The sequence below is a fragment of the Toxotes jaculatrix genome, chromosome 22, assembly GCF_017976425.1.
Source record: "Toxotes jaculatrix isolate fToxJac2 chromosome 22, fToxJac2.pri, whole genome shotgun sequence".
Lineage (NCBI taxonomy): Eukaryota > Metazoa > Chordata > Actinopteri > Toxotidae > Toxotes > Toxotes jaculatrix.
Genome location: NC_054415.1, coordinates 10641658 through 10784540, shown reverse-complemented (window position 1 = coordinate 10784540; position 142883 = coordinate 10641658). Strand labels below are relative to the sequence as shown.

At 41.4% G+C, this 142883-nt stretch overlaps 8 protein-coding genes across 10 annotated transcripts; 5 read left to right on the top strand and 3 right to left on the bottom strand.

The window, feature by feature from the left end:
- Positions 1–45012: 45012 nt before the first annotated feature.
- LOC121176108 (DENN domain-containing protein 2A-like) lies at positions 45013–54093 on the bottom strand. The gene is made up of 20 exons (XM_041030080.1): positions 53823–54093; positions 52642–52713; positions 50913–52046; positions 50622–50713; positions 50163–50257; positions 49870–50079; positions 49506–49599; positions 49352–49402; positions 49032–49243; positions 48763–48872; positions 48369–48438; positions 47774–47851; positions 47545–47685; positions 47230–47378; positions 46530–46707; positions 46335–46376; positions 46102–46210; positions 45721–45990; positions 45554–45640; positions 45013–45425 (listed from the first exon to the last, which is right to left on the bottom strand). Exons 1-20 carry the CDS (start codon positions 53852–53854, stop codon positions 45394–45396), a joined length of 3258 nt encoding a protein of 1085 aa, XP_040886014.1. The 5' UTR covers positions 53855–54093; the 3' UTR covers positions 45013–45393.
- A 1288-nt stretch (positions 54094–55381) lies between these two features.
- On the top strand, positions 55382–64876 carry slc37a3 (solute carrier family 37 member 3). Its single transcript, XM_041029740.1, has 14 exons — positions 55382–55508; positions 56839–57091; positions 58320–58434; positions 58764–58856; positions 59203–59286; positions 59627–59772; positions 60191–60287; positions 60396–60480; positions 60809–61017; positions 61145–61286; positions 61581–61682; positions 61847–62046; positions 62419–62484; positions 62611–64876. Exons 2-14 carry the CDS (start codon positions 57015–57017, stop codon positions 62701–62703), a joined length of 1509 nt encoding a protein of 502 aa, XP_040885674.1. The 5' UTR covers positions 55382–55508; positions 56839–57014; the 3' UTR covers positions 62704–64876.
- Positions 64877–66227: 1351 nt separating this feature from the next.
- Positions 66228–71400, bottom strand: cdkn1d (cyclin-dependent kinase inhibitor 1D). Of its 2 annotated transcripts, none has more exons than XM_041029742.1 (3): positions 71245–71400; positions 68070–68566; positions 66228–67843 (listed from the first exon to the last, which is right to left on the bottom strand). In XM_041029742.1, the coding sequence occupies exons 2-3, from the start codon at positions 68560–68562 to the stop codon at positions 67785–67787; spliced, it is 552 nt and encodes a 183-aa protein (XP_040885676.1). In that variant the 5' UTR covers positions 68563–68566; positions 71245–71400; the 3' UTR covers positions 66228–67784. The 2 variants fall into 2 exon arrangements, with proteins under 2 accessions (XP_040885676.1, XP_040885675.1); XM_041029741.1 differs by lacking the exon at positions 71245–71400 and adding an exon at positions 70787–70990.
- A 9916-nt stretch (positions 71401–81316) lies between these two features.
- On the top strand, positions 81317–85655 carry sapcd1 (suppressor APC domain containing 1). The gene is made up of 4 exons (XM_041030351.1): positions 81317–81560; positions 83753–83923; positions 84362–84517; positions 84786–85655. The coding sequence occupies exons 1-4, from the start codon at positions 81462–81464 to the stop codon at positions 84873–84875; spliced, it is 516 nt and encodes a 171-aa protein (XP_040886285.1). The 5' UTR covers positions 81317–81461; the 3' UTR covers positions 84876–85655.
- A 1934-nt stretch (positions 85656–87589) lies between these two features.
- Positions 87590–88924, bottom strand: LOC121176329 (achaete-scute homolog 4-like). The gene is made up of 2 exons (XM_041030376.1): positions 88796–88924; positions 87590–88684 (listed from the first exon to the last, which is right to left on the bottom strand). The coding sequence occupies exon 2, from the start codon at positions 88678–88680 to the stop codon at positions 88135–88137; it is 546 nt and encodes a 181-aa protein (XP_040886310.1). The 5' UTR covers positions 88681–88684; positions 88796–88924; the 3' UTR covers positions 87590–88134.
- A 696-nt stretch (positions 88925–89620) lies between these two features.
- prdm4 (PR domain containing 4) lies at positions 89621–95133 on the top strand. Of its 2 annotated transcripts, none has more exons than XM_041030631.1 (12): positions 89621–89666; positions 89994–90060; positions 90257–90372; positions 90476–90664; positions 90882–91652; positions 91924–92073; positions 92351–92469; positions 92574–92659; positions 92920–93047; positions 93163–93726; positions 93842–94010; positions 94162–95133. In XM_041030631.1, the coding sequence occupies exons 3-12, from the start codon at positions 90258–90260 to the stop codon at positions 94511–94513; spliced, it is 2643 nt and encodes an 880-aa protein (XP_040886565.1). In that variant the 5' UTR covers positions 89621–89666; positions 89994–90060; position 90257; the 3' UTR covers positions 94514–95133. The 2 variants fall into 2 exon arrangements, with proteins under 2 accessions (XP_040886565.1, XP_040886564.1); XM_041030630.1 differs by lacking the exon at positions 89621–89666 and adding an exon at positions 89674–89812.
- A 453-nt stretch (positions 95134–95586) lies between these two features.
- On the top strand, positions 95587–102126 carry tmem209 (transmembrane protein 209). The gene is made up of 15 exons (XM_041029707.1): positions 95587–95622; positions 95978–96138; positions 96278–96336; positions 96658–96789; positions 96917–97146; positions 97353–97557; positions 97740–97915; positions 98035–98106; positions 98274–98370; positions 98646–98771; positions 99179–99276; positions 99691–99805; positions 99974–100071; positions 100702–100775; positions 100992–102126. Exons 2-15 carry the CDS (start codon positions 95999–96001, stop codon positions 101044–101046), a joined length of 1677 nt encoding a protein of 558 aa, XP_040885641.1. The 5' UTR covers positions 95587–95622; positions 95978–95998; the 3' UTR covers positions 101047–102126.
- A 575-nt stretch (positions 102127–102701) lies between these two features.
- Positions 102702–137870, top strand: ahcyl2b (adenosylhomocysteinase like 2b). The gene is made up of 17 exons (XM_041030173.1): positions 102702–103089; positions 126326–126434; positions 129668–129811; positions 130444–130544; positions 130666–130768; positions 130936–131030; positions 131547–131653; positions 132019–132135; positions 132277–132340; positions 132631–132719; positions 132813–132883; positions 133786–133880; positions 134858–134956; positions 136027–136095; positions 136268–136346; positions 137024–137144; positions 137313–137870. Exons 1-17 carry the CDS (start codon positions 102754–102756, stop codon positions 137317–137319), a joined length of 1806 nt encoding a protein of 601 aa, XP_040886107.1. The 5' UTR covers positions 102702–102753; the 3' UTR covers positions 137320–137870.
- Positions 137871–142883: the final 5013 nt, after the last annotated feature.

Genomic DNA, 142883 nt, shown 5'->3' with positions numbered 1-142883 from the left:
CCTAGAATCTTTTCCATACCGGGCAGCCACATATGGCTGATTAATAATGGAGAAACAGCTGGCAATCACATACACTCCACACGTTTTGTCAGAAATCAGCCATTTTCTCTGCCCTACTTTCTGTCTCCTTGTCACTTTCAGTTTCCTAAACACCCCAAGTCACTGCAGTGTCACCTATTAAACCTATTGTCACGTGACAGAAAGTATAAAAATGTTTCAAACTGACTTTTAAAAGGCAAAGTCAAAAACGTGCAGCGAGATGTTAAAGCTGATAGTGTAGCGCACATTGTCGTCTTGCCACCGCAGTTTTGTAGCAGCAGTTGAGTTTTGTTTGGGTTGCGGTACAATGATGTGTGTGAATTTACTATGACAAGGGTGTGGCTGTGCTTAACTTTACCACACATGCACACACACAAGCGCACACATACTCACACACACACACACACACACACACACACACACACACACTCACAGCACTTTTCAGCTTTAAAGAGCCAGTGTGGTCATGACAATGTGGAACTCACTACTGCAGATCTTGTTTTGTCTTCTTCTTTCCGTGTAGTGAAGGAGGAAATGAAGAAAAAATAAAATAATTAGACAATTATTGCATGGTGATTAATAACCTCTGTGGGACCTACACTAAGACAAAGGTCACAAGGGTTTGTTTTGTTTTTTTGTTTTTTGTTTTTTGCATTATTCTCTGTGCCAATGTAAGATTCTGTCCCTGTTGCTGACCAAATAATGCTTTTAAACCTCCTGAATTTCCAAAATCTCATTTTTTGGAGCCTGTTTGTCCGTTTACATATGGCTAATTTTGTTTCTAGCTTTGATTTAGCATGTGTGGAATCAAGTATCCAGAATTTCACAGCTTAAAATGAGAGAAAACATGTACACGAACACATCAGAGAAGCTGGCTGATTTAACTAGCTCCCACAACCAAACTGGTCCAACCAGCAACTCAACAGGAGCCAAATTATTTCCCTCCAAAACCTCTGGGCGGAGACACAGGTGCAGAGGGTGTTGGCATGTTGCCCTTTCTGCTCTGCAGGCAGGGGACATTTCCAAACAGATAGAGGTACTTTTCCAACCCAACTGCAAAGCCTATCCGGGAGGGTAAACCACAACTGGAATCTGTGCCAGTGTTTTTCCTCACATTCCTCCAGAAGACATATGGTACAGAGAATGTCAGGTTGTAACACAGAGGCAGTAATGAAACACAGTGCTTCAGAGTTCTTAGAACAGCCTGACGTGATGCAAACACAACAAAATTAATGACTAAAAATAAGCGAGAGACATCTAGGAGTCAGGAGTGTGTACAGACAAGTGTGTGTATAGTTCAAGCGCATTTATCATAAGTGGGTGGGCATGTATGTCTTTGCATACAGTATTTGTTCAGTTGTAAGAGCATAAAATCATTTGCGTATAAGGGCGTGTGCCTTAAGCTTGTGACAAAGCTGCGACCCTGCATAAGTGTAGGTATGTGTGTGTGTGTGTGTGTGTGTGTGTGTGTGTGTGTGTGTGTGTGTGTGTGTGTGTGCAGACTAAAGTATAAAGTTTGCAGTAATATCCATAAATCAAGCCACGCAGACGGAGATTAAATCAGCATTATAGGCAGTAAATGTCTGGGTTGTGTACTGCCCTCAGTAAGAATGTCCCTCTGTCAGCAGGGATATCACGCACATAGATACACTTTACTGTTTATTCAGATAATTTATGAGTTTATTGATCCAAGATTGATCTACAATGCTCTTAGTAGGTATTTAGTGACCAAAGGATTGAGAAAACCATGTGATTCTTTCACCATTAGTATTCCCCCGGGTGTTGTTAATGAGTATAACTTCCCTTTTGATGTTCAGTTAAAAATGGATTAACTTCCTTTTTTTTGTAGATTATCCTAAATGGTTCCTCATCTATTATTACAGTTGAGCACAGAATTTCATTTCACCTGCAAAACTCATTTCATAACTTCACAGAATGTGAATGAGGTCAGTTGTGGTAAAGAGCCCAAAGAAAATGATCACCCAGCTCTGCTCAGTTCTTGGGAGCATTTTAGCGTTTTTCTGCTCATTGTTTTGGTTTACACTAGCTGCATTTGTCAGTGTCATTTTCAACCATATTTTCATTGAAAAGTCTAGGATAAACCCGCTGTAAGACACCAGGCCCCCAACACAAAACAGCACACAGAGTAAAAATATTCAGCAGACAAAAAAATCAGATATTTCCCTCAGGAGCTGGTTGAGACCAAAATCAGAGCTAAAAGGAAAGTGAGTACTAGACTTACATTCGTCTGGTGATCAGAAGCATGACTCCAAATATGTTATTTATTTGTGGATACTGGATGAGTAAATATGAAACTGTTAGATAACACATTAGCCATAATAACTTTACAAGTTGCTATGATATTAATGTCTTGCTTACAGCTTGCTCCATTGGCCCCAAGCGCCAGAAAGAAATTGTAGATTGTAAATTGTAGACATATCTCTTCACCTATATACAACACAGTATAGGATTCAGCTTGACTATTCCTGGCTTATGATAAGGAACTTCACCTCCTCCATGTGCACAAGAGCAGGCTGCTGTGGTACACAGGCTAAGATAAGATTACTCCCTCACGTTCTCCGTCTGTCCTCCCCCTCTCCTCTGCACTTTACCCCACCCCCCTCACTTTACCTCACCCAACTGCACCCTCACTCCATGAACATGAACTGCACTCCAGTACTCCAGTGCTCCCTGCCTGTCCTGCCTTGTCATCATGAACATCATACCTCATCATACTTCTCTTTATCTCTTTCTTTCTGTTCTTACTCACTCCTCACACCATTGTCATCTCTCTCAGTCTGCTTCATATAGGGTTAATCATGAACCCCATGGCCCCATTAAGGGAACACATAGAACACTGGTATCCTTGTGTATTTTAATATAAAATCTTTTTTTTTTTTTTTGCCATAGTAACCCAGCTCATGAAAGGAAAAGCAGTGGAAGGCCACTTGCAAAATGTGTGTGTTCATTCATATCTTAGCATCAAGAAGAACTGATGGAGGGTCACATCATTTTGACTGTGACTAATACAATAAAAACGAGGGGGAAAGTAATTTATTCAGCTGTTGCCAAATTACAAAGCCACTGGCTCACAAATATGTTCATCTGGCATCTACGAGACTGAGGGTGTGATGGAATCTGTAATTAATTAATAAAATGTTAGAAATTCACAAGTTGACCAACTTTAGTTTGGTCAATTTGTTTTTTTCCCCCTGTCACACACCCCTGTTCTTACGTGAGGTATTTGGGTAGAATGAAGGATCACTGGGATGGAAAACTTCTAAATTAAGAAAGGCAAAAAAAAAAGGAAGAGATGTTTTTTTTCCCTTCATGTTTGTTGACTATCTGTCAGAGTGCCATGGAAACCATGGGTGTTGTTGCTGGTAGCCGCAGATGTCCAGAGGCGGTTTGTTTGGTCAATACAGATGACACAGCTTCACTATCTCCTTTTATCCAACCTCAAACCATGTGCACACACAAATATGCAACAATGCATCAGCAGTGACACTCAGATTTTAAAGGTGCAGTAGATCTGGAGTTTTATTTTTTATTTTTTTAAAATCTGACTGTGCATACATGTTCCTTGCTCAAGGCTGCGTGGGTGAACCAAGGCCTGCAGAACCAAATGGTTTTCATTAAGCACAGTCACTCCAAACTGTTGAACTGTTTGTGGATTTTTCCTCTTTTTGTAAAACATGTATGGCCCTATGATGATTTTTAGGTGAATTTACAGAGTTTTTCCCCATGATACCAGAATGTTACTGTAAAAGTACGCAATAATTGCATTTTTGACAATGCAATAAACAAATGCCAATAGTTATTACATCTTTTTGGGGGGAGACCAGCCAACCTTATTAACCAGTGAACCAAAGAGTGGAGTGGTAAACACAATGACAAGGACCTTAGGATGGAGGCAGCAACATGTCTATGAATGACATTTCCATTGTTCAGGACTACAGATGTCTTTTACCTGTTCTATTTGTACAGTACTTTTGTTGATGGCCAGTATCTGCAAAGCTAGTGCTAACTTTCAGCAGTCTGTGTAAAACTAAGATGGTGAACAATATAAACCTACTGAAGATTAGCAGCACATTAGTGTGAGCATGTTATTTAATTATTTAGCAAAGCAGGGCTGAGCCTGTGTACAGCCACACATGGCTGTAGACTCTTGGTTTTGTTAAAGGGCACATTCTTGTTTATGACAGGAAGAAAGAACCACGATAATTTCCAGCAACAAGCTCTGAAGTGACATTTCCCTCACACCAACAAAAAAAAGTTTCCAAAAAATGTTTCCTGTCATTAATTAACCATCACAAACAAATACAGAGTCCTTCATTGTGTATTGCCATAAACTGAAAACAAAGGCAGCCTGGAAGCCTGGAAACCAACCTAAAACATAATGTTTGCATTGGAAACCAGTCAGCAGCAATGTGAAGTATAGGTGATTTGAAGTTAATAGGCTAAAACATTCAAAACATTAAGCACGGTCATTAAAGCAACACACCGAGACTCATTCTGTGTCAGCTAAATCTAAAAGGAGCAGTAGTTGATCTTTACTCAGCAAGATCTGTTCTGCTCTGCAGAGGAAGACTTTATGAGCATAAATCAGCAGGAGACCATCCATTCCTCAGACAGACTTGATAGCTCAGCTTTGCCAAATCGGCCAAAAAAAGGGCAAACTCCAGAATAATTTTAAGTGCTCCTGACTCCGGGGTAAGTCAGCCGACAAATTTATCCCTCATTAATGATAATAATACCCTTCAAGGGCTATTTTCAGCCAACGGTGGTTGCCATCAGATACATTTTTAGCCTGGTTAAATGCTCTGTGCTTTTTTCCAGCTCTTAGTTTCTGAGGGAAAATAGATGCTGGTGGAGAGACCTCAGACCACAGCATGGAACTACGTCAGGCCCATTAAAACCCCAGAAGTTCACTAAGTATAGGGAGCGCTCCTCACGTCGCACGCCGTTCTCCTCTCTCTCTTTCACTCTGTCTCTCTTCCTTTTTCTATCTCTTCGTGTGTGTGTGTGTGTGTGTGTGTGTGTGTGTGTGTGTGTGTGTGTGTGTGTGTGTGTGTGTGTGTGTGGTGGTTATGAAGTCCAGTTTTATTTGTCAAGTCAACAGGAGACTGGGAGTTTAGGGTGATGATGCAAATTGACTGTCATTCAATGGGCAGACCATTCCTTAGCTGCTCCTCTATTTTGTGGTCTACATCTGCCCTTGATGGTTGTTCTGCTTCTGCATCACTACTGTGCTATGAGTGCACTTTAGACACAGGATGCCTGGAGTAGCTACAACTCAATGCAGTTCGTCTATAGGATTGATGTAGACTGGAAAAACAACCTTGTTCCCACTCATAAATCTCATAAATCACCCGTCTCAAGGTCTAGTCTTACAACTTTAGAGGACTCAAACAGGACAAATCTCCCTAAGAGCAAATTGTGAGACTGTAAAAGAACAATATGCAAGTTAAATTTATTACTCAAGTTAATTTTGGGTTTGGTGAATTATATGTATTTTCATGTAGAGGCCACAAGGACATAAATGCAGACAAACTGTAAGCATTTTGAGCCACAGTTTCCCCTCACACCATGACTCCATTATTATTGTTATTATTATTACTCTTATTATGTTTTTTTACTATATGCAATCTGTTCATGTAAATATTTTACACAGATTATGAGGACAAAAATACTGAGGGAAAAGTTGGCATTTCAACCGACCACACCGTTTTTCCACAGTGGCCAGTGACCCTGCCACAGTGTACTGCACACTGGTAGGTGTTAATGGGTCAGTTTCACCACCAGTTTTAGTTGTAATCTCAGAGGTTTTTTTGTTTTTTTTAATCATGGTGAAGCCACAGATTACAGCCTGTCAGAACATGAAGTCTACACTTCTCCTAACTATAAAAGGAACAGCGAAACTCAAGCTACCACGGCTGAATGTGTTTTGTGCAATGAGGAGACAATTTATTGCCAATTCTATGATAAAAGCAAGATCGTGTGTGGTGCAGGATGTCAAAGCCAGAGCTGCATAACACTCAGTTCACAAGGCTCTTTCCTCAGTTATTCATCAGCAGTGGAAACATTTACATCCACAAATGTTCATTTTGAAATGAATGGAAAGTTTATTTCAAAAGGATGCTACCAAATGAAATGAAAGGAGAACTAACATTGTCAAATGGCATTTACAGTAGGGATGGACCAGACACTACTACTTGGCTTGTTCTCTGTGTAAAAAAGGTGTGACACCTATCCATCAGCTGATGTAATACACCCTCTGACAGTCCTCTGGAAGGGTCACACCTTTTCATTTCCAATAGTATGACTTGGCCATCTTCCCACATCTTTGCACAATTTCAACATCCTGTGTCATTTGAATACATGCATGCACACGAGGTGTGACTGACAGCATACTGACATACATACAAACTGACAGCACGAGAAGTTGAACGGGGGACATACTACAGTGTGTATACTGTACTTGTAAACAAATGCTTTGGGCGATGTGGTCAAAGATTATCCCAGGATGTTTGCATTCCACCACAACATGCTAGAGACAAGACCTGGATGAACTTTGCTCATGTTACCCTTCAGCTATTGTTCTTGGCTTGGTGCTCAGGAACAACTTGGAAATCTGATTGTTTGTCATAATTCGTATGCTGTTGCCAAGGGACTTTCCCATTCAGAGTTAGCAACCCTCACTGATACTTCTTAGATACTCATCAGCCAAGATGTGGGAAAACATCTTTATGCACATGATTGTCTGCTTACTCTTTAATTGTGCTGTGTACATAGGAAGGATTATGTGTCATTCATACTGTATCAAGACGAACCAAGTTAAAAACGAGTATAAAAGATACTGAGCCAACCTTCTGAATCTGTAGCTACAAGTTCCAAATAGTTCTGTGTCAGCAACTGTTGCAGTGATATGGGAATTCTAAAAAAGCTTCCCACAGATAAAATCAGGAGATGTAGAGCTTTCAAACAATGTATAATTTGTCAAGGTTATGCGAAGCCTCAGTCCAGTACAGACCAAAACACACCTAAAGTGGTGCTACCAAGGCCAAAGTGTCCTATGGGTGGGACGGTGCATTTTAAAAGGGTTAATGACCACAAAGGTGCAAAAATTCCCGGGCGGACTAAGAGGCACATGCACTGAGACACAGTGACTCAGCTATTTCGGTATGAGATCACTAATACATGAAAAAAAGTGAAGGTGATTTTTTTTTAGGGCTGGGCCTCGGGGACTTTCCTAGATGGAGGCTTCTGATATCTCAAGAGGGAGGGAAAGGGATGGGCATCAAAGGAAATGAAAGCAAAACTCTTGTCAAGTGACAGGACCAACATAACAGACAAGAAACTACTGTGTGGCAAGTTTAATTCTTTCTTATTATTTGTCCAAAAGGTGTGACAGCTGTATTTATAAGCCATGCCCTGTGAAGGCCGTCGATGAATCGCAACCTGTATAGTCCACATGTCTCAAATACCAGTGGCTATGAACAGGTTTCATTTCTAAAGAATGACGGACAAGTTTAGGGACCTTATTCTGGACTACAGCAACAGCCTCCATACTAGTGTGGGGCTGCTTTGCAGAGAATCCTCCGACCTAACTCTCATTGTCTCCTGGTCATATCACCATCACATGTAGTCACTACCTGCATGTAACCATGGCCATGGCCAATCAGCTGTGGTTGCTCTGTTTCTAACATTGCTCAGCATCATACCACACAGTTTAATGGAGTTCAGGTTTAGCTAGTTGTGCCAGACAGGACAGTCAGATTCTTCTGTTACACCATTTGGCAGCTCAGTGAGTTCTATTACGAGACACATCAAGATTAACAATTAATTTATGTCAGTGGGAAATGAATTGGGCGAGGTCCTAACTTTAGATCTTTGACTACACTAATGAGCCTCTTCTTAAAACGCTGGGGAGCTGGTATGACGAGGTGCTTGTTGTAGTAATAAGGAGGTAATTTCCAGTCAGTTACTCTGATGTTGTGTGATGAGAGGAATTTGGTTTTAGGCTGTCACCACCACACAGGCCATGATCCAACCAGGAACTAAATTTGGATGCAGTCACATCTTACAAAACCTCTCTTTGAAGGACCAGTGTGTAGGATTTAGGTGTTGGCTGAAATGGAATATAATATTATCCATAATTATGTTTTCATTAGTGTGTAATCACTTGGAGCTAAGAATCATTGCGTTTTTGTCAGTTTAGAATGAGCCCTTCACATCCACACAGGGAGCTGGTCCTCTGCCATGTTGCACTGCCATGTTTCTACAGTACAGAATGGACAAACTAAACACAGGCTGCAGAGAGGGCCTTTTGTATTTTTATGTTAACTTAAGGCCACTGTAGGTTCTCCTACATGCACGGGGAAGAGTTTTCATCCTGTGTTGTGATATTGCTGACATTAATTTTTATTTTTCATTATTTGCTGGCTTCTCTTCCCTGTAAACATATTTTTCCCTCCGTTTTTGAATTTATTGGTGATTCATGCCCATGATTCTGGGATACTATGAGATTGAGGCATTCGTTCATCTCATCCCATTTGTCTCACTGGGCTCTGCTTCCATGGTAATACTCACAATATTGTGGTGTATTATGTTTATTCAAGACAAACAGGAACTCAAAAATCCAGTGGCATCAGGCAGTGAGAGGTCATTAACCTTATTTTTTTGTTACCTCGGTCCACTGCAGTCACATCTATGATCACAGGTCAGGTTTGCCACTAAACAAAGATCATCAAAGATTTTCTTTTCCATAATAACAACAAATCCCCGGGCAACAAAACTCCTTAGTTACTCCAAACTACACTTTGTTTGCACACAGCTAAAAATAAAAGTGCTAGGGAGAAAAACATCATATATACACCTTATACGGTCTGGACTATTGGGGCCTTTATGGTTGCATATAAAAATAAACAAGCGTGCTGTCATCACAGAGGCTGTTATATTCTAAAGCCAGGCAATTAAAAATGTGCTGATAGTAGCAGGGCAGCAGCAGAGAGCGGAGATGGTGCCAGGGCTCCATATGTGCGAGGGGAAGAATGAACTCACAGCTGAGGTCACAGGAAAGAACAGCACACGTGGGTATATTTAATGGAAGGCAGTTGTGTAGTTCGTGCACGTCTGTGTTTGTTTGCAGAGGATGTGTGTGTGTGTGTGTGTGTTCAAGTGTATTTACTCTATGTGTCAGAATGTAAATGCCTTATAGTGTTTGCCTACTCTGTGTGTGTTACTTGTGTGTGTGTGTGCATGGAGTGTCAGCAGCTTACCAATCACTGTAAAGGAAAAAAAAAAAGGCTCCCATTATGGTAAAGATTATAGGGTAAGTTCAATGGTTGTGTCGTGGCAGCTTAATAGGGTGTGAGCAGGGCTGCATTGTTTGGTTTCTACCAGCGTTACTCAGTCGGTGTCTCGCACACATACACACGAGTACACACAGGCTTGTTTGAGCTGTGGCGTGCGAGCAGGCTTATGTACTCAATCACTCATCAGCGCCGATGACAGATTACACACACACACACACACACACAGACTCAGTGCCTCATTCAAACTCCACGAATATGCAGCAGCCATTCCCGAGAGAGCGAGTTCACACTTCACACTCTGTATTCTGCAGCCAGGGTGGCCTGCACCGCTGCCCAACACCTGCCACACGCTGCATGTAGGTAAACAAAAAGAGGGAATTCTATAAATTCTTACATAGGGGTCTGCCTTCCCACTGTTGTGTTTCCAGCCCTTTTGAAACTAAAATTTGTTTGGGAAATGCTGCACATGAATTCTCATCCAGCTGAGTTGCAGCGCAGGTCTTTTGATGAGGTGGTTCAAGTTGCAAAATACACAAACGTGGAGTAATTCATGTTTACACTGTAATCAAAGCTGAACTGAGAAAAGTGCCCTGCGCGCATGTTACCCCGGGGGAGGTCTGAAGATAAACACTTATGTTTAAGTTTTAAAACAAATCATTTAGGGTTTGTTTGTCATGCAGGCGTAAAGCGCGAAATACAGGGACTCACCATACACCACAGTGGGAGGAACAACAAGGTGTAACAGGGCAGAATCTTGTCTTGTTCAGCCTGATGACTGTGGCCTTGTATTGAATAGACCAATACAAGAGTGGGATCAGTATGACTCAAAAAAAAAAGAAAAAGAAAAATAGTTTGACTGTACATTTGCATATGTGTTGTAACACACATTACTGTATGTGTCATCTGAGGAGTAGATCCTCCTGGTTCTTTCCTCCATTACTGGACATTCAGGGTGTTGACAGCATTACTGTACGGTTTCCAGCCCTTAACACTCCCACTGATAATTTAGTATGATGACAATAGAATTTTTATTTTTTTTTACATCTCCAGGTGTGCTGCATGCCTGAAGTCATGAAAACATCAGAGGTGCACCTCCACTCCCATAGTGCAATGGGAACACAGCACCTGACTGCACTTTATATTCAGATTATTTCACTTACCATCCTTTTCCTCTTGTGTTTGTGCTTAAACATTTTCCTTGTAAAAATGCACAAGAAATGGTGTACTGCAAGAGTCCGAAGAAAACCTGAAACTCTGCTGAAATAAACACACATGTCCACACTCTGTAGGCTGCAGCATTTGGCTTCAGATCAGCGACCAAACAACAAAGACTCGGTAAGTCTGAGTCCTGTAGTCTGAGCAAGCAAAAGTCCTGTTTGATATATGATGTCACCGAAACTTTGCTTAAGAAAGAACCGAGAGCAAACACCGCTGACGTGCAGAGTCATCGGTGCACACACACACACACACACACACACACACACACACACACACACAGATCTATGCCCTTTTGGCCTTATGCCTTCCACGCTGTGGTGAGGTCACCAGGTAAAGAAAACATTCCTCTTTCAATGCTTCCTCGTCTTGTGCTCATTTAGTTTCTCCTTTTATTATAATCTGAAGCTGCAGTAATTCTACCTTTACCCATAACATTCAGTCATAGCTCTAAAATGTCGCTGACTCAAATTTCAGGTGTCAGGGTGGACTTTCCTCGCAAGACATTGGTGCTCGGGTCAAAACAGTGAATTGTTTGTAGCCACAGCCACAAAGGCTGAGCAGACAAAGAAAAGAGCCACACCTCGAAAAAATGTTGCACAATTCATAAACAATACAGAGATGCTCATGGATTACAGCTTTTGCTTTAAAAAGAACCAAACATATTTTGAAATTAATTCTCTAAAAGTTTTAATTTAACTCCAGATAGTGACAAAGAGGAGAGGTCATTTAACCGACTCCTGGACCGTGTAATCCACAGGGTGGAGTGCCAGAAGTTTTCACCAAAGAGGCTTTGTATTGTTTCATGTAGGAGCAAATAAACAGGGATGAGAATGCATGATGTAGAAGGGAGGAAGGTTTGTTAATCCTTTGTGGCTGAACTGTTGCTGATGTGGGAGAGAGAACAGTCTGGAAAGTAGGAAAGAAACTGTTCTGGTAACCTGTGAGATAAAACATGCAAAACATCAGAATATCCACTGAAGTGGTGATTCTTCACAGTTCAGTATTTCTCTTCCTGTCAACAAATCCGAATAAAGAAACTAAAATATTAAAACATATTAATGAGCCACATTTCTTTCACAATCTTTCATACAGTTAATATGAGCACTGGAGTTTATTACAAGTCAGTGCCAGTAGGAACCTATGTGCTTGAGGCTGATAAGGAAGTCAGACAGAGATGGACTGATGTGTTGTTGGTTTTGGTCTCTTTATAGCGTTTGTTGACAAAATGAAAAAACATACACTGCCAGCCACCAGCCTTATCCTTTAAGTTAGGCCACTCTACCTAAATTGTCCGGCAGCCAACCCGTGGCTAACATCATATTTAATTCTCAAGCTGGACATGTGAAAAATCTATTACTTCTCTCAAATGATCTGTAGGACAGAGAAGGAGGTAGAGGAAGAAACTGACCACACTTATGTGGAGCTTTGCAGAATTCATTTACCTGAAGTCATCTGAAGCTTTCCAAATGAGCAGGGTAACTGATCCTGCCAGCCGGCTGGTGCTGAGGGTCTGTGGCTTTAGAAACGATGAGAGGAGGAAGGGAGGGAACGGAGGATGAAAAGTACAAGGAACATATTAAGGTGGTTCCACTTAATGCGGCAGTAATTCTGAGCATCTACATCGGAATCACTGTCTCTCAGTTATTACTGCCATGTTTACATTTTAGGCGGCTCCCTAATGCAGTTTTGACTTACAGTGAGTTTAAGAGCTGAGTAGATTGCATATGTTTCAAAACTGATTTTTTTTTTTTTTTCCTATATGCCTGGCGTGACTTCACTCCTCTCAGCGACACACTCCTGCTTCCTCCCCCTCGTCCCCCCTCTGTGTCGTGCCTGGACCCGTCTCTGTTTTATGTGCCCAAGCAGAGGGGTGTACCTCTCTCTGTCTATTTCTTTACCATGTCTGAACCGCAGGCGGCACACGCGACTTCCACTCGTCCATTAATGCCTCCGGATGAGGAACAGGTGGTTAATATAATTCCATTTGAAGGCTTTTCCAACGCTGGTTGCACGCTCTGCATGGAGACCTAAAGTGGAAAAAAAAACATTATTCCTGTACTTAAACAGATTGCGTGAGCATACATTCTTAGTTCCTATAAGAGGCTATTATGGGATTAAACATATGTTAGAAGTTGTGTTGCTCTCCCAATTTTCACAATTTAGAAAAATATACAGCTACTGACAGGAAGAGATGGATGTGTTATGCACACACCATGAATATCACGCCTGCATGACATGAATCCATCCTTGCCAAACAAGTATAACATGAATCTTGTTTGACATGACAACAGCATGCAGTGGAGCTGCTTTAATCTGTTGTTTTGCAAGACATAACTCAGATAACGATATCTGGATCAGTTTGCCTTGTGTTGTAGTGGCGTTGTGTCTGCATGAAACTCTAAATATGAATTCATAGGTTCTCTACTTCTAACAGCAGGTGAATGTCAAAACTCACAGTTTAATCACTGCAGAGTCAAATGAAGGTGTCAGTGGATGGAGTTTATTTATTTATCATTGTGTCATTATGGTGATGTTTGACTTGATGCTGTTGACTTAATGCCAGAGCACCTCAGGCCACCTTTTCACACTACATTTAAATTTTTTTTTGACTTTGTCACTGTTATGATCTACAGTAACAAGATAAGACTGAGAGTCTGTTTTCCCTGTGGATCGAGCTGCTGGTTGTTCACACAGTGAAAAGGCCACAGGGCTCCCTGGAGTTCCTTTCCCCCCTTTTTCAAAAGAAAAAAAACATTATGGCACATACACATATGTATAACATTTGAATTCTTGTGTGTGAAATCATCTGTTACCAGTGGTGGGAGATGTATCATAAAAATTCCTTTATTTAAGTAAAACCAGCAATAACCTTAGTAGAAACAGTGAAAGTCTTACTTTTAAAATCTTACTCGAGTAAAAGTAAGTATTACCAGCTACATTTACTTATACGTATAAGTATAGCGTATAAGTATAGCACCTGAGTGGATGTACACATTTACTTCCCACCACCAAACAACTTTCTTAACGCATGTTTCACACTGTGGTCTTATTGTGTTTTGCATCTTCTTGTTGTCTGGCTGGTGGATGTAGGTGTGTCCCTGAACACCGGTATGTTTTGCTGTAGTTCAAAAACAGAGGACAGGCTGTACCAGGACATTTTCAAAAGCATTTTTGAAATAGCAGAACCTGCCAAAATAAGGGCTGAGATCCTGGCACTGATTAACTTATAAAACTCCTGCATATATTATGGCCTTTCATAGGGGGGAGTAAAATTTATAGTTAATGGGTCTTTAAGATCCTTAGGACACTGTGACTGATGCACTTCGCCTACTGCTGTGTTTGTGGCCGAGCGTACACTACAGATAAAGAAGGACAGAAATAAAAGTGGTGGAATATAACAGAATTAATAGGAAAGGTAGACAGTTGATCTCTGTTAAGTATTAACATTATTGGTCATTACAGGGGAACATAAAGGAATCTTGTCATAACCAGGCCTCTGTCACCAAATCAGCCGGCACTGATGGATGACTGAGTAAGAGGAAGTGGAAATGACATTGACACAGTCTAAACATGGGAAAGCCATCGAACCTGTGTCACCTATAGGTGACAAAAATTAGGCTTTTTTTTAAATTTCCTGTGTGAGTCTGTGTTGGCTTAGGGAAACAGTCACGGCCAGTGGAGTAAGGCCATTTGCTTTACAGTGAAGCTGATGTAATAACCAATAGAGTTTGACATGGAGTTTGACAGCTTTATTAAAAGAGGGGAACAACATCTTTTCTTTGTTTTATAATTTCAGAAGAAAAAAAAAATCAAGCTCAGCTGTGCAATTTGTTATGAAAAGAAGCTGCATGTTCTCTTCTTCTTCCCACAATATTTACACGATTTGCCTTCATTTCATCCCACATTTCTGGATTATTGCTGTATGACCACGTTTTGACCTCTTGGATGGGACAGAGAGAACTGAGGCCCACAGCGGATCCGAATGGTGAAGTGATAGTGATGGAAATGTGAAGGGAGCCAGTGAGAAGGGGCCTGTGCTTTAGTTGGAGGCCGACCAAGACTCAGAGCAGGGAAAACAGGGGCAGGGAAGCTGCTGCAAAGACAGTCGGGATATTATCCACACAGAACGCTGAGGCTGATTTATAACAGCAATATGGAACTTGGCAAGCTTTATTTTTCAATGAAGATCTGTTTTCTGCCTCTCAGAGTTGTTTGCTGGATTGCACTGGCTGTTTTCTGGCACCAGTTTTGCAAGAAAGCCATATATTTGACTTTGAATTGCAGGAAATGAAAAGTCATTCACAAAGACATTTTTTCAGCATTACAGATGTGACTGTCAAATCATGACTTCTTCAGAAAGCGTGCTCCTCCTTCTTTATGTGGTTTTCTAGAGAGGCGCTCACTGACAGAGACAGCCACAAATGGAAACAAAACAGGTGCTTCTGGCAGATCATGACGCTACACAACTGAACAACAGGCAGCATTAATCACCCAAACATACGATGAATACAAATAACAAAAACCACAGTGTGGTTTCAGAGATAGAGGTCTCATGTCACTTTTATCCAATATAAAAGAAAACATAATATCTATCATCTATATATACCATTGTGTCTTTCATGTGTTATTTACACACACTGGAGAAAACCACCAAAACCATGTCCACTAACAGGACCGAATGATTTTCATTAAAAAAATGGAGAAAAACTTTTTCTAGTGGTTTTGGGTTCTTGATTTTGAAGACATTTTTTCTCTGCCTCTCAAGCTGATTTTATAAAACCTGTTGCAGTTGCTATTCAGGGAACTGTTCCATTGACTGACTGTATCGTATCCTGAAGAAGGCTGTGTGCCAAAATGTCAGTTTTATTAGCAGTATCAAGCCAAACCCCATTCAAATTCCTGCAACTTTTTCTCAACTCCATTGTCTTTTCTGCTTCCTCTCTACTGTGCATGCTGGTGAAGAACAGACGTAGGATTCATGTTAGCATCAGTCCTGCCTTTATTTTTATTTTTCCTTACATGCTACTGGAACTGCTTACACCTAAAAGCATTTGTTTTTTGTTGAACAACACTTAGGTTTATTAAGGAAAGCTTGGAATTATGAGTGTGTGGCTTTCCCATTCTCTCTTCTCTTTCTCACTCTCTTTCTTGTATTTCAAATATTTAGAAGTTTCAGAAACTCATAGATGTCTTAAGAGCTATGTTGTCCTAAGAGGAGTCCCCTAAAGAGTTCAAGGTAGACCTTGAGTAGAACATTTTATTAGATAGTACTTTGCTTGATCTCTCTTTGTCCTTCTTCTCCTCCAAACAGTTCAACTGCATTACCTTGGAAAACTGAATAATGTTTAATGTAATCACCAGATTTTCCTTAAAAGTGAGAAAGGCCAACCAGTATAATCAAAAAAGTCCCCGGTTGGGTAAAATAATTGGTCGTGTAATGTGTGCGGCTCATGAGCCAAAGCAATGACTAACAGCTGATGAGTGGAAATATCTATAGCATTAATGCAGAGTCCAGTGCTTTGTGTTGCCTCCCTCTTCCTCTCTTTACTCCCCTCTGCTCCCCTCCCTTCCTGCTTTCCCGCCAACTGAAATTTTCTCAACTTCATTTCACAGGCATGCTCTCTCTCTCTCTTTTTTCTCTCTCTCTCTCCCCTGTCTCATTTTCCTTTTTTTTTCTTTCACTCCCTCTATCTCTCCTCTGACAAATAAACAGGTCTCACGTGAGCTCCTCTGCCACTCCGTCTGTGTGCAGCTCAGAAAGGACACCGCCCTGTCTGGCCTCTGTGGCGACCTGAGCCGCACCGTGATTGGCTGGGGCTGAGAAACTGCAGCGAGAGGAACCGCGAGTGGCAGACAGGCATAGCGTGTCTGAGACAAAAACACAGGGCGTCCTGCCAGCTGCTGTCCCTCAGGGGTGAGGACTGGAGATGGAGAACACGGACTGAGTGCCTGGCTGGCTGCTGGACAAGTCAGTGTGAAGGGTTTCACTTCAACACACTGTACATCTGTTTTGCAAGCACATTGTCACCACATGTTGAATACTTCCAAAGCACAGATGATTATATCCTTTAAAATTCAAGTATTTTACTCTTGACAGTCAACCTACATATCACACAGAAAAATTAATTCATACAGTCATTTGGTAAGAGGAGACGCAGCATTTTTAAACGGATATCAAATTTAGGAACAAAACCCTTCCCTGGTGGACTGGCTGAGTGATGACATGACAAGACGCTTCAACAGATGACAGATGCTTGAAACACCTCATGGAAAAACTAACTAAATCACAGGTCCTGTCAGTTTAAAAAGAGCTTTGGCAATCAGCGAAGTTTTCAAAGCAACATGAGACAGCAGAACTCTATTTTTGCCTCATGTCGACGGCTCAAATCATCTGTTCCCAAATTGCAGCTGCACCCAATCAAAAAAAGCTGCAACATTATTTAATATGGGAAGAGCAAAGAGTCTTTAAAGTCTTGACAAAAAGGAAACTGGTCATAAACTGAAAACTTAACCAAATGGGATACTACAAACATTAAATGTCCTTTTTTCCACACAGAGTTGATGTATGTTCAGTTAACTCTCTGCTGTGACTGCCTGGCAACCTGACAGACTGAACAGTTCCCTCTCTGCTGACTGACTGAGTCTCTAATTAACTGTCTAATTGGCCTGCTGAATGACTAATTGTTAGTATGACTGCTGGGTGGTAACTACAGTAGCTGGTGCCGTGGGCAGTGGCATGCTGAGTCATGCAGGTGCACTGGGATGAACTTGTTTAGTGTTGTACGAGTGAACGTCAAACTGAAATTTAAAACTGCCGACAGCTCCCCAAAAGTGAAGCGGCACCTTATATCCAGAATTCCACAGTAACTGTACAGTGGGAGGAAGTGGAGATGTGTTGCCCATCTTTGTATACAGTCACTGACACAAAGTTAAGAGTTTGTGGTTCCTCCTTAATGTTGCCGTAAAAGGGGAGATGGCTTGAATCATTTATTAGGTCACCAGTGCTATGTGAGTTTGTTGAAGAAGTGATGGAACTTGTCTCCAGGACGAAGACATGATCCAGTTATTAGCAGGCCATGTCTCATGGTCTCTCCCTCATGGACATTACTAAATAATGAAAAAATAAGAAAAATGGGAAGAAAAATGCACAGTAGCTGCTGCAGCAACATTAATATTTCTGTGCACAAATAGTGAGAGGAACTACAGCAAGCAGTCTGCGGCTTTTGTGAATTTGTTTCAAAAGAAGAAGCTAGCCCAGTTGACTCTGTGATTTGATATAATGCAAGTTATTGCACATAACACAGTCACAGTGTGCTGTGTGATTACCTGGGAAGTGCTGGAGCTGCCACTTCCATTCGTGGTAATCAGAAAATATGTTGAAAATTAGCTTTGCAGCACAAAGTAATAACACTAGAATGTTTTCAGTGAAGTTGTTTCAAATATTTCAGTCATGATTTAGCAACGGTTTCTATCTTTAAGCTGCCAGAAGAGCTTCTTCTAAGATGTGTAAATCTTGCTAATAGTTCCGTAATCTAAGCTGTCTTCATGTTTGCTGCAGTTTCTTTTTTTTCCCTCAGTTTTGTGTTGTGTCACTCTTTTATATAATGTCTCTCACGTTTCATTTCCCTGTTTGCAAGAAAATGCAGGGCTGATTCATGATACGTAAAACAAAAAGAAAATTTACACTTGGAGAAAAGGAGGCTACGTCTCAACTGGTGTTAGAAAGAGAAAGACAAGGAGAATAAATGAGCCAGGCAGCCAGTTAAGACAGGATAAAACAGGAAGACAGTGCCGAGAAAGATATTTACTCCAAGGATTTTACAGACATCCTCAGACATCAGACATTCCCCCACTCCCCTCACCCCCCTACTTTGACTGATAATTAGCATTTTCCTTTATGTGTCTGAACTTGCCACGGAGAAGCTGCTTTGCCTCGGTCATAAATGTCTGTCTGTTTGTATCATACAAATGATCTCCACTGATTCTAGACCAATAACAGTGTTTTATTTGGTTGTTTGCAGACCAAGCTGTTGCACAGACCTCTAACAAGCTGATCTGGGTTCAAGTCTTGAGTTCTTGAGTTGGCAAACATCTTTGCATGCTTAAGTGTCTTGGAGCAGATGGCTGAAGGAATTGAACAGAAAAATGGTGACAATAAGTGAAGACAAAAATGTAAAATATCAGCAACACTTTGCTCTGCATTAAATCAGCCCTGCAATGTTTTTGTCTTTTCAGACTCAGGTGTCAGAAGAAAATCCCTCTTTCGCAACCTGCTCCTGCCAAGTTGCTGATTGAGCTTTTCACCGTCTCATCACATGATCAGCTAAGAGCCACAAAAACTTACACCTTCATCTCCTAAAGCATTACAGTGTTACCAAACCATGTCTGGGTTTGACATGTGTAAGCCATTGAATTAAAGGGGATTTAGGAATGAGATTACATTTCAGTTTGTGAGGCAATGTGTGTGTGTGTGTGTGTGTGTGTGTGTGTGTGTGTGTGTGTGTGTGTTATGTCATACCATTGTCTTTTATTATGAGGAAACAAAGTCTGCACTTGAGGAAACACAAGCCAACCATTCATGGTTAAAAGAAAAATACCAGTAGTGAATGAGCCTCATTAAAACATATAATATGTGCTTATTTTGTGCTCAAATATTACATTTCAGTTAACCATTTTACTGCTTGTATTTTCAAATTATAGGTTTAAAACACACTCACACAGGACCGAGACTGGTTTACACACAGTGGATGTGATAGTTGTAAATGGGACTTTTTTATGTAGCGTGTAACTTTTATAATTAATATAGTTAATGTTGTGATCCATCACCTTGGATGTAACACCAGATTAAGTTACTACTTTAGGTAGTAAGCTAGTTCGCTGGAAATGCTACAGACAGTGTTTACAATCTCTAATTATAAAACCAAATGACGAGTATCATTTAGGAGAGGTCTGAAGCTGGGGGATGGGGGGTGTTACGTCAAAGCCAAGGTAAACTGGTTTCAGATGAGGAGCTACATCACAGCCTACAGAACTATCAACAATTTAATTCAAAGTGTGTTGAGGCATCATCACAATGACCTTTGCTCAGAAACTTCCTGCATTTTTTGGACTTCAAAAGACCCTATGGAGTAGTCCTTGTGTCTCCAGTGCTGTTTGTCCACCACCAGGATATGATGCATGATGATGTCACCAGTTCACCAGAAAACAAACACGTACGAAAACCGAACATCCCTGCAGCAGGAATGTGAAGAACGCTCACCGTCAGCCATTTTCGCCCCTGCGGGGTTATCAGGCAGCTGTAGGAACTGACCAAAGTCTTTACGGCAAAACAGAAAAACATCCATCTATCTGTCAGTGCCGTGTCTCTTTCAAAAGACCGGCAGGGTCAAAGGACGTCGGGGTCAGGTGTGATGTACATGACAAACGGCGGTTACAGACAATAGGAGGATCTGTAGGAATGAAAGCTTTATCTCTTAAGTGTGGACGGGTGAGGGCAGATGAAAGTGAGAGCTCTTGACCCAGGCCAGATATGAAGCAGCACAGTAATCTGGTCTTGTGTTGCATGTGTGTTTTGTTTTACTTACTTTGAAGCTGTAAGATGTCGGAACAGAAAAGCAGAGGCTCTAAAATTGGTGCCCTTTTCCCTAAATCGTGACTAAGTTGTTATTTAAGGAAAACAGGGACAAAAGTCACCATGAAATTTGGACAAACTGGGGATTGAACATGTACGTACATGAACTACTTCTGGTTTCTGGTTCTTCTGTTTATTTCTGTGGAATTTATGGAATATTTATGGAAATATTGTATCACAGACAATACTTCTGCTATCAACAAGAAGCGAAGGCAGAGGGACTAACATGCTGTTTCCACAACTCCTCGCATGACTCACGAGCAAATATGAGCCTCCCTGAGCCTCTTCCTCCTTCTTCTTCTTCTCTTTGTTCTAATTTTAAAAGCCTGACATTGACAAATAAATAACCTCTCCTTGGGGTTTCAAATGAGTCAGCAAAGCCTTTCATCACATGCCGATGTGTTAGTGAGTTCAGACGTCTGTAATTCGATCGCAGCTCAGAGAGAGTGCAATTCTGGCCTTTGACCCCTGGCCAGGCTCTGCATCCTCTCATCTCTCATGAGACATGATACAAAGCTACAGAGTTTAAATGCTGCCAGGCCTCCCGGACATCTGAGCAAAGATGCCGCTGTCCTCGGTGCGCACCCAAGGGACACGACACAGACACGACACAAAATATGTCCCTCTGACTGATGTTAGCGATTGTTTTGCTGTTTCTGTGATTTTATCATCCTTCTTTCCGTCTGTCTGCCTGCTTGTCTTTCTTTCTTTTATGGTAGAAAGAACATGTTTATGATTAAGCTGTCGGCCACAAACCCTTCCTCCCGCTTTCATTCCCTTTTACCATAACCCTCTCAATCTGTCTCTCCTTTAGTTGCATGTGTTTACATGTTACAAGACAACAGTGGGCCTATGCGCTGAACCTCACAAACAGATATCTACAACTACTGCCTAGATAAAGACATACTAGGATACTCAGCCAGACATGAGAGCACGCTGTGACACATTTATTGTGTCCACTACTACCACTACTCCTGCAACTCCAGCAAATTAGCATTTTACTTTCACAAAGTTGAATGTGACAGATTTTTAAAAAAGAATGTTCTAAAACAAGAACAGATATTTCACCCTCGTCAGATGACATAAAAATAAATTATGCAGGATTTAGAATATTTCAAAAATTGACTTTACAAATGTTTTACAAAGATGGAAATGCACTGAATATAAAAGTAACTTTTCTTTATTTACATGAAAGTGCTGCAGAGTCTCTTTGAAGGGGCTGGTCTGCAAAGTAAATTCATTTGACTTTTGAATGTGCTGTTGATGGACACTATTGTTCCAAAATGTAATGCACAGCACAAATGGAGGAACTACTCACAGCTGGAGAAAAACAAAATTATGGACATGGGTGAGACAGCTCCGGGAGAATCTTGGAAAACAAAAAAAATATGGTATTGCATCTCTGGAAAAAAAACTTTTTGGTTTTGGTTCATTGAAAAGTTTCCAAATTTGAAACTTGCCATTGCTCTCCAAAGTTGCAGCTTGATCAATGTCTGTCAGCACATGCCTTATATTATTTTCAGTCAGTACAAAACAGTACAATATTTCCATGCACACTAACTGCAGATGCAGTAGAATATGAAGGTTAGAACATAGTCTATACTTATTAATTATGCACTTTATAGTGCATGAAATCAGGTCACACTGTTTGCACACACGAGAATGTACAGTACACATGCAGTCATGATCAAAGAAAGGCATTAATAAGTTACAGACAGGAAAGGGACAGTGACTAAGCACAGATGTGACAGATTTATGTGGCACATAAGCCCACATTGCCCAATGCACCAATAACCAACCAGTGCCACTCAAACTGAAACCTTGGCATTTGAATTTTGTTATTCACAAGCGGATATCTGTTGCCTTCTAATTAATTTAGCTGACAAAGAATTTCTGAGAACCCAACAAGCCATTTTCATAAACTCTACAAGTGCATGTCACCAATCATTTCACAGAAAACTTCTAAATGTCCAAGATATCTCCAAGCAGAAGACGTGAATGTTTGCTGACACATTAACACTTGTTTGTGTCCTGAGTGGGTTGTGTTTAAAAAAACAGAGGAGGTGGTACGTGATACAGAGAGAGAGATAGACTGTTGATAACTGCTGTCTGTTGTAGCAAACCACACAGGGCTGTGAAACCACTGCTGAGGTCTGAATAATGAGGAACTATAACTGTCAAGTTCAGACCCCCAACACACAAACGCACACAAGATCTAAAACCCTAAAACCCTATCCAGCAAAGACCATGTGAAACGTTTCATCTGCTGGTATTAAGTAGAATCCCTTGCAGCAAAATGTAGATGTATTTAATCAGAAGGATGTGAGTTACTCTGCAGCTGGTTTGCAAAGTTAATGACTGACAGAAAGGGTCTGAAAAGTTGGATAAGAAAAGCCAAAAAAGAGACAGCAGTGTGTGGAGCGATTGCTTCATCCAAATTGTCTGGACCAGCACTTTCTACATCAACTACAGACACCTGATCAATACTACACACACACACACACACACACACACACACAAACACGCTCCATACCTACACACATCCTGCGTGAATGCCAGCACCACTCGAACACCATGACTCACATGCTCTGGCCTATCATTAAAAGTGGGTACATGATAGACATGTGGTGAAAGAAATGGCAGCAGCGTGAAGAGAAGAAGAAGGAGGATGTCGAGGTCAGTGGGTTCCTTCATGCTCCACTTACTGGTCATACCACAGAATCACTTCTAGCTTCTCCTCCTCCTTCTTCTCTCTCTCTGTCTCTTCCCAACAGACATGCAGCCTTACCACACACTAACGGTCTGAGTCAGAGAGTGGGCCGCTTATGAAATCCAGGTTTGCCACATCGCCCCTCTCTCGGTTAGATAAAAAGAGACATAAGTCAGCTCCGTCTTTCAGCACTCATCCCAACTGCAGCACCGAGCCCATTCGCTGCCGTTATATCTCCACCTGCGTGACTAAAAACAGAGACAGGTGATATACGTACGTGTGTGTGTGTGTGTGTGTGTGTGTGTGTGTGTGTGTGTGTGTGCGGACAATGAGCATCTTGGGTGTGTGCCTGCATGCTTGTGGCCTACTTGTTGATATACGCGCCATTTAATTTTCGTGGTTCAGCTTGGTCAAAACAAGCCGATTGAACAACTTGAAGTGCTTGGCAGATGTTCAAAAGCAATATGGACTCACGACATGAATGTGGCAGCACATATTACTCAGATCAAATGTCAACTCAGGAATTTATGGCAAGAGAGGGCATTGTTAGTTTTGTGTATAAGAAAGAAAATACCACTTTGTTATCCAAATGTTTTGCAGGGAGAAAAGCGAGTAGTCCCTGCATGAAGTGGCACATGGGGGAGATATCAGAAACCATAATCCAGAGCTTGGAGGAACATAGTGCTGCTTTATACAAATAAAATAAACCAACCGCACAATTAGAGTCAAGCTTTTTGGGTTTGCTTTCAGTTAAATAAACACAGAAGAGTAACAGAGCAATGTAGCGGGTATAATGACACACAATTAGTTTCTTCAGAGTTTACATGTTGGTGTAGTAAAAGTTTCCCATAATTTTCAACATTCATGTTTTCCACTAGAGAACAAAATGGAAGCTTGGGATTTGCAGCTGTGGCGCAAAGGCATTGTTTGCAAATGAGCTGAACAGAACATCAATTATAACAACAAAAATACTTAAGCCGCCATTAAGTCCCTGACACAGTTAAAAGATAATGCCTAAAGTTAACATGCATGAGCTGCATTATACACAGCTGACAGATACCAGATGTGTTTAAATTCTACATCAAAAGCATATTTTTCTATATCACTGCACGAATATTTAATGGATGTTACAAGACAATGTCATGTGACATAAGGCCAGGTTCATATTACGGTGTGCACACAGTGGTCAAGGCCATAACAAGAGGTGAACCAACATACCAACATGGTTACTGCTCTTATTAAAAAACAAGATAAAGTCCCAAATATAAACCAAGTTCAGTACAGCCCAGATCATCCCTTAATTTAGTTGTAGTAAATGTGGAGTATTGACCCACTGTAACCTTGTCACTTGTAACGACAAACAATCCAGCATCCTATGAGTCACTCTGCCCAAACATCCCTGTTCTTGATATGTGCAATCTACACCCACCACATCCAAGTGCTCTTGGCCTTTGACCTCACAGAGGAAAAAAACAAAAACAAACCTCTAACAGCAAAAATAACAGTGATGATCAGTTACAGCTGCGTTTGAACAACTCACTCGAGCATGTGTGCATGTTTGTATTGTGTTTGTATTTACAGGATATATGGTGCGTTTGTGTTTTCATACAGTTAACGGAATACATGCAAATGTGCACACATCTCATGTATGTGTATCTGTTTAAGAATGCACATTAAAATTTTGCTGCAAAATACAGAACATTACTTATTTGACAAAGTGTTTTGCTGAGATTGGATTTTTTTGTTTCCACTACATTGATGTTAAACAAAATGAAATAGTGGCAGTATCTATTTTCCTGTCAGTTTTTTGTCATACAAGATAATGGAACATATTCCACTGTAAGTTGTGGTTTTTATCTCTGCAGGATGAAAACAATATTTCAAGTAACTGTGAAATTAAATGACCTTTTCTCTGTATGAACTCTCTGTCCTAAGGGGAAGCAGCTCTATGTTCACTTCCAGCTCACTGACTGAAATGATTCAGCAGAACAAGACAAGGAGAGGTATTGATATGAGGCTGCCTGAGTGTACTGACCCTATAGGTGTAATGTCATCTAGGTGGCGTAGGACTTTTACTCTGAAGGAACCTAATCACTGCTACACAGGTGGTTCCAATAAGGGTTAAGTGCCAGTTGCTTGCACTAGGTATAAAAAGGCTAGGCAAACACAACTCTGATGTTTGAACTTTCGAAGCAGCATAAGAAAGCTATCAGAAAGGCGAAAAAAATCATCCCACAATGCAAGGTCACTGGTCAGAAAGAAAAGAACAGAAAGATTTATTATATTTGAAAGGAAACAGGGAAACAGTGTATGAAATTAAGACAACATGAGCCAAACACAGACAACCTGCTTCAACAAAAAGACTATTAAAATAAGCAAACAGGGCCATGACAAACATGTTATACATGTGCTGCTTATTGGCATGCGGCCACTGTAGCAGTGTTTAGAAAAGGGATTTAGATAAGTCCTTTTTCATGCAGTGTTTGCAATAGTTCCTCTGCCCCCTGTATATCTACTGTAACCCAAAAAGCAAACTGGTGGAGGTTTATTTCTAAAGAAGTTTTATTATAAAACAAAAATCATGTGCTAAAGACCTTGATCAAACCAATTAGAAATACCTGACTGTGTAGTCAGGAGTGTGTAGTGTTTGTCTCTTGTAAATCCTCTCTTCTCTCAACAAACCAATTCCCAGTTTTTTTTTTTTAAAAAGGTTTCTTACGTCACCAGTATCATTTCCTTGTTGGGCTAAAGTTGGGATTGGCATGAAGAGCCTCATGTGCTTCTCCCATTCTGTCAGGTTTACCAACTGGAGGATACTGTGGATAACAAGGCCTGACTAGCACCGCCCAGCCACATCAAAACTGCATCTAGTCCGACCAAGTGCATGTACATTCATTCTTTTCTTTTCTTTTTTTTTCTTTTTTTTCCCCCAGAGAAAAAAGCAAGAAAACAAGGATCTTCTATCACTGTCTCGCGGCCAGTAATTTTCCTTCAGGGCACCCGTGGGAGCCATACATTTTCACATATGGCAAGCTGAGTCTGGATTTTATGGGGTGAATTGTTTTGGGATTCTGTGAGAAGAGATGGAGTAAAATTTTAACTGTCTGTGGCAAGACAGAGTGGGAGAGAGAGAGAAAGAGAGAGAGAGAGAGGGAGAGAAGATGTTTTGATCCTGCAATTTATCTATTGTGACTTGAAAAACTGTTCAGAGTTGAAAGTAACAGGCTGTCTTTTAGTTCACATTGAGATATAAAAAGAGAGTACGCGGTACATTGATGTCAGCCGCTTGGAGATTCTTAGAGTTAGCTTTTGCAACACATTTCCAAGTATAGTGTTACACCCAATCACAACTCCCCTGCACACACACACACTCTTACAGGAGGAGTTGGCCCATTTAAATTCAGTGTTGCCCTCTAACTAAGATCACATTCAGTTCAGGGCTTCTGTTTGCTGAGACAAAACCATGTCTCTTGATCTTCACAGCTTGATGCAATCTTTACAAACTGATTCCAGCAACATAGATGGGAAACTTCCCTGAAATACATCAACCACCCACAATTATACAGAATCTATACTTATCACACTTAGATTAAAAAAAAGAGTCTAAAATGTTTAACTTCCTTTATCCAGTGTGAGCGAATATGAGTTTGTGAGTGTTTCTGTGTGCATGTTACATCATTTTTCTTCCAGTTGTGAGACCAGGCCTTTTAACTTGGCCTTTTAACTTGGCCAGTGCATTCAAGCCAGTCAGACTTGAATGCACTGCCCCCTGCTGGATCTAGAATTAGAGGTTTAAACGTGACAGGATATTGAGAGTATATTAAACATTGTGTTAATTACTTGCATATTCTACTAAAAGCTTATTCTCGACGTGAATTTAATGAGGACCCTGGAAGCCAAATATCTAGTCCATCTTTGCGAGTCAATAACTGTAAGATAAAAATGGCAACTGGCAGACACATTTGCACAAGATTCTCTCACACACAGGGAAGCAAAGAGTGAAAATTTATCTGTACTTATTTATATTTACCCAGTATGATCTTGTGATAGTGACATCATGCATGTCAATGATAAGTACACACAGTTTAGATAATTCAAAGTCGACTTAGTGTGATAATCTTAGCTGGTTAGCAGCTCAAAGATGCGAAACAAAGGAGTAAAGACTGGAAGTAAATCTAATCTGATCACTAAACAAGATGTAAAAAAAAATAAGTAAAACAGTTTTCCTACTTCCCCAAAACTTCCCAACATGTGACATAAAATCAGTGCTCAGTTTTATTTGCAACAATTGTCAGCTGAGGGTTCAGTGTCTGAAACACTGGATGAGGAAGCACCTTCACGATCTTCTACTTCCACAGTGGGTCATGAGATTAATCTAAGGAGTCATGAGACGGTTACTGGAGAACAAGAAAAAGAAATAAGAAAAACAAGATTGTTCTACATTTTATTTTTATTTTTTTATTGCAAAGTTTCATTTCTACATTTTCATCTCTAACTCAGAGACATGCTACCTGTGACGTGACGTGACGTGACGTGACGTGGCATTGCAAATAGCCCTTTATGTCCCTGGCATTCATATCCCCAACACATATGTCATATCCAGACGTTTACTACCACCAGCAGAGTGGTATCTGCATCCAGAATTTGCAAACTACATGAGAGTGTTGATACGCAATGGAAAGATCAGTTCTGGTTCAAAAACACAGACTACAACCTGGAACATGACTTCTGAAAGCCATACATGTCAGCACTTGCCAATGCCACAGCTGAGTCACTGGTATCTATCATCAACCCTATCAACACCTTGCGGGTTATATTATAATCATTTTTTCCCTATGGGGCTTTAAAATTTGGTCTCACTGCTTCTCTAGTAACTGTTAAGGAAGGCCCCTCAGGATAAGCTGCTATAAGTGTGTCATTCTCCTCTAAGAAAACCGCACCCTTGTCTGGGAGCATAACATCCCCATATTTCCCGCTCACCCTCCCACTTTGGGACAAAAGATTTAAAAAATGTTTTCCTTCTTTTAACTCTACTTTTGCTTATTGTGTTGTTGTATTATTTACTTGTTGGCATTGTAGTTTATTTTTCTTTTGGTCTCTCTTAAAACAAAAGGGCATCGCTAATCTCAACAGGAACCGGTAAAAATAAAGGTTATATGGAAAAATAAGCGCTACTCTGCTGCTCCTTCCACTCCTCCCTCCTTCCCCTCTACCCTAAACAACCTGTAAACTTCTGATTTATTGTTATTACAGCTGAGCTGAATCAAAGAGTGGCAGGGGCACAGACAGGAAAGGCAGTGAAGAGGGAGGGGCTGACAGCGGCCCAAGGCTACGATCGGCAGACAGTACATGGACTTTTAAATGGAGTGGACCGATATGGCATTTTAACATGTCTGTCGCAGTAACCTCCATTTCCTAATGTGGGCTGGGTGTTGTCTGGTAGGAAATCAAACTCATTTCAGAAGGTTCAGGGACAAAGTTGGTATGTGCTGTGATATAGGGTTCATTGCATGGGTTTGATTATGACAAAATGGGAGTGATTGTATAGAAAATAGTCAAAAGGGATGTTTTGTAGAGTATTTGCCCAACTCCTGGTACATTCTTGACCCTTGACCCCCATTTTCCTTTCCTGTCCACTTCTTGCCTATCTTCTGCTGTCCTACTTAACTGTCTTGACTGCCTGAACCATATTCCTACTTAAAAATACCAGAAAATGTTAACAATTTTGTCAGAAAGTCAGAAGCACTGAAGCCAAGATCAGGGCGTCCTGCACTGATTACATATTCTTGAGCATTTTATGCAACATGTTTTTCTGTCATTATTGGTCCAGCTTGTACTTTCAGACAAAGATGATGAGTCAAATGGCACAGGCCTCTCCGTGCCAAAGTCACATGATTGTTGTTCAAAAGCCTGGAGAGCAGTAATTGTCCAGATGTTTCATAGTTTTGACCCTCTTTCAACACAATACAGCTGTATATAGCCTCACTGATTGACTGACTAATTCGCTCAACAAAAACCTTCTGGGAATATGTTTGCAATCAAAATGTAAAATCTTTTCAATATGGTGAAGAACAGCTCTGGAAACAGTGATGTTTCTGGCGATATCCTATAAGTTTGTATTTTGTTCACTGATGTGAAAGTTCATCAGTCCAGAGCAGTTAGGAATTTACTTTTTCATGTTCAAAAGGCTTGAAAAGTTTCTGTTTTAAACTGTGTGTGTGCGTGTGTGTGTGTGTACATGCAGTGATGAAATCTCAGTACATCAGGTCATGAGATTCCTGTGTGAATGGAGTTTGACTCGGACTGATTACTGCAACACCAACGGATCAGGTGTGTCATGAAATACTAATAAAGTTAAATATGTTTACCTGCATTCTGGAAGTTACCATGTGTGTTTCGTTGTTTTAAATGTTATGAGTTGTCATGAGTTGTAAATCTTAATCAGGAATATGTTATCTTTCAAGTCAGTGAGAAAATTAAAATCACAGCATGTGTGAGATTTTTTTTTTTACCAGAACACTAACACTTGCACCGTGTCCCCTCGGCCTGCTGTTTCCTGCTTCCTAATGCCCACAGTTTCACACGCTAAGTTCCCACCATCCACCCCTCCGTCCTTCCCCCACAACCACTTTTCCTTCTCTCCATGCAATTGCCTTTGCTGCCTATATCCACTTACTGACTCCTTACACACCTAAATCCCTCTTCTCCCCTCTCACCACCTCAACCCCCTCCTCAGTCACTTTTTCTGAACTAATGCCCCCTTTCATTTTCTCAGCTCTCTGCTCTTTCTCATCTCACTTCTTTCTTTCTATTTTCATCCCTTGCTTCTCCAGTTCTTTCCTCTCTTCTTCTGGCATTTCCCACTGTACACTTCTCATCTCTCTGACACCATATCTACCTTCCGCCCTCCTCCTCAACCGTGAAATCCAAGTCCAGCTGAGTTCTGCTGCGAGCCAGAGCTACCAGATGGCACCAGGCAGAACCCAAACATCTGCATTACCCAACTCGGCCCAAACGGGGCTCCCAAGGATATGCAGCTGTATAAACAGCTTGTGTGTAAAAATGCAAGCTATGCAGCCAAGCACAGGGGTCCTCACCAGGTCGCCATGAAAAGAAATATTATTAATAATGATAATAACGACAGAGGAAATACCTTCGCTTGAGACGTGACTGTGTGCTTGTGTGACAGTGGGGCATGGGAAAGATGACAGAGCCCTTGGGCTAAGATTAGATTTGCTAGTATGCAGGGTTCAATAAGTTACATAAAAAACATAGTCCACAGCAGTTACAGTTACATGCAGTATCAACACAGCCATAAGGACTACTTAAGGCATTTTGGGAGATTTCTTGCAGAGAATTAGATGAGACAATCGATACCATTTTCAGTTTTGCACATTAAATATAAAGCCACTGCTTAGCTTGGGCTAGTTTAGCATTAAGACTGGAAACTGGGGGAAACAACGCTGGTCTTTCTGGTGTGACAATCCTGAGTTTAATACACCCACCCTGCACACCATGTCCCAGTGACTCTGGTGCGGTTAATATATGCACCACTTCAATCATGTAAAGTGGTATCAGTCTTCTCACTTTTGATCACTTCCAGATTACCAGCACAGACGAGAAAAACTAAAATATATAAAAGATGTAGAATCCAAATGGTTTCGTGACAATTTCAAGACAATTTCGTGACAAGTATGGTACTTCCCGAACTTTCTGAAATGCAACTATGTATGTCATGAGAGCTACCACACAAACACACACAGACACACACTCACACACACACACACAGTATCCAAAAAGTCCCTTCTGGTGAAAGTTGAAGAGCACACAAAGGCCAGGATATAGTGCAACAATGGCCAGTACTCAGTTCATGAATGATGAAGCCAAGCTAGATGAGTTTGGGCTAAACCAGGATTACCTGCATGTGGACCGTAACACAAGTAACTACTCACACGCGGCCTATCAAAATTCAACAAAAGCCTGATCTGTCTTGTGTCTTTTCAGTTTTACATTTTGAAGAAACACAGATTTGGGCAGTTCTGTGGTTGTGTGTGTTGAGTGGATTATAATAGCTTATCTCACAGGGAGCCATTGGCCTATTCTCTTTTTCCTCAAACTCCAAAACAACACTCAGGCCCACTTGAGAGTACTCTGGGCTTGGATGAGCTTTGCCTCTGGCACAGAGTCATCGGCACAAGAATCTGGCCACCCTCCAAAGACAATATTTGTCAGAGTAGCCTTGTTTCAAACCTTTACTGTTTATTACATTCTGCAGTCTCTCCTTTTTTTTTGCATCAGAGATGGAGTTTCAGATTCAACCTTAAGATTATAGTGAAAAGCCCTTTCATGTTTTTAATCACTCTAAAAATGTTCAAAGGCTACAGTAAGTGTTTTTAATCAGGCTGCACAGCTGCACAGAGAGTGGAGGGAAAAAAAACATTAATTTTTCATCTGCATCATATGGTTCAAATAATTTTCTTTCTGTATTCTTTGAGACTTGAAGACTTGAAGAGCTTCCACTTTGCACGTCAGTCCTGTGCTGTCTGGATTTGAGAACAATCATGGGCCACAGTGAAAAAATTAACATCTCACCCAGTTGGACAGATAAAGTTCATTTGATTTCATGGCAACTCCTGATTTAGATTTCATCTCTCGTGTTACAGTAAATCTAGAAACAGTAAAAAATAAAAAAGTCCTTTGTTTTTATCATAATCTATTTTAGAGAATAAAGGTGCAAAGATGTAAAATGAATCTACTGGGAAGAATATTTTGCAGTGAAGAATCAAAACTGACAAAATTTAAACCTCCTGACCCTTGCTGCTGTGTGGTTGCACAAACATTTGGCTCATAGAAAGTAATTGGCCCCTGTTCAATTGAATACTTTACTGAATACTTAAAAAACTTCAGAGACAATGCAACAAGCCTTTTAAGTTAACACTTTGGGTCAAGTATCAAAAGGTGCCGTGTGATAGACCCAAATGTGCCCAGTGTTTAGATCTGTCAGCTTCCTGCACCTGCAGGCTCAGCATATGGCAGAAGTCTGGACCTCCCGTGATAAGTCAGTCACAATATTGCAAAGAAACAAGCTTCCCCCGAAATGTGTGTGTGTGTGTGTGTGTGTGTGAGAGAGAGAGAGAGAGAGAGAGAGAGAGAGACTGCACTGAAAACCACTTGACTCAGTTGAACACATCATTTCAAGAGTCTCACCTCAGATTTCACTCAGAATTTTATCTGCTGAGATTTTCTTGAAAATAAAGATTAACAGTAAAACGTGCAGTGAACGCTATTTTTCATGGGTTTTTTTGCTTTCGTAACTACCTTCCCTGTTAAAATTGGCTCTTTAAAATACCACAGGACCAGATTATTCTGTCTTTTCAGCAAGAACATCAAACTGCTTTGAAGATCAAAGTGACGTGTGTGTGTGCCCTCACATCTGAGCTCGTGCCCTCACATTTCTGTGTACGGTGCCAGCTCCTTCCTCTTAGCTGCAGCCTGTACACTGTGGATGGCAGGCGGCCACGGCTCAGGTTCTCCATCATAAAGCAGCGGAAACCCCTTCTGTCCATTGTTTGAACGCTCTCCCGATGGCACACCAACCACAGCTCTCAACAGTGCAGATTTGCAAATGTTCTGTGTAACGTTAATAGAAAATGAGTGCTGAGGTCTCCCTTGAATGACTTTCCAGCACATTAGTGCCAGGAAGCCGTTCATTTTAATGTCAGTGGTGTATTAGCGCTGCTATATAGTGTTTTGACTGTAACTATCCCAGCATTTACTCTAAATATACACACAGCATTCTTCTTCTGCCGAGCGTATCTTTAAGGCATAGTTAAGTAATTACTGGAGATTTTAAAATAAACACATCCGGTGCACAGACTCGGTTTTGTTAACAGGACGACAGTTACCACCCTTTCATGGTGTAGATCCAGCACTGTATAACACTTGAGTTGATTCCTGGGGAACATGACACATGAGCTCTCTCCACAGTGAGGTGGAGCGCTGCTCAGGGCTTCTGTCCTGCATCTCAGCTCAGTATCCTTCATATTTCATACTGTCTCAGTTAAAGAACTTTTCATTTTTAAGGCCCTGGCGTCCTGGTTACTGAAGCAGACTGGCATGAATGGTATGTGACCGCAGTGATGTGCATTTAAAATCTGGCCCATCTCATGCCCCTCCATTTTCTCCACTTCCTGTCTCGCTTTAGAGCATTCAGACATTAATAAAAATATTCTCTGGGAGAAGATCAACAGACCTATCAATTAAAGTGAAAAAATACAGAAAGAAGAAAAGAAAGGAATAAATGCTGCATTGGATCAGACTGGAGACGAGCTGAAGAACATTCCAGCAGTTTCAAACAGAAAAAGGAAAAGTGATGCATTCTAGTCAAGCTTCAAGTGGCAAATCTGTACAACAAAGGACAAATGTATATATATATATATGTATATATGTATATATGTGTATGAAGTATGTGTGTACACATTTTTATACCACATACTAGACCTACAAGCACCTCACTTTAAACTTCACATTTGCACATGAATGACCTGACACTTAATTACTTTTATCATGCATCATGCATGTTCTGTCAACCGTGTTCACCATCTTAATTTGGTGTGTTAGCTTGCTTATTAGCCCCAAATACAATGTAGAATGGAGATTAATGGGAATGTCAGAGTTTTGTTCCGGGTGGATGAAAATTTTGACCCGACAATGATGCTTGAAGCAAAAATTAAGGATCAACAAAGTTATCATAGTTTATCCTAAGGGGCCATGACTGTCTGTACCAAATTTCATATCAATCCAACCAATAGTTGTTGAGACTCCGTCTAGACCGAGGAACCGATACAATCCACTGAGTCACGTTGCTTACATGGCTAGGAAAAATAAAGAAAAGGGAACAAAAACACTCCTGGATATATCCTGACAATTACAAACATGACTGCCCCCTGGCTATAGCAGGTTTAATTACATTTATGATTTAGTGTAGTATCTCCATTGGATAGAGAGCTTTTCAAAGTTTCACTGGTATCTGTTAAAGCCATTGTTTCCTCAGTCTGCAGCTTCTGTAAATTCACTGTCTTGGTATTCAGCCTGGCATCCACTGCAGTCCAGCTATCATCGAGGCCAATCCCCACAGTCTGGCACCAGTCAAAGGTATTACAGTAACATCCTGCCCTCTCCTCACAAAGAATGCTTGTTTTGGCATACATTTGGATGTGCTCTCCATTAAAGGCTTTAACACTCTCAGTCGCTGCATTATCTGCACTCATTAATGACTGTCAAAACACGGGAGGGAGGTTACATTGCCAGACGTAGAGCAGGATACTTGACACCACTTCTAATCTTTGCCTGCTTGAAATACCAACCAGAAGTAGGTGAACAGAAGTACAGACAGAGAGACAGAGATTGCTGAAATGATGATGATTAATGGCAGTGAAGTGGTTCCAGTGCAACTAGTGAAATGGCGCCTGAGTAACCACGCTGTTTGAGTGACCTCTGAAAACTGCTATTCCACATCTCATGTATCCCTTTTATTGTTATTTTTTTAGAGTTCATTTTTGGCATTTATTTGCACTTTGTAGGCTTATTTCACATCTGAAAGCTAAATATAAAACTGCAGCCAGCAGTCAATTAGCTTATCTTGGCATAATGACTGAAAACTGTTAACCTCTAAAGTTCATGAATTAACACATTATATCTTGTATACATTTGGACAGGGCCAGGCTAACTGCTTCCTCCTGATTCCAGTCATTATGCTAAGCCAAGTTAATCAGCAGCTGGCTGTAACTTTGTATTAGTTAGTTACTGCAAAAACCCAAATCCATGTGTATAATTAACACTGATTAGATGTTTTAACTAAAGCAGAACATTGGCCAGTAAAGGTTAACACCTGTTTACCTTTTTATAGAATTACCTTAATAATCTTGAACATCTCAGCATGTAATTTTTGCCAAGAGGTGATGAGGCACCCTGATTAAAAGACTCACAGAAATGTGAGGTCTAGACCTCCCAGGCATTTCCTCTCCAACACCTGCCTTTAAATTCTGTTCTTGATTGGGTCAGGTTAATTTGACCAGACTCCCTCACATGTGCTTCAAGTCCTACCAGATCCCCTATTACTGCCTGCGATAGGCGAGTGGTGGAGTATGCCATCAGCTGGGAAATAAGAGTGTTTGGGAGGGCACGTGGTGTCAGCCAACTGCTAATTCTGATGGTAATCGCCTGTAGCACCTAGTGGCATATTCTAGCACCACTTCCATTTCTACGGTAAAGCTGTGGCTTGCTGTTTAATGCTTCTTTGCACCCCACATATGCTAATGCATTTCTTAAAATTCAATGTGAAGCTCTTTGTTTTCAGACAAACTACCATAGCAGATGATACTGATTGGAGGCACACTGCATTGTTACAATTCATTCTGTGAGCTCTGTTTTCTCTTGCCTTTATAATGAGCTGGTCCAGGGCCCAAACCCTTGGGAGCAGTATAATCACAGTTTAATGAGCTGTATCAGGCCCAGTGCAGAGAGCTGAGGGATTTAGAGAGTTCCTGACGAGGCTACAGGCCCTACCTGTTACCCCGAATGCTCCCACAACTGAACATCTGGGTTTAATGGCAATAAAACACAATTTGCATGACTGTTATTTACGCCTGTATTAGCTTTGGCCAATCCAGCTCATATTTATCAGCAAATTGGCTCCAAAAAATTAAGGGTCACATTGTTAAATTGCTTCATTTATCTTCTGCAGCAGTTTTCAGCTGTTACACATACAGTATCATTGGTGGTATGTGTATGTGAAGTGCCCCCAGGCTGCTCAGCAGTATTTGTAAATTGTATTATTGTGACTATTATTGCAAATAAAAAATAATTTTTTTCATTATTATTTTTTTAGTTTGTTTTCCCTGATTATTTAATTTCATTAAAATGCAGCTTTTCCCATGCATTCCCTTCATACCTCTGTTGCATGAGTGTATAATGCTGAGAAACATTGGTCTTAACACCAATAGGACCCTGACAGAGCAGATACACCTCTTGAGAGTCAAGAGTTAGAGTCTCCAGCTCGTGCTCCACACTGGACACTGGTACACACAGCATTGTTAACAATGATAATCCCCACATGTGATGTGGACACGACCTTAGCGGTGAAGAAATTGCCAGAGCGGCGCTGAACTTTGTGGTTCAAGTTGATCATGTTGTTGAGGCTTGACTGGTTAAATCACATCTCTTCTGTTTGATTTGGAATGATTTGCACGTGGACATGTCCAACTATTGCTACATACTGGAGTCAGACGGTTATCTGGGGCTTAAGTTTGGATGATCCAGCATGTCAGGCAAAATCAGCCCTCCTGATGGATATGCGCTCTTGTTCATGTAAATATTGTTCCTTCCTTAGTTCACTTGACATTTTTGAGAAGATCATGAAATCTTAGAAACATAAGGGCAAACCTGCATACCAAATCATCTGCACACACACACACACCCATCATGTTGCAGTTGAAAATTTTAATATTCTTTAATTCCTGGAAGAACAGTTACTGGAAGATCAGGATCAGTTGTTTACCTTGATGAATAGTGACTGGAAGAGCATGAAAACTGGGGGAACTACAACCGTTTTTACCTGGAGGAGCTGTTTGTGGAGTATGTTTCAGTTGAGGTTACATCAAAGTAGAATCTGGAGCTCCATCAATGTAACGCCACACGCAGGAATGCAAGAAGAATTTCATACATGTGAAACAGAGGCTGTTTTCGAATACAGAATTAGTATCCAGACGTCTCCTTAAAGGCCAAGGCAGGCCTTTATGGAGACAGGCATTTTTACCCTTTTAAACAGTTGCATATTTTACCTTAACTCATATTCATTTCTTCTGTCTGTGCCTGTGTCTCTCCTACACATACACTGTCTGAAATGTCATAGTCTCCATAGCCAGGTCAGGATGTGTTATGGTTTCTTCTGAGTGGAAACTAACTGGAAGGAGACCCTTTCCCGGAGGCAGCTCTCTAGGAGACCGACAGCCAAGATGTATAAAAGGATAATGTCTGTGTTTGTACAAGTGTTTCACATAGGACCAATCCCAGACATATTTCTGAATGGGACTAAGTGACGGAAGATTTTCGGAATCACAGCTTCTTCCTCTGTGATGGGTCCAGTCAGATTCCAGGGTCTACAGACACCTGCCTCATTTCTCAGGAATTCATCTGCAGGCCCTCCTGTGTCATACCTGTGCTTTTACAATGCTATGTACAGTTCTTCAGGTTTTCATTTCTGGAGTCTGGGTTTTATGTATTCGCTGTTAGTTTATCAGTAACGGACATCTATGACGGCACCTGTCACAGTTGCTAGGAGATTTTTGATGCAGCCAGTGAGCTTTAACCACTAGACCACCCGCTCGCAGGTTTACTTGAAATTTCAACACCTAACTGATTATAAAAGCTGCTGAAATGTAAACTGCATTTTTGCAGGTCGGGCCAGGTTCTTTGTTTACTACTGTTTCTCTCTTCATATCTTGGAGTTTGGAAGCAAGTAGACAGAAAACGATGAGCAATCGGCTCCACCACACCATGGATCTATACTAATTGATAACATGTGTATGAGGATGTAACTTGATACAAAGCTAGAGTACAACCAAAACACAGGCCACCTGCTGCGGTTTTGGAGAGAGCTGAGTTTATCTCCCACCACAGTGGAGGCCTTTCTGATTCAAACAGTTCAAGTGAGGACACCCTGGCCAGAGTCCATAAGTCAATCAAACAGCTTGTTCATTTTATAGTACAAAGTTGAAAAGGTTTGGCTACAGCAGGAATGTTGCTTTTGTTAACTGTGCCGAGTTCACTTCCAAGATGCAATATTAGAGGGGAAAAAGACTTTTGGTGCACGTCATTAATCACTGTTGCTAAAATAAAGAGTATCCAACATGTAAAAGTGTTTTGTCAATGGAGGGGTTTTTTTTTTTTGGCTATTTCATTGCATAGTGTTTGGCCAAGACGAAGTTTCACCTCTTTCCAATAATGGATATCTCATTTTGGAACCAAATGTTCAAATGTTCAAGGGTTATTGCAGCCAAATTGACCCATATGTCATTTAGAAGATTTCATTAAATGTCTCTGGCCTGCAGTCATTCAGTGTCTTCGGTTTGCTCTTTAGCCAAATACGAGCTTATGAGCTAAGTGCAATCACACTCTACTTTCCTTCACAACATTTTTCCTCCCTCTGGACAGTTTTGTACATATCAACTCATAGTGCGGTGGAACATCCTGGGGAGAATTAGCTGAAACCACTGCACTGTCTCCCAGACTCCCTCTGTTGCATAGAGAGACAGGCCCGAGGCGGCTGCCAGCTACCACACACACAACTGTGCTTGTCACTCCTAGGACACGGTACAGTCAGTGGCTTGGACAGTACACAGATAAGATAACGCACAGCCCAGCCACTTCCCCTTTTCCCACATTTATCAAAATGAGGTCCAGCTACCTCATGTGAACTGTACATACAGTGCAGCATGTCTGCCATGATGCCTGTCGTCAGCCAGAAATGCCAGTATCTGTTCCACGCCAGAAATGAGCGAGTGCAACATGCGGCATGTAGAAACCACTAAAACCTTTTGCACGCAGCTGTAGTTTAATTTAAGAATACTCAATAAGAAAACTGTCATAAACATCTTTTCTATGTTGACTGTATGTCTTTGTTCATTTTGACTCTGATGAAGAAACAGTAATGTCAAAACATTAGTCTGCACTACAGCGCTATAAAAGAGTAACTGCACCCAGTGTAAAAATCCGTCTTGCAGCTAATGGTAACAACATGCTTTTCCCACAATCTGTGCAGCTGTGATGACGCGTGGCACTACAGCTACATCACAGCTGGGTGTGGTCAGAGGTTGAATACACTTGAAATTTTCAACCCATACAGACCAGTGCAACTCAATTTGTCCTCCTTCAGAAATCTGGTATGGAGTTACTTTTTTAAAGGATGCACATCGATCCATTTGCTCCAGTCCTTTTACGACTCTACAGCTAAGAGCTTGTTTTACACTCTAACAAAAGACCAGTATATGAATCTGATCTCTTCATGATATTCCTGTGCTCTGAACATTATGGTAGTGCAGGGACAGAGGCCTGCTGTACTCGTCTGGGGCACTGAGATACTGGTTGTTTGAACCAAGTTATGAGTTGAACCAAGTTACAGGGTTGTAGAGAGGCCAGCTCTCACTTGCTCTCGCTCTCTTTCTTCCACACTCAGCTCCTCTTTATTACTGTACACTCCAATGTATTTCCCATGTGCTTGGGATCTCTCCATGCCACACTTTTACTGTTCTTCCCGCTCTCTTTTCCGAGCTTGTCAAATCATGTAAAGTGCAAATATGTTGCGTACATTTCAGTCCTTCATTTTCCTTTTTTTATTTTTTTTTACAATAATGGATTTTCAGTATTTTAAAACAGCCTGAATCAAATCACATCGCGTTGGGGTAGTAAAAACCTATTCTTTGACCTACAATAACTGATTCAAAACCATCCACTATATGCATTGGTGGAAAAACCTCCCTATAACCTTTTCCAGAACTTTCCAGACGTATGCCAGTTAAAAACCTACAGGAGCACAAATCACAGTGAAGTGGAAAATGAAGAGAACCTAAATAAAGCAGAAGCATTTTTTTTCTTCATCTCAACATGTTTTCTATTACTGTCATCTTAAGTGGAGAGCAACAGAAGCCAGAGTATCACAGTAAAGATACAACATTTGGAGCATAGCAATATACTGCTTATCTTCAGGGACTTGATAGTATCTTGGCAGGATGTATGAAAAACCTGTGGAAAGTTTCAAGGTTACTTGGACAAAATGTACAGGAGCTATTACACACCCAAAATATGAGTCAAATACTTTTGGAAAGTGGTATTTTTCAAGGCCATTATCATCCAGAATCAGAGGCAAATAATAACAAATCCTACACCTGAGTAGAGGTGTGGAGCATCCTGGACACACACAGAGGGCCAGCAGCTAAGAGCACTCTTGCGACAGCTCTATAGGAAAATAAACACAGCCACCAAGAGATAAGCATTTCTAATCCCCGGGAATAAATACACAGGGTGATGAATGGCTGAGTGACAGCTTAAAGACAGAGCCTATTTGTATGGGCGTACTTCCTCATGGCAACATTACTCACAGGCAGCGCGTACAGTTGTCAGGCAATTTTCGCTCTCTGCAAATAGCACTGCTCTCTCAACACACTCGGTATGCTCTGCATGCCTGCACACCAGTCCTGTTTTTGAAAACACCCTCAATTACTCCAGTTGACATCAGCCCCAAATATGAAATTATCGTCAGCTTATTACCACAAGTGGCAAAACAATCCTTGATTTCTTATGCATACATACATAAAACACACACACCCAAACATAAGCCTGATGTTAATGTGAAAACCACGTGTTGCTGTATATTCCCCTTTTTTATAGTGAGCAGTAATTGTCAGTCAAGCTGTTTTATGTCACGCTGGCCACTGTAAAACTACAAGTGTGCCAGAGTGAGCACCATCGCAGGTATGAGTGGATCACATTTCATCCTGACTATCATTTTAGCAGATGGCAGACTTTACAGGAAAAGATATTATGATTGTTGTGGACTCTGACTAGCAGTCACATTGTTAATGTTGGCAAGCTGAGAGGGAAGGTGAAAGGTGGAAAGGGAGAGTGCAAGAAAAGAAACACTTATATTCAGACACGCATGTGCAAACAAAACCAAACATGCAAACATGACGGACACGCATGTGTGTCCGTCATCGTGCCCCAGACCTTCTCAACACCTACTGGATCAATTGTCATGAAAATTTGTGTGGACGTTCATAGTCCCCAGAGAATGAAGCCGAATCACTGACTTTTCCCATAGCGCTGCCATGAGGTTCACAATTGTGATTTTGTGTTTAAAGAATTGGCAAGTATATTGGTGTATGCATGCATGTGTGTACTGTGCATGTGCAGTAGTAACTAGGAAGTGATTTCAGTAATAACCTTTGTCTCTTCCAGTCTCTAGAGCTACAAATGTTCTGGCACAATCCTAAATGAAACTTTTAAATTTGCCTTCATATTGCATTGTGCACATGATTTACAGAGGACATATTGGAGGACATATTGGAGGAGTTGGACACACACAAAGTTACTCGAGTCCACACATACAAACCACATGAAGAGAGATGAGTCTCCGTACTGACACTTACAGACCAGACCACCCTGTAACTTCTCTGACAAAGAATCCCCTGCGACCGGTCTATGTGCGCGCGAGTACGTCTGAGTGTGTGTGTGGCCAAGTCCACTCCTCAGGCTCCAGACAGACTCCTCTCCATTCTCAGTGTAGACACAAAGTCAGACGATGTAAGGTGAGATAGGAAAATGTAAAAAATTGGGGGTATGACCCTTTAAAAGGTCCTTTGAGCTGAATGAGTGAAGGAGAGACAAAGACAGAGAGAGAGAGAGAGCAGGATTTTAACCCTTGTCATCAGATGCCATGACTAATGGTGGTGTAATAGTGGTGTGGATAAACTTGGACACATACAGCAGACCACATGCAGACAGGCCTGACTGACGCACCCTCAGGCCTGGAAAGCTATGTGTGTGGCCTGAGCTTCCATGCCCCCATCCCCTCACACCCACTCTTCCACTCTCCCTCTTTCTTTCTTTCTCTCTCTTTCTTTCTACGTCTATTTCTGAGCCTCTCTCACCCTTTTTCTTTCTTTCAAAATTTGAGATTAAAGGGAGAGAAACAGAGGCTAAGAAAAAAGGGCCAAGCTCACGGCCCACAATGGTTTTGCTCTCCTCAAAAACTCACTCCCTCACTTTTTTCGTCTAGCACCCTCCTCTGCTCTACCTCCCTCCATCTCTTTCCATCCTCACAACCCCCCGCCCTCAGGCTTTGCTGTAACACGGTTTAGCAGCAGGGAAATGGAAACCCTCCCTTCCTAATCCCTTTTTCTCTCTTCCTTACTTCCTAACACTTCGCTTCTTCTCCTGTCAAATTTACCTCTCCTTTCCTCTACTCCCTCTCTCCACCGTTCTCTCACCTCCTCCTGCCTCGCTGTTATGTTCTCCATATGCTTTGATGGCTCCTCCTCTGAAACGGGGGAAATGATTCAGTTCCCTGGCATGCATGGCAGGGCTGCAGCTGGACACTGCACCTGCAGCTCCGAAAAACAAGCTGACGGGTGCATGTTTGGGAACCCTTCGGCGTGTGTGTGTGTGTGTTGTGCATGTGCATGCATTTCTGCGTGTGCACAGTCAAGCCTTTTTTTTTTTCTCATACATCAAACTCCCGCTCTTTTCTGCACCCTTCCTCTCTGTTTCCCCCCTTTTTTGCTTTCCTACTTTTTTTCTCATTTGTTATTCCCACACTTCGGCTCCCACAGAGGCAGCGTTGGGCAAATTAAAATCAGTGTGAGATGGTGTTTAAAGGAGCAGTGGACTCTGTCATGGCCCCTAGGGTTCCCAAGTTCCAACCAGACACAAGAGAACTCCATGGGAACCTGCAGGCATCATATTTTTGTTGTGTTGACAAAAATACCTGAGGCACACCAGCATAATTTGTACAAAATTACACATGGCACCTGGGAGTTACAACCACCATGACCCCAAGCTTTTTAACAAATTCAAATCACTTTAGAGCCTCATCAAAACAGGCATTTTGATGAAGGGTTGTGGGAGAGAAGGTATAAAAAAAAAAGTCTGAAACAAAATGATGGAAAATGGCATTACGCTTTTCATTTTGATTGATGGCAAGTGCTGCTTGGTTGCCGCACCTCCCTGCCTCCATAAATTACACCATAAATCATGTAATTAGCAGAAGCAACCGCCAGAGAGTTGCAAATGCAAGTTTGCAAGCCCCGAAATGAGGTCACTAAATCTCTGGAGAGATTTTATAATTGAATTGGTGGTTGGTTTTAATGGGCCATGATGCTTGCATGATTTTTATTTCTGCAAAGAACAACAGGCTCAACTGCATGTGTACAGTTCACCCCCTGAGTTATGTAGCAGGTTCTTACTTGCAGGTAGCTAATTACAATCACCAGCATGATGTGTTATCGTTGTGTTGCATCTCTTAAAGGAGGAATCCAGTCAGGTCATAGGGGCCTCTGAAAGGCACTTTGCAGAGAAGATTAGAGTTTCAACAAGCTATTGTTGTTTCTAAGAGGCAGATAAGAGTGCGCTCTGTCCCTGACTGAAAATACATGACATTTGTGTCAGCAGCAGTGAGAGGTTTGCTGTGGAAATACACCAGTGCAGGATGTAAGGCTTCGGGGGGTCAACCCCTGCTTACTGGAATTAATGGAGACCATAATTACCTCCGCACTAACGAGCCAGTTGTCTTGAGCCGCAGCCAGGTGTTTAGCAGGAAACAGTATGTGACAATTTGGGTTTGGTGCTCACCCATCTGGACACACACACAAACACACTCGGGCTCCAAGAACCTGAGTGAGCTGAGCAAACATTTCGACAGCCGTCAGTGCTCTTCTCTCACCACATCCATTCATCTTCCTGAGACGCCTCCTGTCCCACAGCACTGTAAGCTTTCCCACCTTGGGAGCCAGATAGGAAGCTGTGGTATGATTTTCACATTTGTTACTCTGAGACAGCTCCACTGAACATGTGTGTTTTTGAGCTGTGGTTCCCCACCTTTTTTGTCTGACTTACCCCCACAGCCATGTCAGATGAGCACAACTACCAGTTCGTCAACACCACCCGTCATGTTCCAAATGTGTTTTTATTTGAAGTGAATTTAAATTGGAGGTTGACTGTATAACAGTGGATATTGCTACAGGGCCGAAGCTGGACTTTTCAACTATTTATTCATTACTTTTAGATTCCTGTTTCAATTTGAAGTGAAACTAAGTTCAGTTAATATGATTTACACAGAAAAAAAGGCATCCTTTTTCATTAGTTGCTCCTCCCATCATTGTTACATCTACTCCTCACTCTTTCCATGTACCCCCTGTAAACTCAAGTGCCCCTTGGGGTACAATTACCCCAGGCTATCACTGGATCATAGCATATATAAAAGCATGTATAATTGGTGCATATAAAGTCTGTATTTGTTTTATGTATGCTTTGTACTCCATCCATCTGTGTACATGCATCAACATCTGCGTCAGCTGGTGTGTGTGAACGTGCCACTAACAAGGTGACAGGTTAGGTGCCTTGTGATGCCCTGGGGCCCTCAGGCTTTGCTCAGCAGGCATGAACCGAGCACAGTATTCCTTAGACAATACACTACTATGCTCTGCCTTGCACCTGTGTTATGTTTTCATGCTGACATAGATGTGCTTTCCTCTTCATGGGCTAAAGATGTGCTTTGTTTCCATGACTCACAGACTAAAATAGTAAAGCTGCCACCAACTCTGAACCGAGGCTCTTTGTAGTAAAATGGCCAAATAACTTCAAACACAGCAGTGAATGGTTAACAAATGGGTGGTATGTGGCTTACTCACTGTGTAAAACTGGCACACAAATGCTGAGTGAACACTACTCACTTGGCTTCGGTTTGCCTCTCAGGATTTTCCAGTGTGTAACAAAACTAATATTGTGAAAGTGTGTTATTGGATTCATTTTGTGTAATGTAATCTCATCATTTACAGTCTGCAAACTGCAGGATGGTGGGAACAGAGATCTATGAAGTTTACAAAAATAAAACCCAAACTCCAACACCAACCTGCAAAGATTATCTGAGATCTGAACACTGCAACAAAACAGCTAACGGAGATTCTTTATCTGTTTGTCAGAGTCAAAGCATTTGTGATGTTATCACTGTTATGACTGAAAGAAAACTGAAGCATTAAAGAGCACGTTTGTGTCATTGTCTGCTTGGTCACTGTCAGTATCAAGATCATCTCATCAGAGAAAATATACTACTGCCCCCTGGTGGATTCAGAAAAGTCCAGAACACTTTCAAGTCAACAGTGCACACAAAGAGTGACTGCCATACTGTGTAGCATATAATTCACCTAATTTTCATGCTTATCAAACGATGCCCTGTACAGAAGCATCGCGATTCAATGTGTTTTCTACACTGATTTGTTCAGGTTTTCCATTTTTAATTAACTGTTAATCATATGTAGTTTACACCAGCAATCTTAAGCCCAACATTATTTTTTATTGTACACTGTGTTATGAGTGTTGTAGTTTGAAGAATATAACATAAAAAGGAACCAGCCAGGAACCTACTGAATACTTCTGTGAATCCACAGTCTCAAATTCCTTCCTTTGTGTGAAATACAGCACCATCTTCCTTTGGTAGAGACAATTTGTGATTCACAACAGCCACCTCATGTCTGTCATGAGTCCTAAAGCAAAACAGTCTCAGTCATTGACACAGATGAGGATGATGATGGCACTGACAAGCGTCTCTGAAAAAGTTCTCAAAATGATTTTCTTTTGTCAGATATCTGCTGTCCTTGAAGTCTCTCCTTGTGTTTAAGTGCTGTTTTTGAAACCATGACTTCATAGCATTATTTCTTGGAAAGAAATTTCATTTTGTTTCCTGGAACAACAGAAAAGAAACAAGTGGTTTAAGGTGAGAATGCCCCTACAGTAGATCTGTGAATCATTTGTATAGAGCTTGTTTCACTAGCAAAATTGTGGCTAAGAATAGCTCAGAGACGTCCTTACCCAAGCCTTTGAGAAACTTGTTAACCCTTCGATGTTCATTCTCATGGATAGAGTCTAGATACTCTTGCACCCTCACTTCAAACAGTCCTGAGAAAAGAGAAGAACTCATGAACCACTGGATCAACTCCCAGAATTTGAACTTTGAGCTTGCTGATGCACCTCTGTACCTTTCAGAGCCTGCCTGTGGAGCTCCCTCTCCTGGATGAACCAGCCAAACATCTGGGTCTCCATGAAGACCTCCAGAAAGCGGCGCACAGTCTTGGATGGAATCGCTTTACGAAAACCCTCCCGCTGGAAGGAGCAGGGGACTGGGGAGGAGGACGAGGAGGAGTAGCCGTCCTCCCGTTCACCAGTGATGAAGAGGGGATAGTGGCCTACCAGCTCCACGAAGAAACGGACAAAGGCCTCGGACACAACAGTGCTAAGATGTCCAGAGTCTGAAAAGAGATTGCATCATATATTCAACAATACTGCTGCAAGCATGCAAGATGCAAGAGTTGTAACTACAAATTTTCATAGTTTGTTGTGGTCTAATTCTTCTTACTTACCACTGGGTGTGTCTCCTCCTCTCTCATTAGCAAGCTCTCGTCTCCTCTCTAGAACATTCTCCAGGGCTGATTGAAGCTTGTGGGGCAGGATGGAGTCCTCGTCATCCAACTAAAAGGAAAAGGACCAGATAGGAAATCCCAGTGTAGATATGTAAAGGCTGAAATAATTCCTTGTACATCCGTACAGATCATGCATCATAAAACACAAAAACATGATTCAGTGCATGGCCTACCTGTCTGAGAAATCGGCTGTTTCCTAAATCCACAACCAGAACCTGTGCACACAGAGCCTAAAGTGTTATACTGCACAACATTTTTTCATCTGTGTATTGATGGGATAGATCTAGTCACAGCTGTGAATAAGTCAGTTTTTCTTTAGATAACACAAGTTTCACCACATAATTGCAAAGTATCAGTGCCTCTCTGACCTCTTCCAGAGGCAGCTCAGTGAGCTGAGGCAGGGAGCTGGACAGCAGGCCGACGATGAACGGGGTAGGGGTGCAGACGATGTCGAGCATAGCCGAGGGCAGCACGGGGATGTAAGTGTGCTGCCACACAAAGGGGTAAAGCAGTGCCACTACTGCATGGCAGCACTGGGAGAGAGTACTGCAAGAGGGATGGCATGGTCATGATTTGCTTTTTCTCGCCACATGGGGGCAGTATAATCTAAAATGCAGTTGTAACACTGATTACTCCCCAAAGTAACATTTCCCAAAGAGCAAAGCAAAGCTGCATACTTCTTTCATTTACGTCACTCGACTTTGCATTCCTGTCCTCTACTACTGTGACCACACTTTCTGACTCCCACTGGCTTTCTCCTTCAGAACAAACAAACCAGCCCCAACATAACAATAGCTCAACAGCTTGGCCTCAAAATATCTCTCTGGCATGTTCCCTGAATAAAACTGGGGCCACCTTAAATTTATTTTAAAATGTGGGTCTGGACCACCCACACTTCTTATAACTTCATAAAGAAAACATCCCCAGTGTTTTCACCTAATATCTGTGGTCTCTGTAATTACATAAACACTGGAAGAATGTGCAACATCATATATTATAAGAGCTGCCACACAGAGGCAACATTCAGATTTTAAGGGGATGTGCAAACCTCTGGGCTTTATGACCAACCTGAGTTTGTCGGCAGTGAAGATAACCCTTCGCTCCAGCAGCAGAGAGCCGAACACCCGGAGGAGCAGCCGCAGACTCAAACAAGAGAACAGACATTCAAAGTCCACATGCTCCAGGCGGGAGTCAGAGGGTCGACAGAGCTCCATCACCTGGGGAATGGGATGGATAAAAGATATAAATAAATCGACAAAAGCAAACATTTAATATTAGATTTTAATTAGATTTTTTGGGAAAAAAGAAAAATTACCACACATAACTCATATCCCCCTTCTCTTTCAAAAACCAGAATATTCTGGTGCTCACAGAGTCACTCACCTCAGTACCTGAACCAGGGAGGAAAGTTTTGATAGTGATGGTTCTGCCTGGAGCTGGAAACTGGGCCTCCATGATGGCTCTCATGAAGGGTTGTACCAAGGCTGGAGACAGAGCTCTCCGCCTCTCCACCTCATCCAACACCTACAGTGCACACATATACACAAACACATACCTAAATTACTTGTATGCCAGTAACACTTTCATAGGCAGACCGGTGGGAGTGATTTACCTTGGAAAACAGATTGAAACAGCCAAGGTGACTGACGATACAATAGACCTCTGGAAGGCGTTTTCCTTTTCCACTTGGCTGAAGAGAAAAGATGAAAGTTTACTTCCTGCTGCTGTTTCCTGTTGTGTGAAAACCTCATCTCTCCAAAATGTTAACTTTTCAGCAATTTGAGAAATTCAGGTGGTCAATATGTGATTTTAAAAAAATATTTTAAAGTGGGAATGGCATATTTTTTCTCTCCCCATAGGAGATAATGTCATTTCTTGATTGTGAAAATTGTACAGAGCAGAGAAATATAATTCTTTACTCTTCAGTTTATTTCTGGCCACATCAAACTCTGAAAACACATTCAAATACATCTGGTATGCTGAAACACACTCACAGAGATAGACAGAAATGTGCAAATACACACAAACGCATACTGCACACACATTTTCCCAGTCTCACACACTTCCTCCCAGACTCTGAGATGGCCTGTTTTCCCACAGGCACACTGACTATTTTGGCACGCTTATTTACTCAGCCGTCATTGTGGTATTTGGCCACTTCCTGTCCAGTAGCAGCACACTTATTTACTCTATTGATTTCTATTTACCAGTAAACGTCGGCAGTATCCAAACCTCCTGCTCCCGTCCTCTCCAGTCAAAACAAAGGAGAACATCTCACTGTGAGGGATGGCCCACAGCAAACACACAAATAAACATGAGATTAATATATATATACATCCAAGTTTCAATATTGACTTTTGTTATTTTTGTGTTATCTAAATGGACTTTCCATTGTGTCCTTATATCATCAGCCCAAATCAGCAGTCATGTGTATCATGGGTTAAACAGCAAATTTTCTAGTGGTAATAAGACAATTACATTGAGTTGCTAAGGGAGAGAAATTACTCTGGGGAGAGTATTTTAAACTCTTTTTACCATTATATTGGCTGACGAGTGTGGAATTTCATTCACAGTGGCATTAAATTAATTTTACGCCCTCACCTCGGGTAGTTCTCCACTGACTCCCAGTCTTTAGCATCAGGGAAACAGAACTGAGGAATGATCCTGAGCTGATCCTCCGTCTCCCTCATGAACTTGAAGCTTCGCTCCAGCTGCAACACAACACTTCCATTCTTTGAACTGTTTTAATGAACCTTTGCCTGCCTGTGTGTGCAATGTGTGGATTTCTATTTTGAGAAATTTGGTCCTCCATCTCAAAACAAAATTACCACAAAAATAATATACGATTCAATGATTCCTCTGCTCCTGACCTTGAGGGGGAACTGCTGTGTGACCTCCGGCAGATAGTGGGCACCAGCCTTCGACTTCTGCAGTGACACAACCAGGAAATACTCAAAAAGTTTGCGCTGGTGGAGCTCCTGCTCCAGGGAGCTCTTTCTTTTGTTGGTACCATTGTAGTGGACATGGGTCCGGCTTGGCTGGCTCAGTATGGACTGAACTGACACAAGGCGCTGACGGTGAGCTGAACGAGAGGAAGTAAGATACAGCACAGTTAAATATATCAATGTTAAAACTGAAGAAAGATGAAGGGATGTGCTTATGGTTAAAAAGCTTTGATGATGTAACTTACCTTTTGCTCTTTCTTCAACTTCACTCTCAGAGTCACTGTTTTCATCTGTCACTGCAAACAAAAGTCATATTTCTTAAGCCAAAAATCCACATTAATATTTTAGAAAATACATTGGAATAAAGTTTTTCAAGATGGCCAAGATTTCACAAATCACCTCTTCCTGAGCTTGTCTCAGCATAATGGTAGATCCTTCGTAGATGTTTCTTTCCAATTCGAGCTTCAAAGATGCTGTTGATTCTCAATACAACCTGTTGAACAAAAAATCTCTGACTCAGTGTAAGGAAATACAACTATTAATGGGAATAAAATATCCAGTAATAATATTTGGCAGCTACACTGGAACCTGGCAGCAGTACTGGATTGAAAGAAAAGCTGATTTTAATCTTTAAATCGGGTTAAAGATCCATCAAACAATGTCTTGCCAGTTAAAGAGGAATCTGTGCTCAACCTGAGTTTATGAAAAAAATTCTCCAACTTGACAACATACATGTAGTAACATCTAACATGCAAATACAGACTGTTGGTATCCTGCGGCAGGTGCGGCTGTAGGGATCCCCAGGCAGCCAGGAACCATGTTCAGGACCAGTTGGGGTGCAGGGAGGGCTGAGCTGGGGTGGAGATGAAATACCCCCACTGCTGGTGCTATGGGACTGCTGGTTGTTTCTCCGCAGGTCTAGCAGTTTAAAGCTCCTGCCTGAATTCTGCCTGAAGAAGCCAGGCCTTGAGGCCTGTGAAGAGAAGAATAATTTTTAATGTTTTAATCTCTGAATCAGAGGCATTGAGCACTATGTTTAGTTTCTACTGCAGGAACCTTGGTAGTATCAGCACCAGGAGAGGAAGGCAAAGACTGCTGGGAGCACTGACTCTCCAACTCTATGTCCTCATACGGGTTCTCTTTGGGTGAATCTGCAGAAAGAGCAGAAGTGAAATGTTAAATTCATGTTTTTGTTTTTAGCATTTGCCCAGTTATTGTTTATGTGCATTAAATTGTCCAGGGGCTCCATCAAAAGGGATTCTGAAACATACTCAGTAGTTAGCATAATACATTTATTGGTTGTTTTCTGCAGATTATGGCTGTCAAAGTGGTGGGGAAAAAAACTCAAACCATTTCAGCATGTGACAAAACAGCCCCTTCTGTGCAGTCCTCGTCTCAGTTGTTTTGACTACTGCTTCTCTAACATACCTTCTTTGTGTTATCTACATTTCATACATTATGCTTGGCACAGACTTATAAAAGGGAAATCAGTAAAGCATAATAGAGGTGTCTGACCCAGGATGTCTTCATAATGGTGTTCCTGAGATAGTGAACGAGAGAATAGCCGACTGGTCGACCCTGCGAGGTCTTCAAACTCAAAGGATTTCCTGTCATAGGGAACAGAACAGAACAAATCATTACATAATATCATCTAACTAAAGGATGAATTCATTGGTATGAGAACTAAACGTGGTCCAGCTGTCATTTTCTGTGTAGATTCCCCTCACAGCTGAACATCAGATCTAACACTGGTTTAATTCTGCTTATTACATCAGGAAGGAATTCATTTTCCTGATCCCTCTGTACCTGTTGATGTTGTCCCGGGCCCTCTCGCCCCTGGTTCTACCAGAGACACCAGAAGGAAGTTTTGAAGATAGTCTTGTGGAGGTGTAGGGCAGTGGTGGGAGGTTCCTCTGTCCTCTCCCTTGCCTCTGACTCTTCCCCACAGGGACGTCAGCTGGATGCTGGAAGGTACGTCTGGGTTTGGGGACCGGGTTGATGGGGAGCGCTCCTGGCTCTGTGTACACATTCTCCAGGTGCTGCTTCCCTGCTCTGGCCCCAATGGATTTCACTGCATCACCCTGACTGATGGCTGGCTCAGATTCTTTCTTCTTCACCTCTACCTGCTTATCCTTACTTGGTGGACTGAAGTAATTTCCAAGCTCTGTAGGGGTTTTCCCATGGTTATCCCCCATAGCCTCCAGCTTTTTAAAGAGAGTAAATACCGCTCTCTTCTCCTGGCTGGTTTGATCTGCTGTTCTCTTGTCACTGCTTTTCCTCAACACCCCCATCTGCTGCTGCACCACCACCGTAGGCGAACACGGCCTTGAATCTCCAAGCTTTTCTACGTTCTCTTTCTCGTGATCTTGCTTTTCTTTGTGATCCACTCTTTTACAATCCTCCTCTCTCTGGTTTTCACAGGGCTTACTGCTCTTGAGTGTTCCTCTTAGTTGTTTCCCAGTTTCAACAGGTGAACAAGGCCTCAAATCCCCAAGTTTTCCTACAGTCTCTTTCCCAAGATTTTCCTTTTCCTTATGGGCTATTCTCCTACAACTCTCTGCACTCAGCTCATCAGTAGTTTTATTGTTGCTTTTTGTCAGGGATTCAGTCCTTTTTACAGTAGTGCACTGGCTCGAAGAACCTGAGGTAATGGATGAATGAGTGGGTTCCTTTCCCTCCCACAGAGAAATTTTGTCCTTGATGTTGCCCCCATTAGATCTGGGGAGCTTGTTGCCTACTGTGAGAGTGTTCTCATTCGTGTGAGGGTCAAAGTTTGGCCTCCTCTGAGCCATCATGAGTGATTCTTCCCTCTGGTTGCTCAGGTTGTGTAATGGGGTGAAGGGAAGCTTTGGCACAACTTCTCTTCTTTGCCCAGCTCCCTTGTTTTCCACTGAAGCAATATGGAAATGACTTCTCCCACAAAGATAGCCCTTCTTTAGCCTAAACACACAAAGAAATGAATTGTATGAAAAAAAGTTCACCCAATAGAGCTGTGGGTGCACGCCAAACTTAAAAAAGGTTGGGAACCACAGTTTTACCTAATTCGTCAGTAAAACACACCCCTCTATATGACAGTTGTATGAGTGATTACCTAAATTCAGTCCCAACAAAAGCAATAATGTGCTAAAAAACTGACTGTTACTGGAGTTTCCTGAACTTCCCAGTACGGCCAGTGTGACTGCCAGTTAGGGGACACTCATTCTTTTTCTGGCGACAGTGGGAAAATTCAGCCTGAGAGTAAATGCCAGAGGACAGGCCTATGACCGAGCATCTCCTTCTCATCAGCTTCGCTAAATAAACACATATTTGGACCGGGGCCCATTTCATCAAGCTGTTATGTTTTAATAAATAAACGGGAGGAAATGGGAAGCCCTAAGTTGAAAGACCTTCTCTGACTTTTCCTTAATGCATGTGAGGAGTAAAGGGCAGCCTAAACCCTGTTACTCATTTCTCAGGCTCAGGAGGAATTTGTGAGGCGTGATTTCCGTGTTCTAAAAGGAGAATCCCTCACTGATAAACCTGTTCTGATACAAACCTGTTGACAGTGGAGTAGACGCAGTCTTGCTTTGATTTCATTCTCTCAGCGGCCTCCATGATCACTGTACACCTGAGAGAGGGAGAGATGCACCTTCAATCAGTACCTTCACTCATCCCAGTTTTGTTGAGTGAGGCCTTTGGAGTTTGAATATTAACATTTTTATTGACATCCTATCTGGCTTGGCTCCAGTTGGGTATTATTATCTGACTTTTTCAATGAAATTGCATTTCTGTGCTCTAATTAATTTAGAGCTGGGAACAATTTCACTTAAAACAAATACGGGAATCTGATAATTCATAAGATGAATAAGAAAAACCTTTTCCCTTCAGGGTCGACAGGCTAATCTTTTTGAAACTGCAGTTTACAGTGTCTGTATGACCACACTTGCAGATTTTTTTCATTAAAGATCAATATGAGATTCAGATGCTCAGTGAGACTGGCATTTCATGCAGTGCCACCATTTCTCTCTGCTGGTAATGTACAGTATTCGGGGACCAGCTGGGCAGACTCAAGGAAAAGCATGACGGCAACTCCCCCGAGTCATTCATCACACTGACCAGCGTTTCAACAGTCAATAGGGACTGTTAGTGATTGAATCACTCTTCTCTCTGCTTCTGTACTTTAGTATATTATTGCATGAGCTTTATTCTGCTTCTTTCTCCACACAGGAGACCAACCTTTGACCCTCACAGCAGCAAAAATGCTCTGTTCTCCTCTTTGTGACTCTCATATTTTCACGTCTCTAAGGGAAATGTTTCAAAGTTCAGTGGCCTCTAAGATAGTGCTTGGTAATTTCCCAGATCTGGAGCTGGTGTCATCGTTTGTTTGGCTGACATGTTGTTCAAAGGGCTGTGCATGAGAAGAGGGACTGCTTACAGCCCTTAAAGCTGTAGGCTAGCTGATTAGCTGGGAAAGTTGTTCAGAGACTTAGTTATTGAGTGACAGACCATCCAGAGCAGTCTGTATTTTGGTTATGCGGTTTATTTTTACCGTTATTTCAGTGACTGAGTAGAAAACATACGCCTCAGTTCAATTCATAATGAATCACATTATTCTCCAACACTTTTATACTGCACAAGACCAGCTCGTGTCCTTTAGGCAACGGAAAGCCAATGAAACTATGTGACAGCACACAACATTATGTATGTTAAATAGAAAACGTTAAATGTGTGTCTTACCTCCTTCTGTTGTACAGTTTCCATGCATTCATTAGTGAAGTGGGAGCATATTCCCAAAGATGCTGCTGTTGCAGTATCCATTGGTATGACCTCCAAACCACAGTAGTGGTGCTGCACGTCCAGATTAAACAGTCTGCAATAGCTTTTCTAATTCAATTTAAGCCTTGAGGTGAGTTGTCAGATGTTTAATTGAGTGAGAATAGAGACATAAAAGTCTCACCTCAAACTACTGTACATGCACTCCTCTCCCTGCCTCTTCTCCAATCTTCAACTTTCATTCACCCTCTCTCCTCCGCACACCCTGAAAATGACTTCCCCCCTCTCTCCTCTCTCTCTAACTCTCTCTCTCTCTCTCTCTCTCTCTCTCTCTCTCTCTCTCTCTCTCTCTCTTTATATTTGTCTCAGTCTGCTGGCTGTCTCCCTCAAAACTGATACTGTGTAGAATGAATGAATGAATACTGACTTTAACTACTCCAATTCCATATTCTTTCCCAGTGACACATCGAACAGACGTCATCGTATTATGTTATTTTTCTCCAAATCTGAAGTTCCTCGGAATTTACATCGCAGCTGCTTCTGAGCTACAGTTGGTCATGCAGCTGTAGCAGCTCAGCCCACTCTCTTTGCCCCATGGTGCACATTTACCGCCTTTTCGAAATTATTAGCTAATTTGAGAGTTCCAAGGAGATTTGGAAACTACTAGAGAAAAAAGAAGTGATAAGGGGCTTCTAAAAATGTCCCATCCAAAGACAAAAGTCTGAAAGTGTTTTCTTTTTTTTCCACTGCCATGATGCAGATTAAATCATGTGGTCAAGAGATAATCATAAAATAATACAATTCCCTGTTTCTGAGATCAGCACAGAAAGTATCCCAGCACTTACATTTTTAACTTTGATTGTAATGTATTTTTTAATCTATTTCTTGTTCTTGTTCTCATTTACATCTATTTCCAAGTCTAAAAAGAACTGTTCATATTTTTCTATATTGTTTCATTTGCATTTGTCACATACATTATGTGCAGTTTACATTTTACATATCTAATTTTTGTCTTTAATTTTTATTCTTTTTTTTGTCACAATACTATTTAGCAACCTTAGCAGTACAGCATTCTTGTGTATGTGACAAATAACCCTTTTTCTCTTTAAACCTTTGAATATCTAGATGCTACTTAGTATTGGAAAGTTAGCTGATGTTATATTGTCCCTGGTAATACTAGAACATTTAGGAGGCTGAAATTTGGAGCAACATCCATTCTCTGTAGTTTAAACACATATAAATACATTTAACAAACTAACCATACATCATTCATACAGGCTTACCAGTGCTGACCAAGTTCAGTGAGGGTCCTTGTTGCAGTATCTGGCAGTGACTTGCAGTCTTTATTAAAAATCTTTTTGGCGGTGCATGTTTTAAACTATGCAGAGATCTGCCTGCAGCCAATGACGGGCTGCCTCTTACCCCACAAATGGCGCAGTGACAGGTGAGAGCCGAACAGATGTCACTGTAGTTTATACTGTCAGTCCACAGCTGTGCTTTTCTACCTGCAATTCCACCCCTGCCCTGCTGGTGGCAGCAGCGCGCCGCTGTGCCCTGCGGCCAGTGACGTCCGTGACACATGAATCCACAGTAAACACAGATTGTCGCCACACAGCGAGCAAGCGAGCTGACGGCAACCTGAGCTGAAAGGTAAAGAAACTCTTTGTTTTGTCTCTTAATTCACAGACGTTTGAAGCTGTAACTGTCAGCGATTTGTTCGTAGACGTTTATTATGTGTTTTCGGTATAACAGACCCGGAACTGGCACAGCAGGCAAACACCATCACCATAAAATGTTATGTGCCTTGTCACTCCGTTGCAGAGATGGGCAGAAACTCAAGCGGCAGTTCTACCCTCTAACGACAAAATGCAGGCGAAAAATGAATTCACATGACTGAATAGCTATGTGGGTACCGCGTGTAGTAAAAGAAACGTGGCGTTCACGTCCTCGCACATGCCAAAAGAAATCCCTTCTCAAAACACCAAGAGTCGCAATACAGTGTTTACACGAGAGGCACAAAGTAGAGCTCGTCTGTTGTGTAATCTACAGAAAATTGATGGCGTCCTTTGAACAGGACGTCCTGCTTGCATTTTCCCTTTCAGTGTGGTGTGGTGCCCACAGTGTGCAGCAGTATAGTCCTGACTGTCTGGTTAGTGTACCTGCAGGAGTTTTCTAATTTCCTCCAAACGCCTCACAAATGCTGCCTAATTTTTACTTTGCCTTCAGGGAGTTTGTCTACCGTGCACAGTGTCAGGTAACAGCCTGCTTATGACAGGATGTTTTATTTGGCAAGAGGTTGTGCTTTGCAACAAGAGTGGAAAAACATGGAGTGTGACAAATCAGTCTGTGAGTACCTTTTCTCAAAAGAAACCACAGGGAGTTTCAATTGTCTGTTTCTGGAGGTTACATTAAATACTGTTAATTTGTCAGGGTCTAAAAAACATTCTATGTTACATCAGTTCATTCACTGTGTCAGTTCCACAGCGATTTCTGGTTTCATATATGTCTTTCAAAAATGTCAGAGTTCCACACTGTGAGTTCCACAGATTTTAAATTGGGGGAAAGGAGAGGATGAGGATCACGATCAGGAGATACCCAGACTTGAACCACTGGGACAGAAGTGTTGCTGCATCTTAACCTCCTGCTAAGTTGAGTCCTGTGTCAACAGTTAAAGCTGAACAGGCTTGTTTGTTGGGGGAGGTGGAATGGTTTCAGAGGCGGTCATTCATCACACTGGGCCCATTGATACCTGTAGCTGGCAGTGCACACCTCAGCGCTCAGACAAGGTGCAACTGTTAATGGTTGTCTTTCAAACCTAAAGGGATGGATGCTTTCAACAAGAAAGAATCTGTCATGGTGTCTGGGATGTATGGTATATTTATATTTCTGCAAAAGCTGCAGCAGTTTACCTGAGTTTTAATGTCAACGCTAAACATTTAAAACAAATAATTGCCTTAACATTTGTTTCCTCCCTTTACAGGCACAGCTTTGTTGTTGTTCTAGTGATGTGCTTATCCCATTGGGCATAGTGGGAGACTGTAGCTGAATCCCCTCCCCCCTCCTCCCATCCCATCGCTGTTCCCCCTGAAGACCTCCACCAACACCACCTCCTTCCTCGTCCTACACCTCCTCTTCCTCCCTACGGCCGCCCCTGTGATGCCTCCCTCGTGCTGTGGCTACCTGTCACAGTACACCCATCATCATCTGATTGTCTTCCTCCTCACCTTCTTTAGGTAAACTAGACCCGCCCTGCCTCCTGCTTTAAAGGATTCCACTCAAACCTGTTTGGGCTGTGTTACTTTGTAAATGTAGTCCTGGGTTTCTAGATAATTCTGTTACAGCAGTCATGTCCTCAGAGTAACTGGAAGCCCAGTGAGGGCTAGACTGGTCACCACTGAGCCGTCTAGTGTGACTTTTGGGTCAATATTTTGTTTTTTAGATCATTTTTAATTAGCTTGCCGCTATATTGAATATTCACTAGAAAGAGTCACAGGAAAGATGAGATTTTCAATAAATCTGTGCAACAAAAATGTCCAGGCTAGCTGTTCATAGCCCGCTGAGCTGCGACAAAACAGTGGAGTTGCATAAGAGGATGCAAAGCGAAAAGGAAATATCAGTGTAGCTAGTGTAGAATGGACATGAGCTGGTAATTCAGGTGAAAGGTCTTCAGGGCAAGGTTAACTCAGGTCAGACGCTGTCCAGATAGCATGAACCATGTATGTTGATTTGCACCAGTAAGGCTTGACACAGTACACCGCCTGGAAAGGTGTTGGAAATTATACAATTTATTATTTTGTGGTTGAGAAAAGTTTTCAGAAAAAACTTTTCTCAACCAATTTCTGTAAAGAAATTCTTGTTATTTTGAAACGAGCAGAGCACGTATAATATTTATCTGCCAAACTTCAGCCACATGTGTCTTTATTTAGGCCCAGCTCAGTCACATAGTTAATCATTATTTAGTAGTTGTCGTATCACACATCTGTGGCCATGTCACCATAGTCTTGACACATCTTATCAGGGGCAATGCAAAGTGCCGTCTGCAGCAGTGAGCAGCACACAGGAAACTCTGCAGTTCAGCAGAAAAGTTGGGTTTTCACTGGATTCTTTTCATTTCCCGTTTCCTAGATAACAGTGGTTAACGATTCAGTGTTTCCTGTAAATTCTTTCAGCAGAGTTTAACTGCTACTACTTTGGAATTTAACCGCCTGCAAAAGAAAAACGAGTTTTCACTGTGACCTTGTGTACTCCAACAAGACCTTTTATAGGACAGTGTTTTATAGTAATGGGTTATATTGTGGTGTTATTATGTAAAATTGTGCCAATTTCAAACCAGTAATGGTTCCAGTATATTAAAAAAAAACATAAAATAATTCAGCAGTTGCATCTCCTCCCTGAAACATGAACATTTACATGTCTCATCTACTTACACTTTCTGAGTAACTCTCTTCCGTCTCTGTCCAGCTATGTGTTGCTGCATGCGTCACGGAAGACTTTCAGCAATGTGAAAGTGAGCATCTCAGCCCAGTGGACGCCTTCCATCCAGAATGACAGTGCAGCCGCTTTCTCCCCTGGCGAGGTACAGAGCACCAGCAGAGCAGAACAGCGTGCAATACAGTGTAGAACAATGGTTCTTCCACACACGTGTTTCACAGTTGGTTATGGAACCGTGGAAGAGTTATACCATGAGCTGACCCATAATGATTTTGAATATTATTTTGGCAATAAAAGTTTTTCACTCTTACCACTGTTGTTTTACCATATCCAGACTGTAAACAGTTCAATTTAAATCCAAATGAAGAACAAAGATACATCTAATATCAGGTTTCAGGGAAAATATTATAAAATCTGTGTTGGAGACCTAATGGCATTTAAGTCCCTGATCTGTGTTTTCTCTGACTGTCCCAGACATGGGAGGACAATCGTCTGTTTGCAGATGAGAAGCAGGCCACTCTGTTCCTGGGAGCTCTGGACTCCATCTTTCTTTTTTCATATGCAGTGGTGAGTAAGGAACATCTTCTTCTGTGTTTAACCAGCTTCAGAGAGTAGAGACATCTGCCATAGAAACTTTAAAAGACCTCGCCGTGGCGGACGGTAGCACACGTTCACAGTTTTCCCAGTAAGGCTGGGAATTAAATCGGATTCCTGTTGCTCACATGAAGGCATACATGTTGGCCTTTAAACAGCAGAGAAATCTAAATATAAATCATTTGAATCATCTGAAAGTGAAATTAACCCACTCAGACACTGCTGAGGTTCATCAGCCCTTTTAAGTCTGAATAAAATCAGACCTGTATTTGTCTCTTTTTAATCATTTGTGCTTCTGTGTTTGCTCCCGTCCACACAGGGCTTGTATTTGAGCGGTGTGATCGGGGACAGAGTAAACCTGCGCTACGTGCTCTGCTTCGGCCTGTGTGGCTCTGCTGCAGTGGTGAGCACACAGACCACAAGTGAAAACAAGTTGTAATATGTTTGCAATTCTTGACAGTGCCCCCTTATATCAAGTTTTAAATTCTTCATGGTGTTGATTTAAAGCATCTTCTTTCAGATGATGTAAATTGGTATTTCTGGAAGGTTTTTGCCTGTTTGGCTTAAAAACTTGTGTTTGAGTTTTACTGTGGAAAGAAATGAAATTCTAAAATAAGATCCTGCCTACAAGGTTATGAACCATGATCTTCTGACTGCCAACATTATAAAAAGATGTAATATGGTAAAAATGTCTTACCCATAATGCTTTTCAATACAACTGTAGCTGTTGCATGTGTTTGCAGGAGTTTGTGTTTGGCACTCTGACAGAATGGCTCCATATCTACAACATCTATCTGTACTGTGGCCTGTGGGTGCTGAACGGGCTGCTGCAGTCAGCCGTGTGGCCGTGCGTGGTGGCCGTCATGGGCAACTGGTTCGGCAAGACGGGGTGTGTGACGTTTCTCTGTTTATAAAACCTGCTTTTATCTAACACTGCTTCAACTATTACCAGTGTAAAATGTTTGGATCACAACTGCCCAGAAATATTTCAGTCAAGTCGAGCTTTATGGTGCAAACCCTGCACAGGGAAACACACGCTCACACTCGCACAAAGACATCCATTCACTGACACTGCTGCCACTACATAGACGCCATTTAGACCCAGTTTTCCGCAGCAGGCTGAACATGCAAACATAAGTTGCTGCATATAAAAATAGCAAGTCACTGAGCTCTCTGTGAATTTGCGTTTCATAAAATATGGTAGGTTTTGTATTTTTTTTGAGAGATATCCAAAAATAGAACCAAAAGACAATTTAGTAAAATAATATTTCAAACTTTTAATAGTGGAACTTCATAATGTTTCCCAGGCGGGGCTTTGTGTTTGGCTTGTGGAGTGCTTGTGCCTCTGTAGGCAACATCCTGGGGGCCTTCCTGGCTTCTAGCGTGCTCAAGTATGGATATGAGGTAACACACATATACACACACACACATATTCACTCTGCTGATACCTTGCTCCATAATATTCTCACCAGCTAAATGCTAACGTGATGCGTTGTGTGTTGCTGCGTGCAGTATGCCTTCCTGGTGACCTCAGTGGTGCAGTTTGCCGGCGGGGTGGTGGTGTTCTTCGGCCTGCTCACCTCCCCAAAAGAAGTCGGTAAGAACTGCAATGTGAAAAAATGTGTGTTCCCTGAATCTCTTTAGGTGCTGCCTGTATTCCACATAACACTGGAAGATGAAATCTTGATTAATACATCCTTTCATTATGTATGTGTGCGCTTGCCTGGGTCAGATTGTTGCTTTTTCAGCAGGACCACCCAACTCTGTGTTTACTTTTAATTGACCTTATTCCCACGGAAGCCATTTTGAACTTGTGTCACACGTACGCTGGGAAACTCTGCCTGAAATAGAAACAGTTCTGTCTTTGCGTTACCTAATCAGGCCACTCTCCACAGCTTGAATGCATGTTTCTGCGTGTGCTTCAGGTCTGAGTTTGGAGTCCGAGACCGGACTCAGCCCGGTGGAGAGGGACACAGACAGTCACAGGCCTCTGATGAGCGACGAGGAGGATGAGGTGGAGGTGGAGGGGTATGCCAGACGGTACCAGCCGATCCAGCAGCCGGATGAACCCCTGGCGGAGCCCCCTCAAGCTATCAGCTTCCTCCAGGCCTTCTGCCTGCCGGGAGTGTTACCTGTGAGTCTGCAGCTCCAACAAGTCGAGACAAATTCATTTACAACAAGCATTTTGACAGAGATTGAATGATACAAACACATTACACAGTTTTCACACCATGTTGTCTCTGTGTCTGGTTGAACTGCAGTATTCTTTGGCTTACGCGTGTCTGAAGTTGGTCAACTACTCCTTCTTCTTCTGGCTTCCATTCTACCTGAGCAACAATTACGGCTGGAAGGAGGCCGAGGCCGACCGCCTGTCCGTGTGGTACGATGTCGGAGGAATCATCGGTACGTGGCAGGTTTACTTCTACTCATCTTTTATTTTAATCTCTTAAACATTTAACATTGAGATTTGACAGAATTACCACTCTATATACAATAAATATGAGGCCAGAGCTTTTGTGGAGTTTCAGGGTAGTAAGGTTCAAATATTGAATAACAACTGAAATTATCGACAAATGCTGAGCTTATTTTACTCAGAAATTCTGATGCATATAAACTGCTCCTGCTCCTCATGTCTTTGTATAAATCACTGGCAGTTTCTTAATTTTCACTTTGCGTCACCTTGCTTCTGTGTGTCAGGAGGAACAGTTCAGGGTCTGATCTCTGACTTCATGGGCAAGAGAGCCCCGGTGTTGACACTCAGTCTGGCACTGGCGATGGGATCCCTGGTGGGATACAGCCGTGAGTACATATAGAATATCAAACAGCGTCTGTGAGCCAAAGGCAAGCTTTGAAGACGCTTTTTTCACAATTGCTGCTGCTCATCACTTCAACACGTTGAGCTCGACTGTATCATAAAATCTGCGGAGATCACAGTCTACAGTTCTGTCTCTCCGTCCTCTCAGGTTCACCTAACGACCAGGTGATAAACGCTGCGCTGTTGGCCGTCACTGGCTTCTTCATTGGTGGCCCATCCAATATGATCAGCTCTGCCATATCTGCCGACCTGGGCAGACAGGAGGCTCTGAGGGGCAGTCAGGAGGCTCTGGCCACTGTTACTGGTATAGTGGATGGAACTGGAAGTATAGGAGCTGCGGGAGGACAGGTAAACAGGATAAGAAAAACTCTGTTATACTTCAGACTGAATCACAAAATGAAAAACATTACAGTTGGTTTCTGTGGTTTTGGGTGCTTTTGCTTCACTATGGTTGCTAACTCACTCTGTAATGCAGTGGACTGCTAGTAACACATTTGACATCATGTGATTTTATGTAATTACATTGCATGCTTTTATGGAATTATGAAATAGTCACGTTTTCTGAATCAGCATTAACTCTGAGAGCACAGCTGAACCACAGCGGAGGAGAAGTAAGAATGAAATATTCCAGATAGTGGATTGTTGCCCACAGTGTCGAGCAGTCACCACATCCACAGACTAATGTTTTATCTGTGCGTTCATATCTCCATCAACCTCTAGTACCTGGTGTCTCTGATTGAGAGCAAGCTGGGCTGGATGTGTGTGTTCTACTTCTTCATCGTCATGGTAAGATGATTATACTGACTCTATACACCTACATGGGCATAAATATCGACTTCTTAACAATCCTGACTTAAGTACAGAAGATGAATTAATACCCATGTGTGACTCCTTTTGTTTTTTACATTACAGACAGGGGGCAGCATTGTGTTCATCACTCCCTTGCTCCTCAGAGAGCTGCGTGCCATGTGGAGAGACAGGCGAGCGCTGCGACGCCAGCTGTGAAAGCCGCGGTGTCTGCCGACCGTAACGTTTCTGCTGTTATCAGTGAGCTCACCGCCCCGCAGAGACAGCTCCTTTTTGGGTGAGTTGTGGGATGTGCAAAGATCTGGCGCATGCTGTTTGTCACGGTCAGGTTGGTTTAGAGTGACCTAGAGTTTCACACCCACAACCACCAGCACGTGTCTATTAACAGCTATGTGAGTAGGCAGAGGGTCTTTGAGCACAACACTGAGGTTTTATCCTCTCACTTAAAACCTAAAACGTAAACGTACACTCCCTGTAGCGCAAATGCGAGGATTTAGACATTGAGCTGGATTCAGTGCAGGATTGAACTTTGAAAGGGAACTGGCCGTCAGTCAGAGCAGTCTGTGAATTCAGGCTTTTCAGGGCCACAGAATGTACAAGTGTATATATTTAAAGTTTAAATGGATGTAAGTACTTTTCATGTAGATGTACTTGAATCACGTTGAATGAGTTTGAATTTTAAACCTAGGAGTTCTTAATTTAAAGACCAGGCTCTTTAAGACAATTTGAGGGCCAGAACTGCCTGAAAAAATGCGAAAAAGTAACTGTAAAGTAGAAATGTATTGTCAGCTTTTGTAGATATGTATGATAGTTTGTTTTTTGTTGAAACGATTAATATTGCACTCCGGGATTCTTACAGTGATTTGACAAAGTCTTAAACCTTTTAGCGAACCACTTCGATTTTAGCTGAGTTTTCAGAAATGTTCGCCACGCAGCCACTTGATTTCTCCTGTGTACAGTTTTGTGTAATCAGGGTCAGGAATTATACTGTAAAGCCTTTTCATTACGGGGACCGGTTCTCTCGATTCTTTGTTCATTTCAGTCACTGACTTGATATATAATTCCTTTTTTACTGCCTGGTCAATGGAATGTATACAGAATGTCTCGAACTTTAGTGTCTTAAGTCACAAGAGATCCCCATGAAAACCCTCACACAGACGCATGCTGACAGAAAAACAAAGAGAACTACCATTGTTTTCTCACTCTTTTAGTTTATAGTGTAGCATAATAAATAAAAAACTGACATTGTAGGAGAGAAGGTTTTACCTGTTTGCTACCAGTTAGTTTTGTTAGTTGGGGATTGTTACTGTACCTGATAACTGGACCTAATAAGTGTCATTTATTAATTTAAAATACTGGTCTTTTTACATCATATTTACTGATACACAGTGTGGTAAATGATCATGCAACACCAGCTGTCTGCTAATTTAAATTTGGACAGTTTATCTGTATAACTTGAGACACTTGGGTTGGTAACCAGCCACCGTTTGAAGGAAGGTTTCTTTGGACACTAAGACACTAAAAAGGTGATTTTCCATCAGCTATGGTCAGTAGATACAACAGGTAGTTTTCACCATTTTAAGCAGATGCGTTGAAACATCATGTAACTTCCTTTTAGCATCTAGGACGAGTGATATCCAGGCGTATTTTTATCATCATCATCATCATCACAGGTTCCTAATTCTAAACTTTAAAAAACTAAATCATCCTAATGCAGTGGAGCTTAAAATGAGACTTGAACCTCTGGTATCTCTGAACTATTACAAATGTAATAGAATGTAAAGTGAAATGTATCTGTGGTGTATTTTTTATTTTTATTTTTATCTATGCGTACATTTCAAGTTTTAACCAATGTACATGCCAGTGTCGATTTAAATAAATGCAAATTACATTTTGCACATCAGTAATATTCCAGGTAAGATTCTGTTGGTTTAGGTGGAAGCTATGACAGTATGAAAACTACTTCTACTGTGGTGATGTGTGCAGTGTTACATAAAAACCACCAAGAGGCGCTATTAATTCAGAAAGAAAGCATCTCGTGAAGTTCTTTTTTTCTGAAACAGTTGAAACAAACTTCAGACCAGTGCTTTGTGGTTTATATTATTTATCAATCATTAATGTTTTATTATTTTTTGAGCACACTATATGAAATCAACATTATGAAAGGCAACAGTGCACCAGCAACCCATCAATGGAATCTCTTTAGCATTTTCTATACAAATATTACGATCACAAAGGATATGAATCTGATCCCATACAATTACACTTCTTACATGTTGCAAGGATACATAAATCAGTATTAAATTACAATAAAATTATTACAAATGGTATACAAAGATTATCATACATTCATGCATATACAAAGTAAAAACACTACACTTTGATAATAGCTGCGACAGGTGAATTAGGAAAGCAAAGTTTGCTTCGGCACAGAGAGACACTTGCAGATCTGTCCTAACTCTTTAATAGTTTTAGTTTTCCTTCTTTTATTTTTTTTCCTGCCAGTGGAAAATTAACAAGGCTACAGAAAACCTTAAAGAAACCAATAATTATGTTAGAAACTGTGTCCAACAGCGTGAAAAGACTGATGGGAGGGAAAAAAACATTTGTCAAGACGTTCCTAATCTGTGCCTCAGTTTCTCAATGAAGATTTGTACGTTTTCTTTTTTTTAAAGATTACCTTAAAAAAATAGTTCTCTTGTCAACAATGTTTAAAGTAGTGCAAAGATATAGGTTCAGAAATAACACAATTAGTTAGTTATAGCAAAAAACAGGGAATTTATAATTATTTCCCAACAAAATAATGATATAACCTCAAAATAAGTTAATATAAACTTTGAAAGTTTTGTCTTTAACACAGAGAAGATAGATGCACACACAGTCTCAAACGCACACGCACACACACAGATAAGTCGACATAAAAACAAGTAATCCCCACGAATTTAAATGTTTTAAATAGCCATGTGTGCTATTTTTAAATCTGTGAAATATAGCCGTGTATTACAGAGGTTGTGTTAACATGATTATGAACAACTGCTTTCATGCCAATTTTTCGCAGAGACTGAGGCGGTTTGTTCATGAAAGAGAGACTGTGGGACTTTTAAGGGGACAGACAAAAGCTCGTCTGAATCACAGGCCACTTGTCTGGCTGGACAAATCCTTTGATCCAGACGGGATCTGAGACGTTTTCTCCTGAAGTTTCTCTTTTAAAGTTTGTTCCTTTCCCTCCGTCCTTCCCCCACACTGCTATTCCTCTGCTCTGTCTATTTCTGGGAAAGCTGTCAAAGCAAAGTGAGGCAGTGAGAGAGCGAGAGACAACAAAAGCTGCCTGCCCCCCCACCCTTGGGGGACTGGAGTTTCCTCTGCATGGAGCAGGGCCTCGCTCTGACACACTGACTCTTTTACCTGATGTGAAACTCTACACGGAGAGTTGAACCTCGACAGCTTTTACCACAACAGAATAACTGCTTCTGTCTCTCTTTCGTGCCTGTAGACGCAAACCTGAGCTACATTGGTTTTGTTTTTTTTTCTGTATGTATCTAACTTCTTTGAGTTACTGAATCACTTAATGAGGTAGTAAGAGTGGATTAATTCAGGTTATGGCTTTTTATCCAAATAGAAAACTAGAATGACTGAAGGTAGGGAGAGAAGAGTAGGTACACCCTGTTTGAGTCACCAGGCTTGAAGGTGGAGCAGTTATGGACCACATTAAACTAGAAAACTTGGTTTCAAAATGCAGCAATTTTGTCTTTTTTTTTTTTTTTTGTATGTTTTCACTTGATACCTGAATATCGCAATGCGTTTGAGACGTTCTGTGACCCATAACTGGTCACTCAGACTGTAAGCGACTTGTGTAAATGACGTATTTCTGATTAAATGGCATCGAAATTTCTCTTTGGTTCAACGGCCTCAGCTGCCACAACTTTTAACAACTGGTGAAAACCTCTAGATAAAACCACATCAACACATTCACACACACAAACATCTATACGCAGATATAAACAATGCAAACACTTCTGAAACTGCACGGCGATAGAATATGTGACGCAGCTCAACAAAAAAATTACCAAAAGTAGAACCAAATGTTTAGATTCTTCTGAGCTGCAACGCAGTGATAAAACGCTACATTCCCTTCATGGAGAAAAGAGGCGTATTTAAAACCTACTAGGTGGATATCGCATGAAGACAAAGAGAGGAAAATGCTACATTTTTAAAAGCATAAAACTGAAAAAAAAAACAGCATACAGCTAAATAAGGTATGTTCTGGTCTGTTGCCAAAAAGTAGATTTTTACAACCCCATTATGCAAATAATACAAAGCAAAAAGAGAATATAGTTTTTACATATTTTGCTATGTTGTGATGGTGTAAAATATATATGGCCAATATTTTTGAGTGGCAACGGTGGAGTGTATATGAGCCATGATGACTTATAGTCTTAGGCATAATTTGGGGGCAATGGCACAGGGTTCCACAAACACCTTATCTTACCTCGTTTACACATTGCTTGCCTATTTTTTTCTTTTATTTTATTTAGACGATGAACTAGCACCGTGAATAATAAATAAATAGTCACATATTGAACATTATTATTTTTACTCTGAATTTAAGTCACTGTCGTACGGGTACGGCCGCATTACCTCATCGCTAAACCTCCACCGTTGACCTTTGACCTGGCACTAATCACAGTCGCACTGCCAAAATTTTGAACCCCGGGTGAGGTTTTGACCCCTGGCTCTACTAGAGCTTTCGGAGCTGTGGGGTGAGACTAAAGGCTAAGTGTGATGCGAGGCCAGGAATAGCAACTCATCTAATCAAAACCTCTTACGACTTTTAGCGAGAGGGAGAACAAAGGTCGAGGATTGAGGTCCAAGGCCCGTTCAGGAGAAACTTAACCTCGTAGAACTAGAGCCCGTTTTTTTTTTGTTTTTTTTTGTTATTTCCTGAAAGAGTGCATTCAAAATTATTTCACAGTTTAGTCAGCTGAGGAAAACAGTATATAGAATATATACAGTATAAATTCGTAATTATCCACAAAAACCGTTTCTAGAGTCTGAGTTTGATTTACAGACTCTAAAAAGGAAAACTGTAGCTTCCTTGTGCTGAGAATTAAAGGTATGTGGCGTCAGAGGAGTTTTTCAGCCCACGCTGTATGAGCTTGTGGGCAGTCAGTTGCGAACTGCTACATATATACATATGATATGACACATATCTATGTGAGGTGACGTGAGGAGGGATGCGGACCACTTAATGATCCTCCACTGGGTCTCGTCGTGCTTTTCTACTGCCGGGAAGATTCTTTGTAATGCAGAAGCCGCCTCTTCTTCACCTTGAAGAAATCTGGAGAGTGGGGAAAAAGAAAACGATGCAAAGTCAGAAAAAATTCAGATAGTGAAATAACTCAAATCAAGGCAGTTTTAACGGATATGTTCGACATTTTGGGACTTGTGCTCATCATTTTCATATCTGAGAGTGGCATCAATCTTCTAACTCTGCAAGGATGCAAATGACTGGATTTCCAGAAATGTCAAACTATTTCTTTAACCAAGATATTCCGTGGACTGACCTGTGATGGCGGACTGTCTACGTTTGCCTGGCCGTTGCACCCTGTAGCAGCCCCTGGTGGTCACTTCCAGGTACTCATCCCCAGACCCAGACGAGCTGCTGGACATTGGGGAACCCTCGCCCGAAGAAGACGACGTCCGCCTTATGCCCTTTGTCATTCCGACTCCAGGCCGCACCACTGGCCTCATCATGCAGCTGCGGTAAAATGCCGGCACTTCCTGGCACCTGAGCTCCTCCCACTCGATGCTGGAGCCATCTCCTGGCAGATCAGTCTGGAAATCGAAGTTCCACCGCTTGTTGGCCACCTCCACGCTCATACAGAGGAGCTTCTGGAAGTCCTGCTGCAGCTGCTGGTGGTCCACGGGCCCAAAGAGGTTCCTCCGCACCGGCCCCACTTTCAGCTTCAAGGCCTCGACGCCCCCCAGGCGGGAGAGCTCTGACTCAGATGCCGTAGCTGGCCCTGTGGTTGATGTTGATGGAGAGGCCATCGCCATGTCCCTATCAGAGAACAAAAACATACAGACACACACAGCGTTTGAGGAAGGGCAGAGGTTGAGTGCTGGCTCTGTCAGCCCTGCAGAGTTTCAATGAGGTGTGATCTGGGGTTTTACTGGCACAGATTACACGCACACAAGCTATAAAATGCTCAATGGACCCCCCACCCCCCCCAAACCACCACCACCACACACCATTTGCCCTCTTGAGCGCCTTTCGTGTTTTATGTGATCAAATACACATGTGCTCTAACCCGCTGAGTAATTACTGCAGCAACAGGTAACTGAACCAAACACCAAATAAATCTCCAGCAACATTCGCTGCCCTGCTGCAGTGTCAAAGTGAACCAGGTTCTCCACCTGCTCTGGTGTCTGCCAGTCAAAGGTCGACAGTAAAGGTCAGCAGGTCACACTGAGAAAAGGCTCGTGTAGACCTCTTGTGATAGATGTTTGCAGCTTTAACCATCTGGCACATTTAATTAGAGTAATACTGTTGAATTCTGAGACTGATCTACACTGGTAATTACCTCACTGCCTTCAGTTTCCAGCTTCTTCATATCACATAATGAATTATCTCTATGTAGAGTCACATAATGTTTTACATAGAGGTGGATAACAGCTACATCCTTTGCTGACTCTGTAGTGACTGAGCCTCTGTTTGACTCCCACTAAACTGACTGCTCTGTGCTTTATCAGCTGCGCGTTGGTAGTAAGAGAAGATGATAGGTGTGTTCTGGGATGGGCAGTAACTACTGCAAAGATATATGGTTCTGCTACTGAAGTAATACTACACTTTATAAGGTCTCACTCAAATACCTTATGCCCAAACCTGGACCCCAGACCCTCAGGGGACCCTCAGCAATTGCAGTTGTTTTGTGGTGATGTGACTAATTGCATTTTTGCTTGGTAACATACATCACTAACATGCAACTATACCAGCAGCTAAGTTGCTAAGGTGGTTCCTTTCTTTTTATCATTTGATCTTGAGGCCCTGTCATGCACATGGGCCCTGTGCCCAAAACATGCTTTAGCTTTTTGACAGGATATACTCATTCTAAAATACAAAGGAGCATCAGTGCTGAGTTTTGTTAGTGATGTTTTAAACACAGCAAGCCATTTATTATAACTGCTTAATTAGGTGCTTAATTGGTAGTTAATATGTACAAAGTGACTTCTAGAAACACCAACATGCCACCATATCAGTCCAAGATCAGCCTGCAGACAGAAGTAAAAGTCTGGGTTAAAAAAAAAAAAGCCGGGGGCGCGCGGGGGGGGGGGTCTTCAGAGCGTTGCGCAATTGTTTGACACATACAGAATATACGGCTAAGAGGACCACTTTCACAAGTCAAATAGCTTGTAATTTTACGATGTCAGTCTACCCATATAAACTGTTAAAAACCATGTGTAGGAAACCACTGCAGGCGACTCAAATCAAACATTTTCCTAAGTGCGCACTTTGGTCTAATCTCTATTCATTATAGATAGTTACCAACGCAGCTTCAATTTGTGTTTCCTTCGCAGCCGGATTAACATGGAAAAAAAACATAAAAAAACAAAAAAAAAGCCACAATTGCTTTCTTTCATCAACAGGGGCTGCTCTAGTCTCCGAGTGAAAGTTGTTTGCGTCGAGGATGAAGTGGGCGCGGTATGCAGATCAGGTTCCCACAGCGGTCGGTGTCCCCAGTGCCAGAAAAACACCGAGCCCCCACGAACACCCACGAAAATCTACCCCAAACTCTCCAAAAATTAAGGTCACTGCAGTTTAAAAATGCACCAGGTATCTCTGCAACTCCTCCAACACAATAACCAGAGGAAACCGAGCTTAGTTTAGTTTGTAAAACGAGTAAAGTCTGGAGAAAAAACTTCTGCGTGACGCAGTTAGGCTCCGTGAGGATGTGGGTCAATGAGATGCGACACACAAACAGTCCGCAACTTGTCATGATACTTGGATCTCGTACTACGCGCACAACAGCCACACAATATTTACTAAAATATTACCAACAACAGCAAAATAGTGTTTCTCTAACATTTCCACCGGCACCGATTCTTATTAATGCCCACTAACGTATAGTAAAGCGATGACAAGCTTCTTCTAAAACTGAATCAGCCTCACATCTATCCAGGCCAAATCTAAAATAAACCCAAACAAGCGAAAAACAAAATAAAGAAATAACCTTAAACACTGACAAGGAAACTTTTTAAAATATATATATTTTCCTCTTACCATCAGCGTTAGTATCTCAAAGTGTTAAAAAGCGAGGAGTTTGACGGCTTCGGCGTTTCCACTCCAAACTACGCACAATTCATCCAGTGACAGAGGAATGAAAGGTGTCCCCCCCACGGCCCCGTGGAAATAAACACTGTCACGTTGAGAAGTTTTAGTAGACCCGACCCACCGAAGGGCTGTTCACGTCCCCTTATCTGCGACTTGTTTGTTATGGACTCATAAGACATGCAGGGGGGACGTCCTACGAGAGAAGTCGGTCACGTGGTTTCCATCAAAACAGTTATTGTTGGCTCTTCTCCAGGAGGTAAACAACGCCTCCGTAATTTCTTATTACAATTAAACGCAATGCAGAAAAACATATCCAAAATGCATGAGAAGGGAGAAGTGTTATACTTGCACGTAAACCTGTTGTACATCTATAAAATTATTAATTATAATAATAAACAGTTTCTTACCCTGTTATCTCTGTGAATAACGCAAAAATCCCCTGATTTTCTCTGTGCGCTCCTGCTCCAAACCTGTTGCTCCTCTACTCTGCTGCGCCCTTGTGCTTCGCTTCTTCTTCGCAGCGGCTAGAAGTAGGTCAAATAACTTGGCAATGGCGGCCATTTCCCCTTCTCCCTCAAATGTGACACACATTCTCGTGTAGTACTTGCATCACGTTTTGTTTTGGCACCGCGCCCACATCCTCAAGTCACGTTGGGCTGCAACGTGAGCGGGACAGGCAGCTCCATTTTGACTTCTTCTCCTGCAGATTTACCACATCCCCATTTGGATATATATGAGTCTATGCAGTGGTAAAAAGCACTGGGACAGTCTGTACACGGCCATGTGCCATGTGAAGTAAAGAAGAAATAGGACAATCTGTCTCTATAACTGAAAAAGAGTTTGACTTTTTGACCTCTTAATTGACCTGTATTTTGGCAAGATAAATCAGATTCAAGTGAATCTGTATAGAAAACCTAATTAAAAGAAAAATACTGACTGATTCAGTCCTAAACTAAAGGCTAACAAGAATTTCACATTTAATGACTTTTCTTTTTCTTCTTTAATGTACCAAGGTGTTCTTCAGCTACCTGGATGAAAGTCCACCAATTAAAGCCATGGTCTGTTTAACTAATATAACTTAAGCAATAAATTAATCCATGGAAGATTAAACAGCACGATTAATAATTTAAGTATTTTTTCAAGAAAGGAATACAAAACACTTGCCATGTAATATCAGGCTCTTAAATGCTGGTTTTCTATTGTATTTTTTAATAATAAACTGAATATCTTTGGGTTTTGGAGGGTTTTGAATTAGGCTTTTGACAATGCCAGCGTGGGTATTCAGAACACAAAGTTGGTGTATTTTAATGATTTTTCTATGATTAAACAGTTAATTGAGAAAATAATTTGTATAGAAGAAAGTAATTGTTAGCTCCACCCGTACAAATAAAGTTACAAGAGGATATTTTTTTTCTCATTTTTCCATATGTAAAATGCAGAATTCTAATCATTTTAATCATCATGAACATTAAGTTTCCCTCCTTTGCATTTTTCTCCTTCAAACTCTTGCAATATCTTTATTTCCAATTAATTTATGAGTGCTCAGTAGCTTTTCCCTATTACATCACGTGCTTCTCGGTGCCCTTTCTACCCCGGTCGTGAACCATTTCTGTTTTCCGTAGCTATTATGACACTGTAGGTTCTCCTTTCCTCTTGCCACTGTGAAATAGGTTCTCTTCTTTCCTATTATTACATAGGTTCTCTGTTACGTTTTTTTCACTCACTATAAGGGTAGCAGTCTTATTGTTGCATAGCTTTTGAGTGACATAATATAAGAGTCATCTAAGAGGCCTTCTAGTCAACCAACGCCCCTCACTTGGAAAGGTTATTCCAGGTTTTTCACGCAGCCCCTGGACCGCTGCAAATACAATGTTCAATCCGCTGCTGTTTATGAGATGCTCTGCTTTCATAATGTCAAAGCAGGTAGCAGTGACTGTGGAGCGGTCATTGTTTGTGTTTGCAGTGTGTGACAGCCGTGGCCCAGAAGTACTTATGTCACCACTATGGAATGTTTCTTGGTTGGAAAATGCTATTTTCACATGAGGGGACGCTTTGCAAAAGTTCAAGTTAGTTCAACACAAGAGTTTCCCCAAATGCAACCAAGTGTGTTTATGAGTTTTACCAAAAAAAAAAAAAAAAAAAAATCAGTTTTCGACTTAACTTACTTGGATTCTGAACAGAAAGGAACTGTATGAAAATTAATAGGTTGGGCAGGAGGGAGGGCTGAACAGTTCCCATTAAGGAAAAAAAAATAAGATGATAATTATACAATTCAGCACAAACCTCTAAATGCTGAGTTATTTTAGGTTTCCCATCATGTATAATAGTCAGATTAGGGTAGTGTCCCAGTTCCCTAATGCCCTGCTAATCTGCGAGTCAAGTGGTCTTTATACACTGTCATATTTGACAGTAGACAATGAGGTTTTAGCAGCATGATCGCTCACTGTTTTGTCAGCTCTCTGACCTGTATTTACAGTTGGTTTGTTGTTCTTCACTAAATTCCTAATCCTCTTCTTGTTGTCTACAGTGCTGTGTGTGTTTTGGTGTGCCTCCCCCCTCCCATCCTTAATCCTGTGCTGTATATTACAGTTGGTTACGCAGTCATTAAGCCCATTGTCTCCCCTCCACGGTCAGTGCCCTTTGAATACATTAGCATGCTTGTAAAACAACAGTCACATAGAGCAGTGTGACTCGGGTCAGAAGACGACGTGCTGGGGTACTGTCATGGTGGGTCTTGTGCTTGCAACAAAAAAAAGATTCACCTCTTTTCATTCAAATGTTACTGATTAACTGTAGGAATAAAGCAAACAAAGGGTACAACAGAGAGCCCATTAGAACATTAACCCTACATACATCCTACAGCCGCAGGCAGTCTTTTGTAACTGTATTTGGTGTGACCGTTAATCAGTTGGAAGTGATCTGTAACATAATGATATTTGGAGGACATATCAGATGAGGAAGAGAATAATACAAATATAGTATGAAAACACCTTATCAAAGGATGTTGTTAATTAAATATCGAATGCTTAATTTTATGTACCACCGTGAAGAAGTTAGTTCAAAACCTCAACCACAACAAAGAAAATAAATTTAATACTAACTAAATGTCATCAGCAAGGTTTTCACTGTGTTTACACTGACATAGATACCCAAGACAAGAAACTAAATGAGAAAATTTTCCAAAATTCCTTTAAGTTCATTATGCATAACAGTGTTGTGCAACCAGTCATTCTCGCAAAATTACTTTTGTCATGTGTACATCATCTAAAATAAATTCTGGCATTTATAAAAAGACAGACACATCGTGCTTCTTCTTTTTGCACAGTACAAATTTAACTGTCTAATATCATCAGTAATATTTAGTGCATCACTATCTTGTTTTGATATTAAAATGCTGTTTGGTTTCACTCCGGAATAGACAGAGGTTTCAGAGAGCTGCAGGTCAGAGGTCATCGATTAAACCAAAACCTTGAAACTGAGAGTTTAGTGCTGAACTTTGCTCTTTAGCGAAACACCAAGAGGCTGTATGGTGTGCACCATATGGTAGTCTCAATTCAACAGGAAGTCTCTCTGGTGAAAGGGAAGCTGTGATAGAGAGAAGGCAGGATGAAATACAGAGGAGAGGAAGTTGTTGGTTCACAGGTGCAGTATGGGGCTTTCCACATCCTTTTGCCCTTCAGTTGCGGAAGCAAATACTGAGAAGAGTCTCACCACAGACAGTAGATACTTTACGTCAATGATAATTTCCCAACGTACCACAACAAATTGCGAGCACTGAGCAAGAAGAGAGAGACGTCGTGTAGAAACGTGGTGTAGGAAATGGCAAATTGGCAGAGAATTACAGGAAAATAGAAACAAAATTAAGCACGTAAAAGAGAAAAAAAAACAGTGTAACATTTAGGCGAGCTTTCAGAGCTGCCTGCTAACTGCTGATATGAGAGACAAAGAGCCTCATGTGGTGATTTATGTCTACAAGTTGCAAAGACAACTTATCACCTTCAAGCTGTTCTTCCATGTGTGCAGTCATGCACGTATACATGCAAAGACTCATAGGGCAGATAGAGATCTAACCAAAAACAATCTATGCACAGCAGTAGTGAAGGATACCTGCAGGCTAATATAGTGCCAAAGCTACATTATGTACAGTAAGAGTATGAAAAACTAACTGATCCCAGTAAAGATAGATTTGCAGAATTACAGGTAATGCAGCATTAAAACTAAGAAAAGCCTGGTTGGAAAAAGATCATTTTTTAGAGGATAATGTCATTTAAATGGCTCTTGCCAAGAATTTTATCTTAACTTAAACAATTTCACATTTGTATTTGGCTCTGTCTGATGGTTCCAAAAAGATTAAAAATAAGTTTTGTCTTTGTGGGGGGCTGTGATGTTAAACCTATAAATTATCAAATCTATTCACTCTGGGATTTAAATACCAGCTGGGGAGTAACTTTTTATCCAGGCTGGGATACACTACGCAATTCGTTCTGCTTTATTTATCACTAAACACAAATGATCCCTGGGGTGTAAACTAAATTTGGAACTTTGTACTTTGTGAGAGGTGGCGGGGGAGTATTGAAAATACACAGAGGAATAAAAAAGGCAGTGAACCCAAAAATGAAGTTACGCACACACACACTCAAGTACTCTGTACGTAAGTGGGAGGTGTTTCCATGGGAGCATTTGCCCAGCTGTGGAGGCCACAGGTGGGGTTGTGGGGGAGGGTGGAGGAGTGAGCTGTGCTCTGATTTCATAAGTGTATGTGTAAGAGAGTGAAAGATTGTGTGTGAGTGTGTGTGGATGTGTGCTTGTTCAGAGAGGGTCTGCAGAAATTTGGGGTGCAGGGAGAGCGAGGCTGCTCGCTGGCAGCTGGATATTGTCAGGGGTTCACCAGGGGAGCTTGCATGTCAGGGTTAACGGGTTTAAGATGAAATGTGCCCAAGGAGACCCTGACTCACTGTGTTTGCTTTGGGGGGGGTGGGTTCTCAGGGGCTTGCCTGGGGGCTGCTGGTATAACGTATAGATTTATTTTCTTTAAGCAGTGGCGGTCAGTATGAGTATTCAAGTGTGCATGTTACCTTTGTGCATTTACCTGTAAATTTAAAGCACTTCTTGTTCTTTTCAGCGCAGCCTGTGGCTGGAGGTGATAACATCACGCTTTTTAAAATATTGTTTTTGCAGAGTGTGTTTGTGGGCGTGGGCAGAGGAGAAGGGGAAGGGGTTGAAGGGTGGCACGAGACGAGTGCAAATTGATCCTTTGTTTTTGTCCCTGCTTATGTGTCTGAGAGGGACTTGTTATGGTCTAACTGGAGTGACTTTGAGACTAGTTCAATGTCAAAACTAGAGCCAAAGTCACAGCAAGACAAAGAAACACGAAGCATCATGAGAAAGTCGAACAAAAATAGAATGAAACCTTCCCTCTCCAAATAACATGTAAGCTTATTTTAAAAGCAAACTGCAGGAATGACAGTAAGAAACTTAACTCTCTGAAAAATATACTGTAAGTGCCATTCAGAACTTCAGTGGGAGGCTGTCTGTTTCTGCTTCGTGCAGCTGAGGTGAAAAGGTGGTGCACTTCAGCTGATGTGTTTTCGCCCCTTATCTACATCTGGGGAACATCTGGTTTCCATCTGGCCGTGTAGTGTTGGGCTGTGCGTGAGCGTGACAATATGTGTATTTGTGAGAGACACAAAAGAGACAGAGAGGACATGGAACATGTTTGTGAGTTTGGATGTGTGTGCATGCATGACTGGCTGGAGGAGGGGGTAAATGAATGAGGGAACGAATGAGTGTGCTGATATAAGAGAGAAGTGTGTGTGTGTGTGTGTGTGATTGTAAACAGTAATATTAACGTTCTTGTTTTAAACTGTAGGAATGCAGAGCAGAAATCTTCATGTATATTATTAAACTGGTAGTTTACAGAGAAAATCAGATATTTCATGCATTCACTTTAGCACCTGTGACTATCAGTTGTGAAATCAGCATGCATGACTGGCAATCAACCTTATCTGTCAGTTCTCTTTTGGTGGTTTTATGACTCAGTTTAAAGCAACAAATTACAATGTCATTGGAAAATGTCATTGGATAAAGTCCACAATATATCATAAAAAGGTAAAGTACGATTCTGGTCTATAAGACACCAGGCTAAGTGACCTTTTAATTAGTGTTGATAGTGAGCAGTGAGGCTATATCCAGATGAGAGTTGTCCAGACAACTCTCTGAAAGGGGAAGGAGGGTGAGGAAGGAAGATAGAGATGGAAGAAGAGAAGTGGAAAGAAGAGGCCTTCAGGTTTCGAGGGGGAGTTGGTTATTTGGAGTGCTGGGGGCCCATGGTATGGTGTCAGGACCAGCTGGGTAACAGGGCCAGCTGGGTTTGGGTACAGTTTCCAAGGTATGCAGCAGTGTGCTTTGTCTGACCACATGATACCTGTCAAGAGAAAGAATAAAGAGAGAAAGATAAAGATAAAACATGCATCATGCATCTTGCTGATTTGTTAGAGTGTATGATTATTTCAACTAGGAAAACTGTTGGTTCTGACTAAGCAGTAAAATGGAAAATTTGAAGTGCACTTCCATGAAGCCATGTGACATCAGTAAGCTGCACACAGCACGTGCATGTTTACCAGCCTGGCCAGTATGTGGTGTGAAGGATACCACTGGGATGACTTAAGCTCCAGACTGAACACTGTTGAGCTGTCCCTAGATGGAGGCCTTACTTCCTTCTGTTTTCAAATCCAAGTGTATCTGCCTCTTTACAACAACTATCCCACTAACAAGTATTGCTTGTGTATCCAAAGTCTGATACACAGTGGTTCGTTGCTCTGTGCTATAGAGCATCCATTGTTGTTCAAAAACTACCAAAAAACACCTCAGTGAGCAACGCCATTACACTGCGTGCTTTCATTATCATGACCGTAGTCAGTGTAGTTTTGGAGTCGATCCCACAAACACAGTCCTGCTCCTGGAAATGCTCATGAGGGCACTAAATGTGTATTCATTCAGTGCTAAAAACAGTACTATTTTTTGATGATAACAAAAACTATGGTCTTGAAGGTTGGAGGTTACCTTATTTTTTATTATTGTATCTTTTATCTTGGATTTATTTTGCAGCATTTTGAACTACTGCTTATAGACTCCATTATCTATATCTAACACAGAACTTTATTTGGGCAAAGAAAGCAAATCTATGAGTTGTCACGTTGGTGTGTTAATACTTACTTCTGCAATAAGATTTGTTTTTCCTCATTCTCATGTGTGGATTTGGGTCTCAGGACAAGGAGGTGAGTGTCAGTCTCTAATGAGGCCCCTTGAGAGACAAGCGAGAGATGCAGTTCTTTCATTTCTAATGGAAGTCTGTGCCTGTGTGTGTGTGTGTCTGGGGGGAGTTACGTATCTGGATAAGATTCCTGGGAGCTATGTTCTGGAACAGTGAGCCTTTAGTGGCCAGTGCTGGCGTGGGCTGGAGAGGAGAAGGGGCACTCCCTTCTCCTCTCCAGCTTCTTTGGCCGGGAATAATGTGTCAATTCTGCCAGGCGGAGTCTCTTCAGTTCTGTTTTACAGAGCTGAATGTGGAAAAAATACATATATATATAATTATTTTGTATTTTGATGTATATGACCATGTAAGTGCATACCATTTCAGCTGCTGGAGTATGTGCATCCACGTGTCATTTTTATTCTTCGTGGTTTAAAAATGATGCATGAAAGCAACAGTGACAGCGAAGGAGCAAATATGTTTGTGTGCGTGTGTGTGTGTGAAAGTGTCTTTGAGTATGAAAGAGTGAGACAGGAAGCATCTAGGGGCCAACTACCAGCCGCAAAGTAGTGGTAGTGACTAAAAGAGTCAGGAGAGGGGGAAATGGGTTACTGCAGTACGTGTGTATTTAAAACTTAAGAGTACACCTCAATAATATACATGTGTGAAATGTAGCTTGTATGAATATATTTACACTAGTTGTGGGACGATGTGGTGAACTTCCTCCTAGGGGGGCCCACGCAAGAAACTCATCATGATCTTGCCTGTTGCATCTTTGAGATAACAGCGAAAAGGCTGCTGCCACAAGTGAGACTTTACTGTGGGTGGGCAGCTAACATATGAACTGTGCGCAAATTTTAAAATTGTGTTTACTCCCAGAAAAGAATCTCAAGTGGCTGCAATCAGCTTAAAATGGGCAATCAGTGTGGGAAAACACATTTCTTGGTGTTCATGATATCATGAGCTCATTTAGAGCTTTAGGCTCTTTTCTGGTGACAGTCACATGTCTCATGATATCACACGGGGTCATGGGTTCCCCTCAGGCCCCGTCTCAGGGATGCAAGAGCACAGAGAACCATTCCTCTGTAGCAGCTTAATCCCATGTTTTGATCTGAGTGTTGTCCTGGCCTCAGCTTGTGACCTGTGTTCACTGACATGAGAAAATACTCCAGAAAAACAGCTTTCAGCATCTACAGGGGATACCTCTGTTAAAGTGATTTTTTAATTTGGTCTTCTTTTGCAATTAAAATTAAGTTCACATTGTTTTGTTTCCAATAAACTGTAGGCTGTAAAAATGGCAGGACAAAGAACACATTATTAGCACTGTAATTGGAACATATCAATTCTTATGCAAGTAAAAATAACAAAGGTATTTCACAGCATGGAGTGCAGAAAGCCTGAAAATAGTTGACATATTTTTGAGGAAGTCTTAGTGCTCTGGATCTTTAGTGTGTGGTGCCATCTGGTGTTTTGTAAAACTACAGCTGCACACTCCAACAAGAATATCACAAAGAGTCACAAAATGTCAGCTCTGAGTGTGATCCTCAACTCTGATGCACTGGAATGTACTTACAGCTCCCTCTGCTGGTCATCAAGCAGGGCTGCAGCTTAAAAGCACTTAAAAACCAGAGACACAGCGATAAGTGAAGGAATTCTGCTCACACATCCAGTCATATCTCAAATCAAGTGAACTGCTTTATATCTGGTGGTTTTTACCATACAGAGGTGTGATAATCTAGTAATGTAGGATCTATAGGAGGTCCCATATTGACATCCTCAAACAGGGAGGTCTGTTAAAAGGTCTGCCCTCAGGAGAAACACGCTCAGCCAAAGTTACTGAACAGTCAAAACACAATACACAGTGCATATCTACACTGTCAGCAGATTAAAAGAACAATCTTGAAATTTCAGTTTAGAATCACAAATGATGGAAAAATGGCCAAATATTATAGAACAGACAGCAGACATTTATGATTTTAGTTAGCAGGATGGGTCAGATACAAAAACTACGGATCCTATATTTCCCATAAAATGTGTATATGTAAATGTATGAACTTTTAATCAAGTAGAATTGTTGTATTGGTACAAGTACAAGAATGATATTACTTCTGTTTACTTCCACTATTATACAATTGTGATGCTTTTCACATGATCAAACTCCCCTTTTAAAAACGATCTTCCTTTTATAAACCTAGTTCTTCTGATATAATCTATTCTAATCTAATCTTCTATTCTATTCTAATCTAATCTATTCTTCCTTTATACATCATAGTAAGTTAAAATTACTTCAACAGTGTTATTCTGGATTTCCTTCCATTCACTGGGTCTAACAGCCAATTTGGCCTGAGGCAGTAATAAAAAACATGTGCCGCTGATTTTCTGTGCTGGCACTGACCAGCTGAACAGCTGAGCGCTGATAGTAATGACGTTCATGTCAATACACAGTGGCTGAAATCCATGAGTACTCCACCCTGCATCCATCCTGCCCTGCTTTCACAAACAAAAGTGTACCAGCCCGTTTACTGTTTGTCCTAACATCGATACTCAGTTGCTACAGTGTCCGGTGGCATGAGCTCCACGCCTCTGTGCTCGCAGAGATTGCGTGATCTCTCATCCCCAGGTTATGTCACATTCCAGGGAACATGTTGGGACAGAGAGCTCACCTGAAACCAAGGGGAAAATAATCACATGCACTCTGTCTTTTTCAGCAGCACCTACAAAGGAATGAGGGATGACATGATTCTTCAAAAATTGTTCCAGTCCCTGAGCTGAGAAAGGCTTTTAGAGATTGTGAAATTTAAACCGTTTTCTTCCCTTCTTTCTTTAAAATCTGAGATTTAGGACGAATAATGTTTTGTTTTGTTTTGTTTTTGTTTTTTTTTAACCAACAGTGCTGAACTGAATGCACAGGACCTGACAACTGTGTGGTTACACCTACATTCTCTTCTCAAATCTCCCAACCACAGATTCACTTTCACATTTCCTGATATATCTCACTCACTGTTTTCTCTTCTCTTTTAATTGATCCTGAACTGTCAGTTGTACCTTCCCATCCTCTCTCTCTCTCTCTCTCTCTCTCTCTCTCTCTCTCTCTCTCTCTCTCTCTCTGCGTGTGTCACTATATGTCGATTAACCAGTCATGGCAGTGACATGTGGAATTTTTCATTACCTCGCCCCGGGGGCACCCTGCTGCCTGTGCCTGTGTATCCTGCTGCTTTTTTTTTTCTTTCCACTCCTGCCCTCTCACACAAATACATACTCATTCTCTCTCTGTGGTATTATTCAGAGTCAGCCACTGTCGAGCTGTGATTTGTTGTTTGTCCAGCCAGCTACATGGGGCAGTAGTAGCACTCAGTGACTGATCTCCTCTCCATGGCCTGTCATCCCTCCGTCTCTGGCTCCTACACTGTGGTTATCATCCCGCTCAAGACCAGCCTCTACAGCCTGGACGCACTTCGCTTCTACCTATGGGTGAGGAGGGAGATGATGGTGTGTGGTGTGATATGAGCCTGGTTTAGATTTTAATCAGTTACTTCTCATTGTGTGAGTATGAGTGTGTTTCTCCTGAGTTAGTGATTTTTATCAGCTGCTGTGTGTACTCAGGTGTGTTTTGCTTCCCTGTTTTCAGCACAGTGTTTATGAACAGTGGGCAAAATGGCTGAAGTATACTGCACAGCCTTATTGTCATGTTAGTTATTGTGGCTTACTATTGCTCAAACTTAAGTATTTCCTGCCTTTCAAGTCTGTGTAGCTGTCACCAGTTTGGTACATTTAGCCGAGGTATATTTACATGACCTTTTCTCCTCTTCTGGAATCTGGAATGTTAGTTTCATTATGAGCCATTTTTCAAAAGCAGAAATCCTATATCTGCAGAGCGAGGTTTTTGTCCCTTTTAGACTCACGTAACATACATTTCTGTGACAGATGTGTGCTAAGATACAGCCATATATGTACTTATATGTCAGACATTTCACTGTAAGTACAAACAAGTACAAGCTAGTAAGGAAGGAGTGCCAAAGTGCACAAACAGCAGAAACACGGGGCCGTGTTGATTAGGGCTGCAACTTGCTGATTTTCAGAACTGATTAATCCGCTGATTGTTTTCTCAGTCAACTGTGTATGAAATGTCAGAAAACAATGAAAATGTCAGTTTCCCAGAGTCCAAAGTGACTTTTACTTTTTGTCTGACCTACAGTGTAAGATATTTAAGCAACTGATCTTCACACTTGAGAGGCTACAACCAGAGAACCTTTTTTTGCCTAAAAAATATCTATATCTAATATTAACTATGATTAATTTTCTGTCGATTGATCTAATCAGTTCACCCAGTCACTGCTTCAGCTCCAGTCATGATTCTGCACCATCTCAAATTTCGGTGTCGTTAAAACAATAATACGAAAGTGTTTGAAAACAGAATAGAGTTAAATGTATAGGGAAAGAGCTGGGAGCATTCAGCATTGTTTTTTGGTTTTTTTATTAAATAAGGAAGGGGGTTGTTTTGGTGCAAACACAAGGGTTTTAATTTCTGTATGAATAAGTACCTAATCAGTGACATTTAGACAACTTGTCTGACTGGATGTTAATATTAGGAGTTTCTTTTATCCATTTATTTAAGGCAATGGAATTATTTATGGGAATTAATCTTTCATGCTGTGTATTTATAACTAAAATAGTTGTGGAGTTGTTCTGTTTTCAGTCAGGTTTTCCATCTTTGCTCGATGTTTGAGTGTTGTTTTGGAGATAGCACGGCCGCAGTCATCCCACTGACACATTCCCACATGTCACATCTGCTCCTCACAGCTTCCTGTTAAAGGCTTGATATAACCTGCTGTCCACTGACTGTAAATCTGTGATCATAAAAGGAGCTGTCAAACAGTAACTACCAAAAACAAACAGTAATATATTTCAGATTATTATTGCAGACATAAAGAGGTAATGTTAACAGAAAATTTCTATAATGTAACTTATTTGTGTTTCTTGAAAGTTTGATTAATCAAATGCAGCTCATATTAATCATTCATTAATGATGGAGTCATGGGTTTCTAATGTCCTCCTGATCTTGCTCACGGAATGCCTTTAACATTACAATGTGATCATGACGCCCTGACCTCATGATACTAAAGGTGGATCATCACCACCACATATTCTGATTCCCAGTTGCTGTAGCAGTCATAGCTGTTTGAGCCTATTTAAAGGTCACGTAATCCAACTGGGTGTAGACAATAGAACTAAAGGCCTCCTGCTGCTCTGTAGATTGGCTCCGCTGATAGACAAAGCCTTGGGGCCCCTGGAAGACAACAGGCAGTGCTGTGCCAATCACGCTGCTTTACATCAGGCTGCAGGCCAGGTTTTTAGTGGTCAGGCTTGTTAGTCAGCTCCCTGTTGCCATCAAAATACACGTGTAAACATACATGCACACAGTAAACCTGGGTATATCATCAATCTGAACTGATTCTGATTCTTTTTTTCAAGTAGTTTATTAGACCTTTATTAGATAGTAGAGAGATAAAATATGACAGGAAATGAAAAACAGGGGATGACATGCAGAAAAAGTCCACAGGCAAACTCAGACTTGGATGTTGTGATTGTATGGTTATTATATTAAACCCTTTGCCTATTTTTCACTTATATTTGTATTTAATCAAAATGTCCACGTATTTCAGATTAAGCGCTTGAAGGATCTAGAGAAGGAGAAGGATGCTCTATGGTCTGGGCTGGAGATCCTGGAGAGGGCTCGCCTCTGGTACCTCCAGCGACTGAAGGACAACAGAGTCCGGCAGGACAACATAGAGACCAAAAGTGGGTTTGGCTCCTTCCACGAAGGTGCAGCTGAGGTACAGAGCATTGCTGGGATTACAGCCTCACTGACTTTACTGACCATAATACCATGTATGTTTCAGTTTGGGCTACAAACATAAAGAGCCCCCAATATCACAAAGTAATTTATTGTCAAGCTTTAATATTTCTACTCCCATACACCCACTGACTGTCACTGAAGGTTATTCTGGGAAATGGAACTGAAGTTGAGTCAGACAAATTGCATCAGGCCCGAATGTGCATTATACTATACAAATTTTGCTTTGCCACTAGATCTAGAAATGGGTGTAAACATGACGCTTTTACTGACATAATCAGTCCATAACTTGCAACTAGAAATATTTCCATTAATTCCAATTTCTTATCTCTTTAAAAAGCAGCCTGTTGTGGAAACCTCTAGATTAAAATGATGACCTGTCACTCATAGTGCTTCAAATCACCCTGTCTCTCTCCAGGCCCGGTCCTGCCTCCTCAGGTCTCGCATCCAACGGGTAAATGGTACTCTGGGTTCTGTGATGAGTGAGCCCAATGTCATGAGCAACAGCAACCCCTCTCTGCCTGAAGCAGTGGCAGACAGTGACCTCCGGTGGCACCACTCAGTACTGACTCAGGTAAGGACAACAGTAATGGTCAATATCAGATCAGAATCAGAAAAAACTTTATTAATCCCCGTAGGGAATTAATAAGTTAAACTTATGTTTTTTAGAGTTTATAGAGTTTTTATTAGAGTATAGGTTTCTGTCCATTTTTTTCTTCCAATCAGATGATGCTTCTGCTACCAGTACTTTACCAACAATTCCCCACTGATATGTCTGTCTGTGAGTGTGTGTGTGTGTGATATAGTCATGGTTATCTTGGTTTACTTTTCTTCTTTGACAGGAGGTGAGCAACAAAAATCGTCAGATCTCCATGTTAAAGTTGGAAAAAGACGCTCTCCTTGAAGAGCTGGATGAACTGCAAGTCTACTGACTGCACATAAATACACAAGTGCTGCACCTCATACTCACATTTTGCTGAACAGCTGATCACTTTCTAACTGCTTGTAAATATGTATTTAAATTAAATGACAGTTAATGATGCATTACTTGCTCCTGTGTTTTTCCTGCACTGTGCTTACAATTTTTGAGTTATTTGTACTTGAGAATTTCCCTTTTAATGCTACTTTATACTTCTACTCTACAATGTTTCATGGGGAAATATTTTACTTTTTACTTTTTTCACAGCTAAAGTTACTACTCACATTTCAAATTAAAAGTTTACGTGCAAAAATATGATTGGTTTGTTAAATATGATGTATTTTCTAGACTAAACAACCAAAGCAGTTAGAATTAGCTCCAACTTTACCAGCTACAAAATTAATGTAGTTGTTAATGTTAATGCATCAACAATCTTGATCCAGTAATACACTACATAACACTAATGGGGACCTTTCAGTGTGTCATACATTTCCTTAAGCAAAAATTTTAATACAGGACTTTTACTTGGAGCATTTTTATTGTGTGAAATTGCTTCTGTATATCACACTGAACAAAACAGCAGGTCCCTTATCTGGTGTAGTTAATAATGTAACACTTTCATCAACACTATTGTATGTTGTCTACTGGCAATGATGATTTGAAAGATTGGCATTATTTATTGTAAAAAAAAAAATGTTTGAATTGTAAATGGTGTGTATGGTGATAAACATTTTAGCACTGAAGCAGTAAATCTGACATGTGCTTGTAGGAAAATTAAATATCCAAAGCAGCAAAGGGACTTCAGTGTTTAAGCTGAACTGCTTCATGTGTCCTCTGACTCCTGGTTCTTCCGTTTCCTTCTATGCATGAGGGCTCTCTGTCTCGACACGTAGTAGCAACCTTTCCCGGTGGTCCCGCACTGATCTTACTTCATCTGATAAACTTTATCTTGCCCAGTCATCATGCACGTTTGCAGGAATATTTTTTTCTCCTGCACTGCACAGATGGGTAGCGTTGCACATAGAACAAAACATTAGCAGGCTTAAATTAGAACCCGAATCTTTTGCACGTAGAAATATGTCTGACATCCATAGAGGTTTCCTCTGATCACCTTTTTAGTTTTTCCATATGGATTCCAACAAAGCATTGGAAGTTTTATAGTTCCACTTCAACACCTTGATTATTCTACTTTTTTTTTTTTTTACTTTTGACTTGTCTTTATCTTTCATGCTTCATATCCTTTATCAGAACCTTTTTTTCTGTGCCGATTGTTGCACAGTGATGGTACTGTCATTGTGCATGAGTGTGTATTTACTCTGGGGCCCATGGTGGCCCTGTGTCTCTGCCTGTCTGTGAGATGTTGTCGTTATTCTGAACTTCAGTGCATGACCAGAAACCTGCTGTCACAATGAGAGAAGGTCAACAGAAGTGAAAGAAGACAGAACACAGCATATGGGCATTTTGTTGTATCTGTTGGTTTAAGACAACAAGGTTTTGTGCAGTTTTTCGTGGCAAATGTTGGACAGATTCATGAAATTGACCTTGGTGGAGGTCAACACATGAAGTAATTCCAGAAATACTTTGGAATTTAATTGCAATCATTATAATTCATCCACTTTTATAAACTTTTCCTCTGTCTGTATGAAATCACATGCATGCATTAACAACAACTTTTCCAGAAAATAGAGCGATGCCTGCAAGGAATCTGTGCAGGAATCCGATTAGTATCAGCCTGTGTGCATCAGGAAAGAAAACATCCTTTATGACAGAGGCTTTCATTTAAGTAGCTTCATGTTCTCTATCTTCAGGAATGCCACTGAACCATCAAGCCCAGGGTACCAGCACTTGGCTAATTATTGGGTCTAATTCGCAAACTGCACAGCCAAACACCTTTTGTTGAGGATTTGTCATGCCTTCATGGCTGTCAATGCCATTCTTCCGTACTAACACGGTTCACTTGAACTGCACTCTGCTGGTCTCTCCACACCCTTTTTACTTGTATACAATATCATGTTGATGGGTTTTTTTTAACCCAATTTGTGGTTTTGGTATTACTGAAAATCAGAAAATGTGAGCTGCTTCCGTGCAGGTCAGCGGAGGTGGGAAGCATAAACACACAAATACGATAGAAATTAGGTGTTTCTGGAGGCTCCTCTTGTGAGCCTGAGGGCTCCCTGATAAATGCATTCCTTAAGCTATTAGGAGAGAAAAACTTCCTGAGAACCCTGAGATAGTACAGTAAGTAGGTGGTCTTTGAAGAGCACTCAGGTAACTAAAAACAACAAGAGAAATTTTGTTCTAAGAAGACACTTGTGGTTTGAGATGTCACATCTGTGATTTGGGAACCGGTTAAGCCTGCCTTACTGTAATATGATGTTCACTTCCATTGCCCATAAAGATTTTAGACAGAATAGGCCTTATTCATAGATGGCATTTTGATATGTGTAGGCCCATTAGAAGAACTCAGACAAACACTATGAACTCTTGGGTCGCTCACTCATTTGCTGTCTGTGAAGCACAAGCATATGACTGTTCATGTCACATGATCAGCGCATTCAGAAGATGTAAGGGATAAGTTGTCCACTTAAAAGGGTAAACACAATAATAACAATTATTTCTTAACAGTATGTCACAACTGGTCTGCACAGAAAAGTTTTGTAAATCTGAGTTATTTAAGTATACAGAACATCTGATTGCTGAACAGCTTTTATTCTGTTAGGTCTTTAATTTGCTTTGAAACAGAGTCAATAATTGTAGATAATAATAATTGTCCATGAGAGTTTAATACAATACAAAAAATAATAACTTCCCCAAACAATGGCTTTCTTTGTACACTGAATCCACTTTCAATATTCATGCTGAGATGAGGCTCTTAACTTGTCAAATGCCCCTTCAGATGACCTTAAACACGTTGTTTCCAAAGGACAGGAATTAAATTCTGTGTTCAAATTTTGTTATTTTTGCTGCTAAGATTCCCCGAAAATAATTTTCTGTGATGGGAGTTTTTCTATGCTCCTTACATGCAAACATGTCGGTACCCCATGTGCACACTAGATCGAATAAAGGGAGACAGTTTAAATGGTGTTAGTTTGACATGTTTTGCTTTCTTACAGTACATTTTATCCATGTCACATCTTTACTGTATAAAACTTATGGTTGTTTTCCCCTGCTCTTTTTTACCTTTTCATTCATTTTGTCCTTTTACTCACAATTATATTCAAATATTATATTATTAATATACAGCATGTCATAGATGAACGAGGGATTGAGAGCTAGTAAACAATTTCCCCGCTTTCGCTGAGGCCGGTTTTGGATTCCCCATCGCTGTTGCACTCTGTCCTTTGAGGTAACGGCGCATGGTTGCGCGCGTCTCCAAGTGACATCCCCATCCCGGACACGTTTAAGTCCAGTAGGCTCTGCAGGTGTTTGATATAATCAATAGCCGCCCGCAAAGTCTCCACTTTGCTGAGCCTTTTGTCCTCAAACTCCTGCGGCAGATGCTCTCGGAGCCGCGCGTAACCCTCGTTTACGCAGCGCACCCGGTGTCGCTCCCTTTCGTTTCTTTTCCGAATGAACGCAGGCTCGAAGGAATAATCACACACACCGAGAGGTCCGTGAAAGGGGAGGTAGGATAAGCGTCTGTAGGGTAACATCTGGCCGTGCATGGGCTCGAGGTATGCAGAGTCTAGGTGGAAAGGCAGTCCGAGTCGAAGCGCATCTTTGTAGTGCGCTCCGCCGTTATCCATGGAGATGCCGTGGAGAACCAGCGGAGGGACATATGGGATATGCTCCATTAAATCCTTGCAGTGATAAGACATCTTTCTAAAAAAAAAAAATAGAAAACGGACGATTTTACATTGCACAGTTAGGAAGCAGTAAAATATGCTGCGTGCAAATGATTCAGCACCAACTTTCCTACAGTGATCAGCTCACCTTGTCAGAGTCTCCTCACGATCATCTCGTACTTTGAGACAGAGTTTTCTCTTATATCTCGCCACTTTATGATTAGATATCTGAGTTGTGACGTTTTAAAAGTCGACAGTCTTCAGTGAGGACGTTAACTTGTCGGTGACAGTTGTTTGGGGGGGGGTTGAGGTTATAGACGAGGAGGGTGTGATCCGGGGCGGGGATGCAGCCAAAGGACTTTCTCATCAAGATAAAACTGTTTATATTTTCTTCCTTCCGCCGCCAACGTGAAGCAGTTCTCATGAAAAGTAATATTAGGTAAACTTTACGAGTTTATAATAATTGATATTAATGCTAATAAATCATACATTAAAATTATTCTATATTTGAATACTTATGCGTGAGGACAGGTTGTGGAATAAATCTGGGAATTCCTGATTTCTAATCACAATCATCTTTATATTTACATATCTATGTTGTTAAAAGCTGTTGTCGCTGTTGCTTCTTGTTATCGTGAGAGAGCCTGTAAGTGAGTTGAGTAGGAATACAGCGGATTCTTTGTTAGCAGATTTGGTTGATTTTGTGTTTGAGCATATGGTGCCAAATCTGCACATGGGAAGCTGATCTCGTGCACAGGTGGAGTTTCCCCTTAAAAAGAAGCAATGAAAGATAAATAATTGAAAATCTGCTCAGAACATTTTAAACTATGAAAAACTTCCAATAATTTCTTATTGTTCTTATAATTTGGGACCCCGTGGACAGGCTCAGTAGTTTGGACAGTGGGGGACAGAGACACTGACTTTGTATCAGCCAAATACTCCTCCAAGCTTACTTGCTACAGCGCATGCGCAACAGGACAGTACGCTGTCATGGCCCCGTTCAGGGAGGTATTGTGCTGGTATGTTGTTGTTTTTAAGGCATCTTCTCTTTCAAATAATCAGTATTTATGCAATGAAGCTACACCGTCGACTGTGACGAGGGATATGTGTACATTTGCCAAGCTCAAAGTCCTGAGTGTTCTCTGTGTTGACGATATATGGAGATGTAAGTTAGCAAGGCTAACGTTAGCCGTGTGACAAAACTGGTTGATGTTTCGCTAACTAGTTGCAAACCAGCCGTTTTAAATATCACGCTAACTGTTAATTTTGGCCGTTTGACTAAACGGTGTATAAGAGTTATGATGAGTGTCTGAAGTTGTTTTTATAGCAGGTCTTTTATTTGACAGGGAGAGAAATATACAGGCACCCTTTAGCAGGACACGGTCACTGATGGGCAGCTGTTGTTGAATTCAGGTAAGCTAATGTGGCTCACACTGCCTGCGTGTATTTCTTTATATGCTGTATGTTGAATACTAAATTTACCATCTATTTTGTAATATATCAACAAGAGCCTGCCTGTTCTAGTCTCAAGATACCAGAGCCAAAGTTCACGTCTTATAATTGTAGTCAAAAGACATAGTCCTGTTATGTGACAATGTTGTTTCCCCAGGATGAATGACATGAACCTAAGTCCTGTGGGCATGGACCAGCTCAGTGTGCCCTCAGTGAGTGCTAGCCACCTGGGTCTGCCCACCTCCCCCACACACAACCCCATTCCCACTCCAGGTATGGAATGCACTACAATTTGTACTGGTATTCTATACTACATTGTACTCTGCACATGAATCTCCAGCCCCCATTCATCTGCTCATGGGAATAATGGTTTTAGGCATGCCAGTGGCGATCCCCAGCTTGGGTCCTTCCCTGGGCTCCCTCCCTTCTGCTCTCTCGCTGATGCTCCCCATGGGTCCACTGAGTGACAGAGGAGTGATGTGCGGCCTTCCGGAGAGGAACTACTCCTTGCCACCTCCTCCATACCCCCACTTGGAGAGCAGCTACTTCCGACACATATTGCCAGGTGTGGCATTGTCTGTGTGTGAGAAATATAAATATTTCAGCTCAGCTAGATTCTAGAAATGTGGATGCTTGTTTAATTCAGCTTTAACCCAGGTGATCTATTTAAAGGGTAATCTTCCTCTTGTTGCTTTTCAACATGAATTAATTAGGTGAGTGAAACATTTGTGCATGCTTCTGATCTAATTAAAAATCACATTCCCCCTCTCTTTGCCCTGTAGGTATCCTGTCTTATCTGGCAGACCGTCCACCACCTCAATACATTCATCCCAGCAGCCTTAACATGGATGGGACCCTGTCTGTGGCCAGCAACAATCCCTCAGGTCTGGACCCCTACAGTGGCCCTGGAGGCCCACTTGAGCAGGGCCTGGTGCCCATGGACTCCAGACAGGTCAGTGGGCAGGGAGACCTCCACCAGACTGGTGCTCATGAACTGGACTCTACGGGGTTGGCTATGGAGTCACGTGTCAGCAGCCCAATGTCCCCTGATCGGATGGGAGAGGAGCTGGCCACCATGGATGGAGTCGGGGTGGTGGCGGTGTCTGACACCCAGCAGCAGCTTGGTGGGGGAAGGCAGCCTCAGCCGCATGAGGGCCTAACTGGTGTAGACTCGTCTGGTGGGGTGTTGCCCCTGCATGGTCCCCCTGTGCTTGAACTACCAGTGGTGATGGAGCCAGACCATATGGGGGGTCGAGTTGGAAATGCTGGAGGAGGAGGAGCAGGAGGACTCGGGGAGCAGCTCCACTCGAATGGGGAGCTGAATTCAGGAGTCGTCAGTGTGGTGCTCACTGGCTCCATGGCCAGTCAGGGCCAGCTGGAGCCGGTGCCTCTCCATGGACACTCTGGGATGGGGCTGGAGGCAGTAAATGTGTCGCCCATCACTGCAGAAGTGTCACTGGGGCCAGAAAACAACCTGGTGCTGGTGAACTCCACCTTGCAGCTTGAGGATTCTACCTCCAACAAGGAGAACATGGTCACTGCCTACACCATCTGTGAGTTTGTATTTTAGTTCCTTCAGATGTTTAATAACTGGATGTACCAGTGTATTTGAAAAATAATGTTTTTTTAGATCTGAATTATTAGAAATCATATACGGCTTTGGAAAATACTATTCAGAAAAACTATAACATTTAAATATCAACTTGAAGTAAAAAGCAGTCACAGAATTGAAGTGAAATGTAGATGATGTACAGTAAGTCAGTAAAAGTGACTCAGATAACTCCCATCTGTAATAAACTTTGTGCTGGTTTTGTTGTTTACAAGGGTGCACACTGTGTGAGCGCTCATATACCTCAGACTGCCCAGAACATGGCCCGGTCATCTTCATCCCTGATGCGCCCATCCAAAGCCGGGCTCGTATCTCTCTGCCGCGTCCACTGTGCCTCCGCATCTCAGTGGCTGATGAACCACTTGGTAAGAGAAAAAAAAAACTTAAACTAGGTTTTCTGTGGCTGTTAGAGTTAGACAAACTGATATCATCAGCTCTATGCTTAGGAGAGATTATGTCTGATATGTCTGAGTATTAGCAACTTTCTAAGGGCTTTGACAAAGTGAAGGAAGCATTAGGATTTATTATGATGCTTTATGCAAAGAAAATATTTTTTAAAGGGTAGTACATACCACACATGGGTATATAAAATGATGTTTGTTGGCTATCATTTAAATTGCTAACAAAATGTGCTTACTGTAGGAGTTTTTGCACGGGAACTCATTCCTCCAAGGACCTGCTTTGGACCCATGGTTGGCCAGCATTGTAGCAACGTGGATCTGTCCGACTGGCCAGAAAAGGACACACCTCAAATATGGAAGGTCGGTGCAGTGGCTTTGGTTGAACTGTGGTTTGGTTGATTTTCGTAGCCAGTGCAAACCCACATTAAGCAGGTGAAGACGATGAACTGTTTTCTCTGTTTCAGATGTATCACAACAATGTGCTGGAGTTCTACATCGTGACAACAGATGAGAACGAATGCAACTGGATGATGTTTGTCCGCAAGGCAAGGTATGACACAAGAGTTGCTGCAGCACTTTTATAAAATGATGAGTTCTCAAGTGTAACTCTGGAATTATGTTAAATGTAAATGTGTGGCTGGATGTAGCTGCCATAGAGAGCTATTATTGACAGCAGTTTTGTTTTGAACAACTTGTGTCCCTCAAAATCCATGCAAGATACAAAAGTGCAGTTTATATTCCTGCCCAAATTATCAGTGCATTTGGCTTTGGTGTAATTAATAAACAATTCTTTATTTGCTGTGTATTTAGGACTCGTGAAGAGCAGAACCTGGTGGCATATCCTGCCAATGGTAAACTGTTCTTTTGTACAACTACAGAGATCCACCCAGACCAGGAGCTGCTCTTTTATTACAGCAGAGACTACTGCAGAATGATGGGTGAGATAGATAGATGAGTAAACATCTGTGGTTCTGATTTTAAAGAACCCTTACCTCACCTCTGACATGGTTGTCCATAAACTGACCAGTTCCACGAACTCTTCTGTCTCTACAGGCATTCCTCAGGTGCCTGAGGGCCAGATCTGCCAATGTGGCAAAGAGTGTTCGTCCTTTTCTGAGCTCAAGTCTCATCTTAGCAGCCATAACAGCAACCATAGCCATAACCAGCCTCCGCACAGCCACAGCCCGTCACAACAGGACCACACTCAGCAACAACAACCACAGCAACAACAGCAGCAGCAGCAGCAACAACAAGAACAACAGCAACAGCAACACACTCACCAGGAAGAGAAGCTGACCAATGGGACCTCAAGCTCCTCCTCTTCACCATGGCCCTGCCATGCCCAAGCAGCAGGACAAACAAACAATGACAACAGCAGCAGCAGCAGGGGCAGCAGTAATAGAAATTCTAATAATGTTACCTCCAGAGCAAAAGGTCAAGGTCATGTGCGGGAGAAGAAATTCAAATGCAGCATGTGTTCTCGGGCTTTCATTACATCCACAAAGCTCAATGTGCACTTCATGGGGCATGTGGGGATGAAACCTCACAAATGTGAATACTGCAGCAAGGCCTTCAGCGATCCGAGCAACCTCAGGATGCACCTCAAAATTCACACAGGTATATAGAGGGGGTAATGGAAGTATAAAGCTGTCATTGTCATAAGAATAAAGAAAAGGCTGAACTTCTTATTTGAAACCGGTTAAACATCTGAAACTCCTTTTCCCACTCACAGGTCAGAAGAACTACAGATGTACGGTTTGCGAAAAGTCGTTCACTCAGAAATCCCACGTGGCGTCACATATGCTCATCCACACCGTTGCAGAGAAGCTCAAGTGTGACCTCTGCGACCGGGCATTCATTAGGAAACACGACCTGAAACAGCACATGTTCTCCCACACACAGTATGTAACTTATTTATTGTATTCTAGACCAAGCTGTGGAAGCAAACAACTATTTTATAAGTTGGGCAGACAAACACTACAATCAGTGTAAAATGTATTGTCTCTGACAACTGATGTTTCCTCTTCATATTCTTTCCCTTTTCTACCACAGTGAGCGCCGGATACAGTGCCCAAAGTGCAACAAACACTTCCTCAAGACCAACCACCTGAAGAAGCACATGAACTCTCATGAGGGCCGCAGAGACTTTGTCTGCGAGAAATGCCACAAAGCTTTCCTCACCAAATACCACCTCACTCGTCACCTCAAGATATGTAAAGGGCCCAAGACAGAAAGAACATCCCGTAAGGAGCAGGATGTAGATGAGGAAGAGGAGGAGGAAGAGGAGGATGACAACAGAGGAGGAAGAGGGGGAGAGAGACTGGTTGACCCAGCCAATAATGAAGACTGTGGTTTAGATGTTGGTGGATATAACTCTGAAAAGTCCCTGTCACCCCCCCATTGACAACACTGTGCCTCTTGATGTCTTGTTTATTTATTTACTTTACTACAATACTGATGTTTACATCTAGTTTTGGCCAAATATCAGTTCCTATTAATTTTAATTGTAACAGCTTACATAATCAATTACTGCATTTTATGTAATTAAAATTAAAATTTAACAATCAGATTTTTTTTTATTTCTCACAAGCATAGCATAAAGATCTGACTGTATTTCTATAAAACTACTCTTTTTTTCATTTAACTCAGGCCTGTGCAATATCATTGTTTGATGGGTTTCATATAAGCTATTATTCATTCATTGTTATTCCTTAATCTGAATATCCTTGACTCACTCAATAACATGGAGTGAATGCCTAATATCTATTTGTAGTTGCACATTAATGTCAATTAAAATTTCTGATGCCATATTCTTGCATTGTAGTCCTGATCATATGTAATTGCTAAATGGCCTGTGCTTTTACTCTTTATTTATTAAAAGCAGAATTTTTTTTTCTGTGAGTGAAAGTGAGCCTCTTGAAAACAGGAATCTGGGCATTATTGTGATAGTCCTCATTGTGTCAGTGTTGACTAAATGTTAAAATAATTTTATAGCTCCATCCTATCTTTTGCATAAGGTTTTAATAAATGACCATTTACAGCGGTTTTATGTTGTTGGTTGATAGTCATGGTAGAGTTCAAAGTATAAGTCATAACTTTATAACTTTTCTTTTTTGGGGCCAAACATTAGTTTTTATCATGTAAGATTAAGAAAGTTAAGATCTTAGCTTGGCCAGTCTCCTTTATATTCAACACATGGTCACCCATGTATACAACCATCGGGGTATTTATAAAACAGGGAAATAGTACTCAAGTACAGTACTTAAATAAATGGATTTATTATGGAATGGAATAAACTTTCCACCAGTGACCAACTGTGTAACTGTCGGTGTAGGTATGATAATAAGATAATAATGTCTGCAATATTTTACTATTAGCTTTTTTAAATGTATTTTTGTAGTTATTATTAATATTACACCACGACCCAGCTTTTACTCCTAACGGAAGTAAATACAGTAGCTTCCGGTTAAATACAAATTATGCAGCGCCGCGGATGTCATTCACTTCAGCGTGGTAGGAATTATCTATATTTCGCATGCCTTCTGTCTGCACTTTGCCTTTGTCCTCCTTATGATAAAATATTGTTTGTTATATAGACTGAAAGACAATTTAAACGGAAACATGCGTTCTCTGCAAATTCTGCACTGTTTTATTTGTTAGCTAGCTAATTTTAGCTAACTGTTTAGCTAGAAGCTTAGCTATCCGTGCTATACCGGGCAAGTGCAGTTGTCATGCCACAGTTTTATTTCACATTGAGCTCAAGAATAGTTACTTTTTCTGTAAAACGCAGCATATGTTAGCGGTAATGTTTGAATTGGTCTTCAGTGTAACGTTTTGTCTCAGTGTTTTTCTCTCCTCTTTGTCTCAGCCTGAACAGTTTGATAAAATCATGTTGACCCCACCGAAGGAGGGGATGCCCAGTATGATAGACAGCGCGCTGCGGATGAGGAGAGAGGAGCAGGCTCGGCAGGTGGTCCTCGCCTGGGCTGTGCTCAACGTTTCCCTAGCTGGCATGATTTACACTGAAATGTAAGTCGTTCCAAGTTCAGTTATCTCCCTCTTGCAAACACAAGCATTTGTAATGTAGCACTGATACACAGTCTTTTCCTCTCCTTTTCCAGTGCATTGTGTGATGATATCTGTGTGTCTTTCTCCTTACTTCTGTTAGGTCAGGGAAATTGCTGAGCCGCTACTATAACATAACCTACTGGCCTATCTGGTACATCGGTGAGGTCCCACTACTCTCTCATTTATTCTAAGGGTGTCTTCTGTTGTTGTAAAGTCATAAAATGTTTTAAAGCAAAAAGTTGTAACAGCACAAAAGCATGATTAACTATAAAGAGAATATTCTTATTTAGTCAGACCAAAAATTACTTTGTGATTCATCTTAATGTAAGCAGTAGAGCTGTTCTAATATCACATGCCAGGGGTATTAAAATGAAAGTTTTTAGTTAATGACACTAACAGACACACAAGTATAAAACGATCGTTTATGCTAATTGTGTCCTCTGTGCGTCCTCTGTTTTTTATGTCTGTTCTCGGTCACAGAACTGGTGCTAGCATCCCTCTTTAGCCTCAATGCTCTGTTTGACTTCTGGAAATATTTCAAATACACCATGGCTCCATCCACCATTGCTGTATCCCCTGAACAGCATCTCCTCTTAGGGCTGAGGAACACAAGTGAGGCTCTGCTATTTCCTTTTTTTTTTGCCTGCAGACTTTACATTTTTCACTCTTTTTGTTTAAGGATTTTTACGTGTATCGAAATATACTTATTAAAGATGGTTGTTTTCGTCTGTCCTTGCAGGTATTCATGCCTCTCCACCCCAGAAGCCAGAAAAAAAGGAGACCCCAGCTCCAGCCCAGTCATCTCCCCTTCAGGGCCAGAGCGTGCTGAGTTTCAGCCCCTCTCGTCCAGCCACCACCAGCCCCAAGTTCTCCCCCAGCTGTGTACCTGGATACAGCCCTCCTCTCAGCAACCCATCCACCCCAAACAGTGCAGGGGGGCCCTTTTCCCCCTCAGTGGCCTTTGGAAAGGTATGTTCAGCAGAGCAGGGATATAGAGTTCGGGAATATCTTCAGCTAATTTTTATAACTTCATGTTGTGTGAAGGCACCTTTCCAATGAGAGGGGAAATGTCTCATGCAAGTCCAGTTGCCTTTGTATATAGCATTTGGAAATACCATGACCTGGATGACTGAGAGTCTTCACAGACACTTCATATTGTGTTATTCCTGTCACAGGTGTTGAACTACAGTCCTTCCCCTGGTTCCTCTCCCTACCCCAGCAGCATTGGGCCAGCAGAAGGCTCCAGCTTGAGGGCTCGATACCGCACTTCACCCTCAGTCTTTAACTCCCCAGGAAGCAAGGAGGACTACATGGAAGATCTGAAAAGCCTGGAAAGGTTCCTCCGCACAGAGGAAGAGAGGAGTCACCGCAGCCAACTAGGTACATTACATCAGTGTTGTATCTCCACTGCGAGCAACTGACTTTGACTACCAGTGCCAGTCTATTCTTTAAGGTGATTTTGTAATCATGATCTCAATCTGAGTTAATTTTCCCTCATGTGGATGTATAGCGTAATGGAAAGAGACCTTTCAGATAAAGTGATTAACTGATTGCCATTGTAGGGAGTCCAGAGTCGGTGTCTCCGAGCCACAGTCCAACATTTTGGAATTACAACCGCTCAGTGGGGGATTACGCTCAGAGTCTGAGGAAATTCCTGTACCAGCCAGCCTGCCGCTCTCAGGCTCCTTCAGCCCACAAGGACGAGACAGACCTGGGCTCCAAACAGGCTGCAGAGGAGGTCTGTAGATTAGCATTTTAGGGTGTCTTGTTATGCACTAATAAAAAAATGTTGTTGTATGCCGGTGTCAGAATGCATTGTATGATTACCATGAAATTATATCTTTTTCTGTTATGTAGGTGTGGGCCAGAATCACAACCAGTCGTGCTGTAGTGGACCGCATCGATAGCTGGACAGCCAAGCTAAGGAATGTGAGTGTTCAGACATATTTACAGAATTACATATCGAAGAAAGTTTGTTTATGAAAATGTTTAAAATGGTTTTAATTCAATTTTTAATTTTTGTCACAAAACTTTCAAAATACATAAAATACCACATAAATTTGATTTGACTTAGGAAATATTTGCTTTTTTGGCAGTGGATAAGTGACACCATCTTGGTCCCCCTGGTCAAGGAAATAGACTCTGTCAACTGTCAGCTCAGGAGGATGGGCTGCCCTGAGCTCCAGATAGGAGGTAAACCATCTGCAGAGAATATGAATCATGTCAAATCTACTATCTCAAACAGTGGCAGTACTAGGGTTGTAGTAGTTTTTCATATTTTCTCAGACATTCAACTTAGTATGTTTACCAGGTACTTTGCATAGCAACAAGCAGCTTGTTTAAGAAACTAAGCCACATTTCTATTTGAAGGGAAAAAAACAGTTCTTTCTGAATTTGCAGTAATCATTACTGCACTATTTTTCTTGTCACTTTGGAGTGTTGCTAGTTTTCCCCCTTTCCTCCACCAGAGGCCAGCATAAACAGCCTAAAGCAGGCAGCAGTGATGAAAGCCTCATCCATCCCCACCATGAACTCTATTGTCCAGTATCTGGATATCACACCCAACCAGGAATATCTAGTGGACCGCATAAAGGGTAGGTTCACCTACAGAGACCTCTTATGGGTGTCGATGTATGCCTGAAGTTACTGCTACTCTAATGTGATGGCATGTTTTCAGGTATGGAAGTGTGTGTGAGCATGAGAAGAAAAATCAATATAGTCTATTTGGACAGTTGCATATTTTTCCATTCTTCAGTTTCTGTACTTTAGCACAGTCGATTCAAAAATAAAAAACTATATTAAAGAGCAAAGTCTCAGATTTCTTTTCATCAGCTTTACATCAGTGTAGAAAGAACTGTGCATGAAATATAGGCCTTTTAACACAAAGTGACCAAATTGCAAGGATTCAGACATTTTAAAACAATGTGTGTAGCTGCCCAAATACTTACGGTCTAGACTGTATATGTGTCTTTCATATGTTTTCTGTGTTGTGTCGTGTCAGAGCTGGCTCACAGCGGCTGCATGAGCTCCTTCCGCTGGAACAGGGGTGGTGATCTGAAGAACAGGAAGTGGGACACAGACCTCCCTACTGATTGCGCTGTGAGTCTACACACAGAAACACACACAGAGCTAGTTGTGCAACCAGCTACCATGTTCAAATCCTTAGTTACTAAGCAGCTAATGTTAATGTATCACGTGTCGTTTTTCCTGTCCACAAAAGGACAAGGACCTGGGCTAAAACAGATGCTAATACAAGTATCAGTTAGGAAACAGGCTCTATAGGTTGGGATTAGTCAACATAATGGCTCTTTTCACTTCGTAAATGGATGCAAATGATTCTATTTAGAGACTGTTTTAACACATATACACTATGAAACTGACCATGGTCTTCTTTGTTCCATTAACAGTCTGGGTGTCTTTCCTCATCAGTTTGGGATCATCGGCTAAATACCTAATACTGCCTAATACCTTTGGCACTTATAGTCTGGTCACCATTTTTGTCTATCCCCTTAGATCCTCATGCATGTGTTTTGCACATACTTGGACTCAAGGCTGCCCCCACACCCAAAGTACCCAGATGGGAAGACTTTCACTTCACAGCATTTCAGCCACACCCCAGACAAACCTGGTAAGTACACACACACTGGCAGGCCAAACAGGAAGAAAGAATAATAAAAGGTTTGTGATTTCCACTGTGTGCTTCCCAGGTTTGAAACATTGCATCTACTTTCTTTGTATTATACTCCACTTCTTCATGATGTTTCAGTTCTTGTGTCCTTTTTGTACTATTTCATAGATGTAACCAAAGAGAACCTTTTCTGCATCCACCAAAGCAGCACCACTCCCCCTCACTACCAGCTCATCTACCAGGGGCACATCTACAGTCTACCCAAGGTGACAGCCAGAACACCCAGTGTTCTCATTCCTTTTCAAAAATAATTTCTTGTAATAGCTTGTACTTTTATTTAGCCCTCACCGGCTTAAAATTAAATCATTTTCTTATTTTGGACCATCTAAGTTGTGCTATTTATACGTCTGTGAATCTAAATCAAACATAAGATTAAATCATCTTCATTAAAAATAACAGGAAAGCATTGTAACTCAGTGAAGACATGAAATTCTGCATCAGTGTTTGTGTACATTACTGTGGAGTACAGCTTTTTCCAACAACACACAAAACATCTGACAAATAAATCTGTTATGGGCTTCTATAAACTTGTCATTATTTGTGCACAGATAATATCTTTTGGTTAAGATGCAGGACTTTTGTGATTTTGGCCAAAGATAAAGCTGAACTATAACTCATTTTTTCTAAAATAATTTGTTTGTTGTCTGTTAAATTGTTAGCTTGATTGTCTCTCTCCATTACAAGTTCAGGTTCAGCTATCTTCACATACAGTATATAACTGCTATATAGTGAGCAAATGCTGGGTTTTGGAACAGAAATCTCATTCACAAACAGTTCAGGATGTCTTGCTCTACAGCACCTGCAATGACATGAACCTACTTTGATTTCTATTACAGGGCAGGAACAACCTGTTCCACACCATCCTCATGTTTCTCTATGTCATTAAGACCAAGGAGTCAGGGATGCTGGGGTGAGTACATCCAGTACTGAAATCCTGTAAAAGGCCAGCTAGCCCAAAATAATCTTTGACACAAGTGTATGCCTTTAAAGTGAGTTATGAAATATTGATTCATTTTCAACAAAAGGTCATACATGAAAGTGCAGATTACATTTTGATTGAAAATGATTGGTTTGACCTTGCTTGCCTTCTGTGGGATAGTTAAATTGCTTTTCATATTTTCTTCAGGAGAGTAAATCTTGGCCTCTCTGGTGTGAACATCCTGTGGATATTTGAAGACTGATGTGTTTCAATTTACAAGCAACAAAAAGCTTCTCCTCGTTGCTTTCTACACTGGTTGGATTATCTCCTCAGCTTAAGGACTGCTCTTTAAGGGGCATATGGGAAGAACAGCACTTCACTTTGAAATTCACATTAAATGCACATTTTTGGACATTTTCACCGTTTTAGACTACAAATTGGCAGCATGCTGGTTTTTCTTTGATATTTTAAGAACACAATTCTGGTACACCACAGTGTACTTACGTTGCAGAGGTGTATTTTTAACATTGTTTGGGTTTCTGATTTTTGTATTTTGACAATGTACCAGCATGGCAGCCTTGTAAATAATATACCTCACAATTGGTGGGTGACAAAGGGCTCAGACCCATTCAGCTTGAATGTAAATACAGTATGTATGGACTTGACACATTTCTTTAGCATCAACAACCTTTTGCAGCTAGTATGCTGGTGTTATTTTTCTTCTTTTTTTCCTGTTCTGTTGTAGAATGAATGTCTGCATTAATAGGGATGCTCCTGGCATGTGCTTGAATTGACCTGCAAAAAATGGATCTGTGCAAAACGCAGCAATACTCACATCACAGAAGTATTGAAGTATTCTGTAGTTGCTAACTTTTCCATATTACTAGGCTACAGTGCCACACATAATTATGTACTGTGTTAATTCGTTTCATGTGTGATAGAGAACAAATGAAAAAAAAAGCCTTTCAAATCACCAAAGTCTTCTTTCTGAATATGTCTTCAACTAAAGAGCTCTGAATGCCATTTATCCTGACTTGTTGTACCAGCCATTCATTAAATTTCAAACTTTCTACATGTTTGCTTGTTTTCAATAATACTATTTTATAAATGTCACCTGAGACTTAAAAATAAAATTGATATTAAAAAAAATAGTACAGCTTGTACATTTTCCTCCACCTAATTGTACTTGGTATTCTGTGACTGTCCACTTGGTGGCAATGTAGTTCGTTTTTTTTTAACAACTTGACCTTACTGTTGGTCCCATTTTCTCTAATGACATACTGCACATCCACTGCATGAGAACTGTATTGTGATGCAGTGTCTTGTGCAGCCACGTCCAGTGAATGACTTGAGGCTGGAGAACAATACTGACTGACAATTTCAAGTATTATTAAAATAATTTTAAGTCAACATAGCAGTGTGCCCTTCATAAAGTGCAATACTATAAGTGATTTAAGTGCATCCTGCTGCTGTGTTTATTTTTTCATGTGTGAGATTGAGAATTAAGGATGTAGTGACAACAATCCCCTTGACTGGTCTGAAAAGACCATGCAGAAACTGGAAACGTGACTGCTCCATGAGCAGACAGCATTATCTGGCATTAAATAGCGTTTGTTTTGTAGTTTAGTGTTGTCCTTTTTAATTACAAACTCCGTGTCCCAGAATACATTTCACAGCTCAACTTTGCGTGCTGGGCAATGTAGGCTTAGTTACAAGTTCTTGGACTGCTTTTCAGCTAGATGAAATGTATATGTGAGTGGTTTCATTGTTTTCCCCCATACAGATAAATATTGTTAAAATGTCAGTCGTGTGCTGATCAGTAGTTTTGAAGGTGGCGTACGGGGGGAGGGTTTGAGGTACTTAGAGGAACTACGGGCACCACAATGCATTTCGGTCACCATAGCTCCTCCGCTCACATCCGCTCGAGTCGCTATCTGTGTTGGAAAAAGGACTTTGTGAAACTGCAGCGATGTCAGTCCAGGTTGTGGCAGCGAAAATGGCAGAGGTCGAACTCAAAGACGTCCCCACCGGCAAAGACTTACCGGCTGAATCTCCGATGACACCGACGTCGGAGGGCAAGAGCCTCGGCAGGAACGACCCGCACGAGGCCGGTTCCTCTGCCGCTGCGTCCCCTACAGCGGAGCCCTCCGCGAAAGCCGGGGACGGCAGCCTGGGCTTGCTCACTCCGAACCCCGCGAAGATGCCGCAGGCGTCGGCTATGAAGCGGACGGACCCGCAGCAGAACGGCGGTGAGGCTTTTGTCAACCGTGACGGTACCGTTGCCGAGGCTCCGCGGATGAAAAAGGTGAACGAGACAACATTTTTCTCCTTAACTACTCTGTCCTCGCCGTTATTGGACCACCACTAAGCACCTCGCCGCAATGAAAGCCCTGTGGAAAAGCTGGCATTGTGTGACGATGCTAACAGGCTAGCTGGTCCCAGAGCTGATTCAGCTGTCAGTTAACGCTTTAAATAATGGTCTTAGGTGCTAATAGCACTTTACAGGGTGTAATAAGGGCCAAACACCCTTTTTAAAAGGTGTACTCATTTCATTTAGGCTGACATAGCTATATTTTCAGGACTTGAACTCGGTAACGTTTTCTAGATACGAGTATCCAACGGTTGTCACAAGTTTTTGTTGAGACTGTGTTAAAGAGGGAAGACTTTGCTATTACCTTTAAAAAAAAAAAAAAGCATAGCTCACACTGTTTTGTTGGTTTGTGATGTTTGACATACTAGGATCTTGCACAACAAAATAATGTTATAAATTTTATACACAAAATCCAAAACATGTTGCTGTTAACTTTAGCGCAGTCACACACTTAAATGAAAACAAGTTACTCTCTGAAGCTAACTTTCTTTAATGTTGACAAATTTTTAAAAAAAAAAGCACAATTAAGCTACTTCGAGTTTTTGGGACACGTGGTGCCTTATTGCAGCACGGTGCTTGTAAATGATATATGTGTGGTTTTCTCATAAAGAGCTTACAAATCTCTCTGCAAACCTTTTAGGTAGCGAAATGACTGATATACACTAAGTTAATCGAGCAGAAATGTTATTATTGCTGGTGCGTGTGCTTAGTTGACATCCTGTTTTGTCTCATAGCATCTGCAAGGTAGAACCTCAGGTTAGTAAAGATTTTCATAGTTCACTGCTTAAAATACACACGTTGGTAAATTTAGTCTGACTGAAGCAGTACCACCCGAGGTGTGATCTAACTCAGACATAACACTAGTCAATAATCCGTGACCCTGGAGAAGTCCCATCACCTAGTTTTCTCAAGCCTGATTTAGCCTTTAGAGCACCAGGGATTGAAACTTCAGTGAAGGGAGTTCCTGCCCTTGTGGCTTAATTCAGAGGTCACACTGACTTAGCATTCTTTTTCTTGGAGAGTAAGGATCCCCAAACTGCCTCGCTGCGGTTCTGCTCCAGATGTATCTTATCTTTCTGTGTCTGGCAAAGTCTTGATTAAGAAAGAAGTGGAAATTAAGGTCAATGTTCAAGGGAAGAGAAGTTTTTGATAAGGATTTCTTTGAGGAGGCTGCCAGCTTTATTCCTCTGATCCAAGTTATTAACAGTTGACAATGATTCATAGCCTGTGGCCACTGTAGTGCACTTTATCAGTAGCGGTCAGATTCAGGAATTGATTTTTGATATGTGTATGGCAAGTCTGATTCATTGCCCTCTTCCGGGCACATGCTCTTACTAAACTAAATTCTGAAAGTTTTAGTTTTAAGATTGGTTCAGTTGTGTGTATGTCAGTTTGTGCTCTGCCTTTGACATCATTGCACAATACTAGTTTAGTGTGTTTTTGCTACAAACCATTGAGATGGAAAACCAAAAGGTAGGGGGGTTGTCACTTAGAAAAGGGTGAAACTTAGGGACAGAACAAGTTGGATGAGATACTCAACACCCGCTTCCACTATTACGCCCAGATAATGATCCTATGCCGTTAGACAACCCCTAAGTAAACTGCAGTAGAGGACCCAGAGGGCAACAGCTGGATAGTACAGTGTCAGAATGGACTGCGCAACGACTACAGCACAGAGCAGATGGCTTTATGTACCTCAGACTGTCACAGCAAGCAGGCGTATGGAAGTTAACCAGCAGCTGGAAGCACTGGGTCCACAGGGTGAACCACTTTTGGGGGGCAGCCTAAAGCCGGATCTACCAGAGAGCAACAGCCACATCTGGATTATCGAGGAGACCAAGTTTGCATACAGGACCATGGTACAGAGAGTTAATTTCCAAATTTCTTTTGTTTGTTTCATTTAGTAAAAATATCACAACCAGAAGTTTTCCATTTAGTATCTCATAAAATAAATACAATAGTCTCTCAGAAGTGTAATATGGACAAAATATTGTTGTAAATTGTTGCTTTATGTAGCAATAATGTTGTTTTAGAATCTGTATATGGGACCCAGTGTAGTCACTCTGTTTATATATATTTTAATTTAAAGAGATCATAGTAATATAAAAAGACCACAACAGACCAGTAAGCCTGACTAATGGATGATAGATACTCTAAATACATTGGGCTTCCATTATATTAATGTAAATAATGTAAATACTCTGTTGTCACTGCATTTGTGTGATCAACCACTTTAGTGTGTATCCACTGAGTTAGAAGGTTGCTTGCAGACTATTTATAGATCACAGGGCAAAGTGGGTCTTATGGGACACTGCATCATAGATGTACGACCACAGCCTGGCCGTGAGCACCTACTGAATTCTGCTTAGGGTAAGCGAAGCAGTGGGGCTGATGATGCAAGCACTGTATGCAGGCAACAGTGTCGACTGACTGAGTGACTGGATGACTGGCAAGCTTTTAATCCATGCCTTTATCGTGTCGCCACATGAGGGGATTAAAAGGCCAGCTCTCTGTTGGTGGGCCCAGATGTAAGCTTTTTGAGTCAATGATGGGTTTCATTGTAACCTGCCTGGTTTGGCACGCATATCTCCGGCTTCTGAGAAGTCCAGGGTGATACCACCAGTTGGGAGGGAATGAAACTAGCAAAGACCTCTGCAAACACCAGGCCTGTTTGCTAGCATGGTAATTGTTCATGGTTATTGGCTAGCGCTGTGACAAGTCCTGTTTTAGTCACATACTGGATCAGTAGGGTCACCTGCCTGATGGCCAATACTGATGCCTTATCTGAAGCAGATGATTAACCTGTTGGGCACATTGGCCAAACACAAGGTGTTTCACCTTGTAAGCCATCACGGTACTTAACTTAACTTAAGCAATTCTCCACTGAACTTTGACATCTGGCAACGACCCAACTTCCTAACAGGTTTTAGGAATGCATGCACAGTAATATTTTTGAATGACTCCAGAGGACGGTGTGTTAGTAGGATCACCCCTCTCCGATGTAATGTTATGTCACCCACTAAGCTGGTATTCCTGGTAGTGCTCACTGGTTAACAGGCTTACACTGACCCATACACTGAAGAGAACCCTGTGGAAGAAGAAGTTCTATATTAGAAAAGACTAAAATCTGTCTGCACTTTAAAAATGTTGTTAGGTCATACAGACTGTACTGTGAGTCTCTAGTTTGTCCTGTCTGATGGGACACATTGCAACTGCTCTGTTTTGAGCTATTTTGCTCTGTAAAAGTAATTTAGCCTTTATTCTAGCCCACTGAAATCCTCCGTGCTGACCTGTTATATAGTGATGTCAGTGAAAGCAGGCAGGCTAATACTACCTGTTGACCCCATTAGAAGTATAAGACATTGCTGCACCGTGGCCTGTCAGCATTGTCATCTTCATGCAAGGTCATTGAGCATCTTTATCTGCCTTGACTGTCCTTGGCTACAACACAGAACGTGTCACTTTCTTTCCCCTACGCCCTCTCATGTGTGAGTCACCTCAACGATTGAGCCGGTCTGCGTATGTATCTGTCAGTGCTCCCCCCGGGGATCTTATCTTCTCTCATCACCCAAGTGAGTGTTGTCATAGCCTAATCCTACTTTTATCTTTAGGAAATGGATTTTGAGAATACCTTTTTTTATGTTATGCCCATAACTCACCTGAGTGAAATAAGACTCTCTGCACATAAACTTTGTTCTTGTAGTGATGGCACCACAGTTGGATCAGATGTGTCAGAGCCGAGATTAACCAAAGATTTGCTCTTGAACATTGCAGCTATGAGGATGTAATCAGGGTATGTTTGTAAAAAGTTTACATCAATATATCGTAGTTTATGAAAAGCTCAGCCTCCCCTGTCCACACCACAATCTGTACATTTTAGAGACAAGTTTTTAGAGTTGCAAAATGCCACCTTAATGCTGATGGAGGGAATAGAAATAGACTGCATTAAACAAACACATCTGGACTCACAGCGAGTATGCTGGCATTTGCCAGCTGCGCTGTATTCAGCAGCAGCATAAAAACACACCATGATGGTTTTTTGTTTTCAGTTTACTGCTTGTCTTCACCACATTAGACAAGTAGAGAATGTCTTTTAAGACATGCAAGCACTTTCACACATCCTTTTGCTATGTGTGTTGACGGGGGGAATGTGGCACCATGGTGTGAGTTTTGAGAAATGCCCTGAGAAGGAGAGAGGGAGAGAAAGGGGGCATTGGTTACAAATCCAGTTGGCACTCTGTCTTACACTTCTGTTTAGATTAATGTTGAATCAAAAGAAGTATGTGGAGATCACAGAGGGTTTTCATGAAAGCATTGCAACTGCCATTCCATGTACCCATTTTGCACTTGCTTAAACTAGGAGTTTTCCCACTATTATTTCCCCTCTCTGAATAATGTGTTTTTGATGGAAAAGACTGGTTAAAGCATATGATTTGAAGACTTACTACAGGCGACAGAGAAGAAATGCATGTACACACCACACATATTTGAACATGGTGTGCTCAGCTTGACTAGAGAAAATGTTAAAGGGTCTCAAAAGCAAGCATAGTATTGACCTGACCCACTTAAACTTTTCCTCTTCAAATATAATACTGCTATGATTTAAATATATCATTTATCTTTGAAGTGAGTTTATGTAAGACATGGTTTTTCATTATAGCCTGGCCTGTCGTTCGCAGTAGCCCCAACATAAATTACAGAGTTTCTATCATACTGATATCTTTGAACATGGCCAGCATGAAGAGGGCTTTTCCTTTTTAAGACTAACATCCATATTGTTTTGGAAACACAGTGACAGGAGCTCGTCTGAAAGCCCTGGCCAGCTCTCTGCAGCACTGTATTAGATTAAACGCTGTTGTGCTGATTCTTGTGCTGACAAGAGCTTTCACTGGTTATTGACTCATCGCGGAGGACAGAAAGTAAGTTTGACCATTGTCAGAGGTCACTGGGGAAGAGATCAGATCATGGAGTGAGAAGAGCACAACAGAGATGTGGGAAGAGAGGCTGACGGCTAGTCTTAATAAACAGGTGGGAGAGTGCAGGCCTGGTCACAGAGACTGTCTGAGAAAGAGAAAATGCAATCATGAGGCTTTGAGGAGAACCTCAGCCAGGCCTGCAGATGATGCATGTGAAAGTAACTTTGCACGTATGGTTTGGGCCATAATGAGATATGTTTTACAATTTAGCCTGAGAGCACATACCATGGATGTTTATGATTAATCAATTATCATTTAGTCTCTGGTAAACAAAAAAAAATAAAAATAGATCAATCAGAAATACAGTGAAACAGCAATCAGCAAAGTTGGCATGGCAACAGTTTCCAGACACCAGTTCCAGGGATCATTAGCAGATACCTGTGCTGTGCTGACCTGTGAGCAGTCATGCATTATGCAGAACCTCACCTTGTCAGATGATGGAATTAAAAAAAAAAAGCTGTAAATTTACATCCCTGTTGCACACATTAAATACCATAGGTACTGGATTACATGCTGCATGGGAGGCATAATATATAGGGAGAAAATTTTTCACCCACAAGATGGGGTGTGCATCAGTTACATTCTGTACTTGCCATTTACCTCTTGGTATATGTGCTGTCCATAGTTTTTAGCAATCTTTTTTTGCTGTCAGTGTTATTGTGAAATAAATGTACAGGAACAGAGCCGTGTGTCTGGATGACTATGAAACTCTACCAGGCAGCAGAATGAGAAATGTGTCTCAAAATAAATGCTTATAGGAACCCAGTGGTGCTGTTGTGTAATATGGCATGTCTTAGCTGCCTCTGCCACCCATGGAAGAGGGTGTATATTTGGCCAGCTTTGCCCTCAGTGCACTTAACTGGGGTTTATCGCTCTTTTTAATGACCTATGAGTAAAACCCTGATTTATCTGATCTTTCTTTGGTGTTCTAACTCCACTCTTCCTTAAATTACCATGCCACAACACTTTTATTTTTGTTTCATCCCCTGCTCTTGATCCTGCTGGCCCTGTTTATCGAGTCATGTCCACTCAACAACCCTTCTTTAAGTTGATCAGCAGACTTTTTAAAATAAATCAGAACTGAGCAATTATTCTTGTCTACGTGAGCAACAAGCCACGGCGTGACACCACTTCCTCTGTTATTTTCATTGTTTTGTTCTTGTGCCTGTGTCTGGCTTTGTCAGTCTCATTGTGTTCCTGCACGGTGCAAGCTCTGTCTGCCCTCTCGCAGCGTAAATCTCCACACCACACAGCAAAAGCCTGTGTGAAATCACACCTCCCTAACCATACTCATCCGTTCCACAGAGGCCTCCTCAGAAAACGGACGGTTGGTACTTTACACCAGTTTGAATTTCTCTCACCCCCAGGTTGCCAGATAGTGATCTCTTCATCACTGTCCAGACAGGATGTTCTAGCAGCTACGTTGCTGTAGGGCTGTGTGGTTGAATTGATAAAGTGAAAATCACAATTTTTTAACTTAAGATTTGGGATCACAATTTTCCCTTAATCTCACAATTTATCTAACACAATATTTATTGCAGTCACTCTTGTGAGAATACCTGAAGATGTTTCCTACACAGTATCAACAAAAACTGAATATGATCAGCTGCATAGTTGTGGATCCACAGTTGTTGTATTGGATTGTATGAGACTGTGGTAGAACCTCATTTGTGTTTTTTTATTGAGCTATTAGATTCACTTAATTCCTTCTATATGCAGCTATACACCTATTTTTAAACATATATAACTAAAGAAATAAAAACATTCAAACGATCTCCTTGTTTGTCAAAGGAGGCTGTTTTATTGTGTAATTCAGTAAAGTTAGCTACCAGTACTATGAGCTACATCTGCACTGTCAGTACTGGTGTATGTGCACACACTCACATGTATGGCTGATGTAAGCTGGAGTATCACTGAGTGTGTTTTTTGCTGTGACCTGGCTGAGATGTGAAGTCGAGTCAATGTCATGGGAAACTATTCTATTAACTTTAATTAATGCTATTGAAATAAACCCATATTCAAATGTTAAAGCAATTTCATAAATGTCAGTGAAATGTGTCTGTTGGCCAGTCGCTCTTGTAGTGATCATAGCAGACCTTTTGTGACATTTCCAAACAATAGTTAATTAGGGTTACCTTGACATTAAGGATGTATAGCTGTCATCTGTGGTATTAAAAACATGCAAAACAACTGTACTTGACCTTCCAGCTTCTGTTGACAATTTCTGTCAGCTTCTGTCATTAAACTACCTGTTTGCTTTTTTTTTTTTTTTTTCAGATTAAGTTGACACCCATTCAGTTTCAGGGGTGTTGCCCGACTTTCCACTGCTAGTGAATACTGAGTGCACTGGCTTTTGCACTCCAAGTTCAGTTTTCACACTGAGTGTACTGGAGTCCTAACACTTATCCCAAGGCAGACAATCAAGTAAGCTTTGCCCTGGTTTCTAGCATGTGGCTCTTGGCTTCTAGTATTTGATTTCTCTGATGTGGTTGTTCTGTTTTTAGGCTGGTATCGGTGTGTGTGTGTGTGTGTGTGTGTTTCACTGCTCCTGAGCTTACCACCCACACATATCTGGATCTGTGGCTCCCCAGTTGAAACTCATTTCCTGCCTCATCATTGCAGCGTGCTATCACTGAGCATGTACAGCTCATTGGGTTACACATCTTTCCATCAAAAGCTGTTTTACAAGCCACAGGTTCTTGGAACAGTGAATGAAGGGGAAAGGAGAGTGCTCACTTTTCCTGGAACCTGTCTGTTCACAAGAAACCAACATAGTGTGAAATTTTAAACCCCTTGGTTTAGTTACAATTGAACAAGTGAGTGAACAGCAGCCAGTTGATGTGTGTGTATGTGCCCACTAGCCTGAGGATCAGTAGACAGCAGCGGACACTAACACTGAACTCGCTATGCAGCATGACAAGGAATGTAGCTCTATACTCGAGCACTACGTGCGTACAAAGGACTGACATTGTGTTCAAAAAGTGCTGCCTCACAAAAGGGCTCTCACAAAGCCTGAAATGAACCCCCACATACCCATCTGTCTGCCCTGCTTCCTATTAGTCCGACCAAACCACCAACCCCTGGCAGGCAGAGACCATAGCAGCTGAGACACCTTAGGACTTGATGCATATTGTGAGCCCTAAAACCAAAATGATTAGCTGGAAAGGGGCTAAAAGACTCTGTAGAGGTGAGGAGAACTACACAGTTGGATGATGATTCTCTGTGGGTACATCACTACAAGCGACAAATTTCAGATTACACAAAGTTATTTGATTCATTGTAAATATAAAGATATTGATTAGAGCAGATTTAACCATGGGGCATTGTTTATTTTCTTTTATTTCTTTATTTCCCTAGCATTTAGTGATCTAAAGCTTTTGTCGAGGATTTAAAAAAAATCCAAATCCAGCCTAATAACTAATGAAGAATTGCTTCACACTCCTAATTAAACATAGATCATTGACCCCCATAATGGGCTTATTCAAAAATAGACCTGCACCACCCCCGTCTCTGCGCCTTTGATGTAATTATACCTTCCCCACAGGGAGAGATGGCTATTTTTGGCAATTCAAGAGCAGGGAAGAAAAAAAAACACAAACATGCAGTTCCAGAGATGGGCCACTTAATTTCTGAGAGATTTGTTGCTGTTAAATCATTAGATTTTTCTGGTTTTGCTTTCATGCTTGTGGGAGGATTCATGGTTTCATTTAACTTAATGACAGACATTAACAATCCATTTGTTTTTCAATCTAGTGAAAGGATTTATTGTCTCCAGCGCTGGAGTTTGACGAAAAAGTGACTAATGGTGAAAAGCATGTCTTGATTGAGATGGATGGTTGCATGGTTAAATAGATGAGTGGATGGAGATGGATGGATAGATATGGATATGAATACAGATCATACAGCTTTGCTGTTTAATTTGCGTGAAAGCTATAGTATTGTTGATCCATCTCTGGATCAGATATCATCTACTGTATGCCACAGATTGTTTTCTCTTAGATTAGAGAGCCATATAGAGTAGCAAACAATGGATCTTTAAACAATCTAATCAATAGGAATGCCAATCACTTTGCTGCCAGAGTGAATGGAGGTTATTTGACCACAGTCATTAGATGGGATCACTAAGCCTTGGGGCTCTAAACTGTGCCCTAGTTTGGTCTACATGGGCTACAACACCCTGTTACACAACTGAAGTGTGTTTGAGAGAGAAATAAACGCTAAAGTTAGACTAGTTTAGAAGAATATAATGATCAGAAGGATTTTTCAGAAGGAAAACCATATACCTGTAGCTAAGCTGTCTTAATAAAATTCTGAAATCTAAAAATGAAAATATTCAGATAATCAGTTAATCAAAATTGTTTTCTCCGAAGCCCAGTGAAAGCTTTAACTTGTCCTTCGAAGGACATGTGAGGCCTGCAGTCTTGGCGCTCTTCCTCCGTTAAGTGGCAGATAAGAAGGGAAAGGCATGTGAAAGAGATAGAAAAACATTAGAGAAAGACCTGAGTGTGGTGGCTGTTCTGCTCTCCTCGCTCTCTGTTAAGGAGTAGGTAGGGTTTAATCTGTCACTAAGCCCCATCATTCATTGCCTGTTCTCCTCCAGTATCAGTGTCCCTGGCTTTTACAATGACTATCGGACCATATCAGAAGGACAGAGATTGTTCCAGTGGGAAATGCTCACATTAGATGGCCCTGCATACTTTCCATAGTTTTATAGAAGAACTGCAGTCACTCAGAGCTGCAGACTTTTGCAGTCAAGTACCAATATTAATTGAAAATTCCAGTTTTTGTGATTGTGATTTTCACCTACAGTTCTTTGACACGTCAAGAAAAACAAATCTTTGATATAGCACTGACGGTGCTTATTTTTGAGCCAGAGCTAATTAATCCACTATTTGTTGCAGCTAATCTCAACAAGTACTCAGTGGCTTTTCCTGAAATCTTCCTGTTCAGACATTCTTGACCCCCAGAGGGTGAATCCTGATGACTTGGGCGATCCCCTGTCTTTTCCCTTTGTGCCACCATGAAGTTGATGTTACTTGTTGAAATGTAGAAATGTGTGTGGCACGTGTTGGAGCACTGGTAATCGCGTGTGGGCTCAGTGACTGCCAAGTGTATGCATGGTAATGGCTGTGTGTGAGCGCATTTGACTCGTGACTGTATGTGTGTATGTGTGTGTGTGTGTGTGTGTGTGTATGTATGTGTGTGTGTGCCATTATTTACAGTCTGAGCACTTGTCTGTGTATATAAATCAGCAGGAGCCGTTCTTACATCATAGCCCCCTCAGGGCAGCACACTGCGCTCTGATGCACACACACACTCACAAAGTCACGCTAGCTGCTTCTTCCTTCCCTCTCATCGTTTCTATTGGTCAGGGTGGTCAAGAATCCTTTACTATTGGATGAGAGGTGGATAATTGAGCCACAGTTAGAGCAGCCACAGTTAAAGCAGCCACCCTCCCTTTCAGGATTATCTATTGTATCATTTCATATACCCACGCTCTACCATTTTATTTTGTCTGTCGAGCACAGACAAGTCAGCAGCCTGTTGTGTGTCAAATATTGTTTACCATATGGATAACTGTATAACTGTGTCTCCACTTGAGGGATGTAGCGCCATGTTGACCCTCGTATGGAAATGGCATGTGAAGGTCATAAGAGCTGGCTCACACACATACCTCCCATCTCTACTCATGAGCGTCACACAGGGGCATACATTGACAGACATACATTAGTAATCTCTGCAGGCTCTTGAGAAGATGTACATGCGTCTTGGTATCTTTAGTCAATGTATTTCCTTTCTGCGCTGCTCTCTGCTAGTCTAAGCAGCTTTTTGCTTTAACTGGCCTGTCTTTTCACTTGCCTGTGTGTGTGTGTGTGTGTGTGTGTGTGTGTGTGTGTGTGTGTGTGTGTGTGTGTGTGTGTGTGTGTGTGTGTGTGTGTGTGTGTGTGTGTGTGTGTGTGTGTGTGTGTGTGGAGTGCCAGAGCTTAACAAATACAGAGCTCTTTCACTAACAGACCAGGACTCTCTGCCAGAGTGCCTGGTCTTTCTTGTGGTTTAACTTCAAGTCTTGGTTTCTGCCACTGGCTTCTCCAGAAACTGTTGTTGCCACCCTGATAGATTTATATAATTTGTTTTTCAAATGGTTACTGTTACAAGGTATTTTTCTCATAATGCCAGATAATCTTTTGAATCTGAACTACATATTTATGAGCCAGCAAACATCAGAATCGTAAGAGTGTCACACTTTGTCTAAGTGCTGTACAAGTGCAAGAGAAAATAGCTAATTTTCCTGCTGTTGCTGCTGCTTGTAAGTTTTCTCTGACAAAGCAGTTTGTCATTATGAAAACAAAAGTGACTGCTCCTTGCATGTGTGTGTAATACATTAGACAGTAACTTGACTCTTGACTCAGAGTCTCACAATGGCAGTGACTAATACATAACTGTGCATTAGTCAGACATGAGATGAACATGGGGTTGCTGATGACACTTTCAAACATGCACACTGCCCCCCTGCTAGCCAGTTAAAGCTCAACAGACGGACAGTGCTTAAATTGATATGTTGTGAAAGTGACCATCGACCAGTATACAGTCTGACCAGTATATGGCTGAAGACATTTGAATGTATGTCTGTAAATTCCAGATCATCCTGACAGTGGTTTTAGTAGCATTTCTACACAAATGTAGAGATCAGTGCTCATTTCACAACACTAATGCAGAAATGAACAGGAATATCAATCAGTATCTGAAGTGAACACAGTGAAATAGATGCTCTTACAGGATTTGTTTCATTAAAATCAAACCAAAACAAAATTGTGCTTCTCTAATTGCTGCTCTGTCTGAAGCTAGTAGTCATCCAGGGGCTGCATGGCCCGGGGTATGATAGACTGCCCTATACTCGACAGTAATGGCAACAGGCTTGATTGTCAGCCAAGGTGTCAATCAACAGCGGTGTGCTCTGTCAAGACCAGGAAACCTCTCAGCTCTGCCATGGTAGATATCCATTTTTTCTTATGAGTCTGAGGCAGTATACAGCACTGGCTGTACTTTTTGTTTTTTTGTTTTTTCGTCGTTGGACATCAGTGCCATGTGAGTTGAATCACAGGGCATCGTATCCCAGGCTAGCTGGGATTGTGTTTGATCTAGCTTCAATTACGCATGCAGGGAAGTTGTGAAAAGGGTGAGACTCAGTGGAGTGGTAGTAGAAAGACGCAGGGAGTGAGACAGAGGGAGAAAAACATAGGCACCTCTCTGTCTGCCACGGTCTATTTTAGTTTTTCTTCTTCACAGGCACAATAGTAATCCAGGAATAGCAGTTGAAAACTCTGAGAAACATGTCCACAGCCCTTTGATGTGCCATCCAAGGGCTTCATAAAAACATGCACATAATAAACTGTGGTCTACTCTCCAGTCTGCCTCAAGTTGTATAAGGAAGAGAGTTGTGGCTGTAGGAAAGAAGGAAGGAGAAGGGGGAAGCTGGGTGTGAGGTGACTGAAACGCAGAGAAAAGAAAGCATGAATAAGTGCACGTCCTCCACGGAGCGCTGTGTGTGGGAGATCTGAAACACAAGACATCCGTTGCTTTGTCCAGCAGCCTCTCATGTAGGCCTAAAAGAGTGCTAACAAAAAGATTTCCGCTGCTTTAAGAGCCAAGGCCAGTAATGAAATGTTACAACATTATTTCCATCAAGGTGTCTTGACAGCTCTTTGTTGCCAGTGAACTTTGTGCTAACCTTCTGATGATAGGATGATGCATAGCTGATATTTATTTGTGCCCTGGGGAAGATCCGATGGACTGAGTTGGATGGAGACACTTTGCTGTGACTGCCAACAAGCTTCTGTATGTATGTGTGTGTGTACTTTACTTGTGTGTAACTTGTCCTTCTGTCAAGTTTGTGTGTGTGTGCATGTGTATTGGTGCCTGCATGTGTGTGTGAATAGGAGGAGATTTATTCCAAAACAATATGTTGATTATTCAGAAAAAAATGAACTTCAAACAAAATTAAAGCTGATTGTAGACCCCCTGCAGATGGATGCAGTGTAAATTAATGACAAGTGTAACATAACAAACGAGTCATTTGCTCTGAGCTGTCTCCACAGTGTAGTGCTAATCATGTAGAATTGTATAGTTAGCATCCGGCCAGATATTTAATTCAGTGGCATTAAAGGGCCACTTCATCTGTTTTACACAGTGAATTCAGTTTACCCCATCTCTGGACGAGCTTTCTTATGTGGGAAATGTAACCCTGTTGATCAGGTGTCTGAAAGACACTATTGAGTAGCATCATGGGAAATATAGGATCTTTTGTTCATGTATGGTATTTTATGTGCCTGATCATTTTACCTTTACGGTTTTGGCATTCAGACACGCCCCTTATTCTTTGTCTGTCAGAGGATTCTGTGGGGTTACAGGGCTGAATTTTTTTCCTAAATTACTCCCAGATTGGGCACAGTCTGGCAGACGCATTTTTAGGATTTAGCTTTGAGGATATTTCCAAACATTTGTTTGTAGCGTTAAGCCGTTAACACGACATGTTCCTCTTTTCCTCTCCGAGTCTTTTTTTTTTGTGCTATTACTCACTATTCCAGGCCTTTTGGCAGACGACATCCAAACAAGGCTATTAAAAGCCCGTTGGCACTTTGATTTGAGAGTACTCATCCTTGCACTTAGACCGGTCTGATCTTCTCTGCCTGTGTGTTCTCCTTTTAACTTTGTTTAGTCATCATCCGCCATTATACTGCTATCATCACATGGAAACTTGGCTTGATACCACAGCCAGGCACTATGGAAAAAAAGATGGAGCCTTAAAGCCAGCCACTGGCCATATGCTGGTGAAAGTTGGCTGTGGCTTTTCAACCAGGAACTTTGCTGCTAATTTGTCCATATGTCTGGATGGAAAGCCTATCACAAGTCTGACTGGCTTGTGTCGCTTTGTGCTAACACAATCATCCATCCATCACAGATGCAGACTTTGTGTTATCTGGTAATAAGAGATTTCCTGGCCAGTGCTAGCTTCCCAGAACAGAGCAGGTGTTTACACAACACTTAAAACACTGTAGTAGCAACTAATGTTTTCAGTTAACTTTGAAATAGGTCACCCATGAATTGTGTTTAGTTTTGGTCCAGTTCTGTTTGACTGTTTATGGCCTGACTCAGTCTGACAAAGCACTTGTGTATATTTTTGAAGACGTTATAAAATCTTATGCAGTTGTTCATTTAAAGAGCAAAACATGTCTTTGAATATTAATATGATGCCAAAGTTGTTATTTCTAAAAGATTTTTACAGTAATGATCACTCCCCAGAAAAAGAGCAGAAAAGAATTATCTAACCATCTAACAAGAGATGTTAACCCTAAAAAAAAAAAAATAGGACCAGTGATGAAAATGAATATAATAAGCATTTTAGCGCATTCCTCACTACTGTCTGCCCTGTGGTCAAAAGGCTGTAACATCAGGGTGAGACCTATGTCAAGATAATTATAAATACACAAAACAAAAACACAAGCCATGTCAGTAAATAGTGTCTGTCTTTTGATGCCCAGTCCTTGGCTGGAGCTCAAGTTTACTAACCCTTCAAAATGTATCTGTGTTGTGCTTAATTGTGCTGAGAATATCAGCACCCCAGCAACTTTATACAGCATCATCTCATGAACTTGCAGAAACCTTCTACAGAAGTGGAAAAACAGTTGATGTTGTTATTGTTGTTGGATGGGCGGACAATCCTGCTTACTCATATGGAGTGCCACAGAAAAGGCTTTGCCCACATGATGAAATGCATCTGAAAGCACAGCTGTTGGAAGAGTTTTCTCATTCAGGGAAACACACACACAACCAGATGTCATTCAGACGAAGCTCTATTTCACTGCACATGGGGGCTCAGTATGTCTGACACAAACACTCACATTCAGTTATCTCCCTGTGGACAATGGCTCTTTGGTTTGGGGTGGAGGAGGGGTTGAATGACCTGGCCCACGATCATTTATAGCAGCTCTTTCAGGTGGAGGTCTAGAGACAGTAGACAACTGTCTTGGGGTGATTATTTGGCCAGTAATTTGTCTTAAAAGGGAAGTAATTATAGACATTATACAACTGTGTGCTTTTAAATATAATTTAAAGATGTGGCTTGAGTTTTCTTTTCCTTTGTTATATTGACAGTCCTGTTCCTCTCTCACTCATCTCTGTTGTCCTCAGTTGACCAGAGACATTCCTCCCTGGTTCCTCTTGTGTAGTAATGGCTCAGAAATTTGAACTGCTCTAGATCATGACACTGCATACAGATATCTGTATATGAGTGCAAATTTGAGGTGTGTTTATATAATGGCATTTGGCACCAGACTGGAGAGCTTACACAGCTGTCGCCTGTGAGACAGGAGGAATCGCTGTCTTTTCAGGCCCTGCTCGTATGGTCGTTTAGCCTTGAGCGCGATGTAAACAAAGAAATGAATCAGAAACATGTAGCCCAGAGGGACACGTGCAAATACAGAAAGCATAACAGTCATATGACCTTGTTTACGAGTTTGAGATAAGGGTGAGCTGTGGGGAGCTGAACGAGGCAGTGCAAAAATGGGTTTAGTCTGTATGCTCTGCAGCAAATGATGCCAAAGTGAGCTAACCATTTTGCCATTATGAACATCATCAAATTTCAATTTTCTTTACAGTACATTAGCGTTTGTCAGCAGCAATGAGTGATTCTGCAGCCGCACTGCTTTCTGCCTTTCCCTTAAGCTTTCTCAATTCAGTAAACATGGCAGCCTGTGAACGAGTGAACTATACGCCCTGAGGCTGTAGGCCTGTTCAGTATTCATGCAGGTTAGTGATACAGCAGGTAGCAGGATGGGACATAAGTGTCGCAATTAACTGCCAATGAACAAAAAACACATAAACAATACCGTGTTCTTACAATTTGATTTTTAATTGTAGCTTTCAAACATTATTTTTTATCATAGTTTGCAGTTAGGTTTCTCTCAGATCCAACAAGATTTTCAACCAGTTGCATTTTTCTTGTTGCAGTACAGCATTAATCATAGTGAAATTTAGTGAGACAGATGTCAGTAGTGAAGCTCAGGTGACATGTTTCCATGTGCAGATGCAAAGAGAGGACCTAAGACCCAGCTGACAGCTCAAGAGGCCCAGTGTTGTGTTACTGCAGGGGTCTCTGCTCCATCCCATGACCCCATTGTGTTTGATTAGGATCAAGTTCCTTCCTACACAGGTCTGGAAACGTGCAGAAGATGAATCTCTTCTGGTCTGGAATGACTTCAAAAAAGCAAGAGCAGTAAAAAGCTTTTGTGCAGAGCTACATACTTTATGCAGTTGTATAGCCAAACACTTGATTTTGAGAAACTAAAATCTTCTGGTCCCCAGAAGAAACATTTTTTAAGGAGGGAATTTAAAGTGGAACATATGTGGAAACCCCTGCCGACAACACAGCTGTGGAGACTTTACTGTATGTATCACACACCAGCTTGTATCTTTGTAGTTGCAGCTGAGTACACACATCAGCTGACCAGCAGGTCAAAACCAAAAGATATTCAGTTAAATGACATATAAGTCAAAGATCAACTGTTTGTTTGAGCTCTAATCCTATATAATTCATATAAGGAATGTCAAAAATAACACAACATTGTGTTCAGCTCCCCAAACCCATGGTGCATCCAAGAGTCTCGTTGATAATTTATTCATTATCAGCATTTTTACCCTGCAGTATGAAAATTTTGCCCCACGCTCAACCCAATACAAGACGGTTTATCGGTCAGTGTAAAACAACTCAGTTAGGTCAGTTATCAGGTATTGTTGTTGTAACTGTGGGTATATGATAGATTTTGCTGGGAATAGAGCAGACAGGTTCAGACAATCGGCCATGGTTAAACACAAGCCAAAGAAATGTGGGCTGTGTTGTGTTTGAGTGAGGGTTCCTGCTGGTTCAGCCATGAGTGACATCAATGAGGACGTCAAACTTGAGCTCTGGTGCAGTCACGGTCCCATTATCTCAAAAGTCAGGATATCAGAGTACTCTTTGACCGTGTCAAGGCAGGCATGAACAGCCATTTGCTGCTGATTGTTTTTATGATTTTTTTTTTTTTTTTTTTTTTTTGGCCAAACATCAAACTAATCTTACAAGGTTTTAGGCAGTGTCTGGATTTCATCTAGAATTGCTTGCAAAAGAGTTGGAAACATTTTAGCTAAACATTAATTTTTAGGGTAAGAAATCTTTTTGTTTTGGAGTTAGGCCAGAGGCTTATTGAGTGCAGCTGAAATTCAGTAGGAGATTGGCATTTTGCACTTAATATGTCTATTCTGTGTGGAAATCTACTGAGATATTATTTGACTAGGAAAAAAAAAAAAGAATTATTTTACCAAGCTGCTTTTTAGAATAAAAATGGAGTAATTTACCTTTACCACCTTTTTTGAACGTAAAACATTTTATTTAACACGTGTCCCTGCTGCTTTGCAGGTAGAACTGAGGTAATCTCAGTACAAAAGGCTGTGCCACCTCTTTGCCATATGAGATTCAAGTTTCATACTCAAACACAAGCCTACCTGTAACCAAATCCACCCTCCTTGCATTGTTTTTGCTACAGCGTCTGTAGTTAATATTTTGTTCTGCTTGCGTCTTAGTGAGGGTACAGTCTGTTCAAGCAGACAGAATTTTTTTTAATGTTGTATGTATTTTACGTTTCATGTTTGTGGTTATGTTAGTGCTTCAAAATTCTGCGTTCAGTGTTAGAAGTATGCAGCTCGTCATTATAGGTGTGTGCTGACTTTTTACAAAACATACACACATAAAACACAGGACTCCCTCATTGTAAAAACATCTGCTGGTCAAAGAAAGTTGAAACTTGTTCTGATTGATATTTTGTGGATAGAAAGCATGTCACAAAAATCACATACTTTGACATTTTTGGTTAGTTAATTAACTAACCAAAGGCATTATCAGCTCTCAGCCAGTTTGAAAAGGTTTGATTTCAGAGAAATATTTGGCTCTCGTTGCTCTCAGAGTTGCAGTGCAGTGGCCTTTAAAGGAGCTTCTTCTCTGACACTGTGATATGCATCTTTAATAAATTACAGCAGAGTGACCAGTGTCATCTGATGAGATGAGGCTTACAGACCGAGACAGGATCTCATCTTTTGTGACTGCCTCATTAGATGATGTCTAAACAACAGGCATGCATACAGAGGTTTAGCCTTTGTTGTGTGAAATATCACCTCTTTCCCTGTTTCCCTTGAAGGTCTCCAAGGTATGATCTAGTAAAACTTAATCAGTTTGTGATGATGTTAATAGAGGAAGTTGGCAGGTCGGCAGGATGAGCTGCCTCTGTAGTTGATGGCTGTGGGGAAACCATACAGTATCCCATCTCATCACATTTGCTGCTGCACTACATCTGTGCCTGTTTTCCTTTCCTCTAACCCAGAGGGGTTTCTGTTTTTTCAGCAGGCCAGCTCAGACGCTCTCCCTGTCCTGTGCTGCAGATCCCATGGCGTTCAGCTAGCTTGTTGATTATATTCAGCTAGAGATCCACCCTGTCCTGACAAATAGTGTCTTAGTGTCTTCTGGGAGGGGGGAGAGGCAGAGCCCGTGCTGCTCATGGCAGGGGCCAGGATTTATGTTTTCTGGTATTTATGGTGGTATTTGGATTATTACTGAATACTGTCATTGAGTTAAATAAGCAAATGGGACACAAAGCCTGTATGTTTAAACCCCCGAGGTCACATATGCATTTACTTTAGCACAGGTGCTTTGTACTGTATTAAAGCTTCCAGTTGGACTTTTAAGGATAGAAATTATTATGGGTTAAGATTAGGCCTCCACCACCACCCCACTCCAAAACACAAATGGAGAAGCCATTTTTATATTTGTCCTCTAGCTAAGATAAAAATAGCTTGATGGCACTATGATCTTTACTGAAATGAAAAAGTCCATTGATAGTATTTAAGACTAGACTTCCTTTTTTATTGAAAGACCATTATGTATTACACTTTGATGGTGTGAATTTATTAAGCTTCTGTTTTTATGTAATTAACCCTCTCAGTTTCTTTCTGGACTAAGTGCTGAGCATGTTGGTCCTTTTCCTTTAGAAATGTCATGGCTTTGAACTTTTTAACCTAAATGTAAATTTGTTTGATTTCTAGTAATTGTTTTTTTTATTTTATTTTTTATTTTTTAGCACTTGTAGGGCTTGTGTGTGGCAAAAGCGCACCATGCTTGAAACAGGTTTGGAATAGTTGCTTAGCAACATTAGAAGCTATTATCAGTGTTGTGTACTTGCATCTGTATGGGGCTACTAGCGTAAAAACAAGTTTGAACCTGGTGTCCAAGTCATTCTTGCTAACCAACACGGTGCACCTCAGAGGGACTGCCTACACCTACACCAGCAATCCTATTTATCTGTGAAACACACACACACACACAGATGAGTGGAAGGTGGCAGTCCTGGGTGAGCTCCCATGTGTCCTCGTATTGAGTTAACATTCATTATTCACATGTCATTAGCCTCCCAATCAGTCACCATCCATAATGTAAAGGTGTGCACTGCAAGTTTAGAGATGGAGACAAGGTGTAAAACGGTAAATGTCACAGAGGTGGAAAAAGAGAGACAGTTGTAGGAAAGAGACTGATGGAAAAGAACAGTTTGATAGACAGATTATCCAATATCTGATATGTGTTCAGCCCAGTGGATTTTTTTTTGTCTCTCTGTGTTTCCAAATTAAAATAAGATATAATATTATGTTGTAAATATCAAGAGGTTGGTGGTTGACATAATAACATTACTGTCTCCAGCTGCTCTCTAAATTTTAAACAGATTGAATGAACTCCACATAATGATTTTTCCAAAATAGCTGCCTGCCAGTGTTTTGGACATGACCTTTTTATGTGTTGCTGAGTCATGTAGACCTATTCCTAGGTAGCACTCTAATGTACTAGTACAGGAGCAGAGTGTTGCTGCCCCCATTAGTTGTTCTCCAGTGCCTGTCTTAGATAAAATCTACAACAAGTCTCTCTCTGAGCCTCTGTTCTGTCAGGTTGCTATAAAGTCATGTTTATTGTTACCTTAGGTCTTGATGAATGCATGTCTAGTGTTTATCTTTTTTTTAGTTTTAATCTTATCAGAATGTTAGAGCTGATAGTACCACAGACCTCATTCATAAATACAACTCAGTGCAGGGTAGTGAGCTGCAGGAACAGCTGATCAGCATGTGGCTGGCAGGGGACTGTAAGCGGCTGTGGATAAGAGCATCAACTCATTCACTGCCTTTAAATTTAACCATGAAGTCTTATTGCAGCAAAGATACTGATAATGTTAAGATATAACAGCCTATTATAAGCAAAAAAGTTAATATGGGAATATGCATCTCTCGAGTTATTTGTAGTTCTGTTGCCCATATATTCTGTAAAATTTAAGGATGATGATTCTGTATAATCAGTTTTTGCTAAGGATCAGTGTAGATTACATTACATTACATTACGTGTACAGAGCAGTACATTGAGAAAGACCTCAGTGGTGAAAACAGAATGGGTTACCTTTCTGTCCCTCGCTCACGTGCTCTCTCAGAAATAAACAAACCACTGTGTCATTCTCTCTGGCATTACCCCGTGTTCTGAGGCCTGAGCTAACCTGCGGTAATCTTGTCCCAAAAAACATCTCGTAAGCCCCTCGATCCCCTCCTCCTGAGCTCCCAAAATGACCCTCAATCCTTTAGTGCAACTCTGAGCTCCTAAAGCCCGTCATCTAACCTCCATCCGATAAGCCTGAAGAGACCAATGGACCTATTATAGTCTGTTATAGGGGTCAGGGTTATTGGCGTCATCAGCTGCTCTCCTAAAAAATGATGAACAGTTTCTTTGTAGTTTTGCATTGTTTCAGAACTGCTCATTCAGGTTTAAGAAATATGAATTTGTGGGTCTGTTTTGTCAACCTGTATTTCACTTCACAGCTTCTGATATGATCCTGCCTTTTTACATTTTTGTGTCTTTGATTTTTTTTTTTAAGTTTACCACTCCCTTTGAATATTATGGCTTGATTTTATTAGTGTTTTAGTGTGTTGTGTGATTTTTTTTATCATTGGCAGGGATTCTTGCTTTTGGATAGAAAGCTGTTTAGATAAGTTGTTTTGTGCTCCAGTTTGGCACACATCTTAATAACTCCACAGAGTCCCAGCCTAGTTTTTAATCAACATATTTAGATATCTTCAGGACCTCCTTGCATCCTGGAAATTTCCTGAATCCAACCCTTTAACCGACTTACCAGGCATGGACCAGGGAAGAACCCATTCAATTTTGGTGCAAATCGTTTGAGCACTTTTTGTGTAGTCCTGCTGACAAGTACACAAACAAATACACTCAGGTGAACCCATGACCTCCTTGGTGGAGGAAATAACCAGTCCTAATGCTACACTTCATATCCATCTCGGGTCAGCTGGGGTAAAGCTTAGCTTTGGTTTTGATACCAGCATTTCAGGAACCCCAATCTCTTGAACAATCAACAATTAAACAAGAATACAGAGGTAGAGAGAGAGGGAAGGGGAAAAAAAGAAAGGAAGGGGAAACAATTCATTGCATTGTGTTTCCCGGCGCGTGGTCGGACCAGTTTGGGCTGGATTGCAAGAAAAGCAGAGGCCAAAAAGAGGCAGAGGGAGAAGAGGTGTAGCCTGCGAAATGATCAGACCTTGAAGGACGAGGTCAGTGCAAAAGGCCTTGAATCACACACCCCCACATGTGGCAATGCTGAAGAAGAAAAAGGATGGGGAAGGCAGTGAGCCCTGTGTAAAGAAGGTAAGCAGAAAGGACAGAATGGAAGCTAGGACGGCATGATCTGGTTTTACAGCGGGTTGTAGGAAGGTGATGCTCTGACATCAGCATCTGGAGGTTTGAGAACTCAACAGCCGACAGTGACCTGATATTAGGAGTGACAGGAAGCTAATAGTAAATGTGTTTGCTCTGGATTTGAACAATTCCAATATCAGGAAATTGCTTCCTTGCTTGTTTTTAAGTAGTATGGCCGATTGTCTTTTTCTCTAAGAGCTGTAAAATGTCATTATGGACCTCTGCATGCCTATTTGGAAAGGTGCTGATGGTCCAGTCTGCACTATTACTACTCAAGAAATGGCCAGGAGATCACAGAACCGAGAGAAAAAACAAGATGCAGAAAATGAGAAAGAGGTTTATAGTGCTGTCGATTTCATGTGTCCGTGTGCAGCCTCTGGTTATGATGGCTGTCTTCTTTTTGATTGGATGGCAGCTCTACCCTGTGTCATTTCTCCGCAGTGTCCTGCACCCTGTGAGAATGAATGAGTGAATGAAGACACCCACACGCTCGCAGCCTCTTCATATTTCACGTGCATTCGCACACGCACATCCACACACAGAGGATGTTTCTGTATGTCAGAATTGTTTTGCAGTTTCTCACTGACAAAATCTGAAAACATTTGCTTGTTTCGTACCCAAGGACAGCATGTTCGAATCGAATCTTTAAAGCTTTTCACCACCTCTGTTAGACGACTATGGCATTGACAGAATTTCTTACGTTCCAATGTGTACCTTGACAGAATGAATGGCTGATTCGTGGGCATTATTCAGTAAGTTTTTTTCGCTTCTCAGACAAATGGGGGGGAAATAAATCGCCCCAAATTTTCATAGCATTTACATGTTTGAATGCACACACATACACACCCACTATCATGTTTTGCTCTTGTTGCAAGTTTTTATTGAAGGAATAGATCAGCCATTCATACTCTGTACTATTATCAGTACATGAATTATGATGCACCAGGCTATTGGCTCTGATGTAATAGTGGAAAGATTAACAGAGCCATAGAATTATGGTCAGTTTAGTGACCTGACTAGCCAAACACCTCCCACCCATTTCACAGGACCAGGACGAACTGTTGTACCTTGTCTGGCCTTGTCCCTGTTTGATAATAGCCTCGTTGTCTCCTTTTATCTTTTAAAAGTCAGAGAATTCAAAGCTGGTCTCTTTTCTTGGAAACAGAAGTATACTTGTTCTGTCTTTTCTATTTGCTGTCTGCTTTTTTTGGAGTTATTTCTTATCTCTAAAACATTTTTATTAAAATATCTATCCTTACATAAACCCAGCGTTGCATGACTTGAAAAGATTAAAGATAAAGTTGAAGTTTGATTTTAATAGTTGGCCACTGAATTTCAAGTGTCCCCTATTCTCTCCCTCTCTCTTCATGAGCAGATCCAGTTTGCTGACCAGAAACAGGAGTTCAACAAGCGTCCCTCTAAGATTGGTCGGCGCTCTCTGTCCCGCTCCATCTCCCAGTCCTCCACAGACAGCTACAGCTCAGGTAAACACACACTCCTGCCTATTGTTCAGTCCCCATAGCCTGCTACTTAGACATGCCAGTGGATATGTTTCCATTCTGTTGTTGTTGTTTTTTTACAACACCAAAGATAAAGTGTTCCACTGGGACGAACAGTTGGCTGACTTCACATGTCTCCTCACTAACCACCTCTGGCTCTCGTTCTCACACTCTGACACTGCTCTTCATGTGTAACTGTGGGCTCTGTGTTAGAGGATTAGATGCTGGTGGTCTATTGGAGGGGGGTGGGGGGCGGCTGGGAAGTATTGGGTGTGGTTGAACCTGAATGGCATGGGAGACCCAAATCCTCAGTCCCATTCATGACTGTAGAGCTGAGCTTGTCTTGAAAAAGACTTTCACCAAAAAGCTCTCTCTCTCTCTTTTCAGCTACAGAAACCAAACCAGTTTTAGTGCAGCGTGTAGGGTTTGTAGATTGGTAAGTGAGGGAAAGTGGGAGTAGGAGTAGCCAGTATTAAAAACACTGATAAAGGTGAAGGAGGAAAACGGACAACCTCGAAGTTGTTTGACTGTATGTAGTGCCAAAAAAATAGATTTACTAGCCAAGTGTTATTCTAGAAACGTCAGTTGCTCTCACACAAAAAACTTCATTTGATTTCTCTAAGAGAACCTGCTCAAATGTATTTACCACCAGACAGATAGTCAGTGTGTCCTCCATCTTGTCACAGTTTGTCACTTAAAGCATTACATTAAAAAAAAAAAGTATTAAGGGTCTGATGCATTTTATTAAGAGATTAAAGCATCTTCCAATGACACCATTAAAATGATGAATTAATCTGTGTGATACTGCTTGGACAGCGTCTCTGCTACTAGTGGCACCATATGATGGACAAACAGATGGATGGCAGATGGACAAATGGACTTTCAGTCAGTATTAGTGGACGGCCGTAATGGGTCCCTCAGGTCAAAGGTGCTAAAAAAAAATAGTAGACTCAGTACTCTTTCTGAGAAAAGATGAAGCATTTGGGTCCTGTGACTTCCCACCGGCACATTTGCAGACCGCTACATGTTTTTGTAGACAAAGGACACCAGTCGGGGTCAGCTGAGAAAAGAACCCCGTGTCTCTTTCAGGAAGGAAAATCAGCCAAAAGACAACTCATTTTGTTTATAAATGAAGACACTTGGCCCTTAGCTGCTTACATATGTTTCTCAGAAAAAGGGCTTCAGCTAAGGCCTAAATTATAATGTGAGTAAAGTAGCAGAGGAAGGCACTTTCTAGTGTCCCTTCTCGTCTCTTCTCTGTGTGGTCACCTGATTGTTTCCAGAAGAGTTTTAGAAAAGTATTCCAAACTACTGCTCCCCTTTTGATAATCACATTTGATGGAAATGGGACTGTGCCTTCACCACAGTGCAGCAGAAATCTGCTTGAACCTTGTATGTTTAATATGTTGATTTTTGAGCTGAGCTCTTGTTTTGCAGCTGTAGGATCAGAACTGGCACACAGGATGTGTAGGGTCCCTCTCTAAGGCAGGAGTCAGAAATGTTCCAGTTCTCCGTCACTAAATCTTGTGTTCTCTTTTCTTCTCTCTCCTTTCACCTTATTCACCTCCCTCCTGTGCAGTCATCTCAGAACTAAATCACTCTACCTCCTAAGAACCTCCCTCTCTAGCCTGAGGCTGTCAGATCATTACTAAAATAATGATCTGGACTTTTTTTCCCTAGACGTGATAGTGATGAGAGCACTTAGTCTGCATTTATGCCACTCAGTGATTTAACAAGCTAATTTTTTGACTCTGCTGTTGGGTTGTTAGTTGAAACTATTAACAGCAGCCATTGTAACTTGAGTGAAGTGTTGTCAGAGCTGCCAATATTGAGATTATTTTCAGACACTTGTGCAGCCCTACTGTCTCCCTTTTTGAACTCTCTGTTTTCTGTTTTTTTTTCCAGTGCTGTTTCCCTGTCTTCTCCTATAATTCCCTCACTAAATTCTCTGGTGGTTTCCACAGCACAGAGAATACACCAGCGCTACTTTTCACACGACTACTTTGGCATAGATTGGGTCAAAGTTTTGATATTAAACTTTCCCTAATGGGGGAAAAAAACACTTTACGTATTTAGACACGTACGTATTTAGTGTTATTTCACAGGTTATTCAAAGTGCAGCCGGAAAGATCTGTGGATTGATAAGACCAAAGCTTGAAATATAAACAGTGAGAATCTGCAGTAAGCTTTTAAAATTATCAAACTGAGACAAAATATTACATTTAAGTCAGTGCTTCAGTTAATTATAATCCCCTTTATCTCCCAGAGACATAATAAATCCTCCTGGTTTTGATTTAGTGTGTTTCCCAGGAGGAATGTACTCTGGAAGACTTTTCCCTTTACCTGCACACTTATATTTGGCTTTGTCCCAGTATCCTTTTCAAGTATCAGTACATCCACCCTCATGACCCCTAAGATCTCCCCCGCTCACATTATCCCCCAGCCTGTCCTCCTGTCAGTACGGATGGGAGGTTTCAAAAGAAGATTTTTCCTAACAGCAAACTCACGGATTATTACCTTTTTTTTAAGCCTTTCCCCTCCTGGCACAGTACAGCATGTTCTTTAACTGCAGCATTGTTACAGTCCTGGCAAGGCACCCAGTCTTATCTAGTACTGGTCCATGTTCATTTTGAAGGGTGGTAGGAGTGATATTGGCATCATGTACCTGTTCTACACAAGAAGGCCTGCACCTGTGTAGGAAAGACACTGAGCTGGTGCCAGACACGGAGGCTTGTCCTCACTGAGTGTGCTGTTGTGTGCTGTGGGCCACTACTGTTTATATCTCAGAGGTACACTGATAGTTCCCTGGGACATGTTTCTTTTTTCGTGTACAAGTGTTAACACATTTGTACTGTGTGTACTCTCTGTTGTGCTCCTATTTTGGAAAGAGGCTCGAGTTTCTCTGTAGGAGGAAATGGTTCTTCAGGCAGCTTTATAATCAATTAAACTCGATGCTGTGCAGAATTCGTGGCCTACCAAAGTCAGATTGCAGGGTTGGGAAAAGTACAGGCTTTATTCACAGTGGAGAAACCAGAGGCACATTGTGTTTTTTTTTTCTGCACTTTGAAACCTAGAAGCTCTGGGTCAAAGAAACAAACATACATTTACTGATATTACAACAGGACTTTTTTGGCAATACAGTGCCTTTTATGCTTGTGTGGCACCTGACAATACCATTGTCTGTTTGTGTGTGTGTTGTTTTTTTTTTTCTTTTTTAGCGGCATCATACACGGACAGCTCTGACGATGAGACGTCTCCTCGGGACAAACAGCAGAAGAACTCCAAGGGCAACGCGGACTTCTGCATCAAAAACATCAAACAGGCTGACTTCGGACGCAGAGAGATTGAGATTGCCGAACAAGGTAAAAAAAACAAAGGACCTGTCGCTGCTCATGGGATAAGCAATAAGGGTTAGTGGTCTAAGGGATGGATGAAAGTCAGGGGACACATTTCCAGAAAAATCAGCAATTAATTAAGCCATTGCAGAAGAAGAGGGAGGAAAGTGGTGACATAAATACAGTAACACAAGCATGAAGGCACCCTGCGCTCAATGAGTACCTTTACTGTATGTGTGTCAATGTGGGGTGGAATGGGGGCTGCATGCTACACTGCTGGGTGGCCATATGTCCCCTGTCACCACAAGTGAGAACACCATTTAGAACCCAACACATTATTCACATCTTTTCCTGTTTACTTTCACAAAACATACAGAGAGCCTCAGCTGAACCCTGCAGGCTACACACACACACACACACACACACACACACACACACACACACACACACACACACACACACACACACACACACACACTCACTCACTCACACTCACATGCACAATATATATCCTTAGCATCAGTAACTCCTTCAAATGGATGAGTCGATGGATTAGCGATGCAGTATTAGAAGGATTAAATGATGGGAATTCCTTCCCATCCAGCTGATTCCTGTATCCACTTATGTGTGTGTGTGTGTGTTTCCTTCTTCTCCCCCAGAGATGCCAGCCCTAATGGCCCTGAGGAAGCGAGCCCAGGGGGAGAAACCACTTGCCGGTGCCAAGGTGGTGGGCTGCACCCACATCACTGCCCAGACTGCTGTGAGTAGGACTGCACAGACACAACACTCATTCACAGCCTAATCTCTTTTTAACACAATGTCACTTCAGCAGCTTCACCAAAAAGTCAGACTTGACCCTGTCCTCTCCTCTCTTTCCTCAGGTGCTGATGGAGACTCTGTCAGCTCTGGGGGCTCAGTGCAGATGGGCAGCTTGCAACATCTACTCCACCCAGAATGAAGTGGCAGCTGCCCTGGCAGAGGGAGGTGAGTCTCTTGGGAGTTCCTGTGTGTGACACCTGCCCTTTTCTTCTCTCCGGTCTTTCACTCTTTAAAATATTCAAATTCTCTTTCACTCGCTCTCCACCTGTGCCACATTTCTCTGTTTCGCTCTTACCGCCTTCTGTACATAAGATGCTTTTGTCTCATTCCAGGTTTCAGTGTATTTGCATGGAAGGGTGAGTCAGAGGACGACTTCTGGTGGTGCATCGATCGCTGTGTCAACGTGGAAGGCTGGCAGCCCAACATGGTAACACACCTACATTCTAAATAAAGCCCACTAAAGCATTTCCATCCCACAGTGCTCACTGGTGGTACATACATCTGCTATTTTTACCAAACAGCTAAATTTTACGTGATGGTTGGTTGCCTGTCACTGCGGCGTAGAAGTGCAGGAAGGTTCAGGCACAGGATGTGGCCGAAATATGTAGAGCAGCCTTTGGAGGCTGATGTTTAAAAATGGTGCATTTATTTTTTGCGTCATAACTTTGATTAGACCTTCAGGACTGAACCACAGAAATTAGTTATTCAGATATTTTTATGGAATTATTTTAACAGATTTCCTGTTTCTTTTGATGAAAACAAACACAACACTTGACTGAATTTTAAAAATGCTATTGACCATGACGCTCACCTACAAGTTAGAGATTCAGTTTCAAGGTTTCAGTGGGTTTTGTCTGTCTTTATGTTTTCTTTCTCAATATGCTCTCTCAATTTTTCTCTCTGTCTTCCTCTGTGTTTGTCTTTGTCTCTGATTATCCGTTAGATTTTGGATGACGGTGGAGACCTCACTCACTGGATTTATAAAAAATACCCCAACATGTTCAAGAAGATCAAGGGCATCGTAGAGGAGAGTGTTACTGGCGTGCACAGGTAGGACGTGAAACAAATCTGTGTTCTCATTCTTCTCCTGAGCAGTGTTTCTTGTAAAAGTCTAAAATATAGCAGTGCTTAGTAGATAAAGTCGCTTCTCATTATTTTAAATGAGAGACTGCAAGTATATTTTCGCACACTAACACTTACATAGTTTCTGATGTGGTAACATCACCATCTAGTGGTGAACATGTTCTCCATTAACTGTGTACTGTGATTACACAACTGCAGCGTGGTTATAAAGTTTATGTAGATCAAAAAACAATATTTGTACAAGCATATGAAGTAACAATGATAAAACCATTTGCTTCTTAAAACTGGAAAAAAGAAATTCCATTATCATCATGTGTGTGTTTTATGTGTAGATTGTATCAGCTGTCCAAGGCAGGGAAGTTGTGTGTCCCAGCCATGAACGTCAACGACTCTGTGACCAAACAGAAGTTTGATAACCTCTACTGCTGCAGGGAGTCCATCTTAGACGGGTATGAAACAGTGTCCTGTTTAACCTCGGTAACATTCCCTAAAAATATACATTTCTTGTTATAGGGCAGTTACACCCACCTCCTCTCTGTCCCACACGGTCTAAGTAAATACTGGTGAAATAATTGTGTTTCTGTCCTTAGCCTGAAGAGGACCACTGATGTCATGTTTGGAGGCAAACAGGTGGTGGTGTGTGGATACGGAGAGGTAAGGCTGCCACACTACACAATGCTTGTTCACTGAAAGACTAAAATGTTAGAGCCACGTCCTCTGTCCCAAAATATTTCAAGTGAAATCACATTCAAACTATACTAAATCCACTTGTGACAAAATCTACCCGATCCCCACATGCACTCGTTAATTTCTACTCGTAACATCTATTCTGTATCCACTGATCTACACAACACCAGCACTGATAGTTTCAGCGTAGACATGACTCCTTTGATTACAGAGGTTTAGTGCACTGTGTGTTAACGTCCCATCCTTATCTTCCTCAGGTTGGAAAAGGCTGCTGTGCTGCCCTGAAAGCAATGGGCTCCATCGTCTACGTCACAGAGATCGACCCCATCTGTGCCTTGCAGGCCTGGTAAGACTCCACATGTTCAGTTTCTCATGGTTCACTGCCAGTGTTGACATTGCATCAGTCTAATACTCTTTATTATCCTTCTCCCGGCCGCAGCATGGATGGCTTCAGGCTGGTGAAGCTGAACGAAGTCATCAGACAAGTGGACATCGTCATCACCTGCACAGGTTTGGTTCAGTCTCTGTCTCTCATAAGTAACTCTGCATCATAGTCTCTGGATTGCTCACCAATTGTCTCTTAGCAGCCTTACAGGTATTTGTGTTGTTGGCTTTTGTGTTGGGACATAATCCACAACTAATAGTGCATAAATAAATACAGTAATTACACAAAGAGAATATCGGCTTACACTATGTTCACTGGAAAAGTGTGTAAGACATAAAATAGTGAGTCCTACTATTTTGTCACTGTTGGCTCAGGACTGGACAGACATTCAGTCATTGTCACCAGTCTGCAGCAGTAACAAAGTTATCAGCTCAGCAGGGACTTGTCCATAACACTTATTTGAAGCAGAGAATTACTTGACACTCTGCATCATTACCTAACACTGCTGGCAGGCCTGAAACAGTGGGCTGGCTTTAGGGTGAAAATGTGGTTGAACAGGAAAGATGATAAGAGAATAATAAGGTAGACACGTGGCGTTTGTGTAAGATTGTGCTAATAAAGTTATGAAATGTGTTGTGTTATGTTGTGCTAAGAAATTAATAAAACAGGACAAGCATTTACTGTAATAAGGTCATATACTGGTAACTCCATTAAGGTCAACTCATTAGAGCCCTCGCAAAAAAATTCATAAAGCTTGTTGGATCCATATTAAATTATTAATACTGCTGCACTGAAATCAGGGAAAAGGGAATTTGCATTAATAGTGTGTTTCCAGTGTACAGAAATGTACAGCAAGCACTTCACATAAATCACAGGAGCACACAGGATGTGGTAGATAAAAAAAACAAACACATTTATAGGAATGATACAGAGTCAGCCCTCAGTTCTCCTATTTTGGATTTTGAGCCTAATTGGGCTTGATTGTCTGACGTTGACTAAGTCCTTACCTTTTCTCTTTCTCCACCAGGCAATAAGAACGTGGTGGTGAGAGAGTACCTCGACCGCATGAAGAACGGCTGCATTGTCTGCAACATGGGACACTCCAACACCGAGATCGATGTGGTCAGTTACCAGCGTGCACAAATTCTGAATGCGTGTTTGTTCAAATGTATGTTTATTTTTTTACACAATGGAACCGATAATGATAATGTTAAGGTCTGGCTCAGTTTATAGCAAGTTCTGCCTTTTTGAGGTCAACAAGAAAAGAAGGATACAACAGGGGAAATGTGAGGCGTGATGAAAGATCAAAGCGTGACAGGAACTGGCAATATGTTGGTGTCTCCATTAACATGATTGACAGCATGTTGAATGGCTTCCTGTCTCTAAAGCCTGACCTTGGGCAGTGATTGTTCATTGTTGTCATGGTAACTGGCAGCTTAGCTTGCATTAGTGGGGTTGTAGCGAAAGGCCTAGATCCATAACCGGCTATAGTGGTCGGAACTGGGCTAGTAGACTTTTAATGAGCCAACACAGCCTAAAGATGAGTAGAGCTTTTTTTTTTTTTAGATCCTCTGGAAACTGTGATAAATCAGTTTTAACGACATATTTTACTACTCTTAATGAAGGTTATGGTGCCACTGCGTGATCTCTTTGTGATACAAGCTTAGTTCTGAAGGAAACTAAAAAAAAAAAAAAAAAGACAGGGGTTGAATTAAATTAACAATTTAGGGATTTAGCTTATGCCCTTTACAGTGAGCACAGCATTAAAATACAATAAAGTCACAGGAATTAAGTGGAAGCAATAATAAGGTGCTCTGAATGTATTCCTCTGACGATAAAACATTAAAACAGAAGTGCTGAGAATAGAAAAATACCAGAGGAGGAATGTTTTTTTTTTTAAAGACAGAGATTAAAATGAGTGGGGGATGAAGGAAGTTTTTCAGACACGAGAGGAAGTTGTGACTCATTTCTCAAAGTACTTCAGCCATGGAAAAGACCGAGCATGTTTAGTCAACTGTTGGCCAACAAAAAAAGATGGTCATCAAACACTCTTTACCGAAAGCAAAGAATTGTTAATGATTGTTGTGCTCACCCTGCAGGCAAGCCTGCGGACTCCTGAGCTGACCTGGGAGAGGGTCCGCTCTCAGGTGGACCACGTCATCTGGCCTGACGGCAAGAGGATAGTCCTGCTGGCTGAGGTACACACACACACAAACGCACACACTTAACCTCTTAACTCTGGAAGAACAAATCAGGAGAACCACTTTAAATTCCAAGTTGAGACTATTATTTAGACATTGAGTCATACCCCGTTACACGATAAATTAGGGTTTAAAATTGCACAACATTTGGAGGGCATACACCCCTGCATAGATACACTGCAGAAGAGGCTGGCTGTGTGGGTGTGTGGTGTGTGTGTGTGTGTGTGTGTGTGTGTGTGTGTGTGTGTGTGTGTGTGTGTGTGTGTGTGTGTGTGTGTGTGTGTGTGTGTGTGTGTGTGTGTGTGTGTGTGTGTGTGTGTGTGTATTACAAACCGTGACAGAATGAGAGCAGTCTGACAGGGCCAGACAGACAACCTGCCGGCCTGTCGATGCCTGTGTCTCCGCTGCTGTTTGATCTGCAGCAGGTTTCAACCACATCAGTAGATCTGTTCCTCCACCCTCCCCTCCCCTCCCCTCCCATCTCCTCCCCTCCCCTCCCTCCAGATCACACTCTGTTCCACACGGTTCTGATCCAATATAAGAGTTTTGTTCCAAAAATGTCACTTATTTAAAGGTAAATTACGTCATCTTTACATCATCACATGTGTATCTGAGATAAAGAGAACTTAGTTGCTTTTCTTTTCACAATGTAATACTGTACACTCATGTATTTATTTATACAAATTCATGAGCTATACTTGGCTCCATTGTGAAACCGAGAGAGATGGGCCACAAAGGCAAGTTTTGGCAGACACAGCAGCAGGTTCGTGTTACAGAGAAAAACAAATACATTTTTACCATCACGTCTGTGAGTATAAGATGATGCACTGCAACATCTCTAGCAAAGATGGAGGGAAAATAAACTGGTCAAGGTCAGATGTAAGAAAGCAGAAGTTTTGATTTTAAATTTCTAAATTTTGTCATATGCCAAATCGTCAGACTTGGTTCATCCTTAGCAGATGTCTCCTTTTTCTAATATTTTATCATGTCAGATTAAGAACCTGTGGTTGTTTTTGCTTCGTATACTCAGACCTTGTGTTGTGTTTTTTTTTTTTCTTCCTTTTCAGGGTCGTCTGCTGAACCTCAGCTGTTCCACTGTGCCCACGTTTGTGCTCTCCATCACTGCCACTACCCAGGTAAAACAGAACATCACTTTCTGTCTTATTTACCTTCTTGTATGTAACTGATTTTGTTTCATATTTTAAGTTTGCCTTGTGCTTACTTTGCTTTTGTCCTAGAATCACAAAAAAACATGTTTAAGTTGTGTGTACGCCAGTGACACTTACGTATGTATGTGTTTCTGCTCAGGCTTTGGCTCTGATAGAGCTGTACAATGCTCCAGAGGGACGCTACAAACAGGATGTTTACCTGCTGCCCAAGAAGATGGGTAAGATTTACAAAGTTAAAAATGTAGATAACACAGCACACTATCAGGCCAGGGAGATGAACAATAACCTTATTTGCTTCTTAAGTAGCCACCAAGCACGGAAGCGATTACAGAGAGTTTGTTTTTGCCCGCAGGCACGTTGCATTTATCTCTATAGACAATACAGTCAGTCTCATCTGTTCAGTCCAGAGTCGTCTCCCTGGATATCAAATCATTCACAGTAGAACGAGTCCTGTGTGTCTGTGCTCATATGCGTGTGCGTACAGCCCACAGCGCGTCTGCAGCGCTGCCCGTCACATTTCTTAGCTTTCCCTCAGTGTGCCAGAGCAGCACACACACATGGTAAACATAAACGGGCAGCCAAATGTAGGTCACCCTGTCGGCTACTGCTGCTGTTACTACAACGCACGTACTGACAGGAAGATGGTGAAGAGAAAAAAAACGAAGGAAGGCAAAGAAAGGCTGAGATGAGGAAAGAAGGATGGGGAGTTGAAAGCAGATGGGGAGAAAGACAAAGATAAAGGACAGTAGTCATTGCAGAGGAGAAAAGAGACGGAGAGATGGTAAATCCTAGAGCCTTCCTGCAACTGTGCTCCCTCCTTCTTATTTAAATGATTAATCAGCCACAGACGCCTGGTGAATGTTAACACGTTCTTCCTCTCTCTCTCGCCCTCCAGATGAATATGTGGCCAGCCTACATCTGCCTACCTTTGATGCACATCTTACAGAGCTGAGCGACGAACAGGCCAAGTATCTGGGCCTGAACAAGAACGGGCCCTTTAAGCCAAACTACTATAGGTATGAAAACGCCTCAGACCGCTTAGTCTGGATGGCGTTTAAGTGGTTAGAGAGATCATTATTGAGTGCTAGGTGTATATATTTGGAGTTCAGTGACATTTTACCAAATCTGAATCCGGTATCAAAGAAAAATTCAGTTAGGTTCACTTTTCTCTCTTTGTCTTTAAGGTATTAAACCAGTCCTGCGGCTGGACTTTGGAAATACCAATACTCCATGAATCGCACAGACTCAAAGAGGGAGTGGAGGAGGAGGATGACGAGGACAGAATAGTCAACACACCTGCTTTATATTTGGAGGGGGGAAAGGGGGAGGGTGGGGAGGAGCTGTGATCGAGCCTGAAGGAGAATGGGGTTGCGGAGGGGGTGAGGAGGGTGGATTTCCATGCGCTTATGGCAGTCGTTTTATTTATTCACGCTTGACAATAATAATAATAATAACATTAACTCTAACTCTGTGGAGCTGCTCCTGCCATTCGCCACTAGCTAGCTCCCCGGCGTCTTCTCCTGGGGGATGTTTTACTTCCTCTTCCACTCGTCATCATGCCACCATTATCTCGTTCTCTTTAGACGCTCATTTGTGTGTCGAGTTGTATGTCAACCCTCCATCCTCCCTTCCCATTGCCAGATCTTTTATTGTTTAACTATTAAAGATGAAATTATTGACGCTAAAAATATATATACTATATGAAAAAAAAACTTGATTAAAAAAATCTGTGTGAATGAAAATGACCTTTGAAGATTTAGTCACGGACACTTTTTCCTGTCCTTTCTTTTTTTGTTGTCGTTGTCTTTTCTTTTCTACTTGTGATTATGTTTTTGTTTTCTCTTGTGTAATATTTTGCGGGGGGGGGGGGGGTTTGTGGTTAGACTTAATGGGAGGGGGTTAGGCGGGATCTCAGGGTCCAATCATATCATGTCTTTTATTTGATCGTTTCATTGAAATTCACTGTTGTGTCTGTTTTTAAACATTTTTTATTACGCGTTCTGTCCCCTCAGATCAGCCTGTAGTTTGACGTAGCTTCGTTTTTTGTTTTTTTGTTTTTTTGTTTTTTGTTTTTTTGTATGACTGGACGGTGGCCGGTTCTTCCCACCTGTCACTCAAACCCACAGTGAAACCATCTCATTAGCTGCTTCCTTCTCAGCTTCCAGCTGCTCACATGATGCCAGTGTTGAAGTAATGAATGAAAAGTATTTCAAGCTAGTGAGAGCTGACCTTTTCAGTTTGGTTTTTGTTTTCCTTTACCAAGAATGACTATACTGTACTAGAAGCATGGCAGGTTGTCAGATCATTACAAGGGGTATACTGTATATTTAGATATTTATATAGAAACTAAGATTTTTCTATCTTTTTCTCTCCTGCGCCATCTAATATCATAACTTTTGGAAAAAAAATCAACATATGTCATAAAGATAAGCAATTAAATGTTCTAATGATAGGTGTAATAAATGTACTTAAACCGTCATTTTTAATACTGTGACAGAAAATATTTACAGAGATACCAAATGTGCAGCAAGTTGTTGCCAGTCCGGTACTTACACAGATTTCTCCAATCAGGTCCTCTTTGAAAAGTATGGTGCTGTTTAGATTTACTGTACTGACCATACACAACACAGCTCTTTGGTACTCGCAGATCCCATAGCTTATGAATTAAATCTGGGATCTGAATTTCACCATCATTTATTTTCTTTCCATCCAAGAAACATTTACCTTCTCTGCAAAATCATCTCCATTTGCCTGTAAAGGGGTTTTTTTTTCGTGTTTTAAAAGGTCTCCAAACTTGGCATGCTGTCACTGACATACTTTAGTTTCTTCCTCCCCACACCTGAAAGGCTTAGATCCTTTCGCTATAATGAGCTGCGCAGTCATCCCCAGCTGGCCTGACAGTGGAAATTAGAAAATCCTGACAGTCATTACACCTGACAGCCAAGTGCACCCCATCGCGACCGACTATAACTGCACCTGAACCTATCAGAGTCTCTGCTAGCCTGCTGGGAGACGCTGATGGCTGTACTCTTGCAGAGTGGACTCAAATGCTTAAACACACATACAGTAGCTTATGAAGCAGGTCTAAAAATTCACTGTATATCAAAATAAATCTGATCACTTTACATCTTTTAAACAGGTGGAAATAGCACAAAATTTTATGCAGTTTACTTTTTCTGTGACATTATGAGTAAAATCATCTCTGTACATAATATTTAATACCAACCAAAGTCTTAACAGGAATAGTTTGACATTTTAGGAAATACGCTTATTTGGTTTCTTGTGATTTTAGAAGATTGTGTGCTACATGTGTAGCAAGAGCCGGTTAGCCCAGCTTAGCACTCAGACTGGAAACTGAGGGAAGTGGTTACCCTGGATCTGTCCAGTGACAACAAAGTCTGCCCACCAGCAGCTGTAAAGCTCACTGATTCTAATAACACTTGTTTGTTCAGACCGTACAGAAACTGAGGTGTAAAAACGACCATTTGTCGTTTTACAGTGGGCTGGCCAAGAAATGCTCTGGCACAAATGGTCTGTTAATAAAATTAGTAGATACCATTAGTAGCTGTAGAGAAACTGGTTGGGAGATTTGGGTAGACCCAGACCAGCTGTTTTTTCCCCTACCTCTAGTCTTTATGCTGAGCTCCCAAAATATCAAACTGTTCCTTTAAGTTTGATTTAAAAAAAAAAAAAATGGAAGAAATTGAAATTTTGAAGGTGTGTAGGAACCTCTCTGATAAACCTACTGCACACCTACTGTTATTTCATGCCTCCATGAAACAACAAGATCTGATACTGTGTCACAGCCCATACAACCTCAGCGTCACGCTATTCCCTGCCAATGTTTGTGCATTTCTCTGTCTCCTTGTGCTGTTGAGAATCCCTTCTTAAAGTAGTGTGACCTGTTGTCAGTGTAGTTCTTAAACCTGTTGTCTTAAGTCTTATTTTTTCCCTTTTTTGTGAGTGTGAATGTGTGTTAGAGAGTATATGACCTCTTGAAAGAAGAGGTGATTATAGCTGATGTGTGGGTGCGTGTATGTGTGTCTAAATGTCTTCGTGTTTGTACACATCCTTTCTTGTAGGCCATGGTTGCTTCGTAAACAGCTGCCTCAGGATCCTAGCCTGTGCGTTAGGGGGAGAAACCTTTTTTTTTTTTTTGTTCTGTCAGTCGTAAGCTGACCAACACATGGGTGGGCAGGGGAAGACACCAGCATTCATATATGTATATACATACTATATACAGATATGACAACCTTTAAAAGTATAGGAAGGTAAAAGAAGAATCAACTCCTGTATTTATTGTTGTAAATCGTCATACAGTGCAAACTGGCAAAATTCTCAAACATGTTTTAAGTTGTCTAATAAAGAAAAAAAAAACCTATGTTTAAATATTGCAAGTGATAATGGTAGATGATGAGCAATAATTAAAAAAAATCTGTAATCTTAATGAATAAAAATGTAAAAATTGTAACCACTGTGTGCTTGATTTCTACAAACACATGGTATGGTTGTGTTCATGTGTGTTGGGTGGGGGGCGTGTGCAGTGTGCAGCTGCTGAGGTCTGTCAGAGCCACAGTGAGCTCATCTGAGCCATCAGACAGGGACATCTCTGACATCAACACAGCTCAGCTGGCTGCGAGCCTTTATTTATTCCTGCCACACAACTCCTGCATCGCAGGATCCAAACGAGTAGTTTGACAAATAAAGAATGACACTCCATTGTGACTTTAACAGCAACAACACTCAAATACAGACATTTACAAATGACAGCTCATATCTGTCCATGTTTGTGTTTGTGCCCTTAAAAACCGAAAGATGTAAACAAGGTTTGACACAAACAGCTCGACAGAAACCTAGTTTTAGGTCTAAATATGAATCAGAACTGTTTTCCCTTTGCAAAAAGATGATTCAGTGAAAATATTCCCAGGAAAAAAATGTTTTATGTAGTAATAGTCAGGAAGTTGTATTTGTTTTCTTGCTAGATATTCTTAGAAAACCTAAGTGGTTTATCATTCTGTTATTTAGTTTTTTTAGCACTTCATTTACCTTTGTACATTAACTCCTGATCAACATCAGCCCATTGTTTCCAGCTGTGGTAACTACAGGCTGATGTCTTTGCTCAGCGGTTCCTCGGTCACAGCTGCAGGTGTCCAAATTTTAAACCTTGTCACTGCTGCAGTTCGTCCACAGAACATCAGTTATGTGTTTTTAAATGATCTGTTTTATTGGGTTTATAGCTTTGCCAGATTTGAGTCTAAATGGATTCATCTACCAGTGATTAATTATTTAGTCACGAACTTGGCCCCGACTCCCCCGCTGTCCTGCCATGTGGTTACGTTCCAGCAGAAGCTCACTCGTACTTTCAACTGTACAATCCAATCATGTCATCTTAAGTGGTTTTCACAGTCAGGGGTTTGTGTGTGTTTGTGGGTAGGAGTGTGTGTGGCAGCCTACACACCGACGCCCACCTCCGCATTGTCAATAATTCACTTGCTCCACAAATGGGAGGTTGACAGGAGGTGACACAGCTGCAGAGCAGTGCCTCCTCCGCCTCTAACATTTAAACAGGAGGAGTCAGTAGATTATGTAGTAAATTATGATGCAGGCACATGAATTGGTTGTTCCTCCCTATATTTTATTACCAGGGAGAAAAAGGAACATTAATTAACAAGAAGGCAAGAAATTCAACAAATTAACTCTTGACATGGCACACCTGTTCAATGAACACCATTCCAGGCGACTGCCTCATGAAACTGACTGTGAGGATGCCAAGAGTGTGCAAAGCTGTCATCAAAGCAAAAGATAGGAAGGAAAACACATAAACATGTTACCAGTTTGTCACAGTTTTATTTTATTTAAATACAATACAATGGTGTAGTTTTAACATTGTCTTACAAACATTTCCATACAGTTCTGAGCAAATATTCAGATTATGTTAGTGTTGTAAAACATCATCAAGAAAACAACCAGCTAGCAAAATAAAATCATTTCTGTCTGGTTGATGTTTTAAAAATAATAATGTTTTTCTTAATGTTTCAAAGGTGTTGGACAGAAAACTGTCTGTGATGATGCTCCTGCAGCTGATGAGGAGGACATCTGGAAATGCATGAAGACAAACAAGGAAGAATAACAGTTAATAACCTCAGCAACCCAACAGGTGAAGTATGAATTTTGATAATAGCATGAAATAAATGTATACTTATCTTTTTATATGTGAGGGTTCGCTCTTCCTTCTGTCTCTTTCTCCCTTCAACGTGTCTCCTCTTTCCAAAAGAAAAATGACAAATAAGGGCACATAACAGTTAATAACTTCACCAAAATATATAAAAAGAACTATTTAACATTAAATACAATCCTGATAACAAGATTGAATAAATATATGCTTATCTTTTTTGAAATGCGAGTTTACAGTGCATCTTGTGTCCTCCCTTGTCTTCTAAGAAAAATGACAATGATAAGGGACATAAAAGTTTAATAATTTCATCACAATTATGTAAAAAAGAAGAACAATTTAACATTATATACAATTCTGATAATAATCAGAAAAAATGTATACTTATCTTTTTTATCGGGCGGGTTCACAGTACGTGGTGTCTCCTCAGCTTGTTGCTTGCCCCATCTTGTCTTTGCCTCGTTTCTCTAAAAGACAAATGGGAGAAAAGAGCAGGTAATAGTTAAACAACTTTAGCACTAGAGGAACTTTTCATCTGCAGAAATTCTGACAATGAGATTAAATAGATATATACTTATCTTTT

Excerpts from the sequence above, each read along its gene's own strand:
- tmem209 (XM_041029707.1), top strand. The coding sequence starts at position 95,999 with ATGTTGACCCCACCGAAGGAGGGGATGCCCAGTATGATAGACAGCGCG. Across the intron at positions 96,139-96,277 it reads GGCATGATTTACACTGAAAT|GTCAGGGAAATTGCTGAGCC; the intron begins GTAAGTCGTTCC and ends TACTTCTGTTAG. Across the intron at positions 98,371-98,645 it reads CCCTGAGCTCCAGATAGGAG|AGGCCAGCATAAACAGCCTA; the intron begins GTAAACCATCTG and ends TTCCTCCACCAG.
- prdm4 (XM_041030631.1), top strand. The coding sequence starts at position 90,258 with ATGAATGACATGAACCTAAGTCCTGTGGGCATGGACCAGCTCAGTGTG. Across the intron at positions 90,373-90,475 it reads CAACCCCATTCCCACTCCAG|GCATGCCAGTGGCGATCCCC; the intron begins GTATGGAATGCA and ends TAATGGTTTTAG. Across the intron at positions 92,470-92,573 it reads ACACACCTCAAATATGGAAG|ATGTATCACAACAATGTGCT; the intron begins GTCGGTGCAGTG and ends TCTCTGTTTCAG.
- sapcd1 (XM_041030351.1), top strand. The coding sequence starts at position 81,462 with ATGGCCTGTCATCCCTCCGTCTCTGGCTCCTACACTGTGGTTATCATC. Across the intron at positions 81,561-83,752 it reads CACTTCGCTTCTACCTATGG|ATTAAGCGCTTGAAGGATCT; the intron begins GTGAGGAGGGAG and ends CACGTATTTCAG. Across the intron at positions 83,924-84,361 it reads TCCACGAAGGTGCAGCTGAG|GCCCGGTCCTGCCTCCTCAG; the intron begins GTACAGAGCATT and ends GTCTCTCTCCAG.
- LOC121176329 (XM_041030376.1), bottom strand. The coding sequence starts at position 88,680 with ATGTCTTATCACTGCAAGGATTTAATGGAGCATATCCCATATGTCCCT.
- slc37a3 (XM_041029740.1), top strand. The coding sequence starts at position 57,015 with ATGCCTCCCTCGTGCTGTGGCTACCTGTCACAGTACACCCATCATCAT. Across the intron at positions 60,288-60,395 it reads TGCTCAAGTATGGATATGAG|TATGCCTTCCTGGTGACCTC; the intron begins GTAACACACATA and ends TGCTGCGTGCAG. Across the intron at positions 61,018-61,144 it reads GCCTGCCGGGAGTGTTACCT|TATTCTTTGGCTTACGCGTG; the intron begins GTGAGTCTGCAG and ends GTTGAACTGCAG.
- ahcyl2b (XM_041030173.1), top strand. The coding sequence starts at position 102,754 with ATGTCAGTCCAGGTTGTGGCAGCGAAAATGGCAGAGGTCGAACTCAAA. Across the intron at positions 103,090-126,325 it reads AGGCTCCGCGGATGAAAAAG|ATCCAGTTTGCTGACCAGAA; the intron begins GTGAACGAGACA and ends CTTCATGAGCAG. Across the intron at positions 132,884-133,785 it reads CATCGTCATCACCTGCACAG|GCAATAAGAACGTGGTGGTG; the intron begins GTTTGGTTCAGT and ends TTTCTCCACCAG.
- cdkn1d (XM_041029742.1), bottom strand. The coding sequence starts at position 68,562 with ATGGCGATGGCCTCTCCATCAACATCAACCACAGGGCCAGCTACGGCA. Across the intron at positions 67,844-68,069 it reads TAGACAGTCCGCCATCACAG|ATTTCTTCAAGGTGAAGAAG; the intron begins GTCAGTCCACGG and ends CCCACTCTCCAG.
- LOC121176108 (XM_041030080.1), bottom strand. The coding sequence starts at position 53,854 with ATGAATGCATGGAAACTGTACAACAGAAGGAG. Across the intron at positions 46,708-47,229 it reads TTCACTGCCGACAAACTCAG|TACTCTCTCCCAGTGCTGCC; the intron begins GTTGGTCATAAA and ends TCCCTCTTGCAG. Across the intron at positions 45,991-46,101 it reads AGGAGGAGACACACCCAGTG|ACTCTGGACATCTTAGCACT; the intron begins GTAAGTAAGAAG and ends ATCTCTTTTCAG.